The following is a 132,523-nucleotide window of genomic DNA, read 5'->3' on the forward strand; positions in this document are numbered from 1 at the left end:
TAAGCATTTGCTCACTTTATCCATTCCCTGTTTCCCTTGTTCTTCATATTCCATACCTTTCCTCTAGACTCCTTTTTCCTCCTACTGAAGCCTATTCTCTAATCATTATTTTGTGACGGTCTTTGTGTGGGGTTGGCTCTGTTCATAGCTTTGCATTTCTGATCCATTTCTGGTCCATGAAATAATGTATTTTGTTTTTGACCCATCTTAATGGTTTTTCCTTTTTATGACCAGTCTGTCTTTGTTACGGGTTTGGAAGCAAGGCTGATGAGTTAAACGGTTAATTTATGGAGTCATCTCTGCTAGAAATCAGTTACTGGCTACTGAGTTCCTGGTACTCAGCAGGAAGGATCAAAGCAGGTCAAAGCAAACAATTATGGCAACTTGCCTGAAAAGAGGTTGTTTTCTTTTCTTTCTTTCTTCTTTTTTTTTTTTTATTTAACTTATGGGCCTATGCAAATTTCAAAAGATATTGGGCTTTTCTAAGGTTTGTTTTTTTTTTTTGGTTTTAACTCACACTAATATTGGAGCGATAATGCTGTGTGCTGACCCCTGGTGGATTCAGCAAGTGCCTGTTTACTACAATTTTTTGGAGATGGAATAGATCTCACTCCAGGAGTCACAGACTCAAATGCCTTCAGACGTCAGACATGTTATATAAATGTATCAGGTAGCATTGTGTATGATAGCACTGGAAAATGCAGGCTCCATCAAAGACAAATAAACTCAATTTAAAAAATGTTGGCAGCATGCGTGCGCGCGCACACACACACACAGTGACAGCTTCATTGGCCCAATCTTCCATATTTAACACAGGTTAAGCATCTCTCTGGGGGAAAGTCACATTAAAACTTGATTGCAGGGGCACCTGCGTGGCTCAGTCGGTTCAGCCTCTGATTTTGGCTCAGGTCACGATCTCACAGTTTATGAGTTTGAGTCCTGCATGGGGCTCTGTGCTGACAGCTCAGAGCGTGGAGCCTGCTTTGGATTCTGTGTCTCCCTCCCTCAGCTTGTGCTCTGTCTCTCTCTGTCTCTCAAAAATAAATAAACAGTAAATTTTTTTTTAAAAAACTTGATTTGTAAATTAATAAGGAATACTTTCTCCATGAGCCTCTGTTACTTCCCAAAGATGTAGCAAATACTCAACAATGCTATAAGGGGCTTTTTTTGTTCAATCAAGTTAGACATTTGTGGAAAAGACCGAATGGGAAAAAAATACTCATGCTTAAGTGAATTTCATGTTTCATGTCTGTGTTTTAAGTAAAAACTTTGTGCTATATATCGAGACACAGTACAGAGAAACTCATTATTTTAAAACATTAAATGTTATACAAATTAAAATTTTTCCCTGCTTTTTTATTCAGTCAGCTTCAAGTTTCAGAATTTAAAATCAGAAACTAGTCTCAAGATGCTACATTTTTAACTGGAGAGTATAATCAGAATAAGAGTGAATCATGTAAGAGTGACAAGAGTTCTGATGTTTTAGAAGCAAATACTTTGTCCAAATACATTGGAAAAATCCAAATTACATGTCTATAAAGGATATTTTGGTTATTTGTAATTCTAATTGTTAAAGGACATTTCATCTTTTTTTCTAATTGATTTAAACTTATTTATCCAATTCTTTTCCAAGATCTGTCATGTCCCAGTTCAAACCTTCAGAGACTTCTTATTATCTACCATGTTAAATCAGAAATTTTCAACCTGCCAGTCCCAACCAATATTCCCTCCATCTTAACCACCAGATATATTTTTTTTAATTTTTTAATGTTTTTTACTTATTTCTGAGAGAGAGAGACAGAGAGAGCAGGGGAGGGTTAGAGAGAGGGGGAGACACAGAATCCGAAGCAGGCTCCAGGCTCTGAGCTGCCAGCACAGAGCCCATGCGGGGCTCGAACCCAGGAACCGTGAGACCATGACCTGAGCCGAAGTCAGACGCTTAACCAACTGAGCCACCCAGGCGCCCCAACCATCAGATATTTTTTTAAAGTAGGCTTCAGGTCTAGCATGGAGCCCAATGCAGGGCTTGAACTCAAGATCCTGAGATCAAGACCTGAGCTGAGATCAAGAGTCAGACGCTTAACTGACTAAGCCACCCAGGTGCCCCTAACCACCATATTTCTGATAGTCGCCGTGCCATTCAAGGAAATCTGCCTGCTGCTGTCTTGAAGGGTTTCCTATTCTCAACCCTAGCCTACCCCACGCTTTGTATGAGTGTGAAGAAACAGAGTGTGAAGGAGTGTGAAGGAGTGTGAAGAACCATCCCCTGATGCCTTCATCTTATAGATCTGGTAAGTGAAGCCCAAACTCAAGATCTCCCTGTGGGTGGGATTGAGTCTTCCGTGTCATCACAAGCTTGGCATAATCCTTGGGACCAAAAAAGCATTACATACGTCAAGTTTGTTAGGCGAGTGATGAATGACTGAAGTGCGTGCTGGATTTTCGAGCTCCCACATCTAATAGCAGATCCAGAATAAGACAAAGGGACACCAGAATGACTTTGGCACTTCCAACAGGTAAGTGTGGACTCTGGTGTATTTTAGTTGTTCCAAACAACAGCGCGCTGTGTCTGTTTTCCTATATTTTTAGCAACACTGAACATTATCAATACTTTCTTACTTTTTCCACTATAAATACGGAAAATTGGCATTGCTATTTTAATTCTTTTTTATGACTGATCTTGGGCAACTTTTCTCATATTTATTGAGAAACTGTCTTTCTCCTGTGACCTTGGAATGCACTCCTTTGTTGTGTTCTCGCTTTCAGTGTTGCTGTTAAGAAATATAATTCATTCTGATGCTTGATCTCCGCGTGAAACCTTTCTGTCTTTGGAAACTTGTACACTCTTTTCTTCATTCCCAGCACTCCATAATTTCATTCCATGTGTATATATTTTGGATCAGATCTATTTTGAGCCATTGGTCAGCGCATCCCATCTGAAAACTTGTATCATTCGGTCGTAGGAATGTTTTTCTGGATTATTTCTTTGATAGTGTTCCCTTGTCTTTATTCGTTTCTGCCTCCCCTTCTGGATCCCCTCTTGTTTAGATCCTCCTCCTGGGCTAGTCTACTAACCATCTTTCTCTCCCATTTTCTCCTTGCTTTCTGCTAAATTTCTCCAACTGTATCTTCCAATCCTTCCAATGGGTCTTTCGCCTCGGTGATGGTTTTTCCATTTCTAACGAATCTTCTTTACTCTTTAAATGTTCTTTTTTCTTAGAACATCCTGTTCTTACTCTGTTAATGGCACATCTTCTCTTAGTCCTCTGAAGATACTGATGGCTCTTTTGACATCCTGTGCCTTCCAAGTAGCTTGTCCCTGTTTGTTTTGGTTTCTCATATTTATAGGCTTTGCTCTTTGGCTGTTAGAACATGTAACCAAAAGGCAGATTGGCAGCTCTGAATGCCTGCATGAGGCTTGTCGACCATGGTCTTCACTTTGAGAAGCTCCAGCTGGGCTGTTTCTTTAGGAAAACCCCTGACATCAATCCCTTTGTGTCTCTTCTCTTGGTTGGTACATTTCCTGCTTGGAGGAGTCCAGTCTGTCCTGTCCAGAGGATGTCTGTCTGGCTGCCAGCATTTTGGGGACTCAGGCAGGGAAGAAAGCTGAAAGCCATATATCCTTTTTGTCGACTTGCATTTACCTTCCCTATTTTCAGCAAAATATCCCCCATTCAACATGTTCTGGTACCTTCTTTTTTGTTCTCTCAAGGAAAACAAACAACTCTAGTCCAATTCTGGGGGTGGGAGAGAGCCTGTGAAAAGGCTCTGTGGAGACTGTGGAGGGCATATTGGAGTTCTAATGTCTTTGTTTTAATATTTATTTTATTTTATATTTTGAAAGAGAAAGAGAGAGAGCACATGTGCAAGCAGGAGAGGAGCAGAGGGAGAGAGAGAAAATCTCAAGCAGGCTCCACACTTGGTATGTCAGTGCGGAGCTCCACCTTGGGCTCGATCTCACAACCCTGAGATCGTGACCTGAGCCAAAACCAAGAGTCAGACACTTAACCAACTGAGCCTCCCAGGGGCCCTTGGAGTTCTAATTTCTTAAACAGGCTAATGCCTAATCCTCTCTGGCTTTTAGTTTCACTTTTTCATCCACTTTTATAGATTCCTGATATGTCCCAATCTTGAGACTTTAAAAGGTGTGTAGTGTAAATCAGGTCACTTCTTGATTCTCTCCTCTGTCAGGTTAGGATTTCCAGGAGCTGTGACGTCAGCAGCCATTGTTCATCTGCTTTGCAGATCCTAATTGGCTATTGCTTTTTCTGCCCTCTGGTCTTGAGGAATTCTCAAAAATCAAACAAGGAAAAACAGGTTTCCTCTCATTTTTGTAGGATTTTAGGAGTCAGTGGAGGTTGAATATGTGTGTCCAATCTGGTATCTTTAACGAATGGTCTTCATTTATTCTTTCAGATGAACTTAAGAATGAATTTATTTTGCTAAACATGTATCTTTCATTAATCCATGCACCCCCACCAAAGGTCAGACTCTTTGTTTGATCCATTACTTCTACTTCTGTTTTTTATCAATTAATTTATAGTTTCATATTTATTATTTTCTTTTCCTTCTTTTGATTTTTGTGGTATTTTTAAAAATTTATTTTTTCAATATTTATTTTTGAGAGTGGGGAGGGACAGAGAGAGAGGGAGACACAATATCCAAAGTAGCTCCAGGCTCTGAGCTGTCAGCACAGAGCCTAACGCGGGGCTCAAACTCATCAACCAGGAGATCATGACCTAAGCCTAAGTGGGATGTGCCAACTGAGCCACCCAGGCACCCCTGTGGTATTTTACTATGTACTCGGAGTGAATACTTTATCTCTTATCAATAAATAGTAGAAGCAACAAATCCTACATTTTCTTCAGTGTGTGATGGCGGTCAAATCCCGTAGCGGCTAATATCTAATATTCCCCTTGTTGTTTGATTTTAAGGAGCTTGTAATTTCAATGTTGATTTTCTTTCTGACAGGCATTACTTAGAAGAGCCTTAACTTTCCCAGTGGGATTAATTTTTGTTATTTTATTTATTAGTGCTTAACCTTGCTTCACTGAACATTGGCAAAAGTAGAGCTATAAAATTTTACTGGAAGTATTTTTATAGTATGCCTCTCTTCTCTCTGAAAAATTAATTTTTGCCTTTAAACTTCATAAATACTTTATGAAAACTCTTTAGGCTTAACTCTAAAGTTTTGCAGTAAAATGAAGATGTTTTTAAAAATATTCGCAGGCTTTCTCTTTTGCCTTTTTCCACATACATGAGCCCAAGGTGTCCATCTGCCACCAAGAGACGTCACAAAGTGAGACTTACGAAGATTCATTTGTTAGAGAAGAAATGCAACGACGAACAAAGGGTTTTCAGTTGCTGACATTTAAATGGCATTTTGCAAGAAGACAATAGACAAATATGCTTGAAAGTCTGTTGAAAACAAAGACGCGTCTAAATTCCTTTGCTTCCCCTTAATATATCAAATGCTAGGTCTGGACCACAAAGGAGCAATTCTCCCAAAGTTCATAGAAAATAATTTTGTCCACCAGAATGGATTAGCTAAGAAGCTGGAACCAGCAAGCTGGTGGATGTTAAACAGAGGAAGTGAAAGAGGAGTTTGTCTGTCCGTCCTGGTCCTGGGGAAGAGTTGGAAGAACAAGATGAAGGGGGAGGGGTGGGGAGGGTGGACATAGGAGGAGGGAGTGAAATGTGTGTCTCCATTGCTCTCCAAGCCTTGGTTTGGGGGGAGAGATAAGCCAAAATGGTGATATGGTGATGAGGACTCCTGCCTCCCCGAGAGGTGGGGGGGGAGGGGCCAGAGGTGCAGGGATGGCCACGTGCTCACAGGACAGGAGGATCTGCATCTGGGGCCTTCACCCTGGTTCACGCACACAGGGGTGGAGGGTGCGGAGCAGAGCAGCAGGCATGGCCAGGGTTGTGGGGTGGATCGCTGAGCTAAAGCTGGAGCGGATTGGGCCCTGCCCATCCCCCACGGAACTCGCAGAAAACTCTTCCCCAGAAATTTGCCAACGTTGCTGTTCACTGTTTTTGGCATTTGGTATTGGAGTGACCATTCACATGGGAGTCTGAGTCTCTTTCCTTTGCAGGCAAACTACATTTTGTATCTGTTTTTGGAAAATGCTTATTTTTATCCTTAGAAATCAAATCTATGTTTTTCAGTTTGTTTCTGCTTTCTCAATAATCTCGCCAAACACTCATGATGCATTTTGAGTAAAAATTCACATGATTCTTCTGTTGTTGTTAATTTTTTTTTAACGTTTATTTTTGAGAGACAGAGCACAAGCCGGGGAGGGGCAGAGAGAGAGGGAGACACAGAATCCCAAGCAGGCTCTAGACTCTGAGCAAGAGCTCAGCACAGAGACTGATGCGGGGCTTGAACCATGAGATCATAGCCTGAGCTAAAGTTGGACACTTAACAGACTGAGCCACTCAGGCGCCCCCAAAGTCACATAATTCTTAAAAGTGAGGAAATGTTCTTTACGTACTTGTTCTATACATCTGCTGGCTCATTTCCTAACACTCCTATTCACAAATATGGGGTCCCTTTGGTCTACCTTGTATGTCTCTTCTTTTAGAAATTCTTTTCCATGGTCTTTTTGCTTTGCACTCTGGAAGAACTATTTACCCTTCTAAATCATTATTTCCATTTTGGGGAATGTTTTCCCCACCAGTGCTTGTAATAAGTTAAAAAATTTTGACAGTTATGGTTTCTTATTTCTAAGAAGTCTTTCTTATTTTTTGTAAATAGTCCTTTCTAATGACAAGATTGACTCATTGCTGCCATATCCCTGAAATGTTTAAATACTGTTAAATTTTCTTCTACTGGGGTGCCTGGGTGGCTCAGTCAGTTAAGCATCTGATTTCAGTTCAGGTCATGATCTCACTGTTAGTGAGTTCCAGTTCTGCACTGGGTTCTCTGCCATCAGCGCAGAGCCTGCCTTAGGTCCTCTGTCCCTCTCTCTCTGTGCACCTCCCCTGCTCTCTCTCTCAAAAGTAAATAATTTAAAATTTTTTTAAAAACTTAAAAAGTTGTCTTCTGCTTTCTGCATTGATTCTGTCTTATTGGAGCCATTTATGGACTCTTCAGTTTGGCATCATCTTTGCAAGCGGCCGACCCTGCTCCAGACACACTGCTGTCTGCCTGTCTCCATTTTCACCTGTGATGCTACAGCCCAGTTGTTTTGCTGGAGATGCGGGCTCTGTTAGTGCCCATGTTGGTCTGATCTCAGGAGGCCCTACCTTAGTTACAGGGAGGATGTTGGAGTGATTTGATCTCTTGGGAGTTGAAGGTGACCCTCCTGAGCAGTGGAAGCCTGTGGGAGTTATTCTCTTCCTACAGTAGCTACGGGGAATTTCCTGGGTACATAAGCTTCCCTTGCAAGAGAACTGATGGTAAATAGGCCCGTCTCATTGGTACCATCTCCATGAACACCGGCAGCACCAGCACTGTTGACGGCACCCATCTCTGGTTTGGGTGGTGAGAGAGTAGTTTCTTTCCACATTAGGATTCCTGGGTGAGGAGTTAGGAGAGGGAGGAAGATCAATTCAGCATGTGTGTAGACTGCACTCTTGCTCACAAGTTCCTGAGCATTAACAGCTGGGGGCGGGAGGGACTGAGGCACACCACCTTCAGTGCAGTGTGATATTAATATATAATCCATTCCGTGCAAGCGGTCATAGTTCAGAAAGAGGAGTTCCTTGTTTTCTTGTACTAGGTAATAATAATTTCCTACTCTGATCCCATCAGTGCCAGCAAATTTTTCTGGATGTGAAAGAGGTTGGAAAGTAGAACCTTCTAGAACTTTCACGAACACAGAAAAAATTTAAAACCACAAGAAAAGAACTTTATCTAAATGGTCATATTTTGTGGAAGCACGTGTGGGCTGTACTAAAAACTACGTTTTATGGAATACTACGTGGCAATGAGAAAGAATGAAAACATGCCATTGCAGCAATGTGGATGGAACTGGAAGGTGTTATGCTGAGTGCAATATGTCAGTCAGAAAAGGACAGATATCATACGTTTTCACTCATATGTGGAACAGAAGAAAGGCTATGGGGAACGGGAAGGGGAAAAAATTTACAGAGAGGGAGGGAGACAAACCACAAGAGACTCTTAAATACAGAGAACAAAACTGAGGGTGGCTGAGTAGGTGGGGGAGAGGGTGAAATGGGTGATGGGCATTGAGGAGAGCACTTGTTGGGATGAGCACTGGGAATTGTATGGAAGCCACTTTGACAATAAATTATATTCATAAAAAAAGAAAAGAAAGAAAAAAGAAAACTGTACAATCTAATTAAAGACTGGACATTATCTGATGTCAAGACTTACTATATATAAAGCTATAATAATCAAAAAGCATGCTATTGGTAAAAGAATAGAGAAGAAGATCAATGGAACAGAACAGAGAGCCCAGAAATAGACTCAAACAAGCGTCGTCAATTGATTTTTGATAACAGAGCAAAGGCAATTCAATGGAGAAAAAAATAATCTTTTCCATAAATAAATAGTGGCAGAATTGGACATCTTCATGCAAAAAAAAAAATGTGAATCTCAACAGAGACCTTGCACTTTTCACAAATATTAACTCAAATGGATCATATACCTAATAATGAAACTTGAAACTATAAAACATCTGGAGGGTAACACAGAGGGAGATCTATGTGATCTTAGGTTTGGCAATGAACTTTGAGATGCAACACCAAAAATTTGATCTATGAGAGAAAAAGCTGGTAAGTTGGACTTCACCAAAATTTAAACTTTTGCTCTGCAAAAATAGTTAACACATGGTTAAGAGGATGAAAAGAGAAGCCACACACTGGGAGGAAATATTTGCAAAACACATATCTAATAAAGGACTTCTATCAAAAACATGCAAAAAAACCCTCTAAAACCTCAGCAATAAAAAAACAACCCGCTTTTTAAAATGGGCAAAATATCTGCACAGGCACCTCTCCAAAGAAGATGTACAGGTGGCAGATCAGCATATGAAAAGACGCTCCTCATCATATGTCACTAGGGAATTGCAAATTAAAATTAACAAGGAGATACCACCACCCACCTTTTGGAATGACTAAAATCCCAAAACTAACAATAATGAATGTCTGCAAGAACGCGGAGGAGCAAGACTCTCATTGCTGTCAGGAATGCAAAATGGTACAGCTGCCTTGGAAGACAGTTTGACAGAGTCTTACAAAGCTTAACATAGTCTGAAGATAGAATCCAGAAATCCTTGGTATTCACCCAGAAAATTTGAAAGCTTTTGTCCACACAAAACCTGCATACGAATGTTTATAGCAGCCTTATCCATAGTTGTGAAAAGCTGGAGGCAACCAAGCTGCCCTTTAATAGGGGAATGGATAAATAAACTGAGGCACACCCCTACACTGGAGTATTATTCAGTGATAAACATAAATTTGTTATCAAGCCATGAAAGGACTTAAATGGAGGACACTTAAATACGTATCGCCAAATGAGTAAAGCCAGTCAGAAAAGTCTCCATGCTACATAGAATTCCAACTATATGACTTTTTTTTTTTTTGAAAAGGTAAATCTGTAGAGAGAGTAAAATGCTCAGTGGCTATCAGAAGTTTGAGGGAAGGAGGAGAGATGAATAAATGGAACCCAGGGGAGTTTTATGGTAGTGAAACTGTTCTGTATGATACTGGAATGCTGGCTATGCAATAGCAAGTATGTGTCAAAACTCACAGAACCGAAGCACACAGAGTGGACCTTAATGTGAAATGCAGATGCTAATTCATAATAGCGCATCCATATTGGTTCATTAATTAAGACAAATGCAGCACCCTAATGCAAGATGGTATTAGTAGGGAACTTATGTGCAGAGAAAAAGGGATATGCGGGAACTCTTTGAACTTTCTGCTAAATTTTTTGCAAACATAAAACTGCTCTGAAAAAAAATAGTCTATCAGTTAAAAAATAGTCTATTAACTAAAAACAAAATAAAACTATACCTTCCTATCCACTCTCCTTCAATTTTTCGCAAGTGAAAATTGAGCCAAGTGAATTTACTGAAGGGGCATGAAAGAACACAGAAGGCTTTCTGGATGTATCGGCTCGCTCTTAAATAACACCTGCACTCCCTACTCCCCGCATTGCTAAGTCACTGTGCGATCTGTTTTGCCTTTTCATCTGGATGGCATGTTCTTTAAAGTAGGTAGTTAGATTCCTTGCATGTAGTCTATTCTAGATGGCAGCTAGCTAGATCAGCCTAATTTTACACCAGTTCTTCAAATTATGTTTGATATTTCAGACCCAAAGATGATAAGGTAGCAAATACACTGCCATCAGCAGGGAAAGAATTAAGACACAAAATTATACCACTGGCCTTATCTTCACATGAGTTTTCTACTGGCAAAACACTTCTTACACAGCCTGCTTCAAATGAATTGTTCAGCCCAATTAAAAGATGGCCTTTTAATAATTCAAAAGTAATGTTTCATATTGTGAGTAACTGAAGAAAAGGAACTGGGCAAGGCGACAAAAAAAATTGAGGGGATCTACCAGCCCCTCTGTGTTTTCACTACCCACCACTCATCACACAACTGTAGAGGCCTTTAAACTCCCTGGGCTTCTATCCCTGGAGAAAAGAAATCTTGATTATGGTTCATTTAATGAATTAATAATGTAGGTTTTGAAGAAAAAAGTGAAATAGTTTACTTGGTGTGGAAGGCTGAATAGTGCCTCCTCCTTCCCCAAGATGTCCACATCCTAGTCCCTGGAACCTGTGAATGTTATTATTTTTTTTAATTTATAAGTATTTTAAAAAATTTATCTATTTTGAGAGAGAGTGAGAGTAGTGAAGGGGGAGAAAGAGAAGGAGAGAGAGAATTGCGAGCAGGGTTTGTGCTGTCAGCACAGAGCTTGATGTGGGGCTGGAACCCACAAACCATGAGATCATGACTTGAGCAGAAACCAAGAGTCAGTTGCTAACAGGCTTAGACCCCCAGGTGCCCTGAATATGTTATCTGAGATGGCAAAAGGGACTTTGGAGACATGATTAAGTTAAAATCTTGAGGGGGGGCCTGGGTACGTCACTTCGCCAAGCGTCTGACTGGCTCAGGTCACAATCTCACAGTCTGTGGTTTCAAGCCCGGGATCAGGCTCTGTGCTGACAGCTCAGATCCTGGAGCCTGCTTCAGATTCTGTGTTTCCCTGTCTCTGTCCCTCCCCCACTCACACTCTGTTTCTCTCTCAAAAATAATAAATCAACATTTAAATTTTTTTTAAAATTTTTGAGAGGGAAGGTTATCCTGGGTCATCAGGGTAGGCCTGATGTGATTACAGAGTCTCTGTAAGAGGGAAGCAGAGATGTCAGAGTCTGAGACAAAGGGGTGAGATGATGGGGCAGTGGGGGAGGAGGAGAGAGTTTTGAGGACCTTCCATGCTAGCCCTGAAGGTGAAGGACGCTGAGCCTCCCCCAAGTAATGTAGGGATTTCAAAGAACACCATGGAATGCAGGCATCCTTCAGAAGCTAGTGAAGGCAAAGAAATGGATTCTCTTCCCTAGTGCCTGCAAGGACACAACCCTGTTGGTGCAGTGGCTTTACACCAGTGACACTGACTTTAGACTCCTGACCTCCAGAACCATAAGGCAATAAATCTGAGCCCCTATTTTGTGGTAGTTTATTACAGCAGCCTTAGGAAACTCATACATCCAGGCAAAGACAATCTACTTAATAGTAGTAGCTTTCGTTCTGGAACAAATGGATTTGAAATGAAGAAAACAGCAATAAACAATGACAAATGATGTGTGTGTGTGTGTGTGTGTGTGTGTGTACATGCACATGAAAATATGTGCAGTCGATCCAGGGACTCCAAGAAATTGAAGGTCTGCTGGGGAAGGACTAGGAGATATCCAGGAATCTTGGATTCTACGTCAGTAAACAACTCAGATCCAACCAAAAGAGTTGATTTATAATGATTAGACTTGTATTAAAATCAAGAAAAATGCAAATATTTGTGATTCTTTGTAGATCAGAATTTAAAAAATCTTTTTTTAATGTTTTTTATTTATTTTTGAGAGTCAGAGAAAGACAGCGCAAGCAGGGGAGGGTCAGAGAGAGAGGGAGATACAGAATCCGAAGACAGTCTCCAGGCTCTGAGCTGTCAGCACAGAGCCCAATGTGGGACTCAAACCCACAAACCGGGAGATCATGACCTGAGCCAAAGTTGGACGCTTAACTGACTGAGGCACCCAGGCGCCCCCAGATGTTTTTAATTTTTAATTTTTTTTATTTTAGAGAGAGAGAGAGAGAGTGCGAATGGGGGAGAGGGGCAGAGGGGGAGAGAGAGAAGCTTAAGCAGGCTCCATGCTCAATGCAGAGCCTGATGTGGGGCTCAAACTCATGACCCCGGGATCATGACCTGAGCTGAAATCAAGAGTTGGATGCTCAACCTAGTGACCCAGGTGCCCTGGTAGATCAGAATTTTTAAAGGAAAATGCCAATTAGTGGAAGAATTAAGTGTGGCTGAGATGTTAGACCCCACAGCTGGAGGCTGGAAGACTACGTATGACAGTTGTCCCCTTTACACTGTAGTCAAGTCTTGATTTTGTTTTTGAATGATGAGAATGGACATATCCAGCAGGTAGAAGATGTTTTGTAAGGGAGCTCGCTCCCTTAAAAAGTACGAATTTCTTCTTCTAGTTGGGGACAAAAGAAATATACATTACCTCAAGTTCAATAGGTAGGAGAAAGGAGAGGAGCAGCAAGATAAAGTTGAGGTATGGAAACTCTACTGGGAGGGTCCAATCAGGTGCGTGGTAGAAAGAACCTCATAAGATGAAGGGGTGCATCTGACTTGGAAAGGAGATTGAAGGATCTAAGCTGGAGTCAGGCTGGGGTGAACCCAACACGTTCATTCACTAGGGCTCTACCTCCAGGTAACAAGTTGCTTCCAGACACCAGTAGACTTGGAACTAATTTTCTTGGTTCTGCTTTGCTTCAGTGTATTGTGTGGCCACACCCCTAGAAGACACGCATGACTGGGGAAGGGCTTTTGCTGCCGAGGAGGGAGGTTGGAGAAGGTTGGAGAGAAAAGCAGGACTCATCTTCAAAGAGCAAACATATAAAGGAGAGACCCCTCTAAACTTTAAGACCTTGATTGGCTGGTATTGATTTTCAGAAAATAAAGTTAAATGTGGGACTAATTAATAACATACATGCTATACATTTAGCTCATAAACAGATTCTTTTTAGGATAAAAATTAAAAGGACACATGTGGGTTAGCCATGTTTCCAAATACAATTAGCACACCATTAAAGACAAGGAGCATGCAAAGGGTCTGAATGTCAGAATCTTTGGGGTAATAAGGTGTTTGGAGAGATAAGAAACTCAAAGTGTGAAAGGAAAGTGAATTGCTGAAGATTAACACAGTAACATTATCTTATTTAATCTCCTTACTGATTGTTTTTTATAGTCAGTGGATTTGCCATTCGAAATGCCTCCTCACTGATGTTTTAATTTTGCTTCAACATAATTTTAAATATCTTCTGGGAAGAGGAATTATGCAAGAGTTCAGAATGATCTAGATCTACACTAGATCTAAAAAAGGAATCTCTCATTTTTTTTTACCCAACTGTCAATTGTCAAAATGCTGGTTTCTCTCTGAAAGCATTCGTAGACCACAGTGAGAAGTGAACTTACCTTATTGCTGAGTTAGGAATGCCTGAATTCAACTGCCATAACCAAAGAAGTATGTATATAAGACATTGTAATTTATCTGGCAGACACACAGTGAATCAGACGAAATTTGGCTTTCACATTGTGGACACGGCCTTCCCCTGGTCTTTCCCATTGCAGCAAAGACCATCATCACCCCCCTCCTTGTCCAAGCCCTTAAAATTCTGTCTGGTACCAGCCTTGGCTTCCACATCCAATCAGCAAGAGTGCTCTACCTCAAAAACACATCACCAATCCACCTCATCATCGAGTTCAAAGCCACCATGATCTCTTAGAGAGAATACTGCAAAACCCTTTAAATCAGGCTCTTGTCTCTCATTCACCACACTACTGTTTAAATTACCATTTAAAATTTCAAGTTGTCCCTCCTATGATTAAAACTCTTTATTGGCTTCCTGCTGATTACATTTAAAATGCAAGATGGGGCACCTGGGTGGCTCAGTCAGTTAAGCGTCTGACTTCAGCTCAGGTCATGATCTCGTGGTTTATGGGTTCGAGCCCCGTATCGGGCTCTGTGCTGACAGCCAGCTCAGATCCTGGAGCCTGTTTCCAATTTGTCTCCTTCTCTCTCTGACCCTCCCCTGCTCATGCTGTCTCTCTCTCTCTCTCAGAAATAAATTAAAAAAAAAAACAAACATTAAAAATTTTTTAAAAAATGCAAGTAAGCCAAACTCTTTACCAAAGTCTGTGAGACGTTGAGTGAGCCTTTTTGCCTAGTGTTTTTGGAAAAATTAGCTTTACTGTAGCATAATTTACGTATAATAAAACTTACTAATTTTAAGGGTACAATTCAATGAGCTTTGACAAATGTATACAATCATGTAATGTCTACCACACTCATGATCTACAACAATACCATTAACCCAAAAAGTTCCCTCCTGGTCCTTTTACAGTTAATCTTCTCTTCCAATCCCTTGGCAATTTTTTTTCTGGAAAGGGCTAGATAGTTAAGAATTTAGGCTTTTCACCCTATACAGCTTCTATCACAAGTATTCAAAAGCAACCATAACACATAAATTGTAGATAAATGAGCATAGCTGTATTCCAATAAAATTTTATTTACAAAAGTAGTCATCAGTCAGATTTGGGCCAAAAGGTGATAGTTTTCCAACCACTGATTTATAGGCATGAGATTTTGAAAAATTGTGTTGATTATTTCCTCAGTATATTTTCAGTCCCTATCTTCGGCTCTCCTACTGGAACATCACTTCCACATATTTTAGGTCATTTAATATTGTGCTGAGTCATTGATGCTTTGTTCTTGTTTTGTTTTGTTTTTAATATCTCCATGCTTCCTGGATAGCGTCTACCGCTATGTCTTCAAAGTTGAGCTTTTCTGCTTTCATCTCATCCAATATGTTTTTCATTTCAGATGCTGTATTTTTCATCTCTGAAAGTTGCATTAGGGTCTTTTTCATATCATCTGTTTCTCTCCCCCTTGTGATCTTCTTTTTCTCTCTTTTCTGAATACATGGACTGTATTTATAAGAGCTCTTCTAAAGCACTTGTCTGCTACTTGCATCATCTCCACATTACAGGTCTGTTTTTCTACTGATTATGGTCATTATTCCATTTCTTTGCCTGTCTAGTAATTTTTTTAAGATTTTACTTTTGGGGTGCCTGGGTGGCTCAGTAGGTTAAGCATCCGACTTCTGCTCAGGTCATGATCTCACGGCTTGTGGGTTCAAGCCCCACATCGGGCTCTGTGCTGATAGCTCGGAGCCTGGAGCCTACTTCAGATTCTGTCTCCCTCTCTCTCTGCCCTTCCCCCACTCACATTCTGTCTCTCTCTCTCTCTCTCTCAAAAATAAACATTAACAAAATTAAAAAAAAAAAAGATTTTATTTTTAAGTGAGTGCCTGGGTGGCTCAGTTGGTTAAATGTCTAACTCTTGGTTTAGGTTATGATCTCACAGTTCATGAGTTTAAGCCTCGCATCAGGCTCTGCTGACACTGTGGAGCCTGTTTGGGATTCTCTTTCTACCCCTACCATTCTCTCTCTCTTTCGGTCTTTCCCTCTCAAAATAAATACATAAACTAAAAAAAATTTTTTTTAAGATTTTATTTTCAAGTAATCTCTACCTCCAATGTGGGGCTTGAACTTACAACCCTGAGATCAAGAGTTGCATGCTCCACTGACTGAGCTAACCTGGCACCCCTCTAGTAATTTTTTTTAATGGATGCCAGATATTGTGAATTTCATGTATGGATTGCAGAATTTTGTTGTACTCCTTTACACTCTGGTTCACAGTTAAGGTCCTTGGACTCAGTTGGATTCTTTCAAAGTTTACTTTTGATCCTTGTTGGTGTAAGTCCAGAGCAGCCATTAGTCTACAGCTAATTTTGCTTCCCTCCTAAGTTGACACCCTTCTGAGGATTCTAACCAATGCCTTGTGTTTTGTGATACTTTTCCATTTGGCTGATAGGGGCACAGATGATTCCCAATCTTGTATGGGCTCTGGGAATCTTCTACATTCTCCTTTCTAGTGGGTCTTTCCTTGGCTTTGGATAATTTCCTCTCATGAATGCTTAGGTCAATACTCAACCAAAGACTTTATAGGACACGTCTGCAGGTGTCCAGGGCTCTCTCCTCTGGACTATGGCCCACAAATTCCATCCAATCTTTGACCACCCTAAACTTTGATTTTGGACTCTTCAACTTAAAAAGACTCCCAAGAGCTGTTGGGGTTCCTCCCTCCCTGTACTTAAGCCTGGAAACTGAGTCCCCCTCATAACCTAGTGCAATCGTAGGGATCACCTTATTTTTTCCCTGAAGGACCACAATGATAACTGCATGTTTTCAAAAATCTGAAAACCAATATTTAATATATAATTTTTCTAGTTCTCTAATTGCCTAGGGCTGGAGTATAAATCTCACCCCTGCTGCTCCATCGTGACGGAAACTAGAATTCCCCTTGCCTGTCTTTTGACCTTATATTCCACGTCTTTCTCAGATTCCACACTGTGCTTGAGGCCTTACTCTCCTTTCACCCCTTGAATCCACATCCTTCTATTTGTCACACACTCTATCTAGAAAGCTTTTGTTGTAGATTTTTGTCACACTCTCTCTGTATTTAGATCTTAGCTCAAATGCCATTTCTTTGGAGAGGATTTTTCTAACCACTGATACAATGCCTGCTCCTCTGGCACTCTGTTCTATTTCCTTCATTGCATATAGTGCTCTGAAAACACCCTAGTTTATATACTTGTTCACTAGCTTATTGCTTGTGTCTCCCATCAAAATGGAAACTTCATGACAGCAAGCTCTTTGCTCTGCTATTTCACTATCATACTATCCCAGGTCCTAGACCAGTACCTGCAATGCAGTAGATACTCAATAAATATTAGTTAAACTAATACATATAAAAAGGCATCAGGGTATATCTCAATATTCTATGGTTTCTATATAACTGATGCCTCTGATTTTTTGAAAATAGAAAGCCCTAAAGTTAATAAGTAGAATAACATAACTAAATAGTGATATTGCAAGCAAATTAGGATACTGATCAGGTGGAAGTTCTGTCAAGGGCATCTCAAAAACAGTCTTGCCTTGGGTAGCAGGTTGATAGACAGACTCTCTAGATTCCTTCTCATGTTTCTGCTTTTGGAAAGGCAGCTGGTGATGTTTATGTTGCTACATCCTGATGGTCACGCTCATTTCTCATCATATATGACTAGCAGTTTTTGACATAGTCAGTAATTTCCTTCTTTGGAAACGTGTTCTTTGCTTGGCTCCAGCGATACAATGTCACATTCTTTTGATTCTCCTCCCTCCCAGACCACTTGCTTACCTTAACTCATCTGAGTCCCTCTTTCCAACCTCTAACTGGCAAGGTGCCCCAGAGCTCAAACCTCTCGGACCTTTTCTTCTCTCTCTTTACTATCAACTCTTCTCTGTCAGTCTGGGTCCGCTCAGGTGATCGAGACCACACAGTAATTTAAGTGAAAGAAGTTTCAGATAAGGAATTAGGAAGCCATTTTGGAAGACTGAAGATTTTGAGGGAACTCTAATGGGCACCTTAGCCCAAGGGAGAGTGCTTGAAGAAGGACAGGCTTGGAAGGGGTTCAGCTCACAGCGAAGGTGAGGCTGAAGCTCCCTGGAAGGAAGAAAAATTTGCTGGCTGTCACCAGCAGGAAAAATTTGCTACTGTCACCAGGCAGGCAGGAACATCCCTCTGGGATGCAGATGACCTGAGGGTGGGCATGCTTTGGGGGCTGGGCGTCTATGTTGGGAAGGTCAAGGGAAACAAACCCCCCAGGTGGAGGCAACCTGTGGCCAATGATGAGCTAACGGGAAATTAGTAGGACAAAGGGCGTTGGGCACGCAGAGGGGGTTGGGCCACCAGGCACTGCTGGAGCCAGGATCTAGAAAGGCCGGGTTCTGCCAGGACCTGGTGCGCTTCTATGCCAGGCTCAGCCCCAGAGGGCTAGACTCCTGCACGGAAGCCCGCCCTGTCTCCTAGCATGGGTGCATGGGACTGGGTAGGCTGAGGAGGGTGTGAATTAGCAGTGGTCTGTGCCGCAGTACCAGCCCAGCATCTGTGGGTCCCAGCCAAGCTGCCACGCCTAGGTCAAGGGCTTAAGAAAGCCCTTGGGGCTTTGGGGGGAGGGGCACATGCTGGGAAGAGCTGGGCCCTGGGACACTGAGCACTGGAAAAACCATGCAAGCAGGGCAGTGGATGAAAAAAACAAAAGGTGCCTCCCAAAACCTGGTGGTGAACCCCAGACCCTGGACAGGAAACCACTCGTTCCGCGATGTGTCATCAGGACTTTCTACGGAAAAAGCTCTACACCATGTCAGCTGGCAAAGGAAGACCATCCAAGGACCCAGATCTGCTGGCAGAGATGGAACGGTGTACTGATAACTGGCCGCGACCTTGGGGAGTTCCTCCAGTCTCATGGCTAAAAACGCCATCTACAGACTGACAACGCCAAAATTCGTGTGTCCAGCTACACCCCTGCCCTCAACCTTGCCATGCAGATCCGGCTCCTGCTTGATGTCCACACTTGGCTTGTCTACTAGACACTGAAACTTAACAGTCTCTAAATGGAACTCAATCCACCCCTTCCTCAAGGTCCAATGACCAATTTTGCTGTGAACCTAAACTTGCTATAAAAATGACTATTAATAATAATAAACTAAAGAAGTCAAAAACCTAAAAAAAAAAAAAAAAGAAGAAGAAACAAAAACACGCTACTCACCCTGACTAGGTAATAAGTCTGTCTTGTCAGTTCCTCAGACTAAGCCTTGGGGACATCTCTTTCTCCCTGGCCCACACGCTATTCACCAGATGCTACGTGTGAAACACAGAAATACATGCAGAACCTGATCACTCATAAGGACAGCCGTGCCCACCACCCTGTTCCGCACTCCCATCACCCTCACCCTGGGACTGTTGCCCCAGCCACAAAGCACAGCGGCTAGAGCAATCTGGTGAGTGAGCGAGATTTGTGTCACTGCCACGCTGATGTCCCTGTGACAGTTCTCCAGTCCCCTGGAGAAAAAGCCAGTCTGCAAAGTCCTGCAGAGCTGCAGGGTCCCACCCCCTTGGGCTCCCAACATCTCCTACTTCTCTCCCCTTACTCTGCCCTGTACTAGTAATGTCAGCCTTCTCTCTGCTGAACATTCCGGGCAGGCCTTCGAACTGTCCTACTTATTGGCCTGGAACTTCCTTTCCCGTTGGTGGCCTGGCTTGCTTGCAATCCTTCACCTCCTTCAGGCCCTATCTAGCTCAACTATGACCTTTGGAAGAAGGCCTGTCATCATCCTAGTTAGAATTGCAGTGTTACCACCCCTCCACCATGCCATTCCTCATGCCCTTGAGCCGCCTTATTTTTTCTCAAAGTACGCATAGTCTGCACATTCTATAATTTATCATATTTGGCAACTCTCCCCAATGTATTCGTCTTTAGGGCAAATCCATGTGTCTGTTTTGGTTCACTGCTGAGTCTCCAGTGCTCAAAGCTCTATCTGGTGCTTAGAAGATATAAAGATACATATTAAATATGGTTAAATATTTAAAGATATAGGGGCACCTGGGTGGCTTAGTCGGTTAAGCGTCCGACTTTCACTTAGGTCATGATCTCGCGGTTCGTGGGTTCGAGCCCCGCGTCAGGCTCTGTGCTGACTGCCAGCTCAGAGCCTGGAGCCTGTTTCAGTCTGTGACTCCCTCTCTCTCTGACCCTCCCCTGCTCATGCTGTCTCTCTCTCTCTCTCTCTCCTAGAAATAAATAAAACATTAAAAAAAAAAATTAAAAAAAAAAAATTAAAAAAAAAAAATTAAAAAAAAATATTTAAAGATATATAATAAAGGGCTACACAAATGAATTCTATGAAAAAATATTATTCAGTATAGTCTAAACATTTCATTACATTCACATTCTTTAAACATAGTAGGCTGTATGTAATATACACACTAGGGAACAGATGGGGAATGTTCATTTAGCGACAACATTCCAACCCCACCTGTGGATGAACGGGAGTTCCCACCACAAATATCAGTAACTTCTGAAAAGATGTGTATCTTATAAATTGCTTGCACACACTCTGTCTTGAGTATATCCAGGAATGAACTAGAATTCTTTGTGGGATTTAGTATTGTCACCCTATCCTCCATGGTCCCTTTTCAATCTCTTTGCTTCTTTGTAAAGAAGTCTTTTGTTTTCTTAGTAAACCTGGAATGACTGAAATGTGAGGAATTAGAACTCAGGGTATAGAGGCCATCTCACACTACACATTTATACGTCGTTATTCTGGAGGTTAGATTTCCCCTACACTTCAGAACCCAAACCCAAATTGCCTCCCAACATCTAGGCAGACTCTCACAAAGCCTTCACTCCTTCCCAATGCATATCTTAGTCTCATTCACTCGTGGACAGCAAATGTGCTCTGCAATTCTTATGTTTCCTCTCCAGTACAGGGGAAGCAAGGGCGCTGTTAGAGGTGGGCACCCTGAAAAAGGAGGTAACTCACAGCCAGACGATCCAAAAGGCACAGAACTCGCATTGCTGTAGTTGATGCCCATGGATCCAGTCATTAGACAGATTGTGACATAGGCACCCCACTCTTTCCAAAAAGCTGTAGCCATGTGTAACACTCGCAGAAAGCTGACATCTGAAATTATAAAAAGAATATAAATTATGTAAATATTTGGCTGTGCTGGATAAATATAGCATTTCTGTATATATTGTAGACATCTTTACAGGTTTATATTTTCTAGTACTTTTTTTTTTTTTTTTTTTTTACCAAAGGAGGGAGTTGTTTTCATCATTGTATCTGACAATGACACACGTAACCATGGGAAATTAACTTATAAATACAACTTTATTTCTTAGTCAACAAATTTCCTAGCGTCCCGTCTATGTAGGCTGGCATGTATGTGTACATTTTTTTGCCTAACATAGTTTTAGTGAAAGTTAATAATACAGTTTCTCAGCAAAGGTCGTGAAATAAAACAAACAACTCATTTTATTACTATGTCATTTCCCATTTGATAAACTATATGTCTAGTAATTTATAACAGAAGTGCACATATACACCCATATCCATATGCACACATACATGTGCAGATCATTTGCACAAAACTAGATTTCAACAGTGTGATTGGATTGTAACTGTTTTAGCAACTCGCTTTTTGGTCATATCAACTGCAAAAAATAAGTAGGAAAAATGGGACTTTTAAGGAAGGGCTGCAAGAAGTCCATAATAGATAAGCAAGCATTACATTTTAAGAAGTTACACTGGCTCAAAGGAGAGGGGAGAACAGTATGAACTAATTTAGTTTATAAATGAGCATTTCTAGGCAATAAACTGTTTTCAGAGTATGATGTATTTAATAAGGTTAATGTAACAGCTTGTGTTGATACGCAGGGCTATTAACTACAGAAGGGGGTATGCTGCTGTTATTAATGGGTTGGAGTGAACTTAGCTTTTATTGAGAACTAAGTACCAGGCATGTAAGAGCTGTTACAGTGACAGCCTGCTAACAGGGACTCCTTCACTTGATTCAAGCTCCAAATCTTCCAAGAGACCTGCTGAGGTAAATCTGCCTCAGGAGCAGTAATGCTGATCACCCAGATCTACCCCTGGATTCAGAGTTGAGGACTATGGGGAAGTAAGAGTTACAAAGATAAGTGAGCATTGATAGACTGCACCAGCACTTGAGTTGAAACAGCAGTAATCGTGGCCAGGGTCATGAGCACAACGGCGGATCTCCAGAGTGCACTTTCAGAAACCCAACTACAGGCTGGAAGGGGGCCCTCCCTGTTTTACCAACCTTGAAAATTGGGTTTGCCTGCGGAGGAGCTTGTGGGTTCCCTTATATACATAAATCTTGCTTAATCTACACACCGAGCTGATGGAGCTATTTTTATTGGTCTTAATTTTGTTTTCAATGGGAAAACCAAGTAAAAACATGTATTTTGCTTAATTGCTGTTACAGGAAGAAGAGAATATGGATGATTCTATGATCAGCCCATTACTGAGAAATAATCCCAAAGTCAGATCTGGGCATTTAGGGAATTGGGAGTATCATGTTCTTAAGGGTGTCACCTCATGTCAGATTAAGTGGAGGATCGTCAGACGGAAGACTAAATTTCACCGGCAACATTTCTCAACATTTGGATCACACTGATAACAGCCAAGACTATGGCTTATACTTTGTTTGACCTCACAAAGTTGGCAGCACAGACATACTGAGTTTTGCTATCCAGAGCTCACTAAACCGCTTCACAACCAATGGTTCTTGACTAGTGGCCTAAAGGTACCTGAACTTTGACTACTTGGTTTCTGGATTCAATTTCCCCCAGGGGGAAGGCCTGATTAAAACCTTTAAGACCACAGTTTGCTCTTCAACTATGAGGACGCTACTGACTCATCTTCCCCCACAACCCTCACTTTTAGGAGGATCCACTAATGACAACTGGCAGGCTGTGATTAATACTGTGATCTGTGACCATGACTTCCTTGAAATTAACTAGCCCGACTCTGAAATCAAATCTCTTGGCTCACCAACATGTTACCTTAACCAGCTGAGGTGTTAATAAGTACATGTAACATGTTAAAGAAAATCTCAAAACTTGCATATCAAGCGAACGGTCTCTCCTTAGTCAAACTGGGAATTTATATGCTTTAATATCTATAATCAAAAGTAACGGTTCCCAAATTTAGCTGAACAAAAGAAGTCACCTCAGACCTACTAAGAAAAAAATCTACAAGAGGCATTAGTTTTCTTTTAAAGCTTCCCTAGGAAGTCTAGGAAGTCCTGGTGTGCAATTAGGTTTTAAAACACCAGGGCACTTGCCACTCCTCTTTGGGAATCATTTTAAAAATTCTGTAGCACTCTTGTGTAACCTTAATGATTATAGCCCTTCATTCTTTGAGAATGGATTGCATTATTTTTTAATTGCCTCAAGTCGGTTTGGTGAATATGGATGCCTTATTACAAATTTGGAGAGTATCAATTTTGGCTAAAAAATAGTTAAGAATGTTTTTCTTAGGAGTATTGCAAAATGGGTTTACAGGTGAACATAAGAGAATTTTTTAAATGTGATGAACACAGTGTGCATAGATTTTCTTACTTTGAAGACCATTCATTCCCCTCCCTTCTCTTTGTTTAGATGTTTACGTTACAATAGGTTTCAACAGACTGTTTTATAGTTACACACACTGGCTGCCTGTTGCTAGCGTTGCAGTGGGACCAACTGCTGATTCCGAACTATTCCCCACTTAACCCCATGCCCTTCAGATGAGTCTTCTGTCTCTTGTGGCCTACAAACCCATTCCATTTAAAAATGAGTCCAGCGGTTACTTTTAATACAGAGGATAGCATCATATAGGAAATAATAGTTAAGATTAATTCTACAGATATTGATATCTGACATGTTATATAAACTTATTATAAACACAATAATTTGCATATACCATATATACCAATACACACAGCTAGTGATACCAATTTTTCTTTTATGCACAATCCATGGTTCACGATATCAATATTCCCAAGGAACACCCTCTAATAAATCGACACAAACTTCCACCAAAATACACATAAAAAGTCTATTTTCAGATTCCAATTCAATTTATAAAGTTCTGTCCACAGTTGACCAAATCAACCAGTTACTGGGGATGCATTAACACTCATTAAAAGCATAGGTTTTGGGCCCAAATCCCCACACCCTATTAACTATTAGTAGGGTCTTGAATGAGTTTTTATATCAGTGTTTTTTCATAGGGTGCTGCGGGAGTCAAGAGTGCTTTAAAATCAGCATTAAATGTCATCTGAAGAGCCCAGCTAGTCTACATTTTCTACTTTTTACCTAGTTGAATATCAAAAGATGAATCATTTCCACTTATAAAAGTAAAAAATACAATGCTTATACCATGGATACGGTCATACCTCCAATAATGCAGTACAAATTTTAATTTATGAAGTTAAATTCTTTAAAAACTTTCTAAGACACTTAGTGATCACTAAGCACATTTATCTGAGACTCACTGAGTGCCTACACTCCCCACATGCCCGACATGCTGGGGCTTTTAAGAACTGAAACTGCAGAAAGTCTTGAAACTTAGAATTTTGATTTTCTCACACTGCAAGAACTTAGTTTTATGTATGATTTGAACTGTACTTTGTTATCCAACTATTCAAATTTGAGACGTTACTAAAAAACATACATGAGTATCTAGAGCTCCTCACAGAACAAGGCCACGTTTGCACAGCTCACTAGAGGTTCAACTGAAGATCCTAATATTTGAGGATCAAACATTTATATGACATAATCACAAATTCGCTACTTCTCAAATTTTTCAATGACTTTTCAGAACTTTCTAGCTATTCATGTTCTCTCTCTAGCCTCACGACCCATCTCTGCATTGTCACTTGTTAAATACACTGTTTTAGGTCTCGCCTTCCTTCTGGCTAATTGATTTGGTACAGCGAAGGCACACAATAAAGAAAATGTTCTTTAGAATTCACAACTTGACTTTAAGTTAAGCATCTATCCACGTCATCCACTGAAGGATATAAAACTTCCACTAAGATGCCTGAAAAGGAGGCATTACCTCCTGTTTCCCTTCCTACCAAAACTGATTTTCAGTAAATATGAAGACAAATTATCTCAAATTCCACTTTGAGAAGCTTCAGGTTTAGTTTGTCATACGACATCCTCTAACCTTCCTTCACGTGAATGAGGTATGAAGTAAAACAGTTAGGTTTATAAACAGAAAGCCATGTCCATCTACAACACGGAACACAGGCTCAAACCCAGGTCCAACTTCATGGCTCTGCCATTTCCCAGTGTCGCCTTGGACGATGCTGATACAACCAACAGTTCTCACCTCAGAGAGCGGACGTGACAACTAAGTTAAATAATGCACAGAAAACCCGAACAGTGTCTGGCACATGGTAATAAGGACCTCAGTGTTGTTTTAAACTGTTTGCTTAACACTTCTAATTATCTGTTTTGGAAAATAGAATTCATAACAATTCTACTAACTTGGTATGCTGTTACAATTCATATCCACGGATTACAAAATACCTAGATAATATGCACCGAATAAGTAAAATGTGGGATCTAACAGTTCTGACGCCTAACAGTTCTCCTCCCCAAACTAAGAATCTAACAGCAGTAAATGCCAGACAGCTTATATAAAATTAAGCTTTAAAAATTGTCTTAAGTTGTAGTAGACAAAAATAAAACCCTCTATATTCAAAATGCGTCTCTACAACTGTAAACAAAAATAGCATTATCTGGATCTAACATATTAAAATTACTTTCCAAACTGAGGAACAAAGTAACATTTTCAAAGACTGAGATGATGCCAATGCAATAGTTACCTAGGGATGTAGGTGTAATCTTAATGTCAATGGTGGTCTCCTAAACCTTTCTTGCTACTTCCACGCACACCGGGGGGGAGTGGACCATCAACAGTGCTTTACTCCGACAAGGATTCTTACCAAGAAGGTGCGTCAGCATCCTGGGGGGTTAGGAGTGGTACATGTCTGTGTGTACAAGTCTACACAGGTCATTCTAATATATCCATACACCTCTTCTGCCATCCCCTTGTAAAATTCACTGACATAAAAAAAAAATCCTTGCATTCACAACCACATTTTATTTTGTGAGGCTGTGTTCCCTAGTTGCAATGAATTTTCAATATTTAAATAATATAACTATATAACAATTCAAAAAAAAAACACTGTCCTGGATTTCAAAACGATAGCAGAGAATTACAACTTAGCAAGTGAACAAAGATTACATCATTTTCGTAGTTAGAAAACTATGTATCCACCCTCAAATTTCTTCAAGTAAGTCATCAAAATTTATTCACATCAACAGGATTAAATGATTAGGATGTATTATTCTTAAAAATTAAGACATTAAAACCCAGAAATTAACAGCATGAATGACTTCTTGCTGAAAAGAAAGCAATGTCAGTATGTACCATTATGAGCTAAAATAATACTTAAAAGCTAAAACATAAAACTGTTAGGTGACCCAATTTTGTCTTTCAATGCAGTATCATTCTCCAGTCAACTCAAATGTAGTTCAGAAATGTGTTTCAGTACATTTGTAAGCATTTAGAGTCTCAAGCCGGTGCTCCCAAACTAACAAGTGTCTTTAAGCTCTAAATTTGATCTGTACATCCAGACTTGAGACAAAACATAAATTTAACTCTACTGAGTTTTAGTAGTTTAAAATGGCACTTAAACTTTTATTTATTGAGATTTCAAACGAAGTTTTTACACCTTTCATATTTATTAACTTGACAATCTGAGTTGTTCGTTTCCCAACGTGTTATAATTATTTAATTGGGAATTGAGAGCAATAAAAAAAAGCAGTGACATCTGAAGTACCAGTATCTTTCTGCAGACAAACACCTTCCCATTACAGAAATCCAGTTATGTAAAACTGAGAAAGTAGAACCCTCTGGCTTTCCGTTTTACATCTTCCCTACTATCACTCAAGTATGGTAAAAGTATCCTGAGAATGATGTTCATGAGAGTTTTTGTCTGCATCTTAATTGCATCACGTAAAAGTGGAAAATGTAGAGATTAAGAGTATAAGGCTTATAATTCTACAGTACAAATGGAGACAGAATTAAATGCACTGCCAAGGCTAAAAGGAAAATTATAACCCAAGACGCACGGGGAAAAAATATTTATGTGGAGTTTTTAATCCATATTAGAACTCAATTGTTGTAACTTGACCATAAATTTAGACAGAAACCATCTTCTGAGACATACATTCTAATAAATGGATCAACAGTACTGATAATCAACCAAGAGTCTGTTATTTGAACTCATTAGTAACATTTCACTTTTCTATCAGAAACCTATAGTGGTTTGCCCCGATTACACAGCTGAAACATTGTCTTATGAAAACAAAATGAAACAAAATTAAATAAAATTGGAAGATAAAAATACTCTGAAGTTAAAGCAAACTACAATCCTTGGCGGATCAGGTAAAAAACATTGGTGAAAGTTGGAAGCACAGGATAACTGACATGAATCTTCAGCACAAAGTACATCTTTGAGAACATGAAACGATGACTCTTTGGAGGACAATAGCTAAATACCCAAGAATCATCAGGTTTGAAAAATATTGCTTATCACTTCCCAAAACACAGCTGCAAGAACTGAAGATCTCATTAAAAAATATCAAGGTAATCATATTTATTGCATCTTTAGAATGCATTTCAAAACAGAAAATTAACAGTGCACCCCAGCTTCACCAAAATATATATTTAAGAGGGGCAACCTAGGATATTTATAAACAAAGTATAGGCTGCATGTGCTTTTCAAAGGGTCTGAATTAAATACAACCAGCTGCCAACTTTGTGCTCTGACATACTTGAGTTAGTGGGTGTGTGTATAGTAAATCATTTATTTTTGTCTACAATAAATGAAATAAAAACACTGCCCTATACAATCCACTATTAGCAGTGAGTACAACAGCAAAAAATTATTGTACACTTTATACATACTAAAATATTTTCTCTCTCTAGAGATAACGCAGAACAAAACCTAATCATCAGGACTTAATTTGGGGAATCTCAAATTACAATAGGGGAAAACCAAACCAGGGAGCGTATGGAACCCAAAATAAAGGTTCGTGGTCATAAGGCTGTGAGATCAGTAAGTGCAAGTGGTAGAATAAAGCATGCTCACATGTATGCCGGGGTCTTTGTATATTTATCAAACCTTTAAATTAAACAAGACTCGTTAAAGAAAGGTCTTAAGCAGAGCAAGATAACGGGGAATTGTGTCATTTCTTTTACCATTTTTGTTACCCAACTTATACAATGCGCAAAGTGCTAAGCAACGCTACAAAACACATTTACATCAACACTGAAGACCTGGGGAAATGAAATCCAACAATTTTATTTTAATGAGCTGTATTTTCTAAATTTTTCTTTTATTTTTTTCCTGTTTTCATACAGTATTGAAAACAAAACGCAGCACATTCACATTTTCCCGAGGAACTGTAAAGATGATCTCTACAGGGATAAACGTTGTAAAGCCTTAAGCTCAATCAATTGATGTTGAAAACTCTCAAAGGGAGTAAAGGCTCGATCTGAATGGTCTAGAACATGTACTGTAATTTAATAGAAGAGATGGTCGTCTTAATATTTAATGATTTAAAAGAACTTCTCAGTCCATGCGAAGAGTACAGTCCAAGAATAAATCAAATTTCTGAACGCATTTTATGCTACATATGTGTATACTTTGCGATCCTCAGGTGTTCGTGCCAAATATTCTCTCTCAATAAGTCCTTCAATACGTTTCTTAATAACAACTGGACTTGGTAAGAATCGAGCCTTCAACTGCTGAGTTACCTAGAAGAGAAAGGAGAACAACGAATTCCTACCAGAAAATTTAAAAAAACATGTAACATTTCCACATAAACACACAAAAATTCTTACCTTTGAACAGAACGGATGTGTCATTTTAAGATTCCTATCAAACTCTAGTAATGTGATCACTAAAGTCAAAAACTGACTTTGAAAATCAAAAGGTTTTATTTGAAAATGTAACATACGGGTTAGAACGTACCTCATCAGAACACAAATGCTAACGTGGGTTAGTAGTTGAGTTAGTTGGAATATATTAGCATGAATGTATACCCGCTATGGTTTAACCATTTTGAAGCTATCATCTACTAACTTCTGGGTTATTCTCCCAATTCACAGAATTTGGGAATCATAATGTACTTAAGAGCACAGACTCTGGACCCAGAGTATCTAGATTCAAATCCCAGCTCTCCCATTTACGAGCACTGGGACCCTGGGAAAATGAACGGCAATGTCTGGTCTGCTGGAAGTGCTAGTGATGTCAGGATTCTAGGGAAGGTGACATCAGTAATAATAAGACAGTAACTACAGCAACAGCCGAAGTCTGATTGTGCACTATATCTCAGTTACTCTGTACATGTTAATTTACTTAATGCTCTTAAGCCTGCAAAGTGAGGAAAATAGCCGGGCAGCGAGACTGACATAAACTAAAAGTAAACAAAACCAACAGTCAGAGATGAGAACCTAAACCTCTGTGCCCCCAAAGTTCACGCTGTCCTCACTGACCAGGCTGCCTCTCCTGCAGAACACCCACCCGTCCATGAGCCAATCTGCTTTTACTCCTGTTGCATCATTTCCCAAGACCCTATGGATTGACAATTCTTTGAAATCTGAAACTTGAGACTTTCCCCTCCAACGAAAATCTACCTCCTTCCTAGTATTATCACTCCAGTTTCAACAAACTTGTTCCCAACCCAAGCTCTCTCATCCTCTCTTTCTTAAGAGCTACCAATAACTTCTTTCGACCTTTATCTCCCTCTTGACAGGGTCTGGACTATAGACAAGATCACTTCGGCTGCACTGTCAACAGTGCCCTCAACTCCCCGATTCCTTTGGTTCTCTTCCACAGGTACCGGTCCCCCATTTCCGACATCATTCAAAATGCACTACTTAGTTCCTTGCGGAGTAAAGCTGTTTTTACACCTTTTGGGCAGACCAGGAGTCAGCAGGATGTAGCCCACAGGCCAAACACAGCCCCATTGCCTGTTTCTATAAATTCTTCCTGGAACACAGCCACACTGAATTGTTACTGGTGGCTGCTTTCACACTACAACCGGCCATTAGGAAAAAAGGCTGCCAGTCTCGCGTACGGACTGATAACACAAATTTAATGTGTTCCAGTTCAGCGAGTTCCTGTGCTCCGTCACCTCACATCCTGTTCCACAGAGGGGAGAGAGACCACTGCAGTTTGCAATTCCTTTGACTCCCACCACCTTACACATACACATTTGTTCATTCAGACACATTTATCCATCCTTGACCAGCACACCCCCCGCACCCCACCCTGCATCCCAAGAGAGGCATATTCAGCAGCATCTTTGTTAACACATCTACCACCCACCTGTGCTCTTTATACAGCTTGCTCTCCTTTCTTCTCCTGGACTTTGTACATCAACAGTCCCTCAATCCCACCTTCTTTCCCTTCCTTCCTCAAGGTTAGTGTACGGACATGTGGAGTATCTTCCCGCCAAAAATATAAAATCCAGGACACCTCAACTCAACACCCAGTTCTCCAGTATTGCTCTGTGCCCCTTCCTGTGAGCCAAGATCTCAAAGGACAAGGGACTCTCCTGGCCCGGCCGTCGAATGCCCACTCTACCAGAACAATGAAAAATGTCTGGGAAAATCCATGAATTATCTAATTGCTAATGTGTTTTAAGTGTTTGACTTTTTAAATCATGATTTTTGAAATAACTGACCATTTTTTTTTTTTCCAAAAAAAATTTTTTTTTTAATGTTTTACTTATTTCTAGGAGAGAGAGAGAAAGAGACAGCGTGAGCAGGGGAGGGTCAGAGAGAGAGGGAGTCACAGACTGAAACAGGCTCCAGGCTCTGAGCTGGCAGTCAGCACAGAGCCCGACGTGGGGCTCGAACCCACGAACTGCGAGATCATGACCTAAGCGAAAGTCGGACGCTTAACCAACTAAGCCACCCAGGCGCCCCATCATTCTTAATCATTCTCTTCCTTTGGCACGTGACACAAAGTCAGTTTGTGCAAAATACTGCTAATGGACACGCAGATACAGCAGCACACTGTCCCTCCTTCTCTTCAGCCAGAAGCCTATGTGTGCTTGAATCCTCTCATTTCCCATGGACACTCAGTAAATGGCAACTTCTCATTTGTCTTCACTCAGCTCTCTATCCTCTACCAATATTTATTAAGCCCTAATCATTTCTTACCTAGTTCAATGGCCTTTCCAGGAGGCTTCCCCTCCTTAGTTTCCAAATTTATAAATATGTAAGCACTCAATAAATGATTATTTTTGGAAATAAAAGTAGTCTGTTTAACATCAAAGTATTAAGTAGCAGCAAAATTTGTTTTTATTCTTCATGTGACGATATTCTATTATTTTTACTGCAAGACCATATCTGGACTACTGCTATGCTTGGCTATCAAGTGCCACACTTTTTTTATTTTATTATTTTTTTAAATATCTGATATCTTTATTTCACAGTATCTCCTCTCTCAGAAACTTAATTCCACAATGCTCTAAGGTCATCTATATGTGCTGCTCTATTTTTAGATACTAGTTATTTCATAAGTTAATTTAGTTTTATTTCATAAACTATTTTTTGTTTTATTTTTAAAGAAGATCAATACAACAGGAAAGTAGATATATACACATACATACATACATACATACATACATACATACATACACCCATACAAACTGTGAGTTAGGCTGGACACTGAAGGCTGTCAAGTGCCATACTTTTAATGAAAAGTGTTATCAGACTATAGTTTCCTTATTCTAAAATTAGGTTTTAAGCAACTTGAATACAGTTCTTTCCTAAATTTGAACTTATTTTATTATTATTTTGCTTTTTTGACCCTGACCTAGTCCTGCAGCGCCCTTACCTCTGCTACTAATACATTGTGCTGCATCTTCTTTCTGGACTTCATTATCCGCACTATAGCAGCTTCTATCTCATGTTTTCTGTCGTCGTCTACTTTCTGCCTCGTTTCTTTCCTTTCTGGGTCAGATTCACCTTGTTTGGCAGCAACTAAAAGACAAAGACGTTTACCATGTAATTACCGTGTAATGAAAAAATGTAGTTTATAAACAAATATAATTTGTATTATCCACACAGAAAAACCAATTTCAAACTGAGTATACACGTACACTTATTAATTCAAGAAAACATTCAAAAGAGACCTACTTCACCGTTTAACAAATACTTAAATAAGTTAACAATCACGGATATAAAAATTCTGCTTATTCTTCTTATTTATTAGGAATTTAATTTTACAGAGATAATAAAACCAATCTTGTTTTTATTGAATACAAGGATTCCTCTCCTGAAAGAAACATGGTAGCTGGATATACATTTTATAGACAACTTATCATAAATAACTTTCACTGCTTGTGATTTCCAGAGGTCAACTAGTATTTTACCAACACGACGCCAAGATATTTTGAGAGGAGGAAATTTATATATTGCCAAGATGTAGTTAGCTCAGTTTAAATAATTAGAAAGTACCACTGGGATGTCAGGTAAAGGAACTCCGTAACAAGTCATTTATTTGTTCCTCTCAGAGATTATCTAAACAATTTATCATATGTCTTGATTTTTCTTTATGTCACAGTCCCTGATCACTAGTGCATACTATACTCTAACCTTCTGGAGAAGCGAAGAGAGGGCTGACTGTTCTTCCCTCCTGCCTTCAAGGCAACTGCTCAGGATGAAATACAGAAGGCCCTTTCTCTTAAAACTCTGCTCTGAGGTAGCAGAAAAAGAAAAGTAATGGATTTTTTTTGTTTATTTGGTATTCAGTAAGAGATAGATAATGAAGTTTCGGGAGGCAGAAATCGGAAAATTACAAAGAACCACCTAAGACACTGCTGGCTTCAGCATGGGCACATCCACGAGACAGCAGACTGTACAACTCAGAAGATCATTCTGATGTGCATATCCATTCAGCAGTCTCTACTTAGAACCCCTTGGTTAAGAATTCTACTTTCAGTATCGTTTTCCGAGTTAAAGATAATCAATATCTTAACAAGAAGAGTAAAATTAGATTAAAATGACCTACTAAGAAAGAATAATGCTTTTCCTCAAGAAAGCCAATGTCATTTAAAAAAAAAAAGAGGCACTTAAAAATCAATGTAATGGGGAAACCTTGACTGAATCCTGGATCTAAAGAGTAAGATATGAAAGGCATTTTATTTATTTATTTTTAGTGTTTATCTTTGAGGGAGAGAGACAAGAGTGCAGGCAGAGAGAAAGGGAGACATAGTATCTGAAGCAGGCTCTGGGTTCTAGCTGACACCACAGAGCCTGAGGCAGAGCTCAAACTCATGAACTACGAGATCATGACCTGAGCTGAAGTAAGATGCTTAACTGACTGAGCCACCCAGACGCCCCTAGAAAGGCATTTTTGAGGCAACTGTGGATAAATAAGTAGGGGTGGTATAAAATATTTATTTATACAAATAAAGATTATGGAATTACTAATTTTCTTGGGTGTGATACAGTATTACAATTATTTTGGAAAATACCTTATCTAAGGAGATAAATTTATGCTTAAGTATTAGGGTGGGGGGAGTGTAATGTTTGCAGATTAATTTAAAATGCTGTAGCAAATATATACATATATGAAGGGGGAGTGTGGGGTCAAGGGCATCAGAGCAAATGGGACAAAAAACAGGTGATGGCCATATATAGCTTTGTCCATTGTGGTGTTTCTCACTCTTTCTATGGATTTGAAAATACTTAAAAAGGTGCAGGAAAAAGATAATTTTTTAAAAACAATCTCCTGTGTTCTGCTAGATGAGGCCACCTACGTAGACATCGGAAGACTGGTACACACTGGATTAGGAGGTTTCTTAAAATGTGAGGGCAGGAGCTCACTCTCACAGCCTCACATGATACCTTTCCCTTAAGAAGAACATAACAGAGGCACATGCTTGTCAATGGGGTACAGTACGGATGTGTCTAGCTATATCTGGGAAAGGGTTGGGGAAAAGGAGGTGAGGTGGCAGCGAAAACTGTTGACTATGGAAACTGCTGTAGATTATAGTGAATCTAATTCTTTTCAAAGGTTGTGTTATTTGAGTAATACTTTTAAATTCTTTGAACTTTGATTGCTGACTACAGTAAGAGCAGCATAATTAGGTTAGGACAGAGTCTCTTTGATTATGAGGCAAAGGGCAAGGATGTGTTTGGACAACTTAAGAAAAACCCATGTGGTCACATACTTAGCACCAGAAAGAAAATTTTAACTTCTACAAAATATTTTTAGGAGCCATGATAACCTAAGTGGCATTCTTAAATGAAAACATTATTTCTTTATAGAACTTTATAACTGAAAAGAACTTTCTAAGAGATTATCTAGCTGAACTCCTTATCATACATAACTGCATTCCTATTTTAATTAAAATACTATACAACACACACACACTTGATATCAAAAATAAAAAATTCAATTTTCATCAGACCTAAAATACTACACACACACAGACAGACACACACACACACACACACAAATACACACAATCACCACCACTACCACCCCAAATTAAAAATCCAGAGTGAAGACCATTTTTTTGATTAACAACAGTAGTATCTGACATTATTACTGCTAGACATGATGGAATCCAGGATTACAAAGAGTTACTTATTTAGGGTAAAGTAGGGTGAGGTTTGGTAATTCAGATATATATCACCATACATCTTCCTCTAGGATACAAACAAGTCCTGAAATCCAGAACCCGTATCTACCCATACCTGTAAAGTCTTATGCTCTGCACTGGGGGGAAAAAAAGAGATTTTATCCCATGAATTTTTAAGCATAGTTCTATTTTTATTTTCAGTTCACACCTGTGTCCAAACATGGGGCCACTTGTGGGGTGATGAAGTCACAATGATACGGTCTGCAAATATGGGACAAAGTAGGCAGTGCTCTACAAGAGACATCGCCCTGGTGCAGAAGGCAGACAAATCCAGTCAGGGTCAAACAGGTCAGCAGCAGTGTGCACACAACGTTTTTTTTTTTTTTCCATGTGTTCTGGCAATGTTATAGATTTGATATTAAAATAATTTTAAAAATACTCTTATTAATGTATAATACAAACACAAGTTTTTAAAGACACAGAAACTACAGTCATTTAAAACTTGTTTTAAAATACTATTTTACTGCAAAGACTACAGAGCTGTAATGCTGGGTCAGTCCTGGGAAGCTCGTCTAATCGTAATATTGAAATCAGGGAACAAACCATGTTAGAGTTTTAAACATGAGCAAAAGAAAAGTGCTCTCCCCTTAAATACACAGAAAACACATCGTACATTATATTAAGTATATAATAAACAAGATATTCACTATTAATTAAAAACAAATACATTACAAATTGTTCACAATAGGGTCATTTCTAAGCTTTTAAATCAGAGAGAGAATATGTTTTTAACGTTTTTCAACCTAAAAAATACCCATCAAAACATAAATAGCTGCATCTAAAACTCAAACTTTAGATAGATAACACTCAAGTCTGAGAAATTTGTAAATCCGTTTGAAAAAGGTGTCCATTATTATTAGTTAACTCAACCAGTTAAAAACACTTATTTTACAAATACTAATTGACAGAATTGTATTTACCTGTTGAAAACCAAATGGATATAAGTACCTTGTTCACACTACAAATTACTTTTTTAAATGCTCACTGTACTTGGAGTCAATTGTATTTTGACGGGAACACATATGAATAGAAGCTGCTTTATTCCTCAAGCCTATGTGTCACGCAGCATCAGAAAAGCATTACTGTTTTTTAAAAAAGAAATCCAACAGATAATTTATTTAGAGGAAAAAAATACCATTTTTTAAGAGGAAAAATATAATTCCAGATACCTGTTTGAATCTTGACTCTGTGTAGTTTGGATGTGAACTGATCATTAACTGTAAATATGTGACCATTTTCTATTTCCTTTGATTTGGGTTCTTTTGTGAGAACCCGCTGAGTTGGTTTACCGCAGGCGAGGGACTGCAGCGCTCTAACAAGCTCTCTTTCAGGGATATCTGTCTCTTGTTGAATTTCCTGAAATGTATCAGATTGACAGAATCAGACTTTTTGAAAGATTAAAGTAGATTAGTTAATTACTAAGGAAAACTGACTGGGGAGGAGAGAGAGATAATTACATTAAATAAGTAATTTACAACAAAGAATTCCCTGATTATTAGGACACACCACTAAAATCCACTTATCTGAATAAACTAGAGGAAAAGGTGATTCAAATAAAAACTATGGAAAAGGCAAGTGCTTTTTTATTTCAGGAGATAGAAGGCCTTGTCTAAAAATGTCATCCATCAGAGATTACTGGGCACCTGCTTTAATATTAAGTAAAAAAAGATAGTGTTACTAACATAGGATTGCTGACTTTAGAAAAACTCTACAATCCTCCTTCCCAGGTGATCCACGCTACTTCTGCTCAGCAACTTCTTTCACAGAAAGAAGCAAAGTCAGCCCAAGCTAAGGCCTTCTATCATATAATCAAAATTTACAATCCATGCTGATACTGCCTGTATGACCAAATGAAAAAAAAAATTTAAATACCTGGTAATTAACACTAATCATGAAAAACAGTAAGAAATGTTTTGAAGTGATAATTTTTGCTACTTACCATGTACAAATAAAATGCAATTGTAAAAAAAGCAATTTGGGGAAGAATGAACGCGTAATTTCTTGATTCACTACGCTCCTCTTTGGTCCATGGGACAGTAAGGGAAGTGTACATGTATACAATGTTCCTACATGTCTACTGATGTATGATGATGCCACCAAGTCCTCACAGCAGGACAGATTGCTCTGATTTACTGTGTAAAAGCTATTCTTTCTCAAAAGCAGCTCAGGAAGAATAGGCATATTGATAGTGTAACTGATCTGGAGAGAGTCATTCCCTCTTTCACAGGAGTCTGAGCTTGGATTTCTTGGATTTCTCTAAAGGACTATCAGTGAGGAATGAAGGAAACGTGAGTTTTAGTGACAAGGAGGCACATTCCTTTGCCTCAAATGATCTCTGTATGTCTACCTATTTTAGCCATTTCAAATACTATAAATGTTAACCCCAGCAAATTAAATAGGTGCTATTATTAGAATGTTGATTACAATTATTATATATGAAAAGTGACTTAATCACATACTCTATTGTTTAATCATGAAGAAAACAAGAAATACCTTCTTAGGTGATACTTTACAATTACAGATCATTCTCAGGTGACTACTGCATTGCAGTGTGCATCCTTTATGCCTTTTCTTACACATACATATCCACACAGGAACACAAATACATACACACATGTGTATGTACATGAACATGCTCATCAATACAACAGTATCAACGTTAAATATAAATGGGATACCTCCTCTATAACGTATACTTTTCCTATTCAGGCACATTTACACTTTCATTTTCTTTTGCTTTGTAACTTTTTGGTAGAAGTCTTCTACCTTTCTTGCTAGAATGAGTTCTAGGAAAAGATGATTCTTATTAAAATATTGCTTTCCTCAGGTCATTTTCTGATTAACCGATTTATATAGAAGTTGATTTTTCAACTGAACTCTTCTGAGAATGTTCTCAGGTGATTATCATAGCTGACAATCACACTGCCTACAAATTTTGTCAACTCTTGATATTTTATAAATTTTACTTTTTCTTAGTGTTTTAGGACCTGCAGAACAATGCTGAATAACAGTAATAATTAGGCAGATATCCTAAAACCTGTTCCTACCTTTAATGGGCAGAGGTCTAATATTTTACTTCTAACTACTGCTTATTAGGTTTCTCGTTAGATAGAACCTTATGACATTAAGGGCATTTCATTCTATTCTTAGGTGGCTAAGAGTCCCCATATCCTGGAAATATGAAATGGAGACGGACTACTACAAATGCTTTTTATATGCCTGTAGAAATCTTTAATTGATTTTCTCCTTGCAATGTCTGTCAATACAGCAAGTGCCCAGTTAATTTTATTATTATTGTGATGATGATGATGATGATGATGAAATCTTGATTATGTTAACAAATTCCTTTGTATTCTAGGGATAAATCCTATTTGGACACACTGGAGTAGGACTTGCTCATAATTTAAGATTTGTACATTTCCTTTTTTTTTTTAAGTTTACTTATTTATTTTCAGAGAGAGCACAAGTGAGCGAAGGAGAGGCAGAGAGAGAGAATCCCAAGCAGGCTCCATGCAAATAGTTATTTACTATATGCAGGGCTCGATCCCACGAACCATGAGATCATGACCCGAGCCAAATTCAAGAGTCAGACAGTTAACTGACTGAGCCACTCAAGCACCCCAAAATTTGTACATTTAAAGTTGAATAACCTACAACCTTTGCTTTCTTGTATTCTCCTTGTTCACTTTTAGTAACAAGGTTATGCCAGCCTCATGTATTTCCAAGAGCAATAGGTGTTATTTTACTTTCTGAGTTCAAAGTTCTCTGTATAGCTTTCCACTTTAATTTGCTAATTATGTTATTCAAATCTTCTAGAAGATCTTTTTTATTGTTTGGTCAATCAGGACATTTGTGAGGGATTTCTGTGATTGTAAACTGTCTATTTCACTTTGTATTTCCAAACACTTTCCTTTATATATGTGAAATTATGTCATTAATGATTGTTAGAACTTCTTCATGAGATATCAGTGATCACTCATTTTTAATTGTTTTCCAATTAAGTGCTACTGCCTAACATTAATTTTGCTATTATCCATAATTAGTTGTTATATTTCAGACTCACTTTCAAGAAAATGTAAAAATTGTAATAAAGAATGGTGAGAAAAATATGTATTAATATCTATATCCCTTTCAAAAACCAAATGCTAGTTACTATAATCTGAGGTAGAGACTACCACTTTATGTATTTCCTGATTTTAGCTATTTTAAACCATAACACAAACCTGTATTCATTAAAGAAATACATAAAAAGAGAAAAAGCTTCAGCAGCTTGACTAGCATGGATGAAATGTGACGTAACAAACGAATGCCACCTATTGCAGGCAGCTTCTGAGATGGCCCAATGACCTGGTATGTTCTAACCTCGTGTGATCCCCTCACAGTACTGGAGCTAACTTGGGTGATCAGGAAAATAAGGAAGTGACAGTATGTGACTTCGAAGGCTAGGTCATAAAAGCACACCAGATTCCGCGTGGGGCTCTTGGATGGCTCAGGCTGGGGAGAAGTGCCCACTGGTACGTGAGGACTGCTGAATAACCCTGTGGTAAGGGCCACACGGAGAGACATCAAGAGCCGAAACGAACTTGCCAGCTATGTGGAAGGAAGAGTATTCTGAGAGCTTATAAGCGTATTTTCCAGACGCAGACAAACATTAGATGACTGAAGCCCCAGGTAACATCTTCACAACCTCATGAGAAACTGAGCCAAAACTCCCCAAGTGAGCCCCTCCTAAACCTCTAACCCACAGAAACCAGGAAAGATAATACACTGTTAGAGGCTGCTTTAAACCACTGAGTCTTGAGATGTGTTATGTAGCATTAAATAGCAAATACACCATTTTACTGAACTCATAAAGAATATTCAGAGTTAAAAAAAATCGGCTTTCTTTTAAAGTATTACTTTAAACTATCCTCTCTAATTTGTGGAGGTGATCTGTGTAAAAGAGCTGGCTAAAACTACTTTCACAACACACTGTAACATACAGTATGAGTACAAACAGCAAGTGCCTTCTCACAGTGGCCCCCCCCTTCAAGATGCCAACAGCCAGTAGCCCCCATTCAGGATGGCGGCAGCCAGAAGGCTCTGGAGCCATAGGCATTCTACACATGCCATTTATGCTTAGGCATCTGGTTTGTTACTTAGCTAAAACTTGAAATATTAAAGGAATTTTCTGCTTAATTTTACTTTCTGCTTAATGATGCCCATTAGTATCAGTGATCCCAAGTCGGTTGCGAAAGGGAAGAGTAAGCCTGACCCACTAAAATTACTAGCTATTCTAATAATGGCTTTAGAAAGTGAGTTTATGTTTTTATCTCATTATTTTTGCCAGCTCTTCATAAAGTAGGACTGAAAACCAACATTAATTAGCATTTATCAAGCAGTTTATTTTGCTTAAAATATATTACCCATGGTAGCAGCAGATGATAACATTCGAACTGTTAGAGATCATTTAATTCCACCTGTTTGAAAAGGCTTAATTAATACCCCTGGGACTAAATCATATGTAACTTATGCTTCACAACTAAGGTTACACCCTAGATAAGACACACCTGGAAACAGATATGAGCTTAGCCACCAGACCTAAAACACTTGGGTTTCAAAACATTTCTTTCAGGGGTATCCTATAAAAACAATAACCTCTTAAATGGAAGTATCAAGGTAGGTATTAAAACAGGCCTAACAGGGGCGCCTGGGTGGCTCACTTGACTCTTGATTTTGGCTCAGGTCATGATCTCATGCTCATGAGATTGAGCCGTGTGTTAGGCTCGCTCAGTGCTGGGACACTGGGTGCGGAGCATGCTTAAGCTTCTCATTCTCTCTCTCTCTGAAAAAAAAAAATCTACAATTCAGCTCTAAATTTCAAACTTGAATTTACTTCTATGTTGATGGTATCTGAAATGGGATACAATCTTGGGATACTGGGTGGCTCAGTTGGTTAAGTGTCCGACTTCGGCTCAGGTCATGATGCCACGGTTCATGAATTTGAGCCCCGCATCCGGCTCTGTGCTGACAGCTCAGAGCCTGGCACCTGCTTCAGATTCTGTGTCTCCATCTCTCTCTCTGCCCCTCCCCTGCTCTACTCTGTCTTTCTCTCAAAAATAAACATTTAAAATTTTGTAAAAAGAATCACGTGATCTTTATTTCAACTCAACATACCTATTAAAGGCATGAGAAAAGAGACTAACTGAACTTAATGTAACCAAATGTCTTAATGGAGGAAAGGAAAAAAAAGAACGAAGGGTGTAAAAAAGAAATCTGACACTACCAAGAAAGTGTGTAAAACTAGCATCAGATGTCGAAAGCAATCAATCAGATTTGATTGCTAAGAATGCAGAAACAGACCCAAACATACAAGGTCAACTGATTTTTTTCATAAAGGTGCCAGGTTATTCAAAGGGAGAAGAACAATGCTTTGGACAAACAACAATGGAATGAACAACTGAATATCTGTGTGTGGGAGAAAATAATTCATAACTTCTACTTTACTTGTAAGTAAACTCCACCCCCGATGTGAAGCTTGAACACACAGCTTAGACCAAGTTGCATGCTCTCCAACTAACCAAGCCAGCCACCCCAAGGAGGGAAAGAATTAATCATTAATCTTAACTCTAAAATATATATATATATATATATATATATATATATATATATATATTTGAAATTGACCACTGACCTAAATGTGAAAGCTAAAACTAAAAAGCCGCTTAGAAGAAAATGTCTGCAACGTCAGGGCAGCCAATAATTCCTTAGGATATCAAAACCAAGAACTACAAAAGGCAAGTGGCAACTGGACTTTTTCAATATTAAAAACTCCTGTTCTTCAAAAAATATCATTTAAGGAAAATGAAAAGGCTAGTGACTGTGAGAAAATATTCACAGCACACAGATCTGACAAAGGATTTGTATCCAAAATTTGTAAAAAGCTTTCAAAATTACCCAATAAAGACAGGAGCAGATGCTTTACCAAACAAGACCTGCAAGTGGCCCAGGAACACAAAGGCTGAAGGAAAGGCAAGTTACATCCACAATGAGATATAATTACATACCAAATAAAACAACTAAAATGTAAAAGACTATTAAATTCTTTAGAGGATATGGGGCAGGGGGAGCTCTCTTACACCGCTGACAGGAATGTCAAATAGCACAACACTTCGGGACACCGTTTGGCCATCTCTTAAAAAGTTCAACCTATCGGGGCGCCTGGGTGGCTTAGTTGGTTAAGCGTCCGACTTTCGCTTAGGTCATGATCTCGCGGTTCGTGGGTTCGAGCCCCGCGTCGGGCTCTGTGCTGGCTCTGTGCCAGCTCCTGGAGCCTATTTCAGAGTCTGTGACTCCCTCTCTCTCTAACCCTCCCCTGTTCACGCTCTCTCTCTCCTAGAAATAAATAAAAAATATTAAAAAAAAAAAAAGTTCAACCTATCTTTCTATTCCTAACAGCCTAAATCTGAGAATGACCCAAATGCCCATCAACAGGTAAGTAGGTAAAGAAAACATAGTAAATCCATATAATAGAATATCACTCAGCAATAAAAAGGCATTAACTACTGAAACTATACACAAACCAACAAAGATGACTCTCAAAAATACGTGATGGACAAGAGCAACAAATGTTCTATGATTCCATTTATATAACAAAACTCATCTACAGTGATCCAGAGCAGATCACAGGCAATCTGGGGAGAGTGAAAGGGAACAGATTGCAAAGGAGTATACAAATTTAGGGGGTAATATTCTACACCTTGATTGTGATGGCACTTACACAAGTTCACAGATCTGTTGAGACTCCTAAAATTATGCACTTAGATGGGATAGGTTTTATCATGTAAAACTCATGCTCCAATAAAGCTGGTTTGTAAAAAAACTAAATGAAATGTGACCCAGTAAGTGTGTGATGGTCACACAGTTCCACAGCCCAATTTTATGCTGTTTTCTCTAATGGAACTCAAAGGTTACTTAGTAAAAATAATACTCAAATAGTAATAGCTTTAAAGGTTATTCAAGGGGCGCCTGGGTGGCTCAATCGGTTAAGAATCCGACTTGGCTCAGGTCATGATCTCATGGTTCGTGGGTTCAAGCCCCATGTCGGGCTCTGTGCTGACAGCTCAGAGCCTGGAGCCTGCTTCAGATTCTGTGTCTCCCTCTCTCTGACCCTCCCCTGCTCATGCGGTGTCTCTCTCTCTCAGATAAATAAAACATTAAAACATTTAAAAAAATAAATAAATAAAAAAGGTTATTCAAATAAGAAAGACTCCAGGTAACAGGTGAGAATCAAAAACAATACAACTGCTTAAAACTGATATAACCAACACATACCTCAAATGTGTATTTTTCTCTATTATTAAAGAGCATTAATATGGTCATCTGGAAAGTGGAGACCTGTAGTATGTGCTTCCGTGTATTAGAGCCAGTTACTTGTGCCCCTCCAACACCAACTTCGGATCCATCTTCCTGTTTCATTTTTTAAAAAATATAAACAAGACATAATTATCTCATAACTTTAACAGTATGTTTGAAAGATAAGCACTGTAACATCCAACAGTGTAACATTCCTTAGCAAAGCTACATAACTTATTCCTACATAAAAAGCAAATGTAACTTAAAAAAAAAATGGGTATGTGTATATGTATGTGTGCACACGCGCGCGCACACACACACACTCTTTACTTGGAACTGTCTCCCCCCCCATTATGAACATTTTAATATATCTGAGTAAGTAATGAATCAACAATTCCTTACAGTTACAGCTAAAATTATTTTAACAGTTCAGGATGGAATAAAAGACTTAAAAGACAACACTGCCATCATATTACTACCAAAAGTAATAGGGGCTTCTTTGCGTGTGGTCAGATCACAGGAAGATCAAATAACAGCACAGGATGAGGGGAAAAAAAATCTCTGCCATCCTTAAGCCTGTTCCTGCTCTATGATTTAAGTACAAAGTAGAAAGTTAAGCCTTCAGTCATTAACATACAAATTGTTTTTAAGGCCCACTGATCTGTTTAACCAAACTTCAAAAGAAAACATGATTATTTAGGAAAAAACCCTGTCCTTTAAACCAAAAGTAAGCATAATTAAAAGCTGAGTTCTTTAGTATCCTTAACTTTACTACTTACATTCAAATATATAATAATGTCAAACATTATTCAAGTAAATGAATCGTAAAGAATATTTCCCATTTCATTTAAGCATAAAAATTAGAGTAGGTGTAGACATTAACAACATTAAAAAAAAAGGGGGGGGGGAGTTGTTAATAGTTACTTCTATGAAACCAGTAGGACTATTCTTAAAATACAGAATGAACTGTTATTTGCTGCCTTGATGACAATTTAGGTATTTTTCTTTTAATGTTCTTCTAAAAAATTTATTTTATTTGAGGGCAAATGGCTCTGATTTGAAAGATCCTCAAGCAATGGAAGTAAATTATTAGTCTAAACCTCACAATTTTGGATGTATAAAAGCAATTATGTTTTTTAAACAAAGGCAATTCAGTAGTGTCTTGCTAATTTTTAAAGTAAATACTTTAGTAATACTTTGTACATCTCACAAATCTCGTGTTAATCTCCCTGGCTTTGATTTATTGGACAAGGATTATAGGAGATGTGAGAATTTTGAAAAGGGACTAACAGCTTTGTATGCTCTTAAATCAACTTTTATTATCTTATGCAATATTGTCTCAAATTTAATCTTATAAAAAAAATGCATAATTATATTATTATACATTTCTGAAGGAAGGCTACAGTCTTCATACTGTTCAACGAAGTTAGCAACTGAGAGCACAGAAGTATGTAAGTTAAAGCCAGTTTCCCTCTTTGAGTATTTCAAACAGGAAGGAAAATAAGAGAAATACATAAATTACCCAAGTCAACAATAATCAGAAATAAATTCTATACACTAATTTTAAGTTACTTAATGTAGGTATGTTCAAACTAACAATATTTACCTTTTTAACTGGTCCATAAAAGGTGGCATTGAGATCTGCAGAACCCATGTGATGCTGGAGTGTGAGCTGTCGACCACTGTGTTTGGCCAAGTAAAACCTTAAGCAAATCAAACCAGGTTTCAGAGAGTAACTTTACCCATTTGAAATTATAAACTACAGGATAATAACCCTTAACAAGCGTCTATGTGTAAGGGAATATTAATTTCTATTAGGACACTTTGCCCCTGGCCTGCAGCTCAGCTGCTACTGTTCCCAAGACCACTTTTCCCCATAGTAACCCAATAATCAATTTGTTCTAAGCCATGGGCAGACGTCAACAATGCAAAATATACTAACCATGCACTAAGGCTGAAGGAAAGACATTAGTAAACTGACCCTCTGAAGAGAGTTTATACAACTCCTTCTCACACATCAACTCTGTACAATTATGTGCACTTACAAATACAAAGTTTGATCTGTGTTTACCTTCTGAATATCTCAAAAGCATGTCGTGGTGCTGGTGGGATGTTGCACTTTGGTGTGGCTGACTGAGTGGGCCAATATCCTGTTGTGAGCACCCGGACTGTGAGATCAACACCACCTAAAGATACCTGTGTAAAAGATAAAAAGACGTCCTCCACAAATTAACTAGGATTTGTTTTCCGTTCCATATAGACACTGCGTTAGAGTTATCCAAGTAGTTCGCTTCATGTCCAACATCTAGCAAATAAAACAACTTCTTAAAGGCATCTAGATCCATCAGTGTTTTCCAAATTTTAATTATCCTGGCAAATACTTGTAATTATTGCTTAAGATGTTGGCTGTAAAATAATGACCAAAGGTGGGGCGCCTGGGTGGCTTAGTCGGTTAAGCGTCCGACTTTCGCTTAGGTCATGATCTCGCGGTTCGTGGGTTCAAGCCCCGCGTCGGGCTCTGTGCTGACTGCCAGCTCAGAGCCTGGACCCTGTTTCAGCCTGTGGCTCCCTCTCTCTCTGACCCTCCCCTGCTCACGCTGTCTCTCTCTCTCTCTCTCTCTCTCCTGGAAATAAATAAAAAAAAAAAACATTAAAAAAAAAAAAAAAAAAAAAAAAAAAAATAATGACCAAAGGAGAGTTCTTAGTACATAAACTCAAGTGTTAGTGGTATCACTGAGAAGTGTAAAGTTTTGCCCTTTATCCCTTTTTAGATACAATATCAACGGGTCATATAAGTTTCATTTTAGAGAAAATTCTAAGTCTTTCATCTTAAGGATACCAATCTTTCATCTCCGCTTTTAAATATTTTTACCATCTTAGCACATAGCCTATTTCTAATATCACATTCACATTTCCACTAAATTAGTCGAAACATTCATGTTTTCACATGCAGTTCTTATTTTAGCCGCGTCTGCATAAGACACTGTAGATCCAGTGCTACAGAGTGTGCTCTACGAATGCACAGTAACAGGACCTTTTGTTTTTAAAGTTTTTATTTTGAGAGAAAGCGAACGAGCACAGGGGAGGGGCAGAGAGAGAGAGAGGGAGAGAATCCCAAGCAGGCTCCACATTGTCAGCGTGGAGCCTGATGCAGTGCTCGAACTCACAAACTGCGACCTCATGAGCTGGAGGTGAAACCAAGAGTGGGACACTTGACTGACTGAGCCACTCAGGTGCCCGAGCAGGAACTCTTATGGGTGAAACGTTGTTATTACTGATATTCACAGCTTATTCTAAACCATTATTCCATATTTACCTAACCTGGAGGATTAGTGACAGATTTTTTTTAATGAGATAAATTACATAACTATCGAGAAGTATGCCACACTCGCATTTCTTCACAAGTTATCTACTAAAGAACTACTCAGCTTTAAAGAAGTTAAACCGTAATCTTAGATGATGCACAGGTGAGGCGGGCACAGGAGGGATGCGCAGATGATGAGCAGAGGCTGGCAGTGGGAATGGTGCATCTGAAGTGGCAGTAACGGTGTCACAACTTGGTTCAATCCACCCACGACAATAATGTCTATTCTGCCTTCTCCCACATACCCACACATCTTACTAATTTTCAAATCTTTCCTCAAAATGTCATTTTTTAAAGGAAGCTTTCCCTGACCACCCTGCCACTACAGGTTTCCTCTCTACTCCGTAACACTAGCTAAGGCGCTGTGTGTTTATCCTGTTTTCATCTGTCACCCAGATTAGAATGTAAATTCCATCATGGAAGGGAATTTTGTCTGTTCCATTCTCTGCTGTATACCCAGTGCGCAGTACAATGCTTGGCACAGAAAGTATATAGAGTATAAAGTATATAGAGACTAAAGTCCCAGAAATGGCTATCGGGATAGGATGTGACTTGCTGATATAAACAAACAGAAATATAACAGCAAGTCTATTTTCCCTGCCTCCTCTCAGTTTTTAAAATAAAAACACAGGAGGGGCAGCTGGGTGGCTCGGGCAGTCGAGCATTTGACTCTTGATTTTGGCTCAGGTATTGATCCCAGAATTGTGGGATCAAGTCCTGCGCTGGGTTCTGCATTGGGCATGGAACCTGCTTAAGATACACACACACACACACACACACACACACACACACACACACTCTCTCTCTCTCTCTCTCTCCCCACCCCCCACCACTCCCCTACTCAAAAATAAACATTTAAAAAATATGTATAAGGTTAGTGGAAGAAAAAAAATATACAGGAAAAATAAAATCTCATGAAAATATATTAGTGTATCAGACAGAATCAAGCATAAATCTCTAAACAATCTAAAAAAGAAAAAAACTATCTAGGATAATCATACTATTTAGTTCCTGCCCAACCAGATTTCTGTCACAGACTTGTATCTTTCCTGCTCTCAGCCCTTCTCCACAATAAACTCTGAGGCAAATCATACAACCATGTATAATGGGGAGAGGCCAGAAGACCCTCTAAGTCAGAATGTCTTTATATATATATATATATATAAATGTCCATTTCTACAGAATTAGATATTCTCACATAATTTGTTTGTGATGAGACTGGGACCAACAGAAGTGATGTCTCGTATCTAAACGTCAGAACAAATGACCTCCAAATTTTTAAAATGGCTGTCACATGTCTTAATTACAAAGGTGTATAAGGTCACTTGAGAAAAAAGAGAGACAAAGAGAGGAGAGAGAGAGAGGAAGAAAGGAAGGAACCAAGAAACAAAGAAAGAAAATTCTGAACTTCATTAAACCCTCACAAAAACCCCATCAAACTCCAAAGCTATTTGAGCTGCAGCTTTTCTGTCTTCCGGAAGTCATAATACAAAACCACATTTATATCACACTAATGTCAGCATTTTTATTCTCTTGTTCATCCCTCAGGGGCCCTAAGAATGTCTGACTCCTTTATGCTGATCTCCTTACGGATGAGAATACTGAGGTATGGGAAGGTCAGGCAACGATTCTAAGATAGCACAATCCCGGGGGTAAGGTGAGAGGAAGACTATAAAATTCAGCAAGCTTGCCCAGGCTCCATATTCTTTCCACAATCTGTAATGGTCACAACAGTGAAGTCATTCTATCTATTAAAGTTTCAGAACATTCCTTCAAGGAAAGAGGGTAAACTAAGTTTGAGAAAAATAAGAAATAAATATTTTAACAGTAATAATTTAAAAAATGCTTATACGGGGGAAAAGATATTTAAACTACACACAGACAATATGAATGTTGCCACTAATAACATCTGAAGAAATAACATCAGCAGTTATCTGATAACATGGATGAAAATGCCCATTACAAAAGCCTTCACACAGATACACACACACAAGCAGAAATTAATGGAGAATCCTACCCCAGTTGCCTGTAGATGCTGCCTGAATTCATCCATAGTTGTGTTTGAGATGCTCATATCCCGAAACATTCCTTCCAGTTTTGATGTGAACTGACATCCGCATTCAGTCTGTGGAAGAAAAACCAATATACACAAATAAACCATGGATTTTTTTTTTTTTTTTTTACAAATAGTTTATTGTCAAATTAGTTTCCACATAACACCCAGTGCTCATCCCCACAAGTGCCCTCCTCCATGCCCATCCCCCCCTCCCCCCCAACATCCATCAGTCCTCAGTTTTTGTCAGCATTCAAGAGTCTCTCATGGTTTGCCTCTCTCCCTTTCCCCCACCATTTCCCCCCTTCTTCTCCCCCTTGTTCCTCCATCAAGTTCCTCCTAATCCTCCTATACATGCAAACATGTGGTATTTGTCCTTCTCTGCCTGACTTATTTCGCTCAGCATAACACCCTCAAGGTCCATCCGTGTTGCTACACATGGCCAGATTTCATTGTTTCTCATTGCCAAACCATGGATTTTTCTATGAGCAAACGTACAAAGAAATAAATTCCTCCACGTTACTGACATCCTTTCTAAATCTTTCCAACAGTTACTCCACGCCTGTGGGTACCAAACTTCAGTGGATTTAAGACCAGTGTATTTAGGAATAGCCCAAGAGTAAAATGAAGGTTTCCAGACTCTTTCGGAGACTCCAATACACCTCATTCAAGGTAGGAACCATTACTCTGTGTTTTTAACACGCACCCCAGGCGATATGGGTACACACGGTCTATGAACCACACTTTGGGAAACAAAACTACATGTGATACTCCCATCAGTATTTCCTTTGCACTAATCCTCCCCCAAATCTCCATGAGTGTATGCTGCCACACCAAGAGAAATTCCAGCAAACTCTGACTGTCCCAGAACCTAAGCAAATCTCAGGGCAACCTGTTTAAGAAAAAAAAAATCTGGCTTCATTAATTTATAGAACATATGTTTTAAATCAATTAAATATTTTCTAAAGGCACGTTGGCATTCCATCACGTAACAAACATTGGTTAGGTGCATGTCATTCTGGTATAGACAACTTACCTTTAACTTAGATATCATGTTTTTTTCAGAGTCATCGGAAACACTTTTATTTGTGAGAAGTCTCCTTGCCAAGTGTTGTTTATAATAACGTTCAAATACATCTTTTTCTTGCATAAACCTAAAAAGGACCATTGCCTTATCCAATATTGTTTCTACTTCCTGTTCTGTTAGCTGCAAAACCAATGAAAAGACAATTTAATAATTATAAAATTTTAGTTCTACGAAAACAGCACCACAAGTCATCTGCAGTTTAAAAAGAAGACTGGCAACAATGCAGTCTGGTTGAGAGCTGTCAGGAGGGACTCAGTTTGAGAACACGCCTCCTTCACAAAGCAGCCCCGTTCTTACATTCTCATCTGTGCAGCCCCGGTCAGGGGCCGGAATGGGTTCCTTCCCCTTCCCCTCCAGAGAGGGCTACCACTGAATGCAGCAATGAGGTGATAAGGGCTAGATTAAAGGATGACTCAGAACAAATGGAATTTTAATCACAAAAAAGAATATTAAATACTTTTCCAGAGTATTTAGGCAGAAATTTACACAGGCAAAAAGATATTTTGATGTAAGTTCTTCAAAATCTAAACTGTGCAAACAGAAGGGTTATAATTGGTTATAACTCAAAAACTATAAAGTTTGTCCTCATCTTTTAAGTAAGGGTAAGATATTATAGCCAATTAAGCATATAGTAAAAAAAAATGAAAGACTAAATGGATGTCATCTTTCCTATGGCGATCTTCCTCTTGTCTGCTGCTCTGTTATAGCTGCCTGCAGCATTTACTGCTGTTCCCTTTTGTCTCACAAATTCTAAGATGAAGTTAAAAAACCAATGTATGTGTGACCATAATATGCATAATTTAGTTTTCTGTAGTAAGCTTCCAAGATCCCTGATAATATATATAATAAAAGGCTTTCACACTACTTTCTGATAGCTATTCTAATCCACTCCTTCAAATTCTGGGCATCCATGTCTTGTCGGATACATAACGTCCAGAACAAGGTGACAATAGCCAACATCCCATGCTGTAGACAGCGGTCTGCTAGCTGCCTCTCATCTCTACAGCGTATCTAAACCTCACAGTCCATGAAGACTGTTTAACAACTGTGACTGTGTAGCTGTTTGGTTTTAGTATAAATTATACATCAAGTGAAATGTCAAAGTACTTTTGACCATTTTAAATACCTTAAGCAATCCTTTCCAAAGATCACAGCACACATTTAAGCACAGCAAAGGGCTAGGGTTTAATTTTATGTCTACCAAATTCACTAATTTTATATTTCCTAATTTTGTACACAATTTTAAATCTATAAATAAAACTTCATGTGTTTTCAAATGCATTAATACTTACCCCTTTGACTCCCTTTTTCAGCTTATCATCAATAAATAATGAGAGGTATTCAGGGGACCTGGAGTTGAGGTTGAGAAAATACTCAAAGTCACCCGCAATAGTTTGTTTAAAGAGCCGGTCATTATTAAACGATTCCTGGAGGAAGCGATCAAACCTACTCTTCAGATCCAATAAGCCCTTACAAATAAAAACAAAGAAATGAGGATACATCATAAGTTTTTCTATACAATACACACATGATCAGGTATGTTTGCCTTAAGTTTGCTGGTAATGAATGTGTGTGTTCAGTGTTAAATTCACAGGTTCACCATTATTTTCAAGCCTGTACCTAATCCTGTATTCAAAAGGTCAGCAAGGAGGGAAGCAGTCTATTTTCTATTTACATATTACTCTACTGAAGCTGAATAAGAGCTTCTGCACTATTTCTCCACATCATTCTCTTCTTGACTAAATGGATAAAGCCCAAGAAAAATCAGCTTTAAAAATGCACCAAAAAAGCGGTTTATACTGAAACATGAAAAACTTGAGGCATGAATGAGGGCATTTTTTTTTTGCAAATAGTTTACTGTCAAATTAGTTTCCACATAACACCCAGTGCTCATCCCCACAAGTGTCCTCCTCCATGCCCATCCCCCCTCCCCCCCACATCCATCAGTCCTCAGTTTTTGTCAGCATTCAAGTCTCTCTCATGGTTTGCCTCTCTCCCTTTCCCCCACCATTTCCCCCCTTCTTCTCCCCCTTGTTCCCCAGTTAAGTTCCTCCTAATCCTCCTATACGTGCAAACATATGATATTTGTCCTTCTCTGCCTGACTTATTTCGCTCAGCATAACACCCTCAAGGTCCATCCATGTTGCTACACATGGCCTGATTTCATTCTTTCTCATTGTCATGCTGTATTCCATAGAGCAAACATTTTAGAATGAAATGTATTTATATTGAAAAGTTATTTCTTCTAATACTCTGAGTGTGAACGCTAAAGCATAGAAAAAAGTAGTAACTTTCATTCTTGAGACCATGTAAATAAGATCTTCATCAAGCAGGTTAATAATAAAAGAAAAGCAGCAGCTGAGTGTGGTTCCCTGATATAAATATATACACATAAGACATACAGCTTAGTAGAAGTGACCTTTCTATTAGTAGATGTCAAGTTACTACAAACTTACAGAGATTGTCCTGCAGTCACTCACCTGGATATAGTCAACAGGATTCTTTCCTTCTCCTTCTTCAGAAACCAGGGCTTTACCTTGCTCCCTCAAATAGGAACTCATACACTCACACATTGTTTTCAAGCCATTTGGCACGCGACTAAATAACTTGTACATGCAAGCAAGGTCTGCAATCAGAAAGAACATACAGATCATCTATATTAAAGATTAAGGAAAAAAATGTGAATGTCTGTTCATTCCGATTTGTGAAACTTAAAGAAGCTTATTTCTCCACCACTACTACTCACTGACCACGTGAAAAATTACTAAAAACCATCCAGCAAAATAGACAAAAGGAAAAAAAATCAGGCTGGTTAATAAATGGTTATTATTGCCAATTTTTGAAATACAGCTTTCATATAAGATGCTTTGAGAACATTAGTAAGATGCCTCAGCAAATTTCAGTTTACATGGAAAATGCCCATACAGTGTAACAAGAAAGCCACAAAAAAGAAAACTGCAATTCTGAGTTCCTATACAATTCTCATCTAGAGCCCACTCATATACTATGAAAGGTCTATCAAAAGGATAACTTTAATTATGGTTTAATTAGGAGCCAACACAGTAAGAAATCTAAAAACCAGTGAAAAGTCTTACCATATTTTTAGGTATGTCTATCTCAAAGTTCAAACAACATGATAATAAAATAAAATAAAATATACTAGGAGTTACTTCATTACACACCATATGATATTTACAGCTATATATATTCCTATTCCTTAGTATTTCCCTCAGAGCAATCCCTAACATTTTCCAGGTGATGTCCTAGGCCAATACTTCTGTTTCAAAACTTGGTATCTCACTATATTATTTTCATGCAGAATGAAAATTCTGGACTCTGTCCATTTTTATATTATTTTTCACAAGATTAAAATGTGGAGGTAAAATGCTTTCCTATATGTCTAGGGTTTCTTTGAAACTTACTGGGAGACTCTAGGTGTCAAAACTGTATAATAATGTAAAAAAGTTTCATCATAAGAACTTTTGAAATGGAAGTCAGAATAGCAGCTTCTAGACTGGGGGCTGGGAAACGTTTTTCTGGAAAGTGCCAGACAGTAAATATTTTATAGACTTGTGGGCCATATGGTCCCTGTTGCAACTACTTCAGTTCTGCCACTTTAACAAGAAAGAAGCCACCTAGAACACATAAGTGAATGGGCGTGACTGTGTTCCCGTAAAACTTTATTTATGGACACTGATATCTAAAAATTTATGTAATTTTCATAAACAATAAAATACGATTTTTCTTTTGATTTTTTTCTTTTTTTGGCTCTAACCAAACTGCTGGTGGGCTAAGCATGACAGGCTATAATTTACATGACACTGGTCTTTAAGAGCTACTTAGATCCTAATACTAAAGTTTTCTGTATTTGAGAAATACTTAGAAGCAAGTTAAAAAAAAAATACTTAGGACCAAATTCTAAAATTTGTTTCGGCGACTTTCAAAATTAAGTTTTATTAAACATTAAGTTTTCAGCAATAATACATGTCCAAAGTCATTTGAATACAGCAAATCTTATAATCACATCTGGCATAAATTACAATCAAATCTCCCATGTTAAAAACAGGTATTAAAAATGCAACAGCAATTTATGGACATTTACTATGGTAACTTTAGCATATCAAACGCGTTTGTAACAAAATGGTTCCCAACTTGTCTAATTTCTTCCTCTGTTGTTATAGTTTTGCTTAATTACACGTTGCTTATTTAACTGTATGGAAATTAATACAATTTCACTGTATTTAATTCACCATATACAAATGTATGGTGTAGTGGATAAGAAGAAAATCAAAAATCAAACATTTCCATACACATTTAATAAAATCAAATGCCATTTTAACTTAAATTTCATAGAGCTATCTGCATCTAATAACCCATCCAATTCATCCAGGGTTCATGGTCAGAAAACCTTTTCACTTTCTGATTTATGAGACGTTTGGCTTCATAATGGTTAAGTTGTGCCTCTGACATACTCTTAACACAATGCTCCAGAGCAGGGCCTAACACAATGAAGACATTTTGGAATCAGGCTCCTAGTGGGAAGTCAGGAAAACTGAAGCCAGTGCTTTAAAATTTAATTTAGAATCACAGATAGCTAGCTGTTTACTCACTGAAAACATGAAGTATTAGAGAACTATGGTTAAGTGTTCTGATATTTCTTCATTTATGTACTTATTAAGTACTCGTCATGTTGTCAGGCAAACTTACTGCCTTTCACACAAGCCTCCATGCAGATTTCAGAGATCCTGTAATTCAGGTATACCCAACAACTTCTCCACCAAACACCTCCTAAAGCCCATTTCTCCAGCCAATTTAATCCACCCTCTTCCACCTCCCCCCAGGGTAGACAAGGAAACACTAACTCCAGATGACCATTTAGATCAGGGGTTGTCAAACTAGCTCCTGAACCAAATACAGCCCACTGTCTACTTATACACCTCATGAACTAAGAATGGTTTCTACATTTTTAAGTGGTTGAAAAAAAAAAAATCAGTGTTTCACAGGAACAGAGTCCAATCAGTCCATCTGTGTTACTGTCTATGCCTACTTTCTCAGTATTACAACAGAGAGGAGTAGTTTACTGTATGGGCCTTTTACAAAAAAGTTTGCCAACCCTTGACTTAAACTTTACACATCCAGGGATAGCTTAGTTTAGAAAACATGACAAACATACTTAAAATGATAGATACGGGGGGAGGGGGCTTTTATAGAAGAAAACGTTTACCAGAAGGATCTTTTCTCTGGCTTAATAAAAACAATTCACATACAATTTTCAGAAAGAAATATATAGAAATAGAAGCATTCCAAAACACAAAGCAAGAATTACACTAAAGGAAGCACAGAAAACCTCCTTTCCTACCATCTTACTTTTCTCTCCTCTTACATCCACCTCTTCTTTAAGTGATTCATTTAAATATTGTTTTTCACTCATAATAAGTAAGTTGGCTAAAGTACTGCTAAGAGATCATCCAAGAAGCAGGAAAATAGCAAGAGTACCATGTTTATTTATTTTTTAAATGCTTATGGGGGGGGGGCGCAAGCGGGCGTGGGTACACATGCGAGCCCAGGAGGGCAGTGAGAGAAGGAGAGATAGAATCTGAAGCAGGCTCCAGGCTCTGAGCTGTCAGCACAGAGCCCAATGTGAGGCTCAAACTCAAAAACCACAAGATCACAACCTGAGCCGCCACCCAGGCACCTCTATTTTTTAATAGAATATCAGTGATTCCTAAAATCAGTTTTGAAGTAAAACTTCAGAAATTAAGAATAAGGACAACATGACTGTTTCTCTTTTATTTATAATTTCTCCTAGGATACTTATCACAAAATATTGTTTTCAGGGGAAAAAAAAAAAAACAAAAAGGGTAAGGGCACCTGGGTGGCTCAGTCAGTTAAACGTCCGACTTCAGCTCAGGTCATGATCCTGTGGTCCGTGAGTCTGAGCCCCGCACTGGGCTCTGTGCTGACAGCTCAGAGCTGGAGCCTGCTTCAGATTCTTTATCTTCCTCTCTCTCTGCCCCTTCCCAACTCCAGCTGTGTCTCTGTCTCTCAAAAATGAATAAACATTAAAATAAATTGAAGAAAGGGGCACCTGTGTGGCTCAGTTGTTTAAGCATCTGACTTGGCTCAGGTCATGAACTCACGGTTCGTGGGTTCGAGTCCCATGTCGGGCTCTGTGCTGACAGTTCAGAACCTGGAGCCTGTTTTGGGTTCTGTGTCTCCCTTTCTCTCTGACCCTCCCCCACTCACCCTCTGTCTCAATAATAAACATTAAAAATTTGGAAAAAAAAAAAGGGTAGTCAACAAGAATAAATGCTACAGTTATCTCAAAACTGTGTGCTTTTACTTTTATGCAATTTTCCTTTCTCTGAAGTCTGTAACTCCAGGGTTCTTAAAACCAATCTACTATTATCTAAAATGTCACATGAAAGACACATATTTTTTACGTTTTTAGCACCCTTATCACAACTAACTCCCAAAGGAAAGCCTATACAAATTTTATGATTAGGATATCAGATTTTAAGAGAATCACAAAAACGAGAGTATGATTGCAATGAAGAGTCCCACTCTTCATTGTATGTAAAAAGGACAGTCAACACATGAGGGCCTTCGTGGTCTCAGCAATAATACAGATGGCTGGGTTAAGAAAAACACAAAAAATGAGGGAGACTGAGATGAAAGAGAGGGGGAAAAAGCCATTCAATTAACAAGAGATACCAAAAATCCATATTCGTAAGTGCAAAGCTTTACTGTTAAATCCCATCAAAATATCAGCAGTTAATATATTAATGACGCATACAACTTTAAGACTGACATTCATAATCTATTTTCATTATAGTGAAATAAAAAAAAATTACTAAGAACCTGGTAGAACTATAAACATTTAATTATTTTTCTATTGCTGATACTTACCTTCTGTCTTTCCATTTTTCAGCATATGTACTAGCCCAGAATTCTCCATTTCTACTATCGTTTTCATGTGCTTAGAAATGAGTTCTCTCTCAACCACCTTTACTATTGGCTCTTCGGTTGATTTGTCAAGGCAGTGCATCACCCGTTCTATTTCTTCATTAATTCTAGCTTCTACTTTCTTTATATATACTGAAGCACTGTTTTCTGCTAAAAATTTCTGGCTTTCCATCTGCAAAGAAGAAGCATGATTTTTTTCTTTTTAAATGTAGAAGCAAAATGCATTTCTGCTTTTAACTGGGTTTCTATAATATTCATCATAAGCCAATCTAAATAACATTAGCACTATTAACATTTTATATAGTTTCTTATCCCACATGGCTGAATTACTTCCTTTAAAGCATTTATTACAGAAGAAAAATCAATACATTATCCCTAAGTAGTGTTTTTCCAACTTTGCCAATATAGTTCCAATAACAGGAAAAGTAAGCACATGCCAATAAGGGCTAAAGTACAGAATGGAGCATCTGACCCCAAGTCAGAGTGGGAAATTCTTGTCTGATTTGTTTTAAAGTGTATAAATTAGGCCTATAAAGATTCTTCATGTTTATCATATAGTTTTGCTCACAGACTGCTAGTTACTAAAGTCCAACTGCCACCCACTCTCAGTCCCAAAGGAGTGTGTGTGTACACGTCTGTATGCGTGTACGTGTGTGTGTATAACCTGATGATTGAGAAATAGAGCTTTTATAGAACTCTTAATCTTGTCTGCTAACAACAGCCTTACCGAAGTTCCAGTAAATTAGAAATGTTAATCCAGGTGGTTTTTAACCTATTTGATAGGCGGATTAACAAATACATCTAAGAATTACAAATCAGAAGACATGTTAATATAAATTACGTACAAAATTTAAGAATACATTCCACTTTTTGACAAAAAGGGAGTTTCAATCCCTGAAAATAACCAAGTTTCTAAGAATAGACATTAACACACCACAGGACACTCCTGGTAAAACCATCTCTCTATCCGCTGTTAACAACAGTATGTACCATGTACATATACACATGTTAGTGCAGCTCATCTGGGAATCCTGATGATTAATCTTCTATTGGTATGTCTACAAGGTAATGAAGGAAATTAAATCGAATGCACTGGTCAAAAATATCCAGAATTAGCTGCTGCATTATTAGAAAATAGAAACTGTTTCCTACTATGAAACTAATAGTTCATAAAGCATGGTCCAGGCTCACCAGTGCAGGCCACAAAGGTCTCCTTGATGGGCTACACACTAATTTAAGCAAACAAACAAACAAACAAAACAGGGCAGCAAATTCATTTTTTGTTTCTTTATGTGTAAAGGACACCAAAATTCATTCCATCTTTATATACATCCAAAGCTCTTATGAATGACCTACTGAACTAAAGAATTATTGTAACTTTGATTCTTTTATTTTTTAAAAAGCCTATTATTGAAGTAAAAACTTTAAGTTAGTATTTAACTAAGTCTGTTTTAACAACACTATATAGCTCATACTATAAATGAGGTTTTCAGGAGGATGCATGGTTGTCACTATCTTATAAATACCACCCTTACCTTTGGTAATTTCATTACAAATTAGTACTAGTTTAACTTCACTTTTGGCAATTCAGCTGGTTTGGGAGGTATAGACTACTACAAATTTCTATCAATTATACTTATGACCTCTAATTTCCTCATCAATAGCTTTATACACCCACACGTGCACGCACGCACGTGTGCGAGATCATACATATTTTATACTTATTTTACCAGTAACTTATATTCACAGAAGTCTGAATAATGGAACTTCATTAGTGACGCACTGCCGGTGAATTTATGGTAAATAACTGGTAACATATAAATATAATAAAATATTAAAAGTTATTTCTAAGTTTGTATGTTTCATAACACATAATTTAAAAAATCATGTGTCTAAGTCCAAACTCTTCAGTTTTTTTTTCAATGGGTTCCTTCCCTGGCATTTGTGAATGGGGAGTAAGTGGAGAGTTAAGTGCACTAAAGGGTATTTTTTTTACCTTCTTTCCCAAAAGGGCCTCAGCAGAAAAAGGTCAAATATTCAAATCAGTAACTGTATTCAGTAACTGTGAGAACATCTTCAAAGAGCATTTATTTATGTCTTCACTGATTACCTGAAAAAATTCTGCAGACATTTCCAAAAAAGGAGCCTCAAAATCTTCTTCATAGACAGATCGTCCTTCAAGACCTAAAATCATTAACATCTGGCAAGCATTTCTTATTGCGCCCCTGTCAAAAGAAGTTAAACCACTTGATTATCAAATTACATTAAATATTAATGTAAAAAAAATGCAACAGAATTTGTTGGAAAGACTTTGAGAACATTTTTTAAATTAAAGTGGCCCATCTCCCATAAGCAACTTATTATACGTAAGGATTTGGAGTGATTTTAATTGGAAAGCATATCTTAACTGTACAGCTACTGGTCTCAGGTTGTCCTCATATTGTTATAACTTTAAAATTCGAAAGAAAACATGCCTAAAATGTCTCTATGGTTCTGTGTATGAAAAAAACCAGAATATAAAAGGACTGTAAGAAAGCAGTCAGGAGAAGTTACTGGACATGGGCAGCTACTCCCAGGCACTATATTTTTGGTATCAAATGGCTTTGGGGCAATTGTGGCCAAGCACCAGAGCTGAAATAAAAAGAACTTTACAGTCTTCCTCTAACAGTTCCTTTGCATACAGAGAAACAGAGAATGCAGCCTTTATGTTTCAAGACACTCTGGCTGCAGCATCACAAAAATCGTGCTGCCATCATGTAAGAAAGGGGGAGGAAACGTGACTTAACAGAAGGAGTACAGTATTTCTTAGTCATTTTAGACTGTGTTCAACATTTTTCTTCAAATATGTTAAGAATGAAAACTAGTCCTGAGCCTTTTAAAGAAAAAGACAAAAAGAAACAAAAAATGTTATCACACAGCACAAAAAACAAAGTGCCCGCATAAAAAATAAATGAAAAATCAAAAGGGAAGACTGATGGCTGATTTGTTCTTTAAAAGTAAACTAAAAAGAAGTTTAGGATGGTGTTTTCTAAAATAGGTATGTGCTTTTAAGTTAAAATCTAGGTAACTTGGTTAATTGTGAAAAAGTTTTGAGGATTTTCATAATGTGCTGGATAATAAAACTTTTATTTTAATAAGATTATGAGACTAAACCAATTCTCAAGATGTAGCCACTAAAAAACTAAACACTGAAGTAGAAAGAGATGATTATACCGATCTACAACTTCTCCTTTCCGCTCTCTTGCGATCATGTCCAATAGTGTTTGTCGTAGATGATCCCTAATACACCCATAACGTACAACTTGATCTCGAAAAATAATTAATCCCAAATTGTAGACATTCTCCACATTATTTTGTTGTACATATACACGGTCCTGCAGTTAAAACAAAATAATAGAAACAGTGAGTACAACTCTTGCAAACATAAAAATAATCACTGTGAGCTACAATAATATAAGACCTAAAATTATAAAAGCTGTTAATTTTTCAGGTGAGGAACATTTCAAATTATCTTAAGCAACAGGGAATTTTTCTAGCACCTCCCAACTTACATAAAAGTTGCTCTTTACAATTTATAAACAATTGGTTATACCAAGGTGGTCGCCCATTTAACCTTAAGAAAAACGGAGGTCGGGGAAGCAAGCACCAACCCCAGGGAGAGGCAGGTAAGCAGAAAGCAGGGGAGAAAGCGAGACAGCAAGGTAGGCACGTGCACATCTTCCTTTCTCTCCAAAGCCATACCGTGCCCAAACATGGTTCCTGCCTTCTTAAATACTATACTTGAAGATCGTATTCTCTGAAGTTACGTTAAGAGCCAAAAGAAATATAGATCCATGTAACTGAAGTTGACTGCTTATTGTAAGTATTAAAAGGCTCTAATGCTTAAAATACAGTAGCATTACATCAATAAAACACTTCTAGTTACTGTCATTGCAAACAGATTACTTGTCCTCTTATTTTCAAGTTCTTGCCAACTTGATTATAGGTGTCTCACTTTATAGAGCACATATGCTCCAGAATTACTGGCTATAAAAGTCCTATATTGTGCAGTATTTGAAAATCCACATTTACACCAAAATACACTGGAATACTGTTTTAACTCACAAAGGATTAACAAGGGAATCCCTTTCTGTTCTTAACTAGGATCTCTCTGGGCTTTGGTGAGTCTCTGAAGAACTAACACTTCTAATAAAATTACTGTGTGTTTGCTGGTACATAAGTATTTTGGAAATGGAGCCCATAGCTTTCCCCAGTTCTTAAAGGTTTTGTAATCCAAAACCAGCTAAGAACCACTGCAAACTGTGATCCTGGAACTTTTAGAAGGAACACTATCACTGCAAGCAACACCAAACAAAGCTACCAGATGAACGTTAACAGCAGCTCTACCACACTAGGGACTCAACTAAATTGGCACTGACCACTCCTCCCAACAGTTTTAACTGAATTCTCCAGGAGTAGCACTCTCTTCATGAGGCATCACTCCTCCAACCTATTTCCTTCAGCTAATGGGTACACACCTAATGGCTACAAGGAAAGCCACTCTTTGATTAGTATCTTCGCTGCTCACATTTGTACATTCTATATAATCTCGGCACAAGCTCACATGTTCAAAACTGTGCATCAGTTAGTAGGTTCAAAATTTTCACCAATGACTCTCTGGTAAATTCTTTTCTCTCTCTCTCTCTTTCTTCTTAACAAGCTTGGACTCTTTCCCTCTTGTATAAAACTATGTGGTGGCCACAGCTGGAGCCTGGCTTCTCTGCATGGAGATGCCGGTCTGAGTCTTTACAAGATGCCAGTGAGTTCCTGAGAGGGAGACTTGGTGAGCACAGTCTTTCCAGACAACAGGGGTGAGACAGCTGCAGGTCCTGGAAATGGATCAAATGTGGCCTTGCCAACGCCTCCCAGGGTGGCCATGCAGCCCCTGGCTGAGGTGTATCAGTCGTCAATACAAGCCATCATCAGGAGCTTCTCGGGCACAGCGGCTGAGACAATGGCAACACCCCGCAGGGCAGGGATGAGGAGCACCACCAGTGCAGAGCCACAGTGGCCGGTCATCTTGCATGCAACAGTGTGGGGGGCTTGTTCATCTTGTTCCCCCAGTAACCTTGGCGCACAGAGACAATGGAAAAGCTTGGCCAGGATGATGGCCCCACAGATGGCAGTGGCTACCACCTTGGAGCACTTAACACCTGGACCAACACATCCAATCGTAATCTCTGATGGCAACAAATGCCTTGAACCTGGCCTATGGGCCAGTATGGGTCTGCTTTTGCAGAGGCATTGTCTTCAAAACCTCATTCTTAAGGGATGGCTCCCAAGAAAAAGTCAATGAACTCAGATTCTTTGTTGGGCAGGGCAAAGAGAGAGATCTCTTCCAAGGCTTCATCTTCATGTCCTTGATCAGGTGGCCCGGCCTGGTAATGGGGATCCATTCTTTGTTTTCTGCCTTGCCTCCGCAAGCTCTGTGGCCTTGGCCTCACCCCAACCAACACTGTGACCCCAATCCCCAATGCCACCAACCAACGCCCAGGAGGAAGCCGCTGCAGCCTCCCATTCCAAGGCCCCTGGGCCCTCTGGCAGCACCAGCATCTTCCCTCATTTGGGGTTTTCTCTCTCTGGTAGATTGTTATTTATTTAAAAAAATTTTAAATGTCTTATTCTTGAGAGAGAGAAAAACAGAGCACGGGTGGGGGAGGGGTAGAGAGAGGGGACAGAATCCAAAGCAGACTCCAGGCTCTGAGCTGTCAGCACTGAACCCAACATGGGGCTTGAACTCAAGTCACCTTGAGATCAATGACTGAGCTAAGTCAGACTCTCAACTGACAGAGCCACTCAGGCGCCCCATCTCTCTAGTAGATTTTTAGGCTTCACACTTCCATCTCAAAACCTTGAATTCTGAGTCTCCCTGCCTGACTGCACCCATCCTCCTCTCTGATGGCCTTGTTTTGTACATACCGAAGCTACTCTTTACTCTAGTTCCTTGCAGGCTCACTCCTCTCCTACCATCCTGACTCTGGCTTACTTTTCACCATAAAAAAGATACATTCATGGCATCTGGGTGGCTCAGCTGGCTGAACATCCAAATGTGGCTCAGGTCATGATCTCACAGTTTATGGGTTTGAGCCTCGTGTCGTGCTCTCTGCGGTCAGCACAGAGGCTGCTTCGGATCCTCTGTTCCCCTCCCTCTGCCTCTCCCCCACACTTTGTCTCAAAAATAAACATTAAAAATAATAATACAAGATACATTCAATAAAAACTGTTACAAATCTAAAAATTTAAAAAGCAACTAGAAACTTTATTATCAAAATACTCTATCACAGAAGTTATTTATAAATTTGATGTATACAGTTTTGAATAGTACCATATACAGAATCACTCTCACCCTATGGGATCAAAACCAGTAACTGGCTGCTTAATTGGAGACAGGTGGTAAAAGAGAGACACAAACATACACACACATTAAACTTTTTAATTTAAAACATAGTAAATGTTTACTGAGACATCAAGACTTTTGTCTTTAAACATGAATCCTGTGAAGTTCAGTGTTACTTTTCTTACATACACCCTCACCTAATAAACTAACTTTTCTACCTTGTTTCATTACGATAGAGCATGAATTAGAGACCTTTGTGAAGCAATATGAACAGAATAGCAGTCCTTCTAGATTTTTATAATCCCCACTCCAGTCTTTTAAAATCTAGTTTACTAAAAAGAAATTCTATTGTTCCTAACACCATTTTATTGACTTACACAGTATTAAATTATGTACAAGTGGCATAAACAGGTTTGAAAATGAATGCAACAGACTCCCAGTAAACACAAAGCTCAAGTGATGAGAGCAAACTAAAGAAGATATACCAAAAGTAGTGAAATTGCAGTGAGAGAGATTTTAATCAGGCTGTTTCACAGCTCAAAGAGAAAATACTGGTAATTCTGGCAAGAACAGAAGTCCCTTCTCTACCTCATGCCTACAGGACTTGTGGGTGTGTGGCTGTCACTTATGTATATACCATATATGACCTATGTATGACATTAGCAAGTTTATCCTCTTTAAGAAATCAAATGTTCTTAATTAAGAGAAATGTCAAAAGAATCAGGTCAGATTTTATTGTTTTTGGCAAAAGGCACACTACCTGTAAGAATTACAAAAGGTACATACAATGTAATCTTCAAAATAAATTACAAATTTTTGAGTGGATTTTTCTTTTAGAGTGAAATTTCTTGGGCGCACCTGGGTGGCTCAGTTGGTTGAGCGTCTGACTTCAGCTCAGGTCATGATCTCATAGTTCATGGGTTCGAGCCCCACATCGGGCTCTGTGCTGACAGCTAGCTCAGAGCCTGGAGACTGTTTCAGATTCTGTATCTCCCTCTCTCTCTGACCGGAGCTCCTTTGATCATGTTGTCTCTCTCTCTCTCAGAAATAAATAAAACAATTTTTAAAAAAATTTTAAAAAGTGAAATTTTTAAATGTTCCCCTTTTTTGGCTTTACTGCAGTGTAATTTGCATGCCATAAAATTTACCTATTTTAAGAGTACCCTTCAATAATTTACAGTAAATTTCTATATTTGTCTAACCACTGCCACAATCTACTTCTAGACTATTTCCATCACCCAAAAAAGTCCCTTGAGCCCATTTGTAGTCAATCCCACTTTCAGCACACCTGCTTTCTCTTTCTAAAAATTTCCTTTCCTGGTCATTTAATGTAATTAAACCATATGTAATCCTTCATATCTGATTTTTCACCAAGCATAAATAAAGTTGCCAAGGTTCATTAATGGTAAAACATTTATCAGTATCTCATTCCTTTGTAGGACTGAATAGTACTTCATTGTATGGATATGCCACACTTAGTTTATTTTACCAGCTGATGGATATTTTGGGCTGTTTCCAGTTTTTGTCTACTATGACTAATGCTGCTAGGCAGGCACATTTGGGTACAATCCTTTAGTGGAAACATGCTTTCATTCTTCTTGGAACAGATTTCTAGAAGCAGAAGTGTTCGATCATATGGAAATTGCTGAACTTTTAAAACTTTTAAGTGGACTTATCAGTTACAGCAAATTTTTGAATGGAAAAACACTAGATGTGGAGTTAGGAATTTTTCCTATGACCTCTGGCTGTATCATTATTAACTGGGTTCCCTTGAGTAAGTCATTTATCCACTCTGGTTCTGGTAACACAAAAGGTTGGTGAAGATAATCACAAACTCTAATATGATTTCCTATGAAGCTTTACTCTCTGATCAAAGGTTAACATATACAAGGGACCAAAGTAGACTTCAATATTACTCATTCCCTTTCTATTTGTTACCAGTATTCCTGGCCTGGGTTTCCTTCTTCTCAATCCTATGCACAGTAATGTGGGTGAATCAATAACCTTATGGCCTATAATGTGGTCTAGCTCAAGTCCTCTGACAAAAAGGCAAAAAAAAAAAAAAAAAAAGTTGGGAGCAGCTGATGTAATTCTTCAGGTATACTCTTTATGGGGAAAAACAATGTGTCAGTAAAGGAAGCCAGGTATGATGGGAACACATTTCAAGTGTTTGAGGGTACACAACATTTAAGCCCATGGAAGATGACTGGAGACAAGAGAAATACAAATATTATAGTGTTAAGACCACGAAGTTTGTCTTTTAATGTGAGACTTCAAGGAGTATATAATGATTATAATTAAGTGACATAAAATATTAAGAAAACCTGTTAACCCTCAAATTTGATTATAGATAACAGAGAGCTAATAAATGGAGAAGAGAAAAACACAAAATTAAATGTGGCTGTTTAAATTAGTAATATTAGTCATTTATATTAAATGTTTGGTATGTATGATTAATTACCATCAAGCAAAATTAGAGCTATGCATCCATATACTTAAGTGTTCATAATATGTGTATACATTAGATGGAGATGCACGCACACGTTAACAAACTTATGATCTGTACATAATATATGTTAAAATATTTGCTTAATAAACATGGTGAGTCTTGTTACTGATTACTAGTACTATCAGAAGGAACTCAGCCTTTGGTTACACAATAGCATGTTCATAATAGATTCTAACAGGAATCTCTCTGTTAAAAAAAAAATTAATGGCTGGGGGCGCCTGGCAGGTTCAGTCGATGGAACATACAACTCTTGATCTCAGGGCCGTAGGTTGGAACCCCACATTGTGTGTACAGATTACTTTAAAAATGGTTTTTTAAATTAGTAAGTGGCTGAATTTATGCAATAATATTAATGTACCTCTAATTATTTAAATCACTTGCAGGACTTTCATTTTGTGTATGTTTCCACATGAATATTTTAAAAGATCTATTTAAAATCCCACCACTAGTTACCCTCTAACTAGCTAAGAGAATACAACCCCAAAGGACAGATAAAATCATACCAAAAATGAAAAAAAAAGTTAAAGAATAACCTAAAACTAATATCTTAATCTCAAGCTTTTTGACTAAAATATGGTTTGTATGAGTTTGACATTAGTCATTTATCTACTGAAGAAAGCTAAGCAGAGATAGAAAGTTGGTGGCTGCTTCTATTTGTCTTTTTAAGCCAAAATAGTGTTTTAAATATAAAATGTTCTAAAAAATATGTTTGAAAGCTTAATGTCTGAGCCAAACATTGCATTTACTAAAGGGATATGAGCTTCATCACCACAGAGACAAATTATATTTTAAATCTTTATTTATGGTTATCTCTCAGGGGTCGCTATTTTCAGCCAAGCAAATCGACAACCAGCAAGACTCTTACAAGCTAAGCTAGATGAACCCAAGGGTGAGGAGGATTAACTAATGATGGGACCATCTCATTGTCCCCTCTTTTCACAGACCTGGGAAGAAGCCAGACTGCTTTTCCATCTGACTTTAACTGCAACAAAAACAACTATCTCACAATGCTATCCCACTTATTTCCATGTCTAGTCTTCAAAGAATAGCTTTTGGAAGGCAAAGTTCCCTGCCGAAAACAACTATAAAACTTAGATCAGAAATTAAAAAGTACTGCGGCACCTGGGTGGCTCAGTTGGTTAAGCATCTGACTCTTGATTTCAGCTCAGGTCATGATTTTATGGTCTGTGAGATTGAGTCCCATGCTGGGCTCTTCACTGACAGTGCAGAGCCAGCTTGTGAGTCTCTCTGCCCCTCCCCCCTCATGCATGCTCGCTCGCTCTCAAAATAAATAAACTTAAAAAAACAGAAACAAATTGATAATGAAGTTCAAAAAATAACATTAACCCTTACTATTTAATTTACTTGCAAGAAATAGCTCAAATATTTTTAACCCGTTTAACACTTTTTTATTTTTAAAAGACAGGATAGAAGGACAAGGAATATAAACAGGTTTAAAAATCTTTACAAACAGTAAATATCTGTCCTGCTCATATACTAGAGATAAACCCTAAAAAGTTTAACTCCTAAAAATAAATAAATAAATAACTGTAATAAGTAGCTACTGTCTGTTAGGACATGTTTGAACCTGCTTCCCCAAGCTTAATCACTAGGCAATCTTCTATCAACAAGCAATAAATATAAGTGTTTTCAAATACGGTTCACTTTCAAGCCATGAAATAAATACAGGTTAAGAAGACTTAACACTATGAAAACAGAAATAGAAAATTAAAAAACAAAACACAGAAAAATAACAAAAAGTTTCTAGTGCAGAGTTATAGTTTTAAAAAAAAGTCAAATTAGAGCAAACTTTAAAGAACTGTCTCAATATTTTCCACGATGCTAGTGCCTGACTTATTAGTGCTGAAAGGGCACTAGTAAGAGACGAAATGGTAAATTGCAGACAGATTAATGTTTCTGGATTTAATAACGTTAAATTGGGTAAAGAACATGGAAAAAGCACAGAATACGGTTGGCTTGAAAATTTAGCTCCATGACTAAATCTCAAAGTCATAGTTTCCACCACTGTAAAATTGGTTTAAAACTTCTCTCTCTCATGGCTGTCACAGTTTTAAGAATATATATATATATATATATAGTTTCAAGAAATTTTATTTAAAAATAACATTTCGGGCTCAATTAAGTGTCTGAAGTTTTCACGTCGACTCAGACCATGCTCTTGCCGTTTGTGGGATCGAGCCCCACATCAGGTTCTGTGCTGGGCACAAGGCCTGCCTAAGATTTTCAATCTCTCTCTCTCTCTCTCTGCCCCTCTTCCACTTGTACACATGCGTGCTCTCTCTCTCAAAAAAAAAATATATATATATATATGTATATATATATAATACATATTATTTATAAATAACTTCCATTTATTTTAAGAATTTTATCCGAGGCAATCTGACAAATCAAAACTCGAGTCATGTTTCTCTAAAGCTGTGTTAACTGTACCAAATTATGAAATAAATACACTGCCCCCTATTCTAAATTTTGACAGTCTTAATGGGGCGGGGGAGAGCATCAACACTAGAAAACAGTCCCTACTAGAACCATACAAGTAATCACCCTCAAGATCTTGGAACAATGAGATTATCAGACTTCAGGAAAGAAGACTTGTGTTAGAGAAGCAACATAATTCAGTGGTTAAGAATTCAGATTTAAGGGGCGCCTGGGGTTCAGTCAGTTAAGTGTCTGACTCTTGATGTCAGCTCAGGTCAGGATCTGGTGATTCATGGGATCAAGCCCTGCGATGATGAAGAGCCTGCTTGGGATTCCTGCTCTCCCTTGTTCTCTGCCCCTCCCCGGCTCACGTTGTCTCTCTCTCTCTCTAAATAAATTTAAAAAAAAAAAAAAAAAAGCTCAGAGGTTTAAGAACCAGACGAGTTATTTCAATCCTATCCCAGCTATTTACTAGGTGTGACTTTAACATCTTTGTGTTTCCTTGCCTTTGAAGTAACATCTACCTTAAAATGCTATTTATTAGGAGGGGGGGATGGGCATGAAGGAGGGCACTTTGGGGATGAGCACTGAGTGTTATGTAGAAACTAATTTGACAATAAACTATTTGTAAAAAAAAAAAATAAAATAAAATGCTATTTATTGTACTTACTTCCACTTCTAATACTGAAAGAAAAGTTTTTACAAGACCAACTCCTCTGGCAAGAACCATAAAAGCTGTATGAAAATAAAAAGCTACCACCCCCTCACAGCCACCTAAATAGCTGTTATTAGAAAACAAAACAAAACAGAAAATAACAAGTGCTGACAAACATATGAAGAAATTGGAACACTTGAGCACTGCTGGCAGGAATGTAAAATGGTGCCATGGCTATGGAAAACAATATGGAGGTTACTCAAAAATTACAAATGGATGGCATATGATCTAGCAATTCCACCATTCGGGTATATTCTCAAAATAATTGAGAACAGGGTCTTAATGATATATTTTATACCCATGTTCACAGCAGCATTATTCAAAATAGCCAAAAGATGAAAACGACCCAACCGTTCACTGATAGATGAATGGATAAGCAAAATGGGATACACACATACAACAGAATAGTATTCACCCTTAACAAGGAAGGTAATTCACAGAGTGCCTGGGTGGCTCAGTCAGTTAAGCGTCCGACTTCTCAGGTTATGACCTCTCATGAGTTCGTGACTTTGAGGCCCACAACGGGCTTTCTGCTGACAGCTCGGAGTGTGGAGCCTGCTTCCAATTCTGTTTCCCTCTCTGCACCTCCCCCACTCACACTCTTGCTCAAAAATGATTAAAAGGTAAAAAAAAATTTTTTAAAGGGAAGGGAATTCTGAAACATGCTACAACAGAGAATAACCCTGAGTCACAAAAAAAGATACTCTGATTCCATTTATGTGAGGTATCTAGAGTGGTCAAGTTCATATAAGTACAAGTAGAATGCTAGTGCAAAGGCTCAAGGGAGAGTGGAATGGGAGTTACTGTTTAATGGGTACAGAGTTTTAGTTTTGCAAGAGGAAAAGTTCTGGAGGTGGATGGAGGTGACGGCTGCTTAACAGGAAGAATATACTTAGTATCACTGAATTGTACACTTAAAGTTGATTAAGATAATAAATTGTATGTTACGTGCATTTTGTAACAATTTAAGCAAACAGATATCAAATATATAAAAGCATCAAAGAGCAACAAAGGCCACTTGGATTTGTGGAGCCAAGCTTCTGGAGAAATGGCAGGTACACTGACAGGAGACCGACATTCACCTTCACTCATCTGTTTTATCTGGAGGACTGGAGATAGGAGGCTAAGAAGAAAGTCACAGGTAGGCTGGCTATCAAGCAGCTAGGACTTATGACGCCAAAGTCTGAAAAGGAAAGAAATGCAAAGAAGAACCAGAAATTCTGCAAGGAAATTTTCATCGAGATGTTTACTGACATACTACCCAAGCACGGCCAAGACACCAACACGCTTTAAAGACAAAGCACCACTGGGAGACTACAGAGCTCAATGGAGACACTGGAAGACTTAGAGGCGAGGAGACAAAAGCTGGAATTCAAGGCACCACAACAAGGTGAACAAACTGGTAAACACCTCAGGCTTGTAGACCCCAGGCGGCCATTCCCTACGAGCAAAGAGATGCCCTGGAAATAAAGACAAACTCACAAAAGCCTAAAAGCCAGCTTCAACTAGATCATGGTGATCTGCCCATGCTGTACCTGCCTGTCAGAATTACATTTCCTTTGAAGAAAGATACTATCATCCAGGGCCTCCCCAATTTTTTATATACAATGTTAACAAAATTACCAAGCCTGCCCCCCACAGCAAAACAAACACTCCAGGATCAAATATCTACAAGCCAAGGGGGAAAAAAGCTCCAGGAAGTCAAAGTATTCTAAGATTCTTACCCAGAAAGTAGTTTAAAATATGGTTTAAAAAATACACACATGTAAGGTAACTGTAAGCAAGAACCTATGTTATAATTTCTAAGGTAACCACTACAATAATAATAAAGGAATATATAAGTAACAGCTAATGGGGAAGGGGTATGGATAATAAAACATATTTGATTCACCTAAGACAAGGAAGCTGGGAAAATCAATAAAGAACAGGTGAGATAAATAGAAAAAAACCCAACATAATGGCAAATTGAAACTCAAATGTATTAATAATTATATAAACATAAGTAAACCATATGCTCCCATTTAAAAACAAAGATTATCAGACAGGGTTATAAAACATATTACTATAGGCTGTTCTCAAGTGACACCTTACATACAAGGACACAAAATGTGGAAAGAAATTTGCCATACAAACATAAACCGAAAGAAAGCTCACAGAGTAATATGAGACAAAGTAGACTTTAAGACAAGAAGTATTACAGGAAATAAAGGGTATTTCATAAAGAGAGTCAGTTCAACAGGAAGATAAAATAGCTCTAAATTTATATTTTATAACAAATCTCAAAATATATAAACTAAAAGGAGAAAAAGACAAATCCATAATCAAACCTAAAATTTTAACATTTCTCAGGAGCTAACAGGACAAACAGATTTAGTAAAGATGTGGAAAATTTGAACATGGCTAATAAATTTGACCAAACGGATATTTATACACTTTACTCAACAACTACAGATTAAAAACTGTAATTAAGTGAAATTTAAAACTTCTCTTCAGGACACCTGGGTGAGTCAGTGGATTGATCGTCCGACTCCAGCTCAGGTCATGATCTCACAGCTTGTGGGTTCGAGCCCTGCAACAGGCTCTGTGCTGACAGCTCAGAGCCTGAAGCCTGCTTTGGATTCTGTGTCTCCTTCTCTCTCTGTCCCTCTTTCCACTCACACTCTGTCTCTCTCTCAAAAATAAACATTAAAAAATATTTAAAAACTTCTCTTCAAACACATCATAAAGAGAGAAAAGGCAAGCCCAGAATGGAAGACAGTATCTTACAAAACATTTATCTACAAAAAACTTTTATCCAGGATACATAAAAAGCTCCCACAAATTACCAGAAAGCAAAAAAAAAAAAAATCCTAGAAAACACACATCTAAAAACCTGGGTAAAAAAGAATTGTGTACTTGTGTTTATGTTATATATCAACAAAAATGTCAACAACCAACTAGAAGAGGAAAATTAGTACACTGTAAGGCTAGTGTACTATCAAGTAGATGAAATAACCACTAGGGTATCTAAAATTTTGGGTGTGTTTCTAAGTATTTCAGTAATTTTGGTTTTAAATAACTTCTGATGACAATTAGGAATCTAAGATCTTACACCAAGTCACTTCTTCAAGGAGAATTTTAATATCAGGTTCAAACAAAAAAATGAGAAAAGAGACACAACACGATTCTAACTAATATGCCCTCTACACTTGGGGGCACCTGGGTGGCTCAGTCAGTTAAGCGTCTGACTTCAGCTCAGGTCATGATCTTACAGTTCATGAGTCTGAGCTCCGCACTGGGCTCTGTGCTGACCGCTCAGAGCCTACTGGTCTCTCTCTCTCTCTGGCCCTCCTCCACTTGCACTCTCTCTCTCCCCAAAATAAACAAACAGTAAAACAGAAAATTAAGGGGAAAAAAAAAAAAAGGCTTACATTTGGGTCATGGAAAAAGTCACTATTCTTCAATTAGGCTTAGGGAACCAGGAGTATCTGCCCAAATGGATGTCCACATCATAAACTGCCCCATGACAGAACTTAGAAAAAGGAACGACACTGTTTAGAGCAGTGCTTGATACATAATACACTCTTGCTGTATACTTGCTGAATGAATGAATTTATCATCATAAGCACAAAGGTGAATGAATGTTAGCTCAACTGAGGTGGTACACGCAAAGTGGTGAAGACCATGGGCTTTGGAATCAAAAAAGACCTGGATTCACGATTCTAGTAATACAGTTAACTGTGTGATCTTGGCAGGTTAGTTAATCTTTCTAACTTGGGTTAATTCATTCATGAACTAGAGAGTACAACACTCACCTGGAAGGTCAGGTGTTTAAAACGTTTAGTACAGGGAAATAGCCATGTAGTAAACAGTATGTGTTATGTACTCAGAAAAATATTTTTACTTTTTAAAAGAAATTTAAAAATGTAAATTTTCTTAATAAAAAAATTAAAATTTTATTGCTTTCCCAAGCTACTGCTTAAAAATGACAATAAAAAGATATTCTAAGGATTAAATGAAATATATTTACATATGCTTAAAACAGTGTCTGGCACACACTAAGGGCTCTGACAATGTTATGTCCTAGTACAGGGAACAGTACTAGGGAGACTCCTAGCCTACCAAGGTTTTGTTTTTTGTTTTTTTTTTGTTTGTTTGTTTTTTTAAATTTCTAGGGGAGAGAGAGAGACACAGTGTGCTCAGGGGAGGGTCAGAGAGAGAGGGAGTCACAGACTGAAATAGGGTCCAGGCTCTGAGCTGGCAGTCAGCACAGAGCCCGACACGGGGCTCGAACCCACGAACCGCGAGATCATGAACTAAGTGAAAGTCGGCCGCTTAACCAACTAAGCCACCCAGGTGGCCCTCTACCAAGATTTTCATCAACCCACTTTAAGAGTTCTTAAAGAAATTGTCATCAACTTAATACTAACCTACTCACACCTCCTGTTTTTTTCTTCATTACAGATCAACACAGATAGCTGTTCACTTTCAGTTTTAAAATGGTATAGGGGCAGCTGGGTGGCTCCATCGGTTAAATAGCCGATTTCGGCTCAGGTCATGATCTCACGGTTCATGGGTTTGAGCCCTGCACTGGGCTCTGTGCTGACAGCTCAGAGCCTGGAGCCTACTTCAGATTCTGTGTCTCTGTCTCTCTTTGTCCCTCCCCCACTTGCACTGTCTCTCTCAGAAAGTGATAAAACATTAAAAAAAAAAAATTTAATGGTATAAAAAAAAAACCTTCAGAGTCAAAAGAACTTGAAAACTTAAAATCGATCTAACCAACACAACTTCTACCAGATCCCACAGACATGCCACAGGGAACCCATAAACCACTTGAAACTGTATATAAAAGTGTACACTGTATGGTAGGTACTTTTAGTAGACGGTCCATGAATCTTGACCATTCTTCCAAGGGGTCTAAAACCCCAAAAAGCTGGAAACCAGAGTTCTTATGCAATGTATATATTTTCCTTACAATAAGGAAACAGGAGTTTTACCCAGAGAAGTTAAATAACTTAAGCAAATTAATGACAACACAGGAACTAAAGTGGAATATCTTTTAATTCACCATTAAATATTTTTTCTCCAGTTCTCCAAATTTCCTGTACACACACACACACACACACACACACACACACACACACACACACGCTGGAAGCAGTCCCTTTTATAAACAAAAATTTCATTTCCAGGGAGCCTGGGTGGCTCAGTCACTTAAGCATCTGGACTCTTGATATCAGCTCAGGTCATGATCACATGGTCCTGTGATTGAGCCCTCTGTCAGGCTCATGCTGAGCATGGAGCCTACTAAGGATTCTCCCTCAGTCTCGGTTTCTCTTCTCATCCTCAGCTCTCTCTGGCTCCTACTCTCCCCATCTCTTACAAAAAAAAAAAAAAAAAAAATTAATTTCCTTTACTACCTCAAGAAATATGTGCTCTACTTCTGACTGCACCACAGGGACTACTTTATGCTGAATAAATACTTGCCTCCCTGAAGTCAGTGTCATGGACTGCTACATCATCACTGCACCAACACAAAAGCAGTTCACAAGGCATGGTAATCAAAGTGTTTATGGGTCTATTAATTTGTTAGAAACACAAACTGAGGGGCGCCTGGGTGGCTTAGTCGGTTAAGTGTCCGACTTTCGCTTAGGTCATGATCTCGCAGTTCGTGGGTTCGAGCCCCGCGTCGGGCTCTGTGCTGACTGCCAGCCCAGAGCCTGGAGGCTGTTTCAGAGTCTGTGACTCCCTCTCTCTCTGACCCTCCCCTGCTCACGCTCTCTCTCTCTCTCTCTCTCCTAGAAATAAATAAAACATTTAAAAAAAAAGGCTTTAAAAAAAGAAACACGAACTGAGATGGAAGGCAAGAAGAAATCCTAATGATCAAATGCAACACTCTTGACCTTTACAGTATTTATGATGATGCCCTGGTTTTATAACTCAAAGGCCAGTACCTGGCTTGTGATCTAACCAGAAAAGGATGCCTCGGTATTTATACTGTCAGTTGCAAATGTGAAAACTACAGCGCATATGGGTAAAATGTGTCTTTCCTGAGTCAGAAAAAAATATTGAACAGGTGTGAAGCTTAATAATCTCAAAGCCACTGGATCCTGTTTTCGATTACTTTGTATTTAAGATGTCACTTTAAAAGCAAAGAAGGTGCCAAAAAGACTCGTAAGCAACCTATCTCTGTGCTCTTCCAGAATATAGCTATTTTCAAACTTCTCTAAATATGCAATTTAGAATACCGTAAAGAAGAAATGTGTTTTGGACCTACAGCACCAAAACCTACCAGAAAATACATGAACACAAATTCCACCACCTCTATATTCTCATTCCATCATCTGAGCTCCAAAAACACACAAATCCTTGGTAGCTTCAGCAAATGGCTTACTTATTTCTCTCAGCTCGTTTCCCTGCCTAGTTGATAACTCCAACACTGACAATAATGACCACTCTGACTACTTTCCTAAGGAGACTAAGAGCATTACAAGTTCCTCAGCTTCTCTTCCTCTTCACAATGTTGCTGCTACATTCTGCTTGATCTCTTTACTCATCCTTAGTGACTTTTCAGATAAACAGCTCAAAGAAGCAGTGAGAGACCCCCCCTTTCTGGGGTTAACTCTCTCACTATGCCTGTGAATTTATAGCCTCTAACCTTTCAGGAAAACCTGCACTACTACTATGGTTCTGCTACTTGTGAAAATGATTGGAAGTATGGACAAATTCAAGTAAAAATAAGAAAATAAATTCACCATAGAGTTTTATGCAGAAAATTTCTCTATTAACCTTTCAGGAACCCTATACGTGACAATAGGAAAGAAATGCTTTTCTATTTCCTTTGGCATTAATTCTAATTGCTTAAAAGTAGCCTACAGAATACCATCCATATATTTACTTTCCCTTATTACATTTACTTTTATAGTTAAAAAAATTAACAGAATAGTAATACATACTTACAGATTATATTCACAAAGCTATTATAGAACTAGGACAAATTTTCTCCACAAACTGCTCAAATCTTTCCCCAATCATTAATCTTTTTAAACAACTAAAACTGAAAATGAAACTTTTACTAAGCAGCCTCAAACCAATCTTATAAGTTCAACATTGCAAGTTTCAAACACTCGGAAGGGGTAAAGCGGCAGAAACTTGAAGTCACATGTTTCATCTAGAAACACATACATTTTTCTTTCTGAAACACTGCGCCTGCCAAATGAGAAAGTTACATGGAATAAATTGTGACCAGTGGCTACCTCCAAGTAACTAAGGATTCCATTTTCACTTTCCAGAGTCATTGTGTCCCACAGTATCTGTACATCCAGGCTGCAGCATGGCATTTTATACCCAGATGCTCCTTGTTAAGAGTAAAAGTCAGCTGGCTGAGTAGGTGGTAGGTGGGCAGACAGTGAAGCATCTTCACTCCTCCTTCTCTGGGACTGAGATCTAAAATCCCACCGGTTAGAGCCAGTATTCCTAGGAAGAAGATATGTCTAAGATCCACAACGGTGTCGCCAGTATACTTCAGGTATATCCCTACCTAGCTGGTAGTGTCACCTGAGAAGTCTGGAATGAGGAGGGTAAAAATCTTCAAAGAAAATAATGTAGACATCAACAGAAAACAAAATCTTTGGATTTTTGGAAAATTAAAAGCGTTTCTACTTCTTGACCAAAGTACTGGGTTACATAAATGCACACATTTGTCAAAAACAATTTATACACTCTGGTTCTGCACATTTCAATGTATAAGTATTACCTTAGTTTTAAAAAGCACTTATTTAATAAGCCCAGACACTAAACATAAAAAGACAAAATAAAGAGAATGAAGATTATGAAAATGAAAGAATTCTATCTTGTAGAATGTGAAGATATCTTATCAACACTTTCTTTCCAAATCAACAGCAGTGTATTTTTAAAAAGCACTGTGTAAAAGCGTATCTATAATCTATTAAAAACCAATCTGTGTGCATTTATCTATTCAAATTACATGTGAGTGCCTAGTTTGTTTCAAGAACTTGTGCTAGGTGTCGAGGACACCGGCCCCTCCTCATCCAAATTCAGTCTGGCATGGGGCACCTGGATGGCTCAGTTGGTTAAGTATCTGACTCTTGATTTGGGTTCAGGTCACGATCTCATGGTTCGTGGCATCAAGCCCCACGTCAGGCTCCAAGCTAGCATGGAGTCTGCTTGGGATTCTCTCTCTTCGCCCCTCCCCCGCTTGCACACATGCACGCTCTCTCTCAAAAGTAAATAAATAAACATTTAAAAAAAGTTCAGTCTGGCAGGGAAATGAGGCCCTATACAGTTAATAATGATTATGACAAATGCTGCAAAGGAACAGCACTGGGCACATGGAGAGCAACTGCAGTCAGTGGGCAGTACACGTCACAGCTCAGGGAAAGCTTCCCAGAAATTTAAGCTCAGACTTAAAGGATAAGTAGGAGCAAATCATGTAAAGAGAAGACGCATTCTGGAAACATTTCCAGACAGGAGACATATGTGAAGATTTCAAGATGAGTGATAAAAATTTCAGCAGGGCAGTAACTTGATCATGTGCTTTCAAATAATAACTCCAGGAAGAATATGGAAAAGAGAATAATAACTCCAAGAAGAATATGGAAAAGAGAACAGCAAGGCACACAGTGAATGTTCTAAGACTAGTCTCTCAATGAACACTCCAAGAGAGAAATGAGGGCGCTTTCAACCTGGGTTACAAACGTGGGAAAACTGCAGATTCTACAAATACGTGATGTAAGAGAGAATGGGGGAAGATACTGACAAGAATAATTCCCAGGTTTCTGGCATAAAAAAATGGAATGATATCAATATGTTCCTTTGGAAATGCCAACTTTGAAGTACCTTTCAGACAACAGAGGTAGCCATCAACTTACAAATGAATGTAGCAAATCTGAATCTCAGAGAATGAGGCTAGAGATAAGACGTGGACTGAAGCTATGGCAGCATATGAGGTGTGTCAGGAGCAGGAAGTCTAGGTTACTAAACCCCAAGAATGCCTCTATTTAAAGGGCAAAGGAGAAAGAAGAGTAAGTACTTAGGAAGAAACAGTCAGAAGTAGGAGGTACACCAAAGGGGTGCTACGTCACCGAAATTAAGGGCCCAGCACATGAGAGGAAGAAAAGAGTAGTTATCTGTGCCAAATGCTGCTGAAAACAATCAAGGGGCAAGAGCATTCACAGGGATCTCTGCCTTCAGGGATGTGCAGACATGGTGATTCTAGTAAGAGCAAGACTGAACAGCAGAGTTGAGGAAGCAGCTGGAACTGGAACATAGTCAAAGTGATGAAAGATGAGAGAAGGGAGACAGCATGTGCCAATGTTTCTTGGGAGACACTTGGCTGCGAATGGGAATGAGAGCCCCTGGGAGGCAGTGCAGGGGTCCAACAGAAATTTTAGTAGAATTTTATTTTGAGGATGTGAGTGGCCTGAACATGTCTCATGCTGGTGAGTAAGACTCAGTAAAAAGGCAGAACCCTGAAAATACTTTAAGTTTTTGACAAAGTGGAAAGGAATGTGATTCTGAGCAGAGGAGGAAAACTGGCCTTTAACAGGAGAAGAGACACTGCTCTCCAAAAAAACAGAAGGGAAGAGGAAAAAGACAAAAGGGGAGAAAATACAGACAAACTTGTAGGTAGAGTGGTACGAAATGGACACAGGTTCTACCTGATGCTTCTGGCTCTTTTCTCTGGGAGGTTGAAGGCAAAACCATTTATTGAGAGTAAGGAGGCCAGTGGGAGAACTGAGTGTCTGAGGAGATAGAAGTGGAGGGAAAAGAAGACCACTGGACAGTGTGAAGGGTCAACTGGAGGCTTGTGACACAGGACAGATAGTGGCACCGGTCCACCCAGGGTGGGTTTTCCTGCAGCAGAGGCCCAGGAAAGGTAGGTTGCTGGGTTTAACCAGGGCCGTGGCACTATCACACGGGTCTGATGAAAGGAAGAAGGGACAAGAAATATTAATCCTAGTAAATTCTGACCAAGCACCTGACACTACGGCCCAGGTGCTGTGAGTGATGTAAACGAATGGCACCTTCAAGCCTCGAGGCCACTCTACCCTATGTGTACAACAGTGAATTCACTTTATAAATGAGGAAGCTGAAGAATAAACGAATTCATTTCTGGACTATGGCCACATAACAGGATTTAAGGCTTGAGATTTTACTTATGAACCCTCTCCCTATTATCCTCTAACCCAAAAGGGAACTGAAATAAAACAAAGAATTTAAAAATAGTATTATGTCAGAGTGGTGAGTGTGTATAATTTTAAAATACTTCTTTTATCAATAGAGCAATGGACTATGAAATTACAAGTGGTTTCCTAGCTTAGTGTTTGTGTTAAAATGTGAACTCTTCAAATCCAGAACTTAACGAGAATAGTGTAAGCTAACTTATTTCACATTTATATCGCAGGCAATACGATGTATATTTTCACAGGCGACCTCATTTACCTCAAAATGTCAGCACAAGATGAAATCTATATCCTGCAGAGGAAAATGAGGCTCAGAAAGGCGGGACAGTATGTTACACCTTTTAACAAAGCCCTGAAAAGTGAAGTGGCCTTTCCCTGACCGTCTTGCTACTGAGCCCTATGAAACCAGGGGTCACAGGCCTGACTGGACTCTGAACAGAACAAAACACTTCACAGCTGTCTGCATTCATGGGAACTTCTTTCCAACCGTCGCTTTACTCTATCAAGTGAAGGAAACTAGGACATCCTCTCACCACTATAGCCAAACTCAAACTAAAGAGGCTGAACATAAAAATTTGAAAAGCAGAGTAAAACCTGAGAAGAAAAGCTTATGTCCAATTCCCAAATATAAATACTAAAGTAACAGGAAAAGTCATTACACTCGATCATTTTGTGGTGACACAATAATTAAGCTTGATGAACGCAGCTCCCTTCTATAAACACACAAAGGTAAGAAAAAACCTGATAGTTTAATCTCCTTGAAAGTTATGAAACAGCAAGTCAGTGTTTCCCAAATTGTCTTGCTGAACAAGATATTTTTCTTCACTGATAAAAATATAAAAGTCATAATAGATAAGAAGTGGAATATATATCCAAATAATATATATACTGCAAAGATTTACTATGAAGACAGCAGCTATTAGAGTGCAATTATCACAAAAATATTTGTATAAAATGACATCCCCATCACTGAAGATATAAGGATTTTACATTTTAAAAACTTGTTAGAGAATATTCAGCTTTTGTATCTCTGCTGTCATTCAACCATTGTCACACAAAGAGAGGTAGGTAAGGTTTTCAGTATTTTCCACTTTGAAATACAAAGTGCTAGATACTGAGGAAAAAAAATATACTCTTCCTCTTTCAGTTTTCTGTTCTAATCATTAAATATAAACAATTAAGATTTTACTTCATACAAGCTAAGTAAGGTAGGTCCCTGCAAAGGAAATATTGCTTATTTAAAAAAAAAGTAACACATTCCACACTGACCTGTACCATCCGACCAAATGTGACAAAAAGACAGTGTTTTGAAATGCCTAATTTCTTAAAAGAAAAACCAAACAACTCTACTTACCATATACATTAGTATGTCTCTAATCATCACCATAGCTGTTTGATGATCATTCCAAGCTTGATTTAGCGTTTGAAGAAAGTTGTTATTCAATGAGTTTAGTACATCTTCTCGCACCTATTAACAGAAGAGTTCATTACGGTTTGTTTACACACCTACACTCTTGTATGTACACATGCACAAATCTGTTCAATAAAATGAAGTGGAAATCTTCAATTTTAAATCAAAGAAACACATATTAGGCCAGCAGAATTATTTTAAGATAAAATATTACCTATATGCAGATAATTAACAAATGTGTTGCATAGTCCAGACCCAACTCCTGACCTCCAGAATCACAAAGCAACCTCCTGGGCATTTCTCAATCCTCCAACAACTTAACATCACAGTAAGAATAAAATCCTAAACACTTATCAGCAACTACAGGGCCCTACATAACTGGTCCCAGGCTACTGTTCCAACTAAATTTCCTACTACACCTCCTTTCCCCCCCACCTTTACAGAATGGTTGAGAATGTTGATTCTGAAGTCAAACTACCTGAGCTCAAGTCTCAGCTCCCTGACTGGCTGTGTCACCTTGTATAAATCACTTCATCTCTGTGCCTCAGTTTCCTTACATGTAAAATCGTAGCAACGCACTTAGAACAGTGCCTAGCACTCAGCGAGCACTTAACGATCATCAACTATTAATGCAGTATGCTCCAGCTACAGTGGAGCCACACACACCAACTGTGCCCTGCCCTGACTTCTGCACACTTCGCAGAGTTCACTCCCTCTCTTTTTCTGTTCAGGTGTAACCTCCAGAGAGGTCTCCCCCGACCACCCTATTTCAAGCAACAGCCGCTATCTCTACTCTTAACCTTAAATTCTTCCTCACTGTACTTGTCACTACCTACTCTATCACATGTTTACCCATTTACTGCCCCTCGCACTAAATGTCACATCCGCAGCACCAGGGATTCCGTCTTCTCTCTGTGTGCCTCCCACACCTCGGACAGTGCCTGGCGTCTGTAAGACCCTTTACTTCGTAAGACCCTCTACTTCGTAAGACCCTCTACTTCGTTCATCCTGCCCTTCGATACCATGATCCACCTCCAATGTCGTAAGCTTTTCCAGGATATGTGCCTTTGCACGTCAAGTTGCCTGGCGTCTGAAATGCCATCCTAATGCAATCCTGCAAAGACAACTCAGCCATCAAGTAGTCCTTTCCACAGTCTACAAGCACATTGCCACCTTCTCCAGTACAGGGTTCTGGACCACTCCTACTTCCTGTCATGCGATCAGTCCAATGGGAAGGAAGATTACGGACTAGAAACCAGAACATTGTCTCTGGTTCTAGCTTTATCATGAAGAAGCAATGTGCCTGTTCTCTAAGTTCCTACAACACTTTGGGACTACACTGCCAACCTCTACAATCATGCAAACCTAACCAGCCCTCCGTGGTCTAGCTCAACTTATAACTCCAGCCTCAGCAGACATGTCTTATCTCCAAACATCTGCAGTGGTTAAACACTTTCAGGTTGGGGAGAATCTGAAGTCATAGTGGTTTGTGAGAAATGATTTAATGTGTGTGTTGAGATATACAGAGATCTATAAACCTGAATTATAAAGAGTAAATAAAATGTCATTGTGTATTAGCACTAGTATAACCAAGGATAGGCAAGTGGTTGGAAGTGCCAAAGACTGGAAAAAAATATACGTAACAAGACTATTCCCAACACAGGAGAAAATAAGTTCAAATTGAGAAAAATGTATCCAATTTATCTTTTCTTATATATTAGAGGAAAAATGACCATTAAGAGATTTTAGTGATGAGAGAATATGTCTGTTTTACTAAACATGTCTTATGAGAACCACCAGCCCATACCACATAACTTAGAATTTTATTATATATATAATCTTTCCTTCACAAGACTAAGTTCCTTGACTTCAAACTATATCACCCATAAGTATGTTGACTATTATCAAAAATGATTAACACTCAGGTAGGTTTGCAGACAGTACTGTGTTAAACAGATACTTTTTTTGTAAAGCGGATAATGTATCATTTGTTCCAACTCATTAAGCCTACCACTTGTCAGATGCAAATTCCCAAGGCTGCTAACACTAAAAAAACTACAAGATGAAAATATGCCTATTTACAAAATTCCTCACCATGCTTCATATTCTTTCACTGAAACATTAAATTTCAAGTAACAATTAAATTAAAACCCTGACAATACCAGAGAAAATGTACTAAATGACAAAAATTAAATGTTGGTACTCCAAACATCAGAATATCTAGTAATTCATTATTCTTAAGGACTTAAATGAACTTTGGTATGACTCTGTTATAAAATCAAGTTACATTTAACTGTATTAAAGTCACCTTAAATTTGGAATACAAAAATGTGCTTGGTATACTTGTTGGATAAAAAACTTGCCAATTAAAAATTTTAAGGTTATTAAAAAAAGACATTTCCTAAAATCACTGTCTTATATGCATTTTAAAATAACATACCAAGTACTTATGTAATATTCATACTCTGTCTTTCAACAAAATAAAAATGTGATCAATGAGCACAATGGATCATAAATTGTAAAACTGCTTTATTTGCATACTTCAAAAAACTATCCTGGCAAATGTAACAATGAATTTTGCTTAGCAGAAAATATCTGCTCTTAAATTAATTCTGCTATATTTGATTTCTTTACTGTTGAAGTTAGATGTGGCCATGGATCAGCCTTGGCCAATGACCTAAGCAGAAATGATTCATCACTTCCACATGGTGTAAACTTTACCATCTTAATGATTTTTAAGTGTAAAGTTCAGCGGTATTAAATACATTCATAATTAACTTTTATCACAGGACATGGGAGTTCTAAGAGGTGTCCCAGAAGATCTCCTGTTTTTCAGACATACTCTTATATTTATTTTTGAATGACTACACACACACACACACACACACACACACACACACGACTAGAAGACATAAAATAAATGCCTTAGATACACTTGCTGCATTCTCCTCTTATTCAGATCACTCTATGGGCAAAACATTCTTCCTCTAATGCTGCCTCTGAAAAATATCTTTTTACTCCGAGACATGAAAAGTGAGCTAATATTTGTTCAAATACATCCAATAAAAAGGAGGAATGAGATGAACATTCAACCTTTATGAAGATTAAAATGGGGTTTTTTAAAGAAGGTACGCTTGCACACAAATCAAAAAACACATTAAGTGGGGAAAAAAAGATTTAACCCTTATTTTGCAATTTTCTGAATACATAAAAATGGACATGGGGTCTGTGTGTGAATATCATTGTTAATCTCGCTCCCTAACACACCCACCATCAGTTTTTGCACCAGCAAAGGCAAACAGGAAGGCAGGCTGAGGTGGTAGAGTCCAAAGTGGGCCTGCAGGTCATGTACATCCAACACTGTGATGTAAGACAAGCTACATGAAGGTTATACAGATGAAGAGATGGAATCTGAAGGGTGAGATACGGAAAAACAAGTAATAAAGTCATGAAAACAAAGTAGGATGGGACCAGCTAACAATGAGGCTAAAATGAGTAATTGAAACCTGATGGCTGTTCATGGCCCTTGGCCTTGCAAAGAGCAAGATACAGACAGCGGTTGAGAGCAGATTACAAACCTGACAGAGAATTAGAATCACTTGAAGAATAACAGAGGTTGCTTGAGAGAATGAGATAACAAGAGGCATACTGGCAGGAAATATTGCAAAAGGCATATCTGGTAAAGGACTGCTATCCAAAATCTACAAAGAATTCATAAAACTCAACAAGAGAACCCCATCTAAAATACAAGCAGAAGACCTGGCCACCTCACCAAAAAGATGGTATTCTGAAAGATATTCAACATCTGATTACAAAACTACAAGTTGAGAGGCATCTAGCTAGCTCAGTTGGTGGAGCGGGAGACTCTTGATCTTGGGGTTGTGTGTTCAAGTCCCACAATGGGTGTAGAGATTACTTAAAAATAAAATCGTAAAAAAAAAAAAAAATGTAAATTAAAACAATGAGATATCTTTAGGCATCTATCAGAATGGCCAAAATTCAAAACACTGACTACACCAAATGCTGAGGAGGATGTAAACAAGCTCTTCTACTCATTACTGGTGGGAATGCAAATGACACAGTTTGGCAGTTTCTAACAGAATTACATGTACTCTGACCATATGATCCAGCCATTATGCTCCTTGGTATAAATACCAAAGGAGTTAACAATTTATATCCACACAAAATCCCACATTCAGATGTTTACAGCAGCTTTATTCATAAATTCCAAATCTTGGAAGGAATCAAAATGTCCTTCAGTAGGTGAAACAATAAACTGTGGTACATCCAGACAATAGAATATTATTCAGCACTAAAAATAAATGAGCCATTAAGCCATGAAAAGAAATGGAGGCACCTTAAAAGGCATATTATCAAGTGAAAAAACACAATCTGAAAGGGCTATCTACGATTTCATTCCAACTACATGACATTCTGGAAAAGGCAAAACTAAGGAGACTATAAAGATCAGCGGGCATTAGAGTGGAGGGAGAGATGAACCCAGGCAGAGCACAGAGGATTTTTAGGGCAGTGAAACTATTTCATAGGTTACTGTAATAGTGGATATATTTCATTATACATTCATTAAAATCCACAGAATGTACAATGCCAAGAGTGACCTCTAATATAAATTATGGATCTTGGGTGATAATGATAGGTCAATGTGGGTTCATCATTGTAACAAATGTACCACTCTCGTATGAGATCGCTGATAGTGAAGGAAGCAGTGGGAAATACGGAAAATGTCTGTACTTTCTCCTTACTTCTGCTAGGAATCTAAAACTGATTTAAAAGAAAAAAATAATAAACTGAACTGCATCAAAATTAAAAACTTCTGTTCTGCAGTCACTGTTAAAACAGTAAACAAGCTACAGACTGGGAGAAAATATCAACTGATTTGTATCCAGAATAGATCTTTCACATATCTATCTATAGAGATACATAGATAAAAACTCTTAAAACTCTGTAAAGAAAGTAAACATGAAAAGAGATGTCCAACAACACCGGCCATTAAGGAAATGAACATTTTAAAAGTGAGATGCCACTACACATCCATTATAATAATGGCTAAAATAGGGGCACCTGGGTGGCTCAGTCGGTTAAACATCCAACTTCGGCTCAGTTCATGATCTCACAGTTCATGGGTTCGAGCCCCGTGTTGGGCTCTGTGCTGACAGCTAGCTCAGAGCCCGGAGGCGGTTTCGGATTCTGTGTCTCCCTCTCTCTCTGACCCTCCCCTGCTCACGCTGTCTCTCTCTCAGAAATAAATAAATAACATTTTAAAAAACACTTTAATAATGGCTAAAATAAAATATATTAACAATACCAAGTACTGGCAAAGATGCCAAGGAACTAGAACTCTTCTTCTACATTGCTAGAGGACATGCAAAATGGTACAGCCTTACAGGAAAACAGTTTGGCAATATCTTATGAAGTTAAATATTCACTTGCCATATGACCCAACAATCCCACTCCTAGATATTTATTCTAGAGAAATGAAATCTTCTATTCACATAAAACCTATACATGAATGTTGACAACAGCTCTCTTCATAATCCTAAGAAAAACTATGTACAACACATGAATGGATATGTAAACTGTGGTGCGTTCATACAATAGGATGTATCATTCAGCAATAAAAAGGAACAAACTACTGATACATACACACACCTTGGTTCAATCTCAAAATAATTACGCTGAACGAAAAACATTGGTCTCAAAAGGTTATAGCCTGTATTATTCCATTTACGTGATACTCTTGAGAAAACAAAACTACAATGACAAAACAGACCAGCGGTTAGAAGGTACTGGGGTGGGAGGAAGATGTGATTATAAAGGAACAATAGGGAGTGTTTTGGGTGAAGAAACATTGTGTACTGATCATGACAGCATTTATATGAATCTATACATGGGCTAAAATTCATAGAGCTGTACATAAAATAAAAGACTAATTTTATTGGGGCGCCTGGGTGGCTTAGTCGGTTGAGCGTCCGACTTTCGCTTAGGTCATGATCTCACGGTTCGTGGGTTCGAGCCCCACATCGGGCTCTGTGCTGACTGCCAGCTCAGAGCGTGGAGCCTATTTTGGAGCCTGTGTCTCCCTATCTCTCTGACCCTCCCCTGCTCATGCGGTCTCTCTCTCTCTCTCCTAGAAATAAATAAAAATATTTGGGAAAAAAAAAAGGGCTAATTTTATTTAATTTTATTTATACTGACTTTTTAAAAATTTGCAACAATTGCCATTCTCAAGTCAGGCCATTTTATTATTATGTATCATAAACATAAGCTATAATGCCACATGCTTATTTTTAAAACCAACTTGAGGGATGACTGGGTAGCTCAGTTGGTTGAGTATCCGACTCTTGATTTCAGCTCAAGGTTAGGGTATTAAGCCCTGCGCTGGGCTCTGTGCAGAGTGTGGAGCCTGCTTAGGATTCTCTCTCCCTCCCTCTGCACCTCTCCCCAACTAGCACATACACACACACTCTATCTCTCTAAAATAAAAATAAATATAAAAAGTCATCTCTTAAAAAAAAAAAAACCTAACTCGAATGCCAAACAATGAAAGAACTGCTCATTATTTCGAGAGTGTCAACCTATGAATGACCGGAATAATGCATGTTGGCATACTATATTCTTCATTTCTGTGAACGTAGCTTTTCCTTCCTTCTAATTATATCCTTAGCAAAGATAAAAGTGGAATTACTAAGTCAATAGAAAATGTTTATTTGTCAACATTGTGATAAAATCTGTTCACTGATAAATTAATGTTCAAGTTGCAGGAAACACATTCTCAAATCAATCAAATTACTGGCAAAAGGAAGAGAAGGACGAAAAGGAGGATGACAGGGGAGGCCAGCAGGCACGAGCACGCCCACGACCTCTAAGCTCCCAGTCTTTGCCCTTGAGTCTTCTTATCCAGATACCTTCATGGACTGACACAGAGGCCAACCCCGGGCAAGCAACTCTTGGCTGGCTGGAGAATCAAAGGACACTAATGATTTGCACAGTACCCTCCCAACACGGGTGTGTGCGCGCGCGCGCGCGCACACACACACACACACACACACACACACTTAAATCATCAATTAAAATTTTTTTGCCCTCTAAGTTTCAATGCCTGGGCAAAATCCCAGCCAGCCAATCCTAATTAAACGTTTAGGTGAAACAAAGAAATTCATCAGCTAACACTAATTATAACGATTTTAGCTCAAAAGTTCAGTGAAACTAGAACTGAGCCATATAATTGATGAAAATATGGACTACTGAAAACTAATGACTTCCTTCTTCAAAAAGTCTCAAAATTCAGGTCAATTTCAAATACAGACAAATCTCTGAAGTACAGAAAATTGTATTTAGCACTATTTTACATTGAAGCACACACTGTGTATTAGAAACATAAAATGGGTCATGAATAACATAGAGCACATGCTAACCACACAAAGAACATTCTAAAAATATCACAGAGAAACTATAACTTTAAAAGCTGTAACCTCCTAGAAATTTGTCATATTTTAACAATCACCCAAGAGTTAAGACAATCAAATTAGTATTTGAAACCAACTTTCCAAGGCAGTTAGTAACTAGAACTTTGAGTAAGTTACTTAACCTGTGTGGTCTATAGCTCCTCTCACCTGTTCTATCACTGGGGTTGACTAGAACAACGGCACTCACATCCTGCTCCACACTAAGATGTCTAGTACCACTGCAGGGCAGGCTCCACTTCACTGAGGAAATATGATTTACATTGGTTTTGTATGATTTTAAAAGTGGAGCTTCCCACTGTTTGGAAAAAAAAAATAAAACTGAGAGCCACAGGATGTCTGCTAAGTACCTCTCTGGCTCTAAATTCTAACACAAATACTGCTTATCTCATCTGACTGAACTATTTACAAAATGCACAACATTTACATGCTCAAAAAATAGTGTTTAAGTTCCCACTTACAACTTTCCAACTTTTTCAGGGTCCCGCATATGTGATTTGGGGGCTTGTCAACTTTACAAATTTTATCAGTTATGTAAACCCTATTTTTCCAAGGAATGTCATTAAAGAGGTATTCTCGAAGATCTCAAAAACCTTTCAATCACACCAGAGCGATGTGACATAAACCTGCAATAAAAGTGGCACCCACAGAAGCGATCTCCATAGAAGCCAAACCATGGGGCACAGAAGACATCTCTCTCAATCTGACACAAACCGATTTTTAAAAAGCTCCACAGCTCTTTCCTTTCTCCTGAGAATTCCTGAATTAAAAGATTAAAAAGAAATAGTGTAATGTTTTGCTATTTTTATGTAACACTTCCAGAGAGTGAATAGTGGCAACACAGGGGTGCAGAGACTGGAAAGCCTGCCTGTCTGATGCAAATTACAGATCCAACACTTAATAGATATGTGGCTGCAAGTAACTTAATTTCTTTGTGCGTCAAGTTTTTACAAAAGAGGAATAGTAACAGCACCTGCAAGGATATAATCAGTTAATAGACAAATAATGCTTATGACAGGGTCCAGCCCACAGTGAATGCCATAAGCATTTGCTACTATCACAATTTTACTTGTATTCTACATTCATAATATTATTTGCATAGATATTTGACCCTGCTACTCTGTAAGTGTCCACAGAGCACTATCATGGTCAAGATTCATCACTCAGGCGCTTATTAGAAATCCACAATCTCAGGGGCACCTGGGTGGCTCTGGCAGTTCAGCGCCCAACTCTTGGTTTCGGCTCAGGCCATGATCTCACAGTCCGTGAGTTCAAGCCCTGCATCAGGCTTCATGCTGACAGCACGAAGCGGGGCACCTGGGTGGCTCCGGCAGTTCAGCGCCTGACTCTTGGTTTTGGCTCAGGCCATAATCTCATGGTCCATGAGTTCAAGCCCTGCATCGGGCTTCATGCTGACAGAATAGAGCCTACTTGGGATTCTCTCTCTCGCCCTTTCTCTCTGCCCCTCTTCTGCTCTCTCAAAATAAAATAAATAAAAAATTAAAAACAGAAAGAAAGCACAATCTCAGGTCCTATGTCAGCCCTACTGAATCAGAATGTGCATTCATAAGTGCTTTGGATTTTGAAAGCATGGAACGTAAAACATATATACAGATATATGTTTAAATACTTTATACAGTATTCTCTAAACCTCAATTTCCACCACTTGATTCTTGCTTTCCTTTCTTCTAAAACACAGTTATTTCTCTGTAACTGGAAGTTATATCCTTTTAGAGGTGGCAGATTTTGTAATACAGCTAATATCCTATTATTTGCATATTCAATGTAAGGCTGGTGAATAGATGTTGCTCCCTCATAATACACATAACAACCTAAGAATTTATATTTCAAAGCAAACTTCTACCAAGGTTAGGAGAATTAATCTTAACTTTCGTAGAGATCTTAAACTTTCCAAGAATTCACTAATGACCAGAGATTCTTAAATGATCTAAAACTCACTGGCATTTCGGTATTTCGATAATACTGACAGTATTGTTTCTCATTATTTTCACTGACTTTTAAAATAAAGGTGGCATCCTTGATGAGAGGAATCATACCAGTATCACTGAAAAAACAAGAAGATAGCTAACTACAGGGAAAACCTATTTCTTGACTGGTATCAAAGACTTTTCTATAAGTAATTTCACCGATGTATAGTTAGTACTGTAAGTTTAACCACTTTTACAAAGAGCACATTGCTTGTAATTTCAACATAAAATTCATTCTTAGAGGCAATATTCCCTCACTTACTCTTTAAGTGTCAAAATGAAGCTCTTAATTCAAAAGAATATATAAATACCTTTCTTCAAACTATCAATTCAAATATTTAATAATTACTTCCAACAAGCAAACCAAGGTGCTAGCCACTATGGGGGATACAAAACGCATTCAGCCACTTAACAATCTCCAAGGGGGAAGGGAGAAAAGAGGAGCCTAACATCAGCATTCACATGACCTGAATAAAAAGCAGAGTACAAAGGGAAACACTAGAGAATCATGTGGCTCAAGGCAGCCGCACAGAGAGGGAATTAGGACAACGTATTTTTTTTTTAATTTCATACATGAAGAATATCTGCTACATGTTAAAAGTAAAAAATTGTCTAAATTTGGCTTCATTAAAAAAAAACACATTCGTAGTCCAAATATTATTAACTTAATAAAAATACACCTTAGAAAAATCCTGATTTCTCTTGGAGTACAAAGTAGTACCATGAGAAGCGCCTGGGTGGCTCAGTCGGTTAAGGGTCCGACTTCGGCTCAGGTCATGATCTTGTGGTCTGTGTGTGAGTTCAAGCCCCGCGTGAGGCTCTCTGCTGACAGCCCAGAGCCTGGAGCCTGCTTCAGATTCTAGGTCTCCCTCTTTCTCTGCCCCTCCCCCGCTCATGTTCGGTCTCTCAAAAATAAACATTAAAGAATAAATCAAATGAAATGAAACAAAATGAAATGCAATAAAAAACAAAGTAGTACCATGAAAACTAGTAGCTTTTTTATTACATAATGGCACCTAAATAGTTTATCACAGAAGGGCATGAATTATTGCACATTTTAAAGTGCTCCCTTCATAATTGTTAAGATAAAAGATACACATTAAAACCATTACAGCACTAGTACCATAATTAAACTTTGAAATAGGACCACTCACAGAGTAGATAGTAAGACATACACAAAGCATGGCAATATGGCCATCAGTCCTTCTGTTCTATTGAGTAACGTTGAGGAAAAACGTCCATGGTTCCACAGGATCACACGATCTGGCTGCCAGTGGAATCATCCCAAAAAATGAGAGATATACAGCCCAGAAATTACACTGTGCTTTTGAATGGTGAGATACACTTTGCTTAATTAGGGTTTGGACTCAGCAATTAAGTTGGGTAGGTGCAAATATCACCGCACATTTGGAAGACACAACAGAATTTGGCAGTTCGTGGATATAAACCATGGTTTCCATTTGACTGCTAGTATTCTCAGGGATTCATTTCAATCTACAATTACTGAGTACTAACTATATGAAGGAGAGGAGACATGAAGATAAATAAAACATGTCCTACCCTTGCTCATTCGTTTTAATAAATCATTTTTAAAAAAATCACTAGATAATACAACTAGACAAGAAAGTAGAAAAGGGCACCTCCCCTCACAGTGCTTACAGGCTACTTCACAATTTAAGTGGGTAGAGCTGGTATTTAACACATGGCTGAATTTACCATATAACCTAGGTCAGGCTTTAAGCTTGGCTCTCCCCCAACATTTCTCTGCCAATCCTTTCTTTCAAGGTAGTAGCTACTCAATTTCCTATGCCCCTCATATCCCATGGTTGTTACCTTCCAGACTCCTATTGTTCTCCACTCTCTATGCTATCCCCAATAATCTCTTCCCCTCTGGGGATTTCTCTATTCATATTCATGCCACTCATCCAAATCATATTCATTAAGGGTTTACATCTCCAGCTCAGACAGAGTCTTCCTCCTTGTCATCACCCTAAGCAATATTCAATGTAATGGGTTCTGTTTCTTTCAACAACTTTTCAGTTGTTAGAAAGAAGGACAAGACAAGATGGTAGGCAAACGAAATATGCAGCAATGAAGCACTGAAGAAGGCATGCCTACTAAACCTTTCATTCCATCTTCACTTCAGTCAGTCTCTTTTAGAACACTAAAACCAATGACTCCCACCACCCACAGTATGAAACCCAAGTCCCCTACAATGTTTGTCAAAACCTAGTCCAACCAACTTTACCACTCTCATTCCCAAAAAAATGTATCTGACACCTTTTATATCCATCTACACTGATCGTACCTGACTGTGCTTATACCTACCTGCCTTTTTAAACTCACACCATTTTCTGGACTATCTTTCGCCTTTGTTCACATGATGAATCCTTAATAATTATTTAAGGCTCATCAAAAATGACCTCCTCTTTCTACTTTGCCCTGAATTTCTCAGGCAAAATAACTCTCCTTCAAATCTGATTACCTCACTAAAATTGGGAGATTCTTGCTGACAGGCATAGTGTCTTAGTTACTTTTTTTTTTGGTAGACAAAACACAAGAGACTCAGTATCTGTAGGCCTCTGAAATGAATGTCTTTGCTAACGAAAATCTTACTCCTGAGTGTTTCTATCAATGTCCTCTTGTAAATCACTGCAATCATTATATTTATATTTTATACATAAATGCCATTTAAAAAAAACACAAAACCCTTTGCATTCATTCACATTTGCACTAAAAAGCTTTCTTATAAAAAGCCAGTCTGTTTAAGTAATTGACCTATAAAATAGTCCAGAGCTTACCAGGAAATACCAACCTCATTTTCACATGCAATTAGTACCCTCACAGAAACATGTTAGTTTACTGGTGAACAAACATAATATTTAAAATTATGGCTCTTCTCATTCTCCCTTTAAAAATGGGGAGAAAAATCAATATATTCAAAGAATAGTTTATATAGTTTTCCTTTCAGGAAAGAAAACCCTACATACAAAAAATAAACAGTAGTGTGTGATTTTACAAACAGACTTCAATTTATCAAACATACAAACAAAACAAAAAAACCTCAAACAAGAAAGCCATTTAAAAGTTGAACTATTCTTCAAAGGTTTAGTTTTTCAAGTGCTTAAGTCCAAAACTTAAATTCCCCAAGGGCAAGGACCTTTGATATAATGCAAATGCTTATTAGAGGAGTGCCTGGCACATGACAGGTCTTCAGCAGGGAGTTTTTTACATGAATGAAAAGTGAGTGGTATGAAGCTCCCTAATTCTGCCTTCCTTCCAAAGTAAGATATTATTTGAAGAACAGGTTATATGGATAGACATTTTTTTTTTCATTGTATGGATGTAATTCCATTTACCGAACAATCTATTAGTGAACATTTAGATAGTTTTTGGGCTTTTTAGCATTTAAATACAATGCTAGAGTACACTTTTTATATACATTATTTAAATAGATCTACAGGACAAATTCTTTTTTTTTTCCTTTTTCTTATTGTTTCAAGTTTTTATTTAAATTCCAGTTAGTTAACACCAAGTGTAATATTAGTTTCAGGAGTATTTAGTGACTCATCACTTACATATAACACTCAGTGCTCACAGAAAGCCTTTAAAAACCACTGAAATAAATGTTCTTTTCAGCAATAAGAAGTTGTTTCTAGTAGAGCTAAAAAGTCAACATTTTCTTTGTTCAAACTTTCAAAGCACAAGAATTAGCTCATTTATGAGGCTACCGCATTATTCAATCCTTACTAGAGTTAATAATCTGAGAAAGAAGGGGAAATAAGGCAAATCTAAGAAACTATTAAGCATTACAAAATTAGAATAAAATTCTTGCCACATTAAAATCAAAGTTTCTCTGATTTTAAGACACAATTAAAAATGGAAATGTTTCTCTCTGTCTCAAAAATAAGCAAACATTTTAAATAGGAGGGGGGCAACTGGGTGGCTCAGTCAGTTAAGTGTCCAACTCTTGATTTTGGCTCAGGTCAGGGTCTCATAGTTTTGGAGTTTGAGCCCCATGTTTGACTCTGCACTGACAGTGCTGATCCTGCTTGGGATTTTCTCTCTCCCTCTCAAATATAAATAAAAAAATTTTTTAAGGAAATGTTTTTATTCTAAATACCTTTTTTTTTTTTTAATGTTTATTTTTGAAAGGGAGAGAAAGAGAGAAATAGCACGCATGAGCAGGGGAGGGTCAGAGAGAGAGGGAGACAGAATCTGAAGCAGGCTCCAGGCTCTGAGCTGTCAGCACAGAGCCCGATGTGGGGCTTGAACTCATGACTGCGAGATCATGACCTGAGCCAAAGTCGGACACTCAACGGACTAAGCCATCCAGGCGCCCCTATTCTATATGCTTATTTTGGCACAGCTAAGGACAATGGTAAACTTTATAATCTTCCTAAGTCTTAATAAACCAAAATTATCAAGATACACGGTCATTAAATAATTTTAAAGCTCATTCAGGTTAACAAAAACAATCCCAATCTCATTTTATAAATTAATGATCTGAAGTCCAGAAAAGTCGAGTAATTTGTTCAAGATTTGTTCGTGGTAGAATTAGGCCTAAAGCCCAGTTCTCCCTTCTTTTCCACCCAGTACTTTCTCCACCGCAGCTACTTCTAAGTTGTTTATTATTAAATATGGAGTGTTCAATAGTGCATAGAAGAAGAAAAAGGAAGTCCTCATTTAACTTTACTATAAGCTTAAAGATGTTCTGTCCAGTTTAAATCCCAAACAGCAATCTTCTAAAAGATGACTCCAAAAAAACCTCAAACACATTAATATCTTACAATTTTGTGTATACCTCAATAAAGCTGGAGGAGGAAAAAGAAAAAAAGAAAGAAAACAGGGGGATGGCTCTAACCTTAACTAACCCTGCCCACAAATAACAAAATTGATTGGCACTATGTTTAAATTTAAAATAGTCTTCAGCCATTAAACACACACACACACACACAGACAAAATGATTAGGAAAACCAAAACTGCTAAGTAAATGTTGACATTAAACGATTACTTTATAACTTAATGTTAGAGCTGAGTCTTAAAAGTACCACTACTGGCCATTTTTTTTAGTTTCCACCGCAATCCTCAAAACTACATGAAGTATTTAAATTCTTCGGGGTTAAATCTAAAGTCACCATTTGTTTTTTGTGTGAATTCACCTACTTCCAAAGCTTTATGTAGCATCTACATGCTCACAATTCCCAAATTTACATTTCCAGTCAAAATTTTTCAGAGAACTAGACTTGCATATCCAATTTCATTGACATCTTAAAATTCGTATATTCACATGGAACTCCTTTTTCTATCCCAGACATATGATAAAATATGGAAATGCCTTGTTGTTCAAGAGTCAATGAGAAATCCCCTACACAACTTATTCAAAGGTAACAATCTTTCTATAGTCAAAGTGTCCCAAATCGGAAATGTCTCTATCTTCACTGTCACGACACTGGCACAAATCACCACCATCGCTCACATGGATTACTGGATTGACTGCTCCTTCCTACCCCTCACTTCAACTCTTGGGTCCTCTGATTTAGTCACCACACAGCAAACAGAGTAATGAGTAATATTTTAAAACTCTACATTCTGCTTAAAATTCTGAATGACTTCCTAACGCACATGTAAGTATGAAACCCTTACACCACGGCTTCAATGCCTTTCTCCAAACCTCGTATCTTGTTCCATTATTTCCCACTGCCAATACTTAATTCCCCATCCACAACAGGCTTTGTTTTCAATTTCTCTATTCCAGGGATTGGCAAAAGATGGCCTGCTGTCTTTTTAAAATAAAGCTGTATTGGAAAACTGCCACATCCATTCCCTGCATATGGTCTATCGCTCTGCCGGTGCTACAACGGGAGGGCTGAGGAGCTGCAGACAGAGAACGCAAGGCTCAGGAAGCTGAAAATACAGACTATCTGGGCCTATAAAGAAAAAATACTCTACAGCCATCCCCTTTGCCTGGAATGCTCTTCAAGCCACTTTTGTCATGAGCACCTTCTCATTCCTCAAGTTTAAACATCATTACAAGTATTACTTACGCAGGAGACCCCTTTCTTGGCCTACATAGTTACCCTCATAATTTTTAATCACCATATCCCATTTTCTTCACTATGTTTCATAACTAAACATTTGTTTACTTGTTCATCTTTTCCAGAGGTGCAGGGATCAAATGCATCCCAACTTATTTTTTACACCTAAGTCAGCGGCTAGCAAATACACAAGTTTTGAATGCTGATTCTGTAATGGTAAGTCCTCTGTGGATATTTTTGAGGCTTTAACAGAATGATCCACAATTTAAAAATCCTTAAAATCAAAAGGAACAGTACTTTTTTTCTCCAGTATAAAGAATTTATTTTATTTAGAAATAAATGTTAAAGAAAAGCCAATCTCTGTGAATTCTGAAATGTTTTCATATTTCCTAAAATAAGACCAGGCTTTTTTCACATGGCAAGGCACAAGAGCCATAGCACACCCTAAGTTCTGCTTTCTGGTCTAGAGAAATCTACTGAATTCCTTTGGATCTCCATTTCCTCAGAGACCATTCTTCCAGAGCTAGGAAGAATATACTAACCAAGTAAGAGAAAAGCACTTAGCTTTCCTATGTCTGCTTCAATTTTGTGAACTTACTTCTAAAGCCAAGAATCAGTTACTTTCATCTCAAAGAAGTTCCTCCATTCACGTGCCCTGAGAGTATTTTTATGCCACTTTACTTTATCAAAGATATTGCTCAGATGTTTACTCTTCTCATCTTAAAACCAGGGTACTAGCAACTTTGATAAACCAGTCCTGATTCTCCATAAAAATGTATTTCATCTGAATCCTTCAACATGAAAAAAATAGGTTCTGACTGCCTATACCATAACACTAAAATGTTCACTTGAGTAGAAAATAACTTTGCTTTTTAAAAAAAGATATGTTTTTGCTTATGCAGTTCAGCAAACTGCTAAAAGTACAGTGAACAAAAACCCCCTGATGACTAGACCACACAGTAAGGCCTTCAGAACCGCAAAAAGGAATAGATTCTGTGAGACTGAAGACGGTTACTTTGATACCGCAGAACCCTAAACCATCCTCTCACCTTCCTGTCAGAAAGTGCAATTACAAACAGGTCACAGCAATTTTCATGCAAACTACACTTTTGCACATTATGTTAGTAACATTCCTAAGTCTCACTTGCTAGAAAAAACTGCGACTTCCTGCATCAGGGCACATTTAGGCTACTGTATAATGGCCCTGCTTGTGTCCCCTTCATACATTAGTACTTTATTTGTATGATTAAGAGTAATAAAGAAAGACAAATGGAAAACCCAAAAATGAAAGCACAGACACTAGCACAGGTTAAAAGAATTAATTCAACCGAAATAAAGAAATGAATACCGAGATAAACTAGTATTGGTACATTTCCTAGTCAGAAAACGCCTAGTTTAAACCTGTCAAATGAGTGTCTGTTAAAGAAAAAGAAAAAAAAAAAAAATCGAAGAACATTTTCAGATGCTAGTGATGTATCATTCATTAATGCCTATGTAAGAGAAATAAAAAGAACTTAGCATATATAATTTCTTTAGCACAATTAACTTGACTACATGCTCTCTGGAATATAATACAGGGAACTAACTGCCTATGTTCTGAAGTAACAATTAACCTTAGGTATGCGACCACTTTAAGCAACTCACAAATATGCTGAAGCTCTTACAGTTAGCACAGAGTTGTGTTCACATGACTTCAATTTCTACCTAACCATGTTTCAGAGTCGAAAAATCACTTAAACACGGATTTCCCACTCTGGTCTCCCCACCTCCCCTTACTTTTTGGATGAGCCAATTCTCAACACAGCACATAACTACAGATGTTTTTTCCGCATCTGTGTCCAAGCTGCAAAGCAGTGTGTCAAGACAAACAAAAATGGCAAATCGTACATTCAGGCCAACTCCTACTGAGCTATCTTTTTCCTCACTTGCCAATTCCTTAGTATATTCCCAAAAAGGGCTACTCCAAGTCTCTTCATCTCATTTTCAGAAGATGCATGGTTTAAATATTAGATTTGTAATAGTTTTAGAACTAAAGCATCTCAGGAGATATTACTGCTAGCGCCTTCATTTTAATTATAAATAAATCAAGAGCTAGAACTTAAAGGACTGTAGCTTTGCAAACACTGAGGCAATTTACTTGAATTCCCTCCACCACTCTCAATTTCAGTGTGTTTACTGCACCTTGATACATTCATTATGCCTCCGGAGATCTACAGAGAAGTCAAGGGCTTGGCCTGAAGCCACACTGCCTGAACACTGTTCCAGCTAGGCCACCTACTAGTTATGTGTATCTGGACAAATCACTAAGTCTCTGTTTCTTGGTTTCTCCCCTTGTAAAACAGAAGAGTACTATCCGGCTCATCGGTTTGTGACCAAGAACTAAAACATGTAAATGCACCAGAACTGAACCTAGCACACAATCACTACCATCATTCACTACGGAATCTCTGGCGAATGAGAACGTGTTTCTGCTCTATCGTTAATTCTCTGTTGTTCTCAATTCCACATGCTCTCCATATCCAAGAACTCCATGCTCCAGTCTTCTCCTCTTCAACAGCCTGAAGCAAAACTCCCCCACTCCGCATTTCTTCTTTCTTTTGATGCCAGGTTTCTTAAATTAGTCTTCTTCATTTCCCACACCTACATACCATAGTTTGCTTTTGAAGACATGTCCTTTGGTTCTAGGATTTTTGTTCTCTGGACTCCCAACACTTAATCCTCAGTACATGCTACCACATGTTCAATCTTGATCTGAGTTCTGAGTTCCTGCTCAGGCTCTAAACCTATACATCTCTAAACACAGTTTTGTGATGATCTCACACTCAATTTTCCTCACATGTGAAATATTTCTAAGGTTGCTTCTAACCGTAAAAATCTCTAATATTATCTAAAACAAAATTTGTCATCTCCTCTATCCATGCATTTCTAGCCTATCACTTTACTCAAAACTTTCCAGGTCCTCCCCTGCTTCTAGCAAACCACCTCCCAATTCTACAATGATATATATCATTTTCATCCTAATCTTAAAATATTCTGTCACATTATCATCCACTTAAAAACTTCCAATAAACCTCCACTGTTAAGTCCAAATTCCTTAGCTTGATATTTAAGTCTTTCTCCAATCTGTTCCCAAACCACCTTTTGGCAACACTATAACCTACCAATCCCCATAAATTAATATATACCTCAATAAAACTCTTATTTACCACCTGTAGTACACATACAAATTTATTTCTGTATAATCACATGACATCTCCCATCCTGGAATGCCTTTCATTGTTCACTTACATCTCAAATTTTTCATGGCTCAGTTCAATTTGATACTTTCCCATGAACTCTTACAGCCCAGGATAATCTCTCCCGCATATGAATTCCTAAGCCATTTATTGTCAATTCAACTCATTTGCCACTTAAATATATAATGCCTCACACTGTTATCCACAAGTTTGCATCATCTCTCACATCACAATAAAGACAAGGGTATCATACCCCTTTGCATCCACTGCATTTTCCTAGAAAGCTGTGAAGAGGAGGCACTAAAAAACCTGTTCATTGCATCAAAAACACAATCACTTTGCTTCCTGAAATACTAGCTACCTGTTTATATAATCCCACTTAAGAGAAAGAAATTATGGAAGGAATAGTAGAAATAGAAAGTGACTATTTTGTAACCACCACAGTTATAATGATTCATGCAAGAATCATCAATGGATGCTAAAACCATCACATGAAAGTTTCTTGGGGAACAGGATATTTATACAGTCTCAAAATATATCTGAACAAATTACTTATGAATTACAAAGGGAAAAAAGGTACCTTCACAGTGGAGAAATCTGGCGGACACCAAGTGATCAAAGTTAACATCACCAATAATGGGATAAACTGACATCATGTGCCTCCTGATGTGATGCACTGAGGACACAACATCACTTATGTATTATTCCTGCCAAAAATGCATAACCTGAAACTAGTCATGAGGAAACAATCAGACAAACCAAAAACCGAGGGACAATCTACAAAACAACTGGCCTATACTCGTCAAAAATGTCAATGTGCTGAAAGACAAAAAGCTGAGGAACTGAGTGTGTGATCCTGGATTGGATCCTGGATCAGAAAACAAACTGTTCTAAGGGCATTGCTGCTACACAGGACAACTGATGAATTTGAATGTGGACTGTATTAGGTAACAGTATTATAGTAATGTTAAACTGCCTAATTTTGAACATTGTTCTTTGGTTAGGTGAGAAAATTTCCTTGTTCTTAGGCGAAACATCCCAAAGTATTTGAGGGTAAATGAATTTAAAACTTACTCTCTAATTGTTAAGCAATAATATCAATAATAGTAATAATAACAAGTATCAATAGAAAGATTGGCAAAAATGCGGCAGAATGTTAATTAACAACTGGTGAATCTACCAGAGGTCACTGTACTATTTAGTGCAACTTTTCCGTTTCTTTTCAAAATAAAATTTAAAAAACAAATACCCTACTACCACACAAAAACTTTGAGAAGTTTTTATTTATCTGTGGTATTTTACATTTCATCTGACAATCTTAAAGCCAGACATACTTGCAATAGAAAAGTCTGCTCTATATAAAGACTTATTCTAAAAAAACAAAAATATCTTTTTAGAAGCAAAGAAACATTTTCTAATTTTAATAGCCCAACATTAATTTGTTTTTTTTTTTAAATTTATGTTTACTATAGAACTTGGTTAAAATATAGTCAATTTCAACTGGTGAAAAGTCTTAGACAATATTTTTTAAACAATGTAGTTTTATTACTTTCAAGTATACAGAGGAAGTAAAGAAAGCTAAAACGGGCTAATAAGCATTTCAAGAAAAAATAATTATCTGTAATTCACAGATTAATAAACAAGCATTTATAAATTAATGAAAGTTTGTTTCTTTAATAATGATTACAAAGAATGTATTTATCATTAGTCACAAATTTCATCTTCCCTCAATTATCAAAAATTGTGACTTAGCTGATTAGAAATTCTGAGTGAGGTTTTATAATACAGCTACTAATTATTATTGCTCTAGGCTCCCTAGAGCCTTCAAAACTTAACACTTCTACTCACAGTACTATATATTCTATAAAGGAGTTTCTAGATTCCATAGAATTAGCAATAGTCCTTTAAGTTTGGATACCTTATTTATGAGATGTTCGGTAACAACTTCTCTTAGTCCAGTGTAGAGCTTTTCTCCGTGTTTATGCAAAACCATTGTATAAGCATTTCTATAGAGCTCCTCAAAACTAAGACCACTGTTATTCTTACGCTGGATTTCTTGGATTGCATTTTTCAGAAGGTCCCAAATGCTGTTTACATATTTTTCATCCATGGTCATCTGTAATATCCAAGAGAGAAAAAAGAGACAAAAAAAACACCAATGGTTGAAAATCTTTCTGTATTTGTCCACAGAGTAATTATTTTATTATATGGCTATGATTATAAATCTGTATTACTTAATAAGGATGTTAACAGTCTGTTCTAACAAAAACAAAAAAATACACGTAAGAGTAGTTTTTAGAGCTGACAGAAACCAAGTTTTTAAAAAAATCTTTTAAGACTTCTCTCATTTCTTATATGCATCAAAACCCTCCAATTTAAATGAAGTCATAATCCCCAATGTTAATACTTGGCTTTAGCCAAAAGTGTAAGACATCTTTCCCTTAGTTTATTTAGTGAAATACAAGCTCAGAGAGATGCTGAGACAGAAAGAGTTCCCTGGCTAAAAACAAAAAAACAAAACTGAGGACATGAACACTATTTTCCTCTCCTGAGATTTACAGAGTTCCTTAGCAAATTAAAGATTGGAAGAAGACCTGCAATTAAAAACAAAACAAACAGAAAACCCCACATTTTCTGTTTAACCTAGCATTCTCTTATTGTCTTCCTTTCCCAGTTCAGATTCCACAGTCCATCATTTGTAGCCACCTTGTATACACCCATGAATTACCTGCCCCTCTCCCCTCCAAAATACTTACCATTCGAAACCCCATCTACCCACCCCTACTCCTCACACACACAGATGTGTATAGCTGAAAGTAAATGAGTAACATACACACACACGCCCAATTCAATATCTCAGTTTAAATTCATAACCACTAACCAAAGTACCACCCCACCATCCTATGTTCTAGACTTTTAACTCTACCAAATAGATGATTTTACAACATCTCCTTCATCCTCACTCTAGGATAAGGACTTGCTTCCTGTTCTACTGAGAAAACAAACAATCTGAAGAAACAATGTATAATCCCCAGCCATATCCACCATCTATAGGGTTACATATCAATAACCTAGTTCTGGTGCTCAAAGTACTAAGTTCTTATACTCAAATTACAGCAGAGACGAGAAACATAAGCATCATCAAGGACATACTAGAAGTGCAGAATTTCAGAGTCCACCCCAGACATACAGAACCATAATCAGCATTCTGAACCCAGGTGATCCCTACACAGAAAGAAGTTTAGTTCCATACCAACTCACCTATAAAGAACCACCCTTTATCAGTCTCCCTCTTCCTCCTGCTCCTCCTCACCACATCCTTTCCTCTCTGCTAGATAATTTCCATCCATATTCAAAATCATCACTTTCCCATCTTAAAAAGAAATCCTCACAACCCCTTGTACTTCTCCAGTACCACTGAATTTCTCTTTTCCATTTACAGTGAAATCACAAGATGTGGGAGATTTCTACATTCACTGTCTCCAAGCCCCATTTCCCCCTTTATATCTTGACTCTATTCCAGTAAGGCTTTCATCTCTACTGTTTTCACTCAATCTACCTGAGAAGGTCACCAGCAACTTCCATCCTACTAAATCTAAACAGAGTCTTAGTTCTCATGATACTTGACCTATGTGGCAGCTAATGAAACAGCTGATCATGCCTACTCCTTGAAACAGATTCCTCACTTTGTTTTTCATTTTTATTACAATCTCATGTTTTTCTTCTTATTCCTCTACCTTCTATTTGTCAGTCTGCTTACTGGTTCTTTCTTCTCACAGCAACCTCCAACCCTAAACCGCTTTGTCTAGCCAAAACTCAGTTTTCAGGTGAAGCTGGTCTCATCTATACTCACGGCTTTAAGTTAACCTCGAATTTATATACCCTGGTTGGCCTTCTCCCCTTAATGCCAGAGTCCTACATTCAGCCAACTTGTCTGTTTCCACCTAAATATCTACTTAAGCATCTCAAGTTAACCATGTCCAAAACAAAAATCCTAATCTTTGCCCCAGAAGTCTGCTTTCTCTGCAGTCTTCTCCAAATGAGCAAATGTCCACTTCATTCTTCTGGTTGTCAAGGCCAAAAAGCTTGTAATCCCCTTTATTCCCTCACCTCAGATTCTAATCCAACAGGAAATTCTGTTGTTTCTACGTCCAAAATGTGCCCAGAATCTAACTCCTGCTGACCTCTTCCACTACTACTAACCTTACCCAAACCACCATCATCTCTCAGATTATCCCAAAAGCCCCCTAACAGGTCTGTTTCTGCTCTTGGCCCACTATCATAGGGCAACCAAAGTGACCTCCTAAAAATATTAAATCACGTCACTCTTCTGCTCACAACCCTCAAGTGACTTTTCATTTCTCTTAGAGTTGTAGTTAAAGTCCTTACATAAACTACAAAATGTTATTCAAGCTGATCATCTGACTTCATCTAGTCTTCCTCCTTGCTCACTCTGCTCCAGCCACACCAGCCTCTGCTATTCTTCGGAATGTGTCAAATAAGTTCACTCTGAGGTGTTTGTATTTGCTACTCTCTCTTGTCTCTCAAATGTCCTTTCCTCAGTTATCTCCATGGCTCAATCACCTTATCAACCTCAAAAACGCTGATCACCATAAAATGAAGCTTTAACTGCTCACTCCATTTACAATAGCAGTCTCTTCTTACTAGTGACCCCCAAATTCCAATACCACAATCCTTCCTCTTCCCAGCCAAATGTCCACTCCATGAAGGCAGGGATTGTTTTCACTGTGGAATCCCTCACCAACTAATGTAATAACGTGGCATGTAACAGACATTCATACTTGTTGACAGAATGATTTTTTACTAATCTCTAAGGAACGGTTATTACACCACAAATAACCCACATGTTCTGCATTCACAACCTGGGAAACATGGCAACAATTACTCATCAGCTTCACACATATTTCTGACCTGAACTGGACAGAAATTACTGAGCTAATGAAATCCTCTCCAAAGAGGGTAGGAAGAAACTTTTGGAGGTGATGAATATGTTTAGTGCATAGATTATGGTGAAGGCTTCACAGGTGAATACTTACCTACAAATTCATCAAGTTGCAAACCTCAATAAAATGGCTTATGGAAAAAAACACAATCCTTTCCAAGCTACGTCCAATGGGTACGAACGTGGAAGAGTAAGGAGGCAAAATAGTTCTTTCTGTCACTCTAGCAATAAAATATCAGCTCAACCTTCAATCAGAGAGGATTCTTAAGCAGAGGACTCAAACGGAGTCTTACTATTCTAATCTTTTCTGGAGTGCTTAAAAAAGAACTCTTTAACAGATAACTTCTTTTTTATTACTCAAATCTTATTCAAATCTCAGGTCTACTGGAAACTTTTCCAAAATGGCTTTAAGAGAATTTACTGCTACATCAAAACTACTATCTACTTTTCTCACATATCCTATTACACAGGATGCCATCCATATAAAATATTTTAAATAAGATGTAGCTAGTCTTAAGTTCCCACAAATAAAAGATACAAGTGCATGCGATAATGATGGCCTCAAGTACTCCATGTATGTACAATGTGGTTTTAGTTTGCTGGCAGCATATACAGAGACCATTAAAAACCAAACTAAGACAACATCTCTTGACATTAAATAACCAACAAATGAAGCAGAACATTCAGAACAATTCCAGAAAAAGACCAAAGTTAATGTGGACTATAAACTCCAGAGATAACTATACTGTTAATACTTGAGCAAAACCTCAAATGCTCTTTTCAGGCTCTAAAAAAATAGGATCCCAAGAAAGCCAGGAAACATACCAAAATATCTCTACCTGTCATGAATTACTAAATTTGTTATTAGAAACTAAAGAATTTTTAAAACCACAAATCAGAGACTTTGAATATTGTAGAAATATCCTTTATAATAAATCATTTCTCACATATATAAACCAAGAGTTATTCTATAATCCAAGATTGTAGGTAGTATTTACTTCACTATTCATGCTTTATAGACAGAGTAGAGACGGAGTCAAAGGATAATGAAGTTTGGATACAGAAATTTTCAAGTAAATGAAAAGAAAATAGACCCAGAGAGACTAAATGACTTACCCCAAATCACAGAGATTAGAATTTATATATTCCCTAATCCAGTCCAAACTACTGGACTCACTCACATTCCATTCCATTATGCTAACATGGTATAGTAATATCACAGCTTGAGTCACTGATTATTCTGGTAAATATGGTGTGGTATATTAGTAGAGAATGTTAAATTTTGCTGTCCAAAAGTCCTGGATTTGTGTCATGGTTTTGCTAAATTAACAACCCAGGAGACCTTGGGAAAATTACTTAACTCTTCAAAATCTTCATTTCCTCACTTGTTAAGAAGGTTTAATGACAGTATGTATCTCAAAGGACTATCACAAAGACTAAACAAGGTCAAAAGAATTTAGCCCAGCCCAGGACACAGCACAATCCCTCAAACATCCACTAACACCAAAGTTCTCAGTGATAGAATCTCCTGAACTCATCTGTGGGATTAACTGTCAGAAAGAAAAAAAAAAAATTTCAAGCTTAATAAGTAAAAATAAAAGAAAAAAAAAGAGCTAAAACAACAAACCTTAGCCATACAACTATGCTAAGTGCAAGTCAGTATAATGTAGCCTTCTTTCAGAAACAGTATTCCCTACTTGCTATTTCCGATTCTTCCAGTGCCATTTTAAATGGCATTTTAATCCCCAGGGCTCTGTCCTTGGCTCTTTTCATTCTACAATGGGTCACTATGCATTTCCATCCATTATCATGGTTACAATTACTACCCACCCATCTAAAGTTCAAAAATTTTTAAGACACCAGATTAGCAAGGGATTCTTGAGTTTCCTAAAAGTGTATGCAAAATTTTGCAAATACAATGTTGTATGCATTTTCTTTTTCTGGATGATGAGTCTTCAGCTCTTTCAGATTTCCCAAGAAATATGGCCCACATCTCAAAGAATAAGTTACTGGCTTATATAATTGCTCCCAAATCTGTATTGCCAGCCCAAATGTCCCTCCAAGGCCTAAAACTACGGTATTCAACTGCCTGCTGGACACCTCAAACCAAATGCTCCAGACGCTGATCAAACTTACCATGTCCAAAATCCCTGTTGAACTGACCCTCCAAACACACACCTATCCTCATTCTATATTCTTTAATTCAAAAACCAGCTAGTTTAGAAGCCCCTGTAACTAGCTGGTTTGTGAATTAAATATGTATAACTTTTCTTCTTTCCTCTCTCATTCCCTTCTCATCCAACCATCAGGTGCTGCTAACAGTAGGCCCAAGATATTTATCAAATATGCTCCCACTCTTTCATCCTGCATACATACCATTGTCCTAAAACTTTCCTCTAGGTCACTATGACAGCCTTCCAACTATCATGAACTCCAATAATCTCTTAGAATCTGTCGTCCTCAGAATCACCATTTAAAAAATAAACACGAGCATCATGTCCCTGTTCAAACCCTAGTTCTCATTAATAACAGGGTGGAAGGATATACTTTAAAAGTCTACTTTAATACTATTCAAAATCTAGTCTATGCCTACTTTTCTAACTTTATCTTTCACTCACTACTACCTATCCTACATTTATTTCTAACAACATTAAATCAACGGTTACTCCCATCCAAAGACACACCTCCCTCTCATTCACCACCTTCCCATGTGTCATCTTTTTTCTTTACGTTTATTTATTTTGAGACAGAGACAGCTTGAGCAGGGGAGGGAGAGAGAGAGAGAGGAGAAAAAGAGAGGGGAGAGGGAGAGAAGGAGAGAGAGAGGGAGAATATCCCAAGCAGGCTCCACACTGCCAGATGCAGAGCCCAGTGTGGGACTAGAACTCATGAACCGTGATCATGACCTGAGCCAAACCCGAACCCAAGAGTCAGGCGCTCAATCAACTGAGCCACCCAGGTGCCCTATCCTCCCATGTCTTCTTTAAAGCCCCCCTCCTCTGCTTTTTCTTTACACAGCTGAGCACAACTTATGAATGCAGCTCTGATGTCCTCTGTCTCCCAGGAATTCATCCCTGACCTTCTCAAGCAGAGTGGACTCCTTCTCAGCTCTTTCATAATACTCAGGTCCTATCTGTCACCAAACTTCATACTGCTTCATAATTAACTATGCATCGTTTTCCTACACTAGACTATGAGATATTTAAGGGGTTATATACTTTTTTCATTGTCACTTAGAAAGCCATAAACAAATGCCTGATAAAGGAATTTTGATTTACCTATATTATACTAATTCAATTCTGAAAACATGAACATCTAAATTAGTAAGCATAAAGATACGGAAAAATATTTTAATGTGCTTATCTACTGCAATTAATGTAATTTTAAAATAATCAAATGTCCTTTTCAAATAAAGTACAATCATGCACAGGCAATAAACTCTGAAATTTCACTTATCAAGTAGTATTTCAAATTTTCCTATTCACTTAACTACTTAATCATTAATTTTACTAATAGATATTAACTAGGACGAAAATCATAGGCAGAAAAGGCCCTTCAGGAGAGGATACATAAGCTACAATCTTTCCCCTAAATCAAGAAACTCTGAAAACAAAAGGAAATGGGCTTCAAGAGCAGCTTCTTATATATGCATGCTTTTAGTCTTGGAATCTAGTGAACGTGTCAGTAACAGTGGCAAAATAATTATGTTACTGATGGACTTCAACTTCTCACTCATCCTTGGTACAGAATACAATATTAACTGCCAATGAAAGTTAAAAGGACTAAATGTTAACCTCCAATCTCATCAATATGTTGCAGTATTTTTTTAAATGTTTGTTTATTTTTGAGAGACAGAGTGTGAGCAGGGAAGAGGTGGACAGAGCAGGAGACACAGAATCCAAACAAGCTCCAGGCTCTGAGCTGTCAGCACAGAGGCCCACTCAGGGCTCAAACTCACAAATTGCGGGATCATGACCTCAGGTGTAGTTGGACACTTAATCAGCTGAGCCACCCAGGCACCCCAAATCTCATCAATATGTTAACCATAAAAACATCCGTCTATACTTCACTCAGGGTCATAAAACTTAAAGGCCTTAACACTGTATTTAAAAAGAGTAGTAACGTTCTTTTAAAGTAATATTCTAAATTACTCGAGCAGGATTTTGATCTCATTGATGAAACTGATTTACTTGGCATCCATTAACTGCAAATACACTCAGGAAGGAATGTTAATAATACCTCAACGAAATAATAAAATAATGAAATGCACATACACAAATCTAATGTTTGCTAATTATTAGTCATATACAGTATTCAACAAGTTCAAGTTATAAAGTGATCAGCAAAGAAGGTAAATTCAATTAGCAAGAAGAGAAACAAAAGTTCTTTTTAAAAGGAAAGGTATAATTAAGTACTCTTAAATGCTTATGGTTTAATGAGACTTAAAATATAAATCAAGACTTTAATTTTTAAAAATGACCACCACCCTCTTGCATCTTCCTAATCCAGGATTATAATTCCCTCATTAGTAAGCACCAGTAACAAAAATAACCCTAACAGTCTTTAATTTTCTTTCACAAACATCTTTGGTTATTCACCTACACCATTTCAAACGATGTAAAAACATAATCTTTAAAATGGCCGAATTTGAAAGGATGTCGGTCTATTATATACTTACACATCTTGAAGGTTCTGTAATTACCAAGAGTTGGAGAGAACTACAGCATGAGCCAATTAAAACTAAAATGAAGAGAACTGTATTCTTCACATCCACTGTATACAAAGCACAAGAAGTCTTTAGTCTCCTGTGAATAATTTTCGACAAGAAATTTAGAACAGGGTGGGTGGGGGAAAAGGGTGAGAATTTGAAATTCCAGGCAATTCAGAATGACACAGCTAGAAAAAATAAACAAGGAAAAATGCTTATTCTTAATTTTGAGCTTCAGCCTCAAAAAAAGTTGCTCTGGTACAAATATCTGAGGAATGACAATATTCTAGTCAGACACAACTAAGCCATAAATTATGTAAGGAAGCTGCCTCCCAAATTATAAGCACCTTAGAGTAATATAATGTCTCTCTCCCTTTATTTTATTGTATCCTTTATAATACATGGCATACTGCCTAGGTGACTTTCAAAAAAAATGATTTGAATGTAGTCCAGTTACAGTTATTGATGATGATGAGTCTTATCTGAGGACCAATGACTTACGACATCTGCAATAATCCCATTTACCCATCAGTTAATCTTTAAGCAACTTCAACCATCAAAAATACAACTAAAGACTCAAGTATTAAGGAAAACAGTACAACGGTATACATTCAAATTTTGGACAAGTTATGTAACTTTCCAGAATGTACTTTCTTTACATGAGTGTGGCAGTTGAGAAATGGGAGATGATATGTTGTGTGGCAATGAAGTCTGTGAAAGCATCTGGCACACAGCACTTATTCAATACCTTGGTTTCTTTCTTTACTACACAAAACTTATGTACAGCCTTAGTTAATGACTTAAACCTGAATGTAAAGTTGAGACTGATGTTTAACCCGTTTCTCTGTGGTTACAGTAGAGATCAGATGAGTGCAGAACTTTGCTGCCAAAAGTAGTAACTGATGTCAAGGGAGCGGAGAAAAAGATGATCAATTAGAAAGGCACAGGATCCTGGGACAATTCTGTGAAATCACAAACTAAGCCTGATCCACATCCAATTGGCCTCTAATATCATTATAGAACAGTAATGTTAATAATGACAAAGCTAAATCATCAATAGAAGGTTTAATTATAATCTACATTTCAGTACTCAGCAGTAGTAGGCTGTTCACAAATCCATATGGAAACCTGGAACAATTTTTTCTTTCAAATACCAAAGGTCAAACTTCCAGATTAGCCTATTAAAATCCATGTAGGTCACAAATAACTTGAGTCCAACCAATATATTTCAAATATACCTCCGTGAATGACTTTTGCATGTATGAGAAAGGGTATGTGTGACATTTCATGGTCTGATGATAATCACAGTTAAGATGCAATTTTAAGTATTCTCACTGAAGCAAGAAGTTAGTCACTGTCCTACTATTGGTACTGTTCTCACTTAAAAAGGGGGAGGGCTACATAGTCAGTACACTGAAACATATTTTATCCAAAGAATACAATATTCATCATAACTGAAACTCCTCAAACACCATAATTAGAGACCTTCCCTATTAAGAAAACTTATACTTTTTAAAAAAATGTTTATTCACTTTTTCAAAAAGAGAGAGACAGACAGAACACGAGCAGGGGAGGGGCAGAGGGAGAGGGAGATACAGAATCTGATGCAGGCTACAGGCTCCAAGCTGGCAGCAGAGAGCCCAACACAGGACTTGGAACTTAGAAGCTGTGAGATCATGACCTGAGCCAAAGTCTGACAGTTAACCAACTAAGCCCCCGAAAGGCCCCAAGAAAATTACTTATACTTTATATCTAAGTATATGCATGATTTTTGTATCTCCATCCTACAATCTAAAATTATTAATTTTAATCAAAAGTGACAATATTGTCTTCTCTTTAGCCTAGGTCACTAAGTGGTTTTGAAATGGGTAAACCTTGTTTTTTAAAACTATGTTAATGTGTCGAAAGCTCTACAAATTGTAAATTAGTTTACCCTGGAATCAGCAATACATAGTCCAAAGGATGAGGAAAAAATGTGAAAAAGTTTTTGACAAAGTTAGCTTTGTCTTTAAATGAATCTAACCATAACCAAGCACGACAGGATACCAAAAGTCCACCAAAAAAATTATTACAAATATCTGGTATCAAATCTGCTCACAAGTTTCCCTAAGCTACCAGTTCACACGAAGTATGCAAAAAAAAAAAAAAAGAGCTAACCCCCACCACTTTGTATTACTATTTAACCATCATTGCCAAAATAATACCGTTCTGATTTTTAAAAAAAATTTTAAAACATGTATTTATTTTTGAGAGAGAGGGAGACAGAGCGCAAGCAGGGGAAGGGCAGAGGGGGAGGGAGACACAATCTGGAGTAGGCACCAGGCTCCTAGCTGTCAGCACAGAGCCCTACGCGGGGCTTGAACTCATGAAGCATGAGATAATGACCTGAGCTGAAGTCACGGCAACTAACTGAGCTAAAGTGAGCAGGTGACCCTAATACCACTCTGATTTTAAAGAAAATTCTAAATCCGAAAGATAGGAAGGTGACTTCTGCAATATCACAGAAAATGTTTTAAGCCATGGGAGAACACACCAGCATTCAATTCCTAGACTTGTATGTAAATGCACCACCTTTACTGAAATTTTTAGAGTTGGAATAAGTGTAAGATAACCACAAATTAAAATCTCATTTTACAAATAAGGAAACTGAGGCTAGGTGGTTTACCCACACAGCTAATTAGAGCAACGAAGGAATCCAAGGGTCATAAACTAAGTGTCCTGTTGTTAGCCTCATGTCAACTCTAATCACCACCTGGGCGCACAATTTTAAGATAACATCGAACAGGCTAATGTTAACACTGAATTATTATGGCTATATGACTGTTTCAATCTGGTCTAGAGAAAAGACCTTTTAACTGGAAATCAGGCTTCTAGTCATGGCTCTTCCATAAATTCAAGTCATGAGAGTATCTCTTGGGTAAATCATCCTCTCTGGTACTCCCTTTCCCCATCTATTAAGATTGGCACAGATTCTCTCTAAAACCTTTTAGCTTTTAAAAATTAAAATATGAATATAAACAGGAACAAATAAATGACTTGTTGAGTTGGCTAGGAATAGCATTCATCAAAAAAAAAAAACAAAAACAAAACCCACTTCTTTCATGTCTCATTTGAATATACCATGAAGAAAAGTGAATTATTTTAAAGTATCTTGGTGCTTTGGTGCTTCAAAATTCATTTTACTGTTTAACCTACTTCTTAGTATATTCTCAAAGACAAAACTTAAGGACTATATTGAAGTATTATAACATGCTAACTTCAAAGAATCACTTTTTTCTAAACATATACTTAACAAGATAAATGTCTACTAACTGAAAAAAGTGTATAAAAAGTTGTACTATCAGGCTCATAGGTTAAAAAGGAAAGTGTTAACTCATAAATGTGAGTCAACTAATGTCTTTCTTATAGGTTATGACTTTGCTTAATTCAAGTCAATACACACAAGGATACCCTCAAACAATTTATCTACACAAATTTTGCTGAATATATACTTCCATTGATTTGAAGTTTTTAGTAACTTTTATTCTCTTATGAGAGGCGCATTTACCTTGAATCTAGGAAGGCTTATATTTGCAAAGCCTCCTTCCAATAGCCAAGAACTAATTTCAATTTCTTTTCATCAGGAGTACTGCACGGTATAAACTTTATGGCCCCTGGACCTGCCCCTGGTCAATAATTTGAACAGCAATCTTAGGAATAATTTTTCAATATATTCCTATTGAGAGAGTAAATACTTTAGAATCTAGCAAATGCTTAAAAGGATACTAGCAAGCAGTGTGGTACAGTGGGAAGAACATTAATTCCTGAATCAGATCTGGGATCCAAATCCTGGCTCTGCCCTTTCTTAGAGGTACATGTGATATTATATACACCTCACCAGGCATCTCTCAGACCTAAATGGATTTAAAACAGTAACAACATCTAAAGGATTTGACATAATTATAGTTACAAGTACCTAAAACACAGCCTAACATAAAGTAGACATTCAACAAGTTGTAGTAACTAATCTTATAAAGCAATTTCTTATACTATCTATAAACTGAAAATAAAAAGAGAAAGAATTTATCACGATTACTTTCAAGAGGACAGGGCAAAGAGAAGAAACTAGGGGTTGCTCAGTTCAGAGCTGCTTCAGAAAAGAAAGATTTGCAATCATTACGTTAAAAGAATTTCTCTTAGCAATGAGGGGTTGCTTTTATAGAAAAATATCTCCAAAGACACTTGTATTTTCTTAAAGTAGTTAAAGATGTTCCTTTGAAGTCTTTTTCATTTGCTTAGCAGTAACCTTTGTCACTTAAAGAGTAAATTTAGGTCCATTCCTCTCTCAATGATCACTAGTACTAAATGAATGAAAGTCAAATTAAGAAGTTTTACTTAACTACATTTTCAACTTGACTTAAAAAAATAAAGAATGCTTTCTAGTAGCAAAAGCTCTGGATAAGGGGTTATGGCCAACTAAAGGGATCAGTTCTCAATTTGTTAGTAATTGTCTCAATTTGGGCAAGTAGGGCTCTCCTTGACTTTGAAAAGGCTGGATTAAATGACGAGTGATTTTTAAAGTAGTGGTTAATAGAACTTTTTTAAATGAAATCTTTTATAGAAATGGCAAGTACAGACGGCTTTAAATAAAGAAAAGGAGATTTTTGAAGATACACCTACTCCACTCCTCCTATGCCTCCTAGGTCTTGGAGACCCTATAAGAATTTGAAAATCCCTGTCCTACATGAAATTACTTTCAGTTGAAAACTCTGACTTCATGATTAAACAATTCTTTTAAATGTCTCAGTAATGCCACTGTTTCTTAGAAAGCACTTTCTCACAACTAATCTGAAAAACACTGCTATGGTTTCCCATCTTAAAGATGATAAAACGAGAGTGTATTCATTCATTCATTCAACATTGGTTGGATACTATGGGGCTGCACCGACAAAGATCAATACAAAAAGACATGATCCCTCCTCTAAAGAAATTCATGTTCTAATAAAGGAGATATGGGACTATACTTTGAAGACTTCTGAAAATAAAGAAAAACAGTATGATAGCTAGTTACTACGATAGGGAAGACAGGAAAAGAACATCTTCCTTCTCTGAGACCTGAGGGAAGGCACGGAGAATGAGTAAAGACAGAGGTTAAAGGCTATAACTGAAAGGGAAGAAAGCTGAAGGAATTTCTGCAAGATAACATTAGTTTTCACAGTGAAGCAGTAGTTAAATTTCTGGAAGAAGACAGATAAAAGAATTCTCAATAAAGAGCTTAAGGACAGTGATTAAAGTCTGGAATAGCTCACGCAGGAAAAGGGAGCGAGAGCTTACCAGGGACACAAAAAAACCTTCCCAGAGGCCCTGGGGGTCTAGCTTAGATACCACTATCTTCCAATTTTCTCCAGGAGTGCACAACAGCCTAAAAAATATAAGCAGTGAAGGCAGGTGGTGGAATGATCCAAGACACTCTGTGCTATTTATGCCCTTGCTCTGGAGGGGGGTAGTAGGAAAGAAGAGGCAGCTAGTAACTAGCAACTAGTAAGTAGGCACCACGGCTTAGAAAAATGAAAGGGGTCTTCGTGAGATCCAAGAGCACATTAATGTCAGATGGGAAACAAGCAACATGCATGACAGAATAATGAAACAATAACAACTTGCATTTATTCATAATGCTTACTTTGTGCCAGACACTATCCTAACAGGTTTACATGTATGAACTATTCTCATGAAGTAGGTACTATTTTCTCCTTCTTACAAAAGATGAAACAAATTAGGTGATTTGCTCTCTTATTACATCTAACAAATGGAGACGCTAAGATAGAACGTAATATCAGAGTTTAAGATTTCTAAAGCAACAAAATGACAAGCTCTAAGACAGAGTAAAGACCCCTGTAACGAGAGGCCAGGTCTGTCAGATCATCCTGTTTGATCCTGACCCCCCAGGAGGAACACGACATAAATGATTTAAAATGGAATAAATGAATGACTATGCCATGTGTACTGGATAAATTTAAGGTCTGAACTGCAAAGATGTGAGGAAGATATGAAAGTCTTCAGTGACCAAAGGAACATGTTTAAGAAGTTAGGAGACAGTCACACGGAGGGCAAAAAAGAACAGTTCAAAAGGGCCCGAGGAGCCACCAAAGAGGATGATAGATGTGGTTAATAAACGGTTTCTGGGCCCAATGATTTAAGGATTACAAGGTAAACAGACACCTTAACTTAAGAAGATAAGCCTGTATTCTCAGGGCAAAGCCAGGTTTCAGATGCAAAGAATTCTGAGAACAGGCTGAAGATACAGAAGAGTCAATCTGCAATGAAAGTGGGGGATCAGAATGGACAGCTAACAGGAGGGGAAGAAAAACTCATGGAGGAGGGAGGAAACTGCACAGTATAGCTGGCAAACAGAGAAGACTGGACTACAGGTTTGGTCTTCAAAAGCACAAGCCAAGGTTACGACCAATACATGACACTATCTCTGCTTTCAAGTTATTATTGTTTCAGGGGACTAGGCTGACTACCCTTCAAAGGACGTGCCACAAAATCATTAATGACCAACTACATCTTGAGACTTTACTTATAGTCACAGAGAGAGTTCAAACATTTCAGAGTACTACTTCCATCAACTTACCCAATTAATCAATTACTATGGTTTTGCTTAAAGGATTAGTTTCTCATTTAACCAATCATTCACTAACCATCCACACACTGTGTCTAACGCTATGCTAAGTGCTTCGTGGTTCAAAAGGGTGTCTGTACACATAAGCTTTGGACAGGGACAATCTAGTTCATGAGTGAAACAAAAACAAGAGAATGGAGAAGAAAGGGAAGAAATGAGAAGAAATGTATTTTTAGATAAACATTTGGTATGTACTTTCTAATATATACATTAAATATTCCTTCAATAAAGTTATCTAAGAGGTGACGCATGTATTCCAATGATTGTAGGAGAATCATTATATCAACTTCTTTTCTGAATCTACCCCCAAAAACCAGTAGCATTCTTTGCAAGTGCCCCAACAGTACCAAACCCATATCCTTTGGGACTGATTTTTAGTGTGGTTGGCCATTCAGGCTTTTCAAAATGTAAGTTCTAAAAACCTGTACCCAAAAAATGGCAGCATCACTAAAATAAGCATTTAGTATTATAACTACCTGTAAAAATAACATTCAATCTTAACGTTTAAATTGTGGCATAATCATGGATAAACAGTAGTATAACCACACCTGTAGCTAGGTAGCGTTCTAATGCTTTATTCTATCTCACAACAACCCTATAAGGTAGATCCTATTAGTATGTTCATTTCAGAAGAAGAACCTGAAGCTAGAAGGGGTTAAGTAACTTGTTAATGATGATGCAGCTAGAATAAGGTAGAAATGACACTCAAAACCTGGCAGTCCCAAGTCCACACTCCAGGATGCTCTCAGCTATTTCTTAGACTCCTAACACACATGGTGAATAAAGTAAAACCAAAGGAAAATTCCCTACAGACCATCCAGTTTTATTCTTAGGAGTTGTCAAAGACATGCAAATTAAAGCATTAAAGTACTATTTTTTCACCTATGAAATTAAAGATATAAAATGTTGGCTAACACACTGCTACACAGTAGAAATAACACTGCTACAACCTTGACTTGTATAATTAATTCTGAAGAGCATTCATTTTAGAGCCAGACAGTCTGCGTTAGGATCCTAGTTCTGCTATTGACAAGCACAGGGACCTTAAGCAAATTTCTTAGGTTTTCAAGGCTTCTTCTGTAAAACAGATGATGACAATACTCCATACAGTTGGGCAAATGAAATGAGTTTACACATACAAAGCACAGTAAAAAATACAGAACAGTGTGTGTGGCACATGTTAAGCATTCACTAAGTATCCGCTATTATTAATCCCTACCTTTCTGGAGGTCAATTTGGCAATATACACCAATTCTGTTTGGCTCAGTAATTCCATAATCATCGACAGGCTCAAATATTTATGTGCTTAAATCATCACAGTTGCATTATCTATACCAGAGGAAATACGAACTAACTGGATTAATCAAAATACCTGGCAGTAGGGAAATGGTTAAGCAAACTGAGGTACCATAGAGTACTACTCCTTACAAATCATATTAATATATTTAACATGAAAATATTACATTTTTAAAAAAGTTTATAAAATGATATAGTACCTCAATTTTACCAGGTGTTCAGAAGTATATGAAAAATTAAAAGAAAACATCAAAATGTGAATACTGCTTAGTCCAAGCAGTAGAGCTAGAGGTGATCTTTATTCCCTTATTTATAAATTTAGTTACTCAACGTTTTCTATCATGAATATGTACCACTTTTATAATTAGAAAATCTACAAAAGTGAATGCACTGCTTTGACAGATTATGACTGGTTTTCACAATACACTGATAGACTCTAAATGCAATTCCTATTATACCTCAAGGATTTGTGCTTATTGGTAACACCTTTACTTTTTTGTTGCATTTACAATGAACAAATGAGAACTACTTTCAAAACTGCACTATTTAAAACTATAAATTGTAGCATAACCTTTATAAAAATTTAACAAAACTGCTAACGAACATCAGATGACCTCGAATGAAAACAACAAAAAGTTACCTCAAAAGGACAGTTGGAAGCAACTTAGAATAGAAAGGGAAGGCATACTACTTTTTCTAGTCTTAAATTACATAATCCTCATGAACTGGAAACATGCTGTTATTACTTAGCTACATTTGATGAATGAATGATGTACAAACTAATGAAGCTTTCTTTCTCTATTTTGCATCAATGAATGGACCTTGTGACTAAAGTATTATTTAAAAGGCCAATTTCTACATTGTTTTCTACACTTTAAAATAGTTTCAAATTCAATATTGATACTAATAATTTTCCAGCATCCTCTGATGGGCTATCTAGGAAGATAATGTAAATAGAAGTACTTGCAGATATCTACTCCATGCTTTTGTTTTTTTAACTTCTAAAGTCAGACAGGTACTAACAGCTGGCTGTCCTAAAACTATTCAACAGAAAGAATCAGTGTAAGTGTAAGCGACACTTCAACAAATCTGTTACATCTTACTCCATAATTTTTCTATACTAGAGAATGACAAATAAATGTAGTTAATTAATTCCCCACCCTGTGTGACCTGCAAGACTGTCATTCAGCTTTCCTGTATATACAGTCCAGTAGTCCTAGACAATGACTACTTTTTCCAAGGAAGGAAAATCTATTATGAACATCAAGCTGTTCCTCCAAATCTAGAAATTTCACTATAGCTAGGAAAATCAAAAACCTTAACTGTCCCCATTTGTTATTAAACTTTTATGCTCCTAAGTACATCACAAATGATCTTAAAACTCATCTCTCTCTAATGTCACTCTGCTTTCCAGCTAACAGTAACCTCCACATCACTCGCTACCCATGCTGCACAGACGCAGCTCTGTGAGGCTCATCTAGAATTACGGTGTGGGTATCACAACCGGAGACTCTTCACCACGATTTAGCATGCGTCTATAAAATCACTGAAACCATTTCCAGATCACTCTAAAGACCATCACTTTCATAACATGATTCCTATTCGAAGGCTAAGCCAAAACAGACATACCAGAGAGGCCAGTATTTTCATTCAAACTATCTCCTCCAATCCAATCCAACTTTTTAAGCCCATGTGGACAAAACCCATGTGGAAAGTGCAGATGGTGAGGAATGGCTTTTCAAAGATAAGAACAAAAGGTTCACCTGACAGCAACTAATCCCACATAGCCCAACAAAAGCTCAGGAGAGAGACATGCGGCCACAGCAAGGAAAGAAGAGCAGGAACTTCCTGGGGCAGCACTGTGATCCAAATCCTTAGAGCTTCCAGAAGTTTCACAACTCCAGCCTCCTTCCTTAAAAAAAGTTTTGTGGCCTTTGCCGTTATTTACAGTACCAAAAAAATAAAAAGGATGTGAAATGGCATATATTTGTGTGCACTGCAGGGAAGCTAACAAACTAGGATAAACTTTAACTCCATCAACAATTTATAAATCCAGAAAGTCCTTCATTGTTTTCATCTTAAAAATTAACAACAAAACAAAACCTAATTTCTCTTAAAATCTTATGAGAAGCTCTACTTAAAATGCAAATTGTATATAAAACTGTGGTATGGCATAATTTTTACTTTTGTGAACAACAATGAAGGCACTTATAGCATGTACTCAAAACACTAAAAAGAACCTGATTTTACTGATAGGACCGTATCTGGAGGCTTCCACCGCTATCAAATACCTGTAAGCCCACCTACCACTCTACTGCAATGAAAACAAAACAATCTCAATACACGTTTTACACTTTCCGCATCAATTTATAAAACAGGGTCTGAAATGAGCACTTGAGATTCTGGTAAACTACAATTTTCTTAAACTACAGTCCCTACGGTAACAATAATGCCAAATACAATTATCTGAAAGTACTGTACATATGTATATACATGAATACAACTTTTTTTATGGAATACTATGTATTTACTACTAGAGGATTGCTAATCTGAACAAAAACAGAAATTTTGAGCGTCTGGAAGTACTCAAACATTTACTAAAGGATAAGACAGTGAAATACCATACCACTGACACATATACCTTAATGAGGTCTCAAAGAACCATGACTTAAAAATTTATATATTAAAAAATACAATGATTGTTTTCAATAAAAACTACTTAAAAGTATGAAGACTCGTAATATAATAATGAATATGCTTTTAGAAATTAGCAGATATTAAACTACTGAATATCAAACACCTGTCATTTACAAACTTCATTAAAGGAGATTAGAAAATGGCAACAACTTATGGACAGAAAAAGTCCAAATGAGATCACAACCGTAACACTACATCAAAAAAATCGGTTTCAGTACGATGTGCTAACATATATTCTAGCCCTCCGCTAAAGGAATAATGACATTCTCTCCTGCCTCTTCCAATAGCACAACATCCAGCAAGGGCGGCTCTGGACTCTTCAAGCTGTGCTGACGTACTCCGAGCCCCTAGAGCAGAGCCTGGCACACCGTAGTATTCACCGAATGAATGAGAGAATGAAGACCAGGCAGGAACAAGAAAACCTAAAGCGATGAAAAAGTTGACCGCACTTAAAAGTACAAGTGGTTAATCACAACAAAAGTGAGTTAATGTCAAATGTGAGCTATTACACATTTTACTAACAAATCTGATTTAGAAGAACTCAGACTTCAAGAATAGGCAATTTTCCTGGAAAACTTACTGTATTAAACTATTTAAGATTCGTATGAATTCTACGTTCTGTTAAAAAATGTTCACAACTGATTTAGGAGCAAAACTAACATTACTTAATCCATTACAAACCCAGCTGACTTCATTATAAGGGAAAACATGCTGATCGACTTCATTAGTTCTCTGTCAACATTTCTCACTTTCTTTGTAGTTTCTCACACTTACTTGGGGGAAAAAACTTCAAAAACTCAAACTCCCTTTAATTGGTGTATCAAAACACTTAATTTTCCTGAGTGTATCCTATATTTACATAAAGCCAGAAGTCTCTACACACTGACATTACCATTCATGTTACTACAGTTTCAGAACTCTGCATCAGGTGCATTTTTTTTTCCTTTTTAAGAATTCAGAAAAGAAAAATTCTCTGGGGTGGACTTCTTACTCCATTGGGACAATTGTGTTAGTAAGTCTTCCCTCACTGCGAATTACACTTTAGAAACCGCAGCTTTAAACAGTAAATACAAACCACATCTTCCCCCCTTCCGAAGATACGTGTTTATGTTTCTAAGACACTGAAGATCTTCCTCCGGTTTTAGTGTTTGAACCTCTTCTGTCCAATTGCTAGTTTGTCTATCTTGACGTATACCTGTTACTGTAGCGACATGAGCAAGTATGTCCAGTTTCTCTGTTACAACAGTACATTTTAATTGCTCGCCATTGGCTATCTGAATCAGATCTGACATCCAGGGTTATGCCCTGTACACTGAATACACTGCAAGCGTGTATGACTCAACGCAATGCTCAAAAAGAAAGTTTCTAAGCAGAACACGATTGCTGTCACTAAAACCTACAGAGTCGAGCGACCCGGGGCGGCGACTACTCGTTCTCTGGGGCCTCCCAGGCTAAGAAAGGTTGAAACAATTGTCCCATGCGTTTTCTCTGGCTTCCCCTTGACCCTCCTACGAGTGGCGAGGCAATTCCTGCACAAGAGTTTGTAAAGTGCGTCGGGAGCCTGTAGGATGAAAGACGCCAGAAATACACCTGATGTTGTTAGTGCAGAACTAGTGCGCGCGGCGTGCAAGCACTGTCAGTGCGGCGGGGGTAGGTCGGTGGCAGGGCCCTTCCCGGGGAGGGGGGGGGGGGAGAGGACAGTCCCCTTCATCATCCGACAGGTCTGGCTGGCCATCTTTGAGGCTACGGGGATTTCTGAAACCGCAGCGAGACCGCATGTGAAAAGTTAGACACACGCCCCACACCCGGAGGACTTCCACCGTCCCCCGTCCCCGCGGGCCCGGTGGTCCCGGGAAGCGAGCCTGGAGAGGAGTGCCAGGGGCCGGGCCTACACCCCAGGAACGTGGGAAGGTGCTGGGACCGGCCAAGCCCCCCACCCCGCTCCCCGGCTGCGGCTGTCCCCCGCGGGGTCGGCTGGAGGCGCAGCCCCCGGGCCGGGTGCGCGGTGCCCGGCGCGGGGAACGGCCCAGGAGGGCGGCCGCGCAGGGGCCCCGCGCCGCCCCGTTGCCAGGAAGGCTCGCGCCCCGCGGCCGGCGGCGTGGGGGAGGGGAGGCCGGGCCTGCGGCCTGTTGGGGGGGGGGGGGAGTTCAGCCCGGGCCTTGCGTGCGGCTCGCCGCCGGGCCCCCGGCCCCGGGGTCCCAGGCGCCGCCGAGAGACTCACCGGAAAGGCCCGGATCCGCATCTTGGTGTCCTTCCGGCTGCCCGTGCCTTTGCTCAGATTCGACATGGTGCTCGTCCCCTCCCCGGCGGCGGCTTCGGGTCGCACTCCGAGGCGCCGGTGTCACATTTAAGGCGGGCGGGCAGGCGAGGGGCTACGCTGGGGGGGGCGGCGGCGCGGCCCCCGGGCTGGGCTGAGGAGCTGGCCGGCCCCTGGGCGGCCGCGACGGGGGCGGCGGCGGCTCGGGCTCCGGCGGCTCGGGCTCGGCTGGGGGAGGGGGGGGGAAGCTGCGCTGGCGCCGCGACTCCGCGGGGTCCCCCTCACGCCCGGCTCGGCTCCCTTTATCGCGCTCCTCCGCGATGGCGGCGGCGGCGGCGACGGACAAACATCTCACTGCGCAGGCCGAACGTCCTCCTCCTCCTTCTCCTCCTCCGCCTCAGCGAGACGAGATCCGGCCCAGAGGGTGGAGGGGGGAGGAGGGAGGGAGGAGAGCCGGAGAGTGGAGAGATTGGGGGGAGGGGGGTAGGAGGACGGGAAGGGGAGGCGGGCGGCCGCGGCGGGGACGCTCAGATCTCGCGAGAAGAGGGCGAGCGCGCGGCCCCTAGTGGGGCGGGGCGAAGCTTGGGAGCGGGAGGGGTCAACGGGAGGGGAGGAGGGGGCCGGCGAGTTAGAGAAGTGGGAGGGACCAAGCAGGACCGGGGGGTGGGGAAAGGGGCGGGGCTGAAGGCGGGCGGAGAAAGCCGCCTTTTTGAAAGGGGAACGTCGGGGAAGGGGCTAGGGACAGAGGTGGTTGCTGATTGGTGGAGCGCGGAGCGGGGTGGCGGGGTCGTGGTCAGGTGGACGGAGTGGGCGGGCGAAGTTCAGAGAGCCCGGGCGGGACTGTAGTGGGCTGGGTCTGCCTAGGCTGGGCAGTGTCGTGCCCACCGGGGCCGGGCCTGGGTTGGGTCGGGCCAGGGTCGGAGGAGGGTAGTCTCGGGGAGGAGCCTAGGGGTGCCAGGTGGATAACTAACCCTGGAACTGGTTCCTGGGCTTTTCTGGGGCATGTGGACTTAGGGAGGTGTACTTGAGCAGAAGCCAGAAAGTTGAAAGAGTGTTTGTGCAGGAGTTACCTGCGAGTGTTAGAAATTAGAGCCCTGTATGCCTTAGGAGGTGTTCGGTTTGAATGTGCAGACCCCACTTCTCCGCACTGAGGGATGGGAGATGTTAATCCGTACAAATTCCCTGAACTGAAAAAGTTCCAGGGCCTCTTGATTCATTGATACCTTCTAGGGGAACCCAGGACTTAAGAGCGTTAAAATCTCGTGTTTCGTTATCATTGAAATAAAATGACAACCCCCTTGATGTAGCGCAATATTTTGGTGAGTGGTGAAAAACAGACGATAGGATGATAGAAACCAGACTTAACATTCTTACCATTAGCGAAGAGGATTGTAGGTTTTGAAAGACGAAATTACTGTCCTTTATTCCAGTTTGCTGTGATTTGGGGAGTTTTTGTCAGTGCAGTCAAAAGGTCTAGTTGAATTGGTCGGTTTTGCTTTTTATCTTTTATTTACTATGAATTCTACTTCCTAATTTACGTCTTTACCCAACTGGTATTATTTGGACTCCTGACTGCAAAGTAATGTGTGAGTTTTCACTAAAGTTCACAATCTCTTTTTAATAAGAACGTATTACTGGGTTGAGTGTCTACATTTGTAGGCTCAGATTTTAATTCTTTATTTACTTATTTTAATACTTTTTGATACCTTTTTTAAAGTTAGCATTTTAATACTTTGTTTATAAAATTTGGAAACTGAGGTTTTTTTATACTCTTTTAAGATAAGGAAACAAATATACTTTTTTATTTGTGTGCTATAAGGTTGAATTTGCCCTAAGTTAACTTAATTGTGATGACTAAATTTAGGAATGTTGTGCTTTCATCCTCTATTCGGATGAATGCCCCTTTGAAGATATATTTTCCTGCTTTGTTTTCTGGTATTTACTAATTAAAACTTGAGTTTAAAAATTAAGGATATTGCTTGAGCAATACCTCTGTAAATACTGAAGCTAAAAATAGGTCATCAGGAACTGGGTTGATAAGGTAAGATTGGGAAGGGCTCTGATTTAAATATAAGATAATAGGAGTCTTGGATAGGAGTTTATAATCTGTATGTTGATTGGACCTCTATTTCCATAGTCATTAGAATATAAAAACAACTGATGTTTTCTATTGGTTGCACTGTCATTTGGCCCAGTTTCTTTGTAATTTAAGACTATAATTTCTAGAGCCAGCTCTACCACTTTACTAGCTATATTTTGTATCTTTTGGGGAAAGAGTCCTCATCTGTAAATGGGGATAAAAATAATACTTCCTTCTTGGGCTACTATGAATTTAGATGATTAACACACTTTTAAAAAAAATTTTTAAATTTATTTCTGAGAGAGAGAGCGTGAGCAGGGGAGGGTCAGAGACTGAGGAAGACACAGAATTCGAAGCAGGCTCCAGGCTCTGAGCTGTCAGCACAGAGCCCAATGCAGGCCTCGAACCCACAATCTGTGAGGTCGTGACCTGAGCCGAAATCGAGTCAGACACTCAACCAACTGAGCCACCCAGGCACCCCTGACTAACACATTTTTAAAAGCCTTGAGAGCAGTACTCAGCACTAGAGTAGCCACTCAAAACCTGTTGGCTATTATTTATTATCATGGGTAATCAAGGCCAAGGGTGTACTATCTTCCCTTATTCAATATGTAGGTTTCTAAAAAATACTTGCATGTCTTTTAAATGAATCTTGTTTTATTTTTTTAAGTTTATTTATTTATTTTAGAGAAAGAGAGAGACTACGTGGGGTGGGGGCAGAGAGAGGGAGAAAGAATCCCAAACAGGAACTGTGCTGACACAGTGCAGAACCCAACACGGGGCTCAAACTCATGAACTGTGAGATCACGACCTGGGCCGAAATGAAGAGTTGGATGCTCAACAGACTGAGCCACCCAGGTGCCTCTTAATGAGCCAGGCTTCAACACTTGGATTCCACAAACCAATAAGATATTTTTCAAAAAGCTGAGGAGCTAATAAAGGGTCAGCAACTTTATTTTGGCAAGTAAGGGCATTAGAAAGGAGTAACCAGCATAGACTAGCCCCAGTATCTAATTTTTAAAAAATATATTTTAAAGTATTTTAAACACAGAAACAAGAGCAGGTAACTTTTGAATAAAGGGCAGTTCTTTAAATTGATTAATTTAGCCTAATGAAGAATAATACATTGAGCTGGTTTTTCCGATTTCATCATGAGCCTGAGAAAATATGGGCCAGCATTTAGGAGCCTTCTGAATTAAGGCATATTTCCATGTAATTGCGAAGCATATAATCACCCTTTAGCTTACAGTATTTGTTTTATGAACCCACATTTTCATATGTTGGTTTTGCTTCAGCAAAATTTGGCTGCATTTTAAAAGAATCACTATCAACTGCATCTTTTTTGTTAGGCCAAGAAAAACCCTCCAAAATGAATTTGCCACTGACATTACTGCTAATTTATTTGTTCATTCATTCATTCATTCAAAAAATATTTACTTAAGGCTGCTATATGTTAGGCACTAAAGGCAAATAAGACGGACAGGACCCACCATCACAGAACATACAGTCCTTTTCACATCTCAAAATTTGGAAACCACAGACCCAAGTTGGATTTGGCAACAGCTTCCCATACACTGCAGGCCAGAAATCAGAGATTTTCCTTATTAGAGAACCAGCAACCTCAAAACGTGTATGAAATATTCTCTAAAGCAGCGGACTGTTCTTCTGCACCCAGTGGTATTCCCTGATTTGCAAATAGCAAGTGAACTTTCAAAATATTAGCTTTTCTGCAAACTGCCACCTGATCTAGCAGAGAAAGCAGTGCTGGGATAGGAACTCACTAGATGCTGTGGGCCTGCCCGTTGGAATTCTTACTTATGCTGACCATGTCCTGACACAGGAGAACAGTGGCCCCATTTCCATTTATTTGTATGGAGCATGTGCAGTGAGAGAACCCAGGAGGCTGAGTGGGCCAGCCCCTTTTCTACATCCCAGTCTGAAACAATGGCACAGACTGAGAACCCAGTGAGAGGGAATAGCCTCTTCTTGACCATAAGTTTCTAGGTATCCAGGATACCGACCCTGTATCAGGCCCGATTTGATTGTGTAGATATTGGTTATTAAAACAGCTGACAGCCTGCCAATTCAATTAGATAGACCTGTTCTATGGTTTTGAATAGACCATAGGGGAAGATATATTTTCAAATTGGAAGGGGAAGATTTATAGTTGTTATCACTTCTTTGAAAAAAAGGGCTAGAGCTTCTACTTTCTTTCTTGTCTCTTTGTAAGCCATTAGATTAGTACATATTTAGAGAGTAGCATTCATATGTGCCCGATCAGAGGACATGTTATAGGAGTATCCCACTGAAAACATAGAAGCAGACCCTAACATATATGAAAGCTGCAGGTTTGCTGTATTTACCTTTTCTACTTTGTCCTGGTTATTTTCCAAACAAGAATCATGTAAGTCGTGAGAGCACATAAGACAAGTTACATCATGAATTTAAAAAAAATCTTAAATATCCATTATAAAAACCTATCTCCATTTTTCATCACGTCATGCTAAATAAAATCATCTCACTGAAAGCTCTGGAAACTTTCTAGTCGGCCTGGACAGTGTTCTGTCTATTCCATATTTATCAAATAAGTTACTATTTTGGAATAAAAATATCTATACAACTGAATTTAACAAATTATAAGTTCTTGATTTCAAATCATACATATGGGTATTACATGTACTTTTGTAATTTTATTGGGAAGAAAAATACTTTATTTTGAGGAAAAAGAATTTCCTCTCACTGAGAGCAATAACTGTATCAAGGAACCTCCAGGGGACAATGATGAATATGTATTTCTTTCCTTCATGATGAGTAAAGTATATGTTGAATTTTATAACTCATCAGTTCTGTCTTTGTGACATAGGTTAATTTTAGAGTTGATATAATAAAGCATGGTTCCAAAGAGCTATAAAAGTAAATAGTTTAAACTTTTTGCTAGAGGGGGTCATTGTGTGAGTTACAAATACAATAGTCAACAGTCAACAAATGTAATAAAATAGCATCTTCAAACTTCTTCAGTAAGTTACTTATCTTCAGTTCATAAGTAAGCTATATTCTTTACTATATCTTGAACTAGTAAAAATCAAAATGTGGATAAAGTAAAAGAGTGCTGGTAGAGGTGAAAACTAAAGGAAAAGAGTAAAAAATAAGGAAAAAAGCATTGGGACCAATTTCTAGCTGCAAATTGATATAATGAATTAATTCCTAGAGACACGTTGATTTGAAATTACTGGTTTCTGAATCTTCTAGTTCTTGAGTGGGTGGTGATTTGGCAGAAGACCCAATGAATGGGCAGTTTTGAGAAAGGGGACATGGACACCTTCTTAAGATGAAATGAGCAACTTTCTTTCTTTCTTTCTTTCTTTCTTTCTTTCTTTCTTTCTTTCTTTCTTTCTTTCTTTCTAAGAGAGAGAGCAAATGAGAGCATGAGCAAGGCAGGGGCAGAAGGAGAGAGAGAGAGAGGGAGAATTCCAAGCAGGCTCCATGCTCAGCACGGAACCTGGCTAGGGGCTTGATCTCACTGAGATCATGACCTGAGCCAAAATCAAGATTCAGAACCTCAACCAACTGAGCCACCCAGGCACCCTGGTAGCAACTTTATTTCTAATCCAGTTGAAAGTCTTTTAAAGAATTTTTATTTTTGAGACCTTTAGAAATAGTATTTTTCTGCTACTGAAATCCTTGTTGATGACTGTCTATCTCCACATGAATCTTTATCCTTCAGGGAAAGTTGCTTTAGATGTTTGGATTGTTAAGGCACTTCCACATTTTTTGAATTAACTATTGTAATGTTGTTTGTCCTTTTCAGAGGAGGGAGTTGCTACCTATCATCATCCTGATTTCTTGTTTCAAATGATTCACCCATTAGGTGGGGTCTTAGTGGGTAGTAGCATTCACTTCCTACCACAATAGCCAGAAGGCCTGGTTACTCTTCTCCACTTCCCCGCTCAGCCTGAGGATGTATAAGGTACGCCCAGCCAGTCAGACCTTCTCTCCCAGCAACTCTTGAGTAGGTGACTGAAGAATACAGGGACAGTTGGGGAACATGTGGGCAAGGGCAGTGGGTGGCCCTGGCTCTTCCTCCTGAATGACTCGCTGTCTTTCCTGCTCATCAGCTTTCCACTGGTCCCCTGGCTCCTGTTTTCCAACTCTGATCCTCCCAACTTCCCTCATTTCTTTATTATCATTATTATACATTTTTAAATGTAAGTATAGTTAACATGCAATGTTACACTTAGTTTCAGGTGTACAACATAGTGATTGAACAAGTCTATAGATTATACTGTACTCACCACAATGGCACTACCATTTGTCACCAGAAAACGCTATTATAGTATCATTGACTATACTCCATATGTGGTACCTTTTATCCCCATATCTCCTACTGCCCTCCACCCATTTGCCCATCCCTCACAACCAACACACACCCCCGGCTCTGGCAACCATCTGTTTTTTCTCTGTATTTGTGGGTCTGTTTCTGCCCTTTGCATGTTTATTCATTTGTTTGGTTTTTTTTTTTTTTTTACCATCCCCCCTCATTTCTATGACTCCAAGCATGCCTTCCCCAAATTCCATTTTTGCTTAAAATAGTCAAAATTTGTTTCTGCTGTGTATCAGTCAGGGTCCTGACAGGAAACAGATGGCTTAGTCAAACAGGGAAATTGAGGCGAATTTAATTCAAAGACTATTTACAGATGTGTGGGCAGGAGTTAAGGAGTGATCAAGGGATGATGAGGCAGGTCAGGACTAGCAGCAGTTGGAAACCTTGCAGCATTTCTGGGTAGAAGGGCTAACAGGAGAAGTGGCCACCAGACCTGGAGAGAGGATTTTCTCTGTAGCTATGGGAGAGGACCGCCTAACAAGCTGAGGCCTCAAGAGGTGACCCGAGGTACAGACACAGTAGGGAGATGGCCATGGAAGAAAATAGCCCAGACTCCGTCTCCTCTTGCCCTGGATTTCTGGCTGGTGGCTTCCATTTGATGAATGTAACTAGAAGCCAGAGGCAAGGGAGCCCATTGGAGAGCCTGTAAAGGCCAGCCTTCCAAGACACAGAGCAGAGTGAAGAAGAGTGGAGAATAGATCTGGAGAGGCAATCAATATCCATGTAGATTGCTTGCAAACAAAAACTTTTGCTTGATGAAGTAAAAATAGATATATACATTAATTTTGTTAAAGCCCCCTCATGTAAGTGTGGATTCTGTGCACTGACAGAAGGTCCTTTGCTGAAGTGTAAATGGAAGCTGATATCCAAGTCATGTGTCCTGGCAACTGCTGTCATTACCTGAAGGAAGAAGCACCTGTTTCCTTGATCAAAGATGCCAACTGCCCTCTAAGCTGTGAGGCTATGGCGCTGGACTTCTCTGGGTGGCAGCCAGGGATCTTTGGCACTTTCTCACTTGCATGAAAACCATCATAGACACTAGCAGGGCCTGTGTATGGCCATATTTTAAGCTGTGAAATAATACAGTCCCATGGGTAAGAGTGTCAGCTCCAAAATCGAACTACCTGGATTCTGAGTTCTGCAGCCTAGCAAGTGAATCCCATGTATTCTCATCAGTAAGAATAGGTCAATAGTAGTACCAGCCTCACAAGGCTAATGTGAGGATCAAATGAAATCACGTAGATAACATATTTTGTACCACACCAGCCACATAATTTGAATCCAGGGAATATTGGTGATTATTTTATGGTTAATCACTAATACCATTTTTGACTCTTTAGGTTTGGTGAATGACAGGTGTTTACTAGTATCTGCATTCATGCAGCCACCACCACACCCAGTTGGCTGCGTCGATTCTCCAGTGTCCAGCCCCATCACCTACTACATGGTGGTCTCCCTATTATCCATGTCTGGTACCTGTACTTCCACTCTCTCAATCACATCATTTTCCAATCTGCACTCATCTTCCCTGCAACTTTTGCTTCTTTTGGCCAATTACTAGCTTTCTCTTATCTATGGAGGGAGTTCCTGAATTATCTGTCCTCATAGATAGATTCAGGAGCAGTCTATCTCTAAATAGCAAGGTCTCTAAAAACAAAAAGAAGAAGCAATGATGGTTTGACTTTCAAACCAGGTCAACATCTTCAGCCAGCTTTAAATTATTAAGACACCTTCTTTGTACTTTGAGTGAGATTTGTTTTTACCTCAGTTCTAGGATTAAAACATTAAATCTATTACGCCTGTTTTAAGGTTAAATAAGGGGCTTTTAAAAATAAACACACAAATGATGTATCCCAACTGTCACTTCTTATGATCTTTCTTATATCGTGTACTTTCTTACAAAAGCATATGAATTATAAGATTTGGATACGTAAATCATATATGGTCCAATTTATCATTTGTGCTTTTGCATTCCCTTCCTCACTACCATGTCACTTTTGTCATACATGAGAGAACAGTTAGTGTTATGACAATAATGATAACTGAAACATGATGAGTCTCAAGTCAATGTGAAGTATGAGGCAAATTAAATTTATCCTCAAGATTTTGATCAAAGTATGATGTTATATTATCTGAAATAATTTTATGTCTACTGATAAGACATAAGGTCTTTCTATCATTGTGTTCAGATTTTTAGAAGCCAAAGAAATGGTCCACATGGCTCTTATTCAATCAACCCATTCACCCCCAGCTTTTAGTGGATTCACAGAGCTATTACCTAATGTTACACTAACCACTAATATGTGGTAGTAAGTGACTATGGGTAGGAAGTGGGAAGGATTACAAATTAATGAATATGAGCAACATCACTTTTAAAGCAAGCCAACAGATTCTGCTCTATATCAATACCTGGCATGTAGTTTGAACTCAAAGAATATTAGCAATAGGATAGGATATATAGGTTATATATAGGATACTATGGTTATATCAGAGCAATTGAGGGGATGAGCATCTAAGGAAATACGTGAAATTAGATGACTGTTAACTAAAATTGTTCATAAACGTAGTGTGTCTGAATTAGCTAAATTACTTTCTGCTTCGAGTAACAGAAAACCTAACTCCACGTGGCATACACAATGACCGAATAATCTGTTATCTCACATAAAAGAAGTTCAGAGTTAGTATGGGTTCCAGGGATGGACCATCAGGGCTCTGTCCCAGCTTTGCGGCAATTTTCATGACGCTGATGTCGGGCAGGAGAAGGCGACTGTAATCATTATGAATATCACTTCACCAGACACAAACAAAGTCCAGACTAGAAGAAGAGAGACTGGCTCTTTTCTAGGGCTCTGTGTTAGCAGTTATGAAACTATTCCCAGAAGCAGCCCAGAAGACTCTTGTGGCTCACTGGCCACGACTAAGTTACATGTCTATTTTAACCCACAGGGTGGCCCAGGGGGGGGTGGGGGGGCGGGGGGATGGATGGAGTTTATACTCATCACTGGGGTAGAATAGATCTCAGGAGTCAACTATTACCACCCATTGGTACAGAACACGTTCATCTCTGTGATTTTACATGGAAATTACTGAGTTTGAGGAAGTATAGTGGAAAGTGGTTGTGTGTGTGTGTGTGTGTGTGTGTGTGTGTGAATAATAGGGTGTTTGGCTAATAAAGGGGGCGTAATCTCGGGCCCCAAAATACACTAAAAGAATAGCTCTCAAACACAGATGAGATCAAAGAGAAGAACATCACAGCAGGGACCCACGGAAAGGTGAAGCTTATTTCAAAAAGATACCACGGGCATGCACACTTACACAGACACCTGCTTACTCCTTTCAGGGACTGTAAGCTTTACCTTCAGAGATGCTGGAGACCTTATTCTTTGCTCCTTGCTGTCATGAGGTCTATAGGCAAGGAGACCCACAGGCAAATGAGGGCAAGATGGTTGCCCACCGAAGGCAATTGGACAGGTGATAAAGAGGCCCCATTTACCCTCCAAACTCTCCTCTCTAAAAATAAAATGAAGCAAGCCAAATGCACAAAAACACAGAGGGATTAAACCCTCTGCTTAGGTGGGCAAGACAGTTAGATATGGGATATGGTGGGAGAGACACCGTGTTGTCTCTCTGAACCCCGTAATTCTCCACTCTGAGCTCCAAAGCCAATAGTTCCATGGCTGGATAAAGCATTGGGCTCTGAGGTCTTCTCAAAAGTAAATGCTGTGGGAAGAAGACTACATCAAGCCTCCAACACCTTAGCATTAATTATTACATCATAGAAACTAGGTGAACCTGGGAACACCAACTTCGTTATCATTTTGCCTGTATTCCCAACAAGACAAGCATCTCTATGTAAAGCACATGGGAAGATAATGTAACCAATAGATTAAAATTCGTGCCTTCAAGTTGAGTCAATAGGGCAGAAAGCATAAATTAAAACTCTCAGGAGAGGAGCCTGCGTATCCTTGTGGGAGCTTCTCCTCTCCTAGCCTGCTCCAGAGGGGATCCTGGGATCCTTCACTCCACTTTCTGCTTGTGAACAAGAGGTTGATTCCTCTCCACATTCCAATGGAAATAATAATGACATCCCCCAAGAATGAAATATGACCTTAGGCTCATTTTAGACCTTCCTCAAGGGAGTGAGTAGGTATATGAGATCTTTGTATTGGGATTTTTAGCTTGGAAATAGTTGTACTTGATCCAGAAATGTTTATTGAACATTCTGGAACCTTTCAAGCTCTTGATCCCATCTTCACTGTTTGAAGTAAAGGTGTATATGTCACCTAAAGATGCAAAGAGCTGGTGGAACAAGGAAACTTCTGTTTGGGAATAGAGGTTAGTATTTTAGGTCAGAGCTATTCTTTTTTTTTTTTTTTTTTTTACAAATAGTTTATTGTCAAATTAGTTTCCACATAACACTCAGTGCTCATCCCCACAAGTGCCCTCCTCCATGCCCATCCCCCCTACCCCCACATCCATCAGTCCTCAGTTTTTGTCAGCATTCAAGAGTCTCTCATGGTTTGCCTCTCTCCCTTTCCCTCACCATTTCCCCCCTTCTTCTCCCCCTTGTTCCTCCGTGAAGTTCCTCCTAATCCTCCTATACGTGCAAACATATGATATTTGTCCTTCTCTGCCTGACTTATTTCGCTCAGGATAACACCCTCAAGGTCCATCCGTGTTGCTACACATGGCCAGATTTCATTCTTTCTCATTGCCATGTAGTATTCCATGGCATAGAGAAACCACATCTTCTTGATCCATTCATCTGTTGATGGACACTTAGGCTCTTTCCATGTTTTAGCTATTGTGGAGAGTGCTGCTATGAACATTGGGG

The 132,523-nt window shown here is 38.5% G+C and overlaps 1 protein-coding gene and 1 pseudogene across 2 annotated transcripts; both read right to left on the reverse strand.

Annotated features, from left to right (window-relative positions):
- Nucleotides 1-26,872: 26,872 nt before the first annotated feature.
- On the reverse strand, nucleotides 26,873-121,682 carry CUL3 (cullin 3). 2 transcript variants are annotated; one of them, XM_039236827.1, is made up of 16 exons: nucleotides 121,193-121,682; nucleotides 100,565-100,762; nucleotides 79,843-79,956; nucleotides 59,479-59,639; nucleotides 58,376-58,490; nucleotides 56,209-56,437; nucleotides 51,780-51,925; nucleotides 50,592-50,768; nucleotides 49,249-49,419; nucleotides 48,177-48,284; nucleotides 44,867-44,991; nucleotides 44,402-44,498; nucleotides 42,775-42,909; nucleotides 35,631-35,817; nucleotides 31,647-31,792; nucleotides 26,873-28,552 (listed from the first exon to the last, which is right to left on the reverse strand). In XM_039236827.1, the coding sequence occupies exons 1-16, from the start codon at nucleotides 121,256-121,258 to the stop codon at nucleotides 28,421-28,423; spliced, it is 2,307 nt and encodes a 768-aa protein (XP_039092758.1). In that variant the 5' UTR covers nucleotides 121,259-121,682; the 3' UTR covers nucleotides 26,873-28,420. The 2 variants fall into 2 exon arrangements, with proteins under 2 accessions (XP_039092758.1, XP_039092759.1); XM_039236828.1 differs by lacking the exons at nucleotides 100,565-100,762; nucleotides 121,193-121,682 and adding an exon at nucleotides 99,227-99,289.
- LOC120234827 lies at nucleotides 60,992-61,867 on the reverse strand (annotated as a pseudogene).
- Nucleotides 121,683-132,523: the final 10,841 nt, after the last annotated feature.

Source organism: Hyaena hyaena, unplaced genomic scaffold (assembly GCF_003009895.1).
Source record: "Hyaena hyaena isolate Hyena2069 unplaced genomic scaffold, ASM300989v1 scaffold_117, whole genome shotgun sequence".
Taxonomy (NCBI): Eukaryota; Metazoa; Chordata; class Mammalia; order Carnivora; family Hyaenidae; genus Hyaena; species Hyaena hyaena.

Bases quoted from the DNA above. Each gene is read 5' to 3' on its own strand.
- CUL3 (XM_039236827.1), bottom strand. From the start codon at position 121,258: ATGTCGAATCTGAGCAAAGGCACGGGCAGCCGGAAGGACACCAAGATG. The intron at 79,957-100,564 runs GTATCCAAACTT...TTCTGTTAATAG, and splicing joins CCGAACATCTCATAAATAAG to GTGCGAGAAGATGTACTAAA. The intron at 58,491-59,478 runs GTATAATCATCT...TTCTTTTGACAG, and splicing joins AAAGGAGAAGTTGTAGATCG to GGGCGCAATAAGAAATGCTT.